The 144179-nt window shown below is 37.2% G+C and overlaps 6 protein-coding genes and 1 pseudogene across 7 annotated transcripts in view; 2 read left to right on the forward strand and 5 right to left on the reverse strand.

The window, feature by feature from the left end:
• Nucleotides 1-37879: 37879 nt before the first annotated feature.
• Nucleotides 37880-39556, reverse strand: LOC107808840 (putative UDP-rhamnose:rhamnosyltransferase 1). Its single transcript, XM_016633404.2, has one exon. It carries the CDS (start codon nt 39299-39301, stop codon nt 37904-37906), a length of 1398 nt encoding a protein of 465 aa, XP_016488890.1. The 5' UTR covers nt 39302-39556; the 3' UTR covers nt 37880-37903.
• Nucleotides 39557-55033: 15477 nt separating this feature from the next.
• Nucleotides 55034-57415, forward strand: LOC107808839 (putative UDP-rhamnose:rhamnosyltransferase 1; annotated as a pseudogene).
• Nucleotides 57416-57558: 143 nt separating this feature from the next.
• Nucleotides 57559-60428, forward strand: LOC107808842 (putative polygalacturonase). The gene is made up of 6 exons (XM_016633406.2): nt 57559-57691; nt 58208-58561; nt 59007-59127; nt 59223-59397; nt 59490-59560; nt 59660-60428. The coding sequence occupies exons 1-6, from the start codon at nt 57689-57691 to the stop codon at nt 60364-60366; spliced, it is 1431 nt and encodes a 476-aa protein (XP_016488892.2). The 5' UTR covers nt 57559-57688; the 3' UTR covers nt 60367-60428.
• A 129-nt stretch (nt 60429-60557) lies between these two features.
• On the reverse strand, nt 60558-67698 carry LOC107808838 (mitogen-activated protein kinase homolog MMK2). The gene is made up of 6 exons (XM_075217853.1): nt 67258-67698; nt 65565-65694; nt 63930-64067; nt 61781-62113; nt 61334-61517; nt 60558-61211 (listed from the first exon to the last, which is right to left on the reverse strand). The coding sequence occupies exons 1-6, from the start codon at nt 67419-67421 to the stop codon at nt 61039-61041; spliced, it is 1122 nt and encodes a 373-aa protein (XP_075073954.1). The 5' UTR covers nt 67422-67698; the 3' UTR covers nt 60558-61038.
• A 5241-nt stretch (nt 67699-72939) lies between these two features.
• LOC107832355 (protein BPS1, chloroplastic) lies at nt 72940-75473 on the reverse strand. 2 transcript variants are annotated; one of them, XM_016660186.2, is made up of 3 exons: nt 75347-75473; nt 75168-75244; nt 72940-74161 (listed from the first exon to the last, which is right to left on the reverse strand). In XM_016660186.2, exon 3 carries the CDS (start codon nt 74144-74146, stop codon nt 73088-73090), a length of 1059 nt encoding a protein of 352 aa, XP_016515672.1. In that variant the 5' UTR covers nt 74147-74161; nt 75168-75244; nt 75347-75473; the 3' UTR covers nt 72940-73087. The 2 variants fall into 2 exon arrangements, with proteins under 2 accessions (XP_016515672.1, XP_016515673.1); XM_016660187.2 differs by lacking the exon at nt 75347-75473 and having other exon boundaries at nt 75168-75319.
• Nucleotides 75474-86278: 10805 nt separating this feature from the next.
• LOC107819763 (putative serine/threonine-protein kinase At1g01540) lies at nt 86279-89930 on the reverse strand. Its single transcript, XM_016645911.2, has 8 exons — nt 89271-89930; nt 88339-88652; nt 87668-87772; nt 87459-87581; nt 87194-87364; nt 86953-87082; nt 86656-86865; nt 86279-86569 (listed from the first exon to the last, which is right to left on the reverse strand). Exons 1-8 carry the CDS (start codon nt 89553-89555, stop codon nt 86402-86404), a joined length of 1506 nt encoding a protein of 501 aa, XP_016501397.1. The 5' UTR covers nt 89556-89930; the 3' UTR covers nt 86279-86401.
• Nucleotides 89931-140492: 50562 nt separating this feature from the next.
• The window catches only part of LOC107758921 (CAAX prenyl protease 1 homolog), a 16451-nt gene continuing 12764 nt past the window's right edge, over nt 140493-144179 (reverse strand). The window contains exons 11-14 of the mRNA XM_016576769.2: nt 142308-142421; nt 141180-141251; nt 141006-141071; nt 140493-140867 (exon numbers count right to left, since the gene is read on the reverse strand). Coding sequence (XP_016432255.1) covers nt 140751-140867; nt 141006-141071; nt 141180-141251; nt 142308-142421 — 369 coding nt within the window. The 3' untranslated portion in view covers nt 140493-140750. The remainder of the gene's footprint in view (nt 140868-141005; nt 141072-141179; nt 141252-142307; nt 142422-144179) is intronic.

A 144179-nucleotide genomic window follows, 5' to 3' on the forward strand; every position in this document is an offset into this window, starting at 1 on the left:
TTAAACAAGCACCTACAACTCGCAAGCATCAAGATTCGGGTCGAAGTCTCCAAGCGAAATCAGCTAAGACCCATGATCAAGTCGCAGAAGAATCATAGATAGGGATCTTGTAACTAGCAGTTGACATGCATATAAGTATTTAGTTCAGTTTCAATTTTTCTTTGGTTGTAATAAGGCGGTCATTAAAGCAGGTGACAACAGCAACAGCAGTAACAGCAAGCATTGCAATCCCATGGTAGTCCCAGCTACCGAAGCTTCCCGAACTACATTGACCTGATTCCTGTTTAGCCCGGGATATGTAGGAAATCTTTGAAGCAAGATTCGGTCAAAACTTTCAAAACATACTTCACACGGAGTAGTCCATAGGCAAAAATCGCTTATATCCGCTCACTTTATCTTTGCATGAAAACTTTTCGTGTTTCCGAACAAAGAGGGGCAGCTGTGAGCACGTGATTTTTGTTTTACGCGACAATTACTCCAAAAAGAAATAAAAATAATAACAAATGGTCCTATTGTACAATTTTTTGGATTTTACATGGCACTTTGTTAATTATTTATAATTTTTTCCCATTTTATTTTTATTAAAGCAAAATACAAAAAATGTATGTGTCATGCGTAATTTGAACTGGGATCCGTTCGTTAAATAGAAAATCATAAATAGGCATCTTTGTCCGTGATTGTGTTTTTGTTTGATTTTACCTGTTTTAAATATTTTAATATGTGTGTGCAAATAATTATATTAAGTGTTTATTTAATTTTAATTTGATTTACTTAGGTTTTGTTTTTAAAATAAAGAAGAAAATAAAATAATAATAAAAGGAACTTGGGCCAGTCCAATTTTAAACAAATTGGCCCAAACAAACTCAGCCCAAAACCCATGCTTGCCCGGTCCGTGACCAGCCTACTTCAAGAACATCCAAACGACGACATTTTAATCCAGGCTGATCTGAGCCGTTGATCTCTGAAAGATCAATGGCCAAGATCTCTCACCTCGAACCCACTAACAGACCTGACCCATCTCACCTGGACCGACCTCAACCCTTTACCCTTGAAACGACGCCGTTCCCTGTTAGTCGAAGGATCCTGGCCCTTCATCATGTCTCATCCAACGGCCAGGATCCACCTATCCACTAACTATATAAACCTACAACCATACCCTGCCCCCTATCTAATACCCCAGCCTTCGTCTTCACCAGACCCTTCCCCTTCAAACCCTAGCCGCCACTGTATACTTTCACCATGAAAAGCCGGCGGCATGGACGCCGGTGACCCCACCCTTAACACCGTAGATGCTCCTCACCATCCTGAACCCAAATCCACCAATCACACACTTCGAATCCCCTCCCACCTTCTCGAATCTTCATTTGAAGATTCGAGTCGGAACCTGATTTACACCAGTCGGCCTCAACTTCACACCAGACACTCCCCAGACCCCCCTCGTGACCAAACCATGCTTGGTTTGGTCCGAATCTGACCAGGGAAGCATGAATCCCGGATCTAATTTTTGGAACCTTAGGGTTCCTCGTCACTGGTCCGTATCTCGTTTAAACCAAGAGATTAAGGTCTAATGGACCTTAATCGAAGTGTTTCTCATATGAGAAACACTTCGATTAAAGTCCGTTCAGCCTTAAGAAAGGTCTGTTCGAGTCCAAGCTAGGGTTTTTAGATTTTTCGGGGTTTAAGGTGAATTTTGCTTTCTTTTCTTTATTTGTTTTAGTCCATGTGATTGTTTAAAAGGCTGTTCATGTTTTGTGAAAATTTGTGTTTCGAATTTTATCAACTGTGTCCTGTCCACTTTGTATGAACCTACGTGTTTGATTAAGTCCCTCTTCTGTTCACTGATAATGTGTATGTGTAAGTTGTACAATCAAATGAATTTGAATTGGTTCGTTCATTTAGTTCCTAGGGCCTTTCTGTATTAACATTGCAATCTGAACCCTTTGTGTGATACTGTTAAATGTCTAATTTTTGGTTACGATTGTATGTGTTATAACTAGTATAGTCGAGTCGACATATGTCGTCAATTAGTTTTAGTTGTCCGAATAATAACAAATCGACTTACTTCTGCTAAGCATTTGCTTGAATCAATTAGGAACTGAGTTTGTTTACTTATAGTTGTTAATTTGAATCAGAAATGTAAAAGGAATGTTTTGTTTAAGTTCTGAATTGGAGGGCATGTGCACCTGTGCGCAACATGTGCATTTGTGCACCACAGGTGCATTTATGCACAGCCTGGTTCCTGCATAAAGGGCTTTTTGATTTAAAAATAGTTTGACAGCATATGCTGTCAGATATATTTTGCTGCCCATTACCCTGCTTTAGTTTAAGAAGTATTAAACCTCATTTAAAAGAGTAAGTCTGCCAGGGAATGTGATGGGGGGGTTAATACTTAAATAGCTAAGTGGAAACTGAAAAGAAGATAGCACATGGGAGGGGTGTTCTTTTGGTCTAACAGTTTGTTAAAGGGCTGATGTTAAGGCTTATAAAAGGGGAGGACTTCCATCAGAAAACGGGGGGCATACAAAAATCTAGGGGAAACAGATTTTGATATACACACACACAGACAGAAATAGAGAGGGAGAAGCATAGCACCGAAAAAGGGACTGCATTTTCATCTTTGTCTTGATTCTCACTGGTCTGGATTTCCTTGCTCCATATGGTTTTCTTTTGAGTCTTGATTGAGGTTACTGGTTGTGTTGTAGCATTAGTTCATTTCTGGATTTGTTCTGCTTAAATTCTGATTCCATACTACTGGAATTTGCTTCATTCTGCCATTTTTCATCGGCTCTAACTGCATCTTGCACTGGGATTTGTTCTATTGGTTACCTGCTGTTACTGTTGCTACACTTGTTGCCATTGCTGACTTCTCTTTTTCTTCAATTGTCAAACATTTCCAGGTACACAACTTCTGAAACCATATGTTGTTGAAAGTTTGAAGTTTGAAGCAGAAATAAAGAAATGAATGCATGTTTACTTTATAATACTTGTGTTCAAAATAGGTCGAATGTTAGTTTAGCCTGTATTTGTTTAACCGCAAACTGCAAATACTTTGTATAAATTAACATACACTCTGATTTGAGATGAACAATTAGATAGCATTTGCTTGTTAGATCAGATGTGTTTTAATGCATACAACCATTAGTTTTGTTTCAGTTATGACATCATAACATAGAATCATAGCAAGCATATGTATGTATTTTTGCCTAGATCTCTGAACTATCGAATCAGCTATATTCGGTCTGACTTGATTTCAAAGATAAGTGTACCTCAAACTAATTCTCATGCAGCGTTACGTTAACAGGGTGATAATGTATGCCAACCCTTTTGTTAGATTACTTGTTTCTATATAAGTTCGATATGGGTTTCAATATAGATTCATTGTTTCGGAATAATGCGATGACTTTCGAGGAAAACTAATAGGCATTCTCGAATCCAATTAATAGTAGTTTTTTCTTAATAAGTAGCCGATTTCATTTATCAAGCCTAAATAAGTTAATTATAAAGTTCAAACTTAAGGTTTGTTTAATGTAAACTTAGTATGAGTTATTTGTTGTTTGCAATCTCTCTTATCAAATTAACAAAGCTTATTCACTCTTTGAAGACGAGGCAGGAAATAATTCTCACCTCATGAACAACCAATTAGGCAATCAAGCAAAATTCGGACTCGTCACATATAGTAGAGATTTAGTATGTTAGTTGTTTAAACAAGTAAGTTTGGTATTTTTCTCTTTTATTTTTAGAGACAAATGTAATAGAAATGTAGTCGCTTCAGGATATCCTTTCTCTAAAATAATGAGACGAGCCTCGCCACATAAGAATGCAAATTGCGGGGCCCTCAATAACTAACCATAACAAATATTTAGAATTCAGGACAGGCCGTTTAGTAAATCTCATGGCCTTCTCCAAAAATAATAACGCGTTAGACTCTTTAGGCGCGACTTAATTAAATTATATTCTTAAATTCGGGTGCACATTGATGTGACCCAAATCCAAATCTCAACGGAGTCAAATGTGTTGACGATCACGGGTGCATTGATTGTGACGTGGTTCGAGATACATTTTCACGACGTTGCAATTCTATAAAAATAAATGATAATAATAAAAGCGGTTTAAACTTAATAAAAGCACGTAAGTCATAACATGTATTTAAATCAGATATTCAGCCATTATAACAATTTAAGCGACCGTGCTAGAACCACGGGATTCGAGGATGCCTAACACCTTCCCTCGGGTCAACAGAATTCCTTACTTAGAATTTCTGGTTCGCAGACTTCATTTGGAAAAGTCGAAAATTTCCTCGATTTGAGATTCAAGATAAACCGGTGACTTGGGACACCAAAAGCCAAACCTTTCCCAAGTGGCGACTCTGAATTAAATAAATAATCCCATTTCGAATATTGTCACTTAAATTGGAAAAACTCCCTCGCGCATTTAACCCTTCGGGGGGGCGCGGAAAAAGGAGGTGTGACAAATAGGTCTTGTAAGCACGTGATTTTTGCCCTATATGAGAAATACTCCCAAAAAATTCAAAATAAAATGATTTTCCTTGGTGTGCAATTTTGAGTATTTTTGTGATATTTTTGGATAATTTATTTGTCTGTGTTTGCTTATTTGTTAAATTAATAAAAAAATACAAAAATATGTCGCATTTGCATGTAGGATTTAATTCTATAATTGTTAGTAATTAAATTAGTTTTTACAAAAATTAAAAATTACAAAAATAGGCATCTTTTGCATTTTAGCATTTAATGTCCAAATGAACAATTTTATGCTTAATTATGCGTTAATTGTTATTGGAGTTAATTTGCGCTTTTATAACTTAGTTTAGTTCTTAATAATAATTTAAGTACTTTTATAATTTAGTTTTAGAAAATAAAAGAAGAAAAGAGAACAAAAATACAAAGAAAAATCGGATTGGGCCACTTCTTCAATTGTAAGCCAAAGGCCCAAAAATTTGCACAATCTTCTCCATGACCCAGTCCACTTCAGACCGGGTCGACCCGGTCCGCCCCATTAACCCAATACCCAACCCCATTCTTCATTTTTTTGGTCCAAACACAAGACCAAAACAAAAATAACAAAAACAAAAAACCCTAAACTAAACATCCGCCCCCTTCCTTACTTTCATCTCCTCCAAACTCCAAAAACACCCCATCTATGGCTGCCCAAACCAGCTCCCTTCATCCAGTCCGGCACCCACGCGTCGACCACCACCAAACACCACTGTTACGCCCAGTCGCTTGGCCCGTCGACCCTACTGTTCCGTCGCCTCCTTCCACTGTTACACCCAGTCGCTTCCATGGCCAAGCTCATCGTCGACCAGCTGCTCAGGTTGCTGCGTCCTTCTCCTTCGATGTCCTTAAGCCGAACAAGTCGACGCCACTGCGTCACGCTGCTGCCCATGTCCAGCTGCGACGAGCGTCCATGGCTACTCCAAGCTCGCGCTACTGCTTTTGTCTCTCGCTGCTGCCCTTGTTTCTGAAACACCATGGATTCCATGGATGCGGCTCGTCGCTGCTTACTCCGTCGCTAGCCAAACACACGAACAACTGCTTCAGTCTCCGAACTACTGCTGCTCGCGTTTCTGGTAGTTGAATTCGCTGGCCATGGCAGCATCGTCATTAGCTGCTTTTGCCTCCTTCGTCATCCCGTTTGCTACTGCCTCATCGTCCAGATTTTGCTATTGTCCCGTTTCTTCAGTTACTTCCTAATCGTGTTCGTCATCGTTGGTTCGAGCTTTGATCGAGGCTCGTCAAGTTCGTTGTTGGTTTAGTCGTTTGTTCGTCGTTCATCTCCGGTTAGTAGATTTTGAATTTTATTTTGTCCGCATTTCGTTTTGATATTTTCGAATCTAAAATCGGCAAAGGTTTGTTTTGTTTATCGTTTGAATTAATTTTTAGTTCATGTTCATGTGTTGTTTGTTAAATTAATTTTTCAGATTCCAAATGAAAGATTAATTAGTTATTTTTCATGTTTATTTCATGTTTGTATTGTTGTTTAAGTGAATATTTATTAGTTTAATGTTTGTTAGATTCAAATTGAAATTTAATTGGTTATTTTCTTCAATTTGTTTCATGTTGTTATGTATTTTCCAGAAATTATTAATGTTGTTTGAGTCATGTGAATCCGTCATGTTTGTTGCTTAAAGATAGATTAAATTCATGTTCGTCTTGGTTTGAAGTTCATGTTTAAATCCAGTGATTTAATGTGAGTTTATGTTTGTCTTTGATTTGTTAGTTAAATTTGAATCATGCATATTGTTGTTTGTATTATTGTCTCTTTGTTCATCCATTAATGGTCTAAATTAACCAGGATTGGTTCCCGATATGGTTGATTTATTTCCATTAATTTGGAGTTTGTGTTGTTCATCATGTTCATGTAAATTGTTGTTGAAGATTGTTGAGAAATTGGTCATCTTGACTATATTTTGGTTGAGTTATGATTAATTGATTGTTTAGAGCAGAAGGGTAATTTGGTAAATTGCATTGCATTCGGGGGTAGATTTGTAATTGCAATAAGGTCGGAGGGGTAGTTTGGTAATTGAACATTATTTTGATTCTTTATGTTAAGCATGGGGGACAAATATAATGGGGTGGGGTTTTTGATGTACTTGTTTAATATAATGGGGAACAAGACAAAACATAATGGGGAAGAATCTTGTACTTTTTTAATATAGGCATGGGGGACATATGGTAATGGGTTGGGAATGTGGTATTTATTTAATATAGGCATGGGGGACATATGGTAATGGGTTGGGAATGTGGTATTTATTTAATGTAGGCGTGGGGGACAAAGTTTAAAATAAAGAAAACATTAAGTAGTGGGACAAAACATGCCATTGGGGGAATAATTTTGGGGTTGGGAATTGAAGACTTGTCTTGCTATATATAGAGGACTATTCTTGACATTAGAGGGAGGTTTTTAGGGAGGACTTGAACATTGAGAGGATTTTTAGAGAGAAGAAAAAAGGTTGAACATTATTGAGAGATTATTGTTGAGAGACTTTTACACTTGAGAGTTGACATATTTTTATACTGGAGAGAGTTTGTGATAGTAAAAGAGAAAGACAATTTGAACTTTCACTCGAACAATTCTGTTTGCTTTTCTTCGAGTGTTATTCAAAAATCCGAAGCTGCTGCATCTCGTATCTTTTCTCTCTTTTGCTTTGACTGCGATTGTACTTTTGCACTGCTGAGTTTTCAATCTGTTACTGGGTCATTCTACTGGTTGTTACTGGTTTCGCGGTGTTGCTGAACCTGCTGTTGCTGTGTTATTACTGTTGCTGACTCCTACTTCTTTTGTTCTTGTATTGCTGTTTCCAGGTACACATTTGTACACTCTTGGTTCGAAGCAAAAAATGAAATATTAATCAGGCTCCTGTTCCTGTTGAATTCTTTTGTTTGGATTTGTGTTTGAATATTAATTTCCCTCTCTTGGTGTAAAAATGTAGTTGATTGATTAAATGAGCAATGATGTCGCATATGTATAACTTCTTCATCTAATAATGTTAGTTTACATTAATCGAAGAATAGTTAATCTGTTTTGATATTATTGTGTATTTATCTCATGTTCTAGCAAATAATAAAATGTGGAATGAAAGCAGTTTTTACTTGTACAAATGCGATCGCAATTTTCCGTTCACATTAGCCGTAACTTAATAACTAATAAGTTGCGTTTTTCAGCATGTAAATAATTAGGAGATTTTTCTTTTATTTTAGAGACAAACTTAATAGAAAAATGTAGTCGCTATAGGTTTATCCTTTTTAAAATAAAAATGAGACGAGCATCGCCAAATAAATCACAAACCGCCGGGGCCCTCAATAAAATACATAACCATTGACTAGACTTTGGATTTGGTCGTTTAATGAACCTTCACGGCCTCTTCCTAAAATAACAATACGTTAGACTCTTTAAGACGCGCCTTAATAAATCTTACCTTCCTAAACTCGGGTGCACATTTATGTGACCCAAATCTAATTCTCAACGGAGTCGAAATGTGTTTCTAATCACGGGTACATTGATTGTGACGTGGTTCGAGATGCGTGTCCATGACGTTGCAAATTCATTTTAAAAAATAAGAATGAGATGAGCCTCGCCAAATAAAATATAAATTGCGGGGCCCTCAGTAAATATTTGTTTTAAAAATTATTTGGACTTCGGGATGGACCGTTTAGTAAAATTTCACGGTCTTACCCAAAATAAATACGCTAGTCACTTTAGGCGCGCCTTTAATAATTTAATTTCTTTAAACTCGGGTGCACATTGATGTGACCCAAATCCAAATCTCAACGGAGTCAAAGTGTGTCGACGACCACGGGTACATTGATTGTAACGCGGTTCGAGATACATTTTCACAACGTTGCAATTCTTGATAAAAACAGTAAATGATAAAAGCGGTTAAAAGTTAAATTTTGCACATAAGTTCACACTTGTATAAAAATCAGATAATCAAGCCGAATATAACAGTTGAGCGACCGTGCTAGAACCACGGAACTCGGGAATGCCTAACACCTTCTCCCGGGTTAACAGAATTCCTTATCCGGATTTCTGGTACGCAAACTGTAATATAGAGTCATTATTTTCCTCGATTCGGGATTAAAATTGGTGACTTGAGACACCCTAAATCTCCCAAGTGGCGACTCTGAAATAAATAAACAAATCCCGTTTCGATTGTCCTTTAATTGGAAAAAACTCCCCTGCCCCCTCGGGTGCGGAAAAAGGAGGTGTGACAGGTCTCTATCTATGAAGCTCCTCTTTGGGATCAGTTTTCTCACCAACCACCACTACCTAAACTTATGGTACACCACTTCACTTACAAACCTATCCTCCCAAGCTTCGGGTTTCCTAGTTCTAGCAACGCCTCCCACTTGAGGCTCACCTCCTTCAGCTACCTGCTCATTTCCATGTACTTCCTCCTCACCTACTTCTGCACCCTCCCCGGATAATGAAGTTGTGGGAGAGGTGGAGTATTCCCCACTATCGACTGCTGATCCCTCAGACAACCCAGAAGAAACATCAGTTGGTGCTTGGGCAATGGGTGATGGTGGAAGAGTGTCTCTCAATTGATGCCTCCCCGGCCAATCAGGGATGTATTCAAGTATAGAATCCGAAGAGATTTCCTGGGAGGCCTCGTACTCACTCCCCGACATGTCAACGGTCCTATCAGCTGCTTTTATAGACTTTCTCATATTCTTGATGTTTTGCCTCACTTGGGCAGTAAGTCGTACCATTTTCTGCTTTCCACCCCAGGAGGATTCACATCTGCCGGGTTGTTTAGATCTCTTGCCTCTTTGTTTACCCATTGTCTACAAACATCATGCAATACATTTGTTAGTATCAATAAAAGCAGTTCAGATTATTATTGTAGAAAGAATTGCAGAAAAGAGGCAAAATGTTGCATATAGTTATCAGAAGATACCCAGTGTGGACCGCACAAAATAGAGTGCTGCCGCATAGGGGCCAGTGTGGTCCGCACAGAGATGGGGTTCATACTACCCATCCTCTGTATCTAACCAAAGCGGACCTCACAAAATAGTAGTATGGCCGCACAGGGGCCAATGCGGTCCGCACAAAATATAGTGCGGCCGCACTTCCTAAGGTTCAGCTTTCCAGAAGTTCATCAGTGCGGCCCGCACAAAATAGTACTGCGGACCGCATTGGGGCACCGCGGACCGCACAAAAACGACCGCGGTCCGAACTAAGTGCCCAAAAGTGGCACTGAGTTAGGGTTCATAGAATTTTGCCTTTAAGGCCATTTTTCTACCTAATTAGAGTCCCTAGATGATTACCCAACCCATTACACTAACTAAGCCCATATGAATCCAATTTTAAACTAACCTAACCTATCAATTAAAGAAATACGGGAAGAGTAGAAAGTAAACCTAAGAAAAACAAAAATTAAATGAAATTGATAAAATTAAACAAGTAAAGGAAGATTATGGTACCAGATTATGAGATGAATTGAATCAACGCAATGCAAATCAAGTAATTACGATCAAAGGAGAAGATGAGCAGTATTTATAATATCTGAGATTCAATTTTACGAAAAGAGTAAAAGCAGGCCCTCAGGGTCTATTTATAGAAAAACCCATGGGGCCCAGTCTCACCTACTAGTGCGGACCGCACAAAATGGACCGCGGTCCGCACTGAACAGTTTTGTTCAAGTTTGAGAAGGCAACACTCTGCGGTCCGCGCAAAATAGACTACGGCCACAGAGGTCCACTACGAACCGCACAAAATGTAGTGCGGTCGCGGTGGCAAACTCCAGATAGGCTTCGTTTTACCCACATCAGTGCGGTCCGCACAAAATGTACTGTGGTCGCACTGGCAACTTCAGAGACCTGTGCATTTTTTTCCACTATGTCTTGCACTGTATCAACACAACCCTATAATATCTCACAACCAGTTAGCCCAAAAATCAATCCTATACTTCAAAGAAAATCAAAGAAAGCAAGAAGAAAAACACATGGGTTGCCTCCCAAGAAGCACCTAATTTAACGTCGCGGCACGACGCAGGTTATCATCACATTATTTGAAATGAAGAAGTGCCACCACGTGGCTGTCATCAATTTTCCCAAAATAATGCTTGACCCAGTGCCCGTTAACTCTGAAGACTTCATCATTTTTATTTTTCAAAATAAGAGCACAAAAAGGGGTCACAAACACAACTTCAAACGACCCACTCCATTTTGATTTAAGCTTTCCCGGAAACAGACATAACCAAGAGTTGAATAAGAGAACCAAATCACCTACTTTGAACTCCTTTCCACGAGCATATTTATCATGAAGGTACTTCATCTTACCCTTATACAAGGACGAACTGGAGTAGGCATGGAATCTAAATTCATCAAGTTCATTGAGCTGCTCCACACGAAGATTGGCTGCAATATCCCACTCAAGATTAAGCTTCCTCAAAGCCCACATGGCCTTGTGCTCTAACTCAACCAGTAGATGGCAAGCTTTCCCAAACACCAACCGATACGGGGACATACAATAAGCCCATAGAGCGTCATCCAACTTCTTCGATCAATCGGTATTGTTAGCATTGACCGTCTTTGACAATATACTTTTGATTTCCCTATTGGAGACTTCCACTTGACCACTTGCTTGAGGGTGATAGGGGTAGATACTTTGTGATTGACACCGTACTTAGAAAGCAACGTGTCGAAAGCTTTACTACAAAAATGAGATCCCTCATCACTAATAATCGCACGGGGAGTGCCAAACCTTGTGGAAATGCTCTTCTTAAGAAATGCAACAACACTCCGGGCTTCATTATTAGGCAAAGCCGTAAAAATTGCACAGGGCGTCCTATTTGGTCGCCCCCATTTAACCTATATCTATTTTTTTAAACTTTTAACTTGTACCCACTTTTTAAATAACTTCAGCCCCATTTCTCCTCCTCATTCTCCTGCTTCTTCTTCTTCTTCTTCTTCTTCTTCTTCTTTCTTCTGCTACTATTTCCTATCTAGTCTACTAGTCTAATACCTTAGAGAAAAGATGATCTGCTAGTGCAATATGTTTTTTTTTTTGCTAAAAGGTGCAATAGGTTGACTTTGCTTACAAAATCTCATGCTTAAATGATTTCCATGTGACATTGTGTGTCTGCTACCGTTTGTGAAGGCGAGATATTGCACCAGAAGCTTGTTTTCTATCTAGATTTTACTCCTGGGTGATGAACTTCAGGTTTGTATATTATGTCATCGTTCCATTGAAAAGAAAAGGAACTGAGAACTGGGCCATAACAATTGCAGTAAAAGAATCCAGGTAAAAATTATGTGAAAAGAGTGTCATTTGGGGTAGTAAACATACAATGAACTAAATAACTTCAGCTCTATAGCTGAAGTTTCCCAGTTACAAAGACAAAAACTTCAGCTCTAGAGATGAAATTCCCTAGTTATAAAATGAAAACTTCAGCTCTAGAGCTGAAGTTTTTCTTTTGTAACCGGGAAACTTCAGCTTACTAGCAAATTTGAAGAGATTACAAATTAGATGAATCTGGATTTATTATCCTTCTTCATCTTTTCTTGGTGAATTCTATATATGCATGTGATTCTTTGTACAAATACCTTATGAAAATTTTACGCATAGGTTTACACACCGAAAATCCGACACATTACCACCGATACTGGTCACACTGACTGAATTGCATCTAAACAGAAGCTAAGTTGAATTAGAGGAGAATTTTGATGCAGCCCATGTGCTTGACGATATACTTGAACAAATTTTCGTTTGTTGTGTTTACAGGTCACTGCAATTGTTCGACAAGAAGTTTCCCGGTTATAAAATAAAAACTTCAGCTCTAGATAAAATAAAAACTTCAGCTCTAGAGCTGAAGTTTTTATTTTATAACTGGCGAACTTCAGCTCTAGAGCTGAAGTGTTTCAGTTACAATACAAAAACTTCAGCTCTAGAGCTGAAGTTTCCCAGTTACAACACAAAAACTTCAGCTCTAGAGCTGAAGTTTCACAGTTACAACATAAAAACTTCAGATCTAGAGCTGAAGTTTCCCAGTTACAACACAAAAACTTCAACTCTAGAGCTGAACTTCAGGCCCGACTACTAGAATGCTGAAGTTTTGCGTGATTGCCTTTGCTACTTCAGCTCCGTGTGCTGAAGTTATGCGAAAAAACAGGTACGCTTGCAAATTTTTTTGCAAAGCGGGCACAAGTTAAAATGTGACACAAAAAGCGGGTATAGATGCAAATGCCCCGGCAAAGCCACGGCTTCAATCCATTTTGATACATAGTCAACCGCCACAAGAATGTAAGTGTTCCCACAAGAGCTAACAAATGGGCCCATGAAATCAATGCCGCACACATCAAAAATATCAACCTCAAGGATGGTATTGAGAGGCATCTCATCTTTCTTTGAAATCCCACCCGCTCTTTGGCATTCGTCTCATCTCTTCACAAGCTCACCCGCATCTTTGAACAAATTTGGCCAATAAAACCCACAACTAAGAACTTTAGAAGTCGTCCTCACCCCGCCATGATAGCCACCATAGGGAGAGGAATGACAAGCATCCAAGATACTCAATTGCTCCTCCTCCGGGACACACCTTCAGATCACACCATCCATGCAAATCTTGAACAAGTATGGCTCATCCCAATAAAAATCCAAACTATCCCGCTTGAGCTTCTTCCTTTGGTTAGAAGAGAGCTCACACGGGATTATTCCAGTCACAAGGTAATTAGCAACATCGGCAAACCAGGGCATATCATTCATTGATACCGCAAGGAGTTGTTCGTCGGAAAATGAATCATTGATCTCAAGGCCATCACAAGGCCTCCCCTCCTCCTCCAAACGGGATAAGTGGTCCGTCACTTGGTTCTCACTACCCTTCCAGTCTACAATTTCTAGATCAAACTCTTGAAGTAGTAGCACCCATCGCATCAATCTTGCCTTTGAGTCTTTCTTTGTCATCAAGTACCTAAGGGCAACATGATCGGTGTGCACTATGACTTTGGCCCCCATAAGATACAACCGAAACTTTTCCATTGCAAACATTATAGCCAACAACTCTTTCTCGGTAACCGTGTAGTTCCATTGAGCCTCATTCATGGTCTTGCTTGCATAGTACACCAGATGAAATATCTTGTTAATTTTTTGACCCAAGACAGCCCCAACCGCAATGTCACTTGCGTCGCACATGGGCTCGAAGGCAAGCTCTAATTTGGTGCAGTAATGATTGGGGTAGTGGTCAACTTAAGCTTGAGAATCTCAAATGCTTGCATACATCCCTCATCGAACACAAACTTTGCATCCTTTACTAGTAGCTTGCACAAGGGGTTTACCACCTTTGAAAAATATTTTATAAACCTCCGGTAGAACCCCGCGTGCCCAAGAAAACTCCTCAACCCCTTGACGGAAATGGGGGAGGAAGCCTTGAAATCACCTCTATCTTGGCTTTGTCAACTTCAATCGCACGCTTTGAAATCTTGTGGCCCAACACTATGCCTTTCTCCACCATGAAGTGGCATTTTTCCCAATTAAGTACGAGATTTGTGTCTTCACATCGGGCCAAAACTCTATCCAAATTTCTCAAACACTCTTTAAAGGAATCAACAACCACACTGAAATCATCCATGAAGAACTCCAAGATATATTCCACCATGTCAGTGAAAATAGTCATCATGCATCGTTGGAAGGTCGCCGGAGCATTACACAACCTGAACGGCATCCGAGAGAAAGCGAAGGTTCCATATAGACAGGTAAAGGTGGTCTTCTCCTGGTCCTCTGGGGCAATTAAGATTTGATTATACCCCGAGTATCCATCCAAAAAATAATAAAAAGCACGCCTCGCAAGATGATCAAGCATTTGGTCAAGGAATGACAATGGGAAATGATCCTTTCGGGTCACCTTTTTAGCTTCCGGTAGTCCATACATACCCTACATCCGGTAACTGTCCGAGTGGGAATAAGTTTATTGTTGTCATTTGTTACCACAGTCATACCACCCTTTTTCGGTACATATTGCACCAGAGAAGTCCATGAGCTATCGGAAATGGGGTACACAACACCGACATCCAACCACTTGATCACTTCTTTCTTCACCACTTCTTGCATTGCCTCGTTCAATCTTCTTTGATGCTCCAAGGAAGGCTTTAAATCATCCTCCAAGATAATTTTGTGCATACAGAATGCGGGGCTTATTCCCCGAATGTAAGCCAAAGTCCATATCATTTCCCTTGTCCACTTTTGAAGCACCGCCAAAGTGGCCTCAACCTGCATGTTAGTTAGGCAAGAAGAAAGAATAACTGGTAAAGTGGAATTTGAGCCTAAGAATTCATACCTGAGGTGTGGAGGAAGTGGTTTCAACTCCAACACCGGTGGCTCCTCAATTGATGGTTTTGTTGGTGGAGTTTTTCGGTTTTCAAGATCCAAATACAATTTTCTAGGCTCGTAAGAATAAGATCCCATTCCATGTAAAGCATTCACACACTCCACTCGGCTTGCATCCTCATTGACATCAAGATTTAAAAATATGGCTTCCAATGGGTCCTCCACATTGATCATTGCACTGGTGTCATCAATTATCACTGTTGTGACGAGGTCAACAAAAGAGCACACCTCGGTACTGTTGGGCTGCTTCATAGATTTACACACATGAAAGATGATCTTTTCATCTCCCACTAGAAAAGTGAGCTCACTCGCTTCAACATCAATCAATGCCTTCCCCGTTGTAAGGAAAGGTCTTCCCAAGATAGTAGGAACCTCATAGTCCACCTCACAATCCAAAATCACAAAGTCGGTTGGCAATATGAATTTGTCTACTCGGACAAGCACATCATCAATAATGCCCAAAGGTCACTTCATCGATCGATCCGCCATTTGAAGTCTCATTGAGGTTGGCCTAGGTTGCCTGATACCCAAAGTTTTGAAACTCGAGTAGGGCATCAAATTGATACTAGCTCCCAAGTCACATAGAGCCTTGGCAAACCGCACTCCTAATGGTGCAAAGAATGGTGAAAGCACTGGGATCCTTAAGCTTCGGGGCCATTGAATGCACTATAGCACTAACTTGGTGAGTCATCTTTATAGTTTCACAACATAGAATGCTTCTTTGTAACCAAGTCTTTCATGAATTTTGCATAGCCCGACATTTGTTCAAGTGCCTCAACCAAAGGCACATTAATAGATAAGCTCTTCATCATGTCAATGAACTTTTTAAACTGATTATCATTCTTTTGCTTCGCGGGCCTTTTAGGATAAGGTGGAGGTGGCCTTGGCAAAGGTGCCTTGGCTTTAGGCACAACCGGCTCCGGCATGTCAATTATGTGCTCCCTAGACGGGTTCACATCATTCTGAGTTTCCACCTCGACTTCTTGGATATCAATCCTCACTTCATTGTTCACATTTTCATCAACCACATCTTCAACTACCAAAGGGACTTCGTCATCTTGCATCTCAACATCATCATCCACGACTTGCTTTTGCTTAGAGGCATTCTCATCACCGCCTCTCCCACTTCTTGTTGTAACCGCCATAACATGATTGTTCCTACCCTTTGGGTTCACTACCGTATCACTTGGTAGAGCACCCTTCGGGCGAGTATTCAATGATTGAGAGATTTGGCCTAATTGCACCTCCAAGTTTCGGATAGAGGTGTTGTGAGAAGCTAACTGTGCATTAGAATCCGCATTCTTCTTCATCATTTGCTCGAACATCATTTCAATTCTACCCATATCATTACCCGAAGAACTAGGACCTTGAGACGGAAATGGTGGTGGATTGTTTGGTTGTTGGTACATTGGGGGACTTTGAAAGCCTTGCCCTCGGTTTCCTTGGTTTCCATTGTTCCATCCTCCTTGATTATTATTACCACCCCAATTATTATTATTACCATTCCAACTCCCTTGGTTGACTTGATTGTTGTTCTGATTTTCCCAGTTGTTGTTTTGGTTGTTGTTCCCCTAATTACCACTGTTTTGTTGTTGATTGCCCCAATTGCCAATGTTTTGTTGTTGATTGCCCCAATTGCCTTGAGGTCTCCACTGTTGTTGGTTGGAAGAGTTGCCCCGTTGGCCTTGATAGTTATTTACATATTGAACCTCTTCACTTTGGTCATCATAACCACCATTTTGAAACCCATCAGATCCATCATCAAATTGCTCATAATTCCCTTGGTTTTGTTGCCTTCTCTTGTTGACAAGCATATTAACACCCTCCATGGCATTCACAGGGTGAGGATTTTGGACTTGTTGCAACTGTTCCTTAGCCAATTGATTCATAGTAGTAGTCAACTCCGCTATAGCTTGCCCATGGTCATGTAATTCCTTGTGCAAATGAATAACCAAAGGGTCACCTTGAGGCACATTGGCTCTACTTTGCCATGCAGAAGAAGTGTCAGCCATCTCATCAAGTACATCACATGCCTCATCATACGATAACTTCATAAAGTTGCCCCCGACAAGTTGGTTCACTATGCATTAATTTGTTGTATTGATGCCCCGGTAGAAAGTTTGTTGGATCATAGCATCGGTCATATCATTATTGGGGCATTCTTTCATCATCGTTCTATACCGCTCCCAAATCTCATGCTAAGGTTCCGTGGGCTCTTGCTTGAAAGCCAATATCTCATCTCAAAGTGACGCCATATGCCCAGGTGAAAAGAATTTAGCAATGAATTTATCCGTTAACTCATCCCAAGTTGTGATAGAATGGTTGGGAAGTCTCTCGAGCCAATCTAATGCCTTCCCCCGAAGTGAGAATGGGAAAAGTCTCAACCTAAGAGCATCATCGGACACATTCGTCTGTTTGCTCCCCCAGTATGTATCCACAAACCCCTTGAGATGTTTGTAGGCATTTTGATCCGCAACGCCCTTGAAGTACCCACACTGCTCAAGTAAGGTCAACATCACATTGGTTATCTGAAAGTTATCCGCCCGGATTCTAGGCAAGACAATAGCACTTGCATAACCCTGGTTCGGAAATACTCTGGGAGCCACTCTTAGAGGTAGCGGAGAAGGGTCTGGAATATTGTCATTTGGATTAGCATTGGCATTGCGGCCTCTACGTTGTCATTGAGGTACAATAAGCACCTCATCTTGTTCAACATCATCTACCTCCTCCCTCGCAATCACATTTCCAAGGGGGTCATTTACGTTGTTAAATGCCATTTTAGTACCTGAGTAGTGACACAAACAAGTAAGTAAAAAGAAGGAAAGAAGAATAATACACAAAACTAATTAAATAAATAGCCAAAACTGTTAGCTCCCCCGGCAACAACACCAAAACGTGATCGCAACCAACTCCGCACCACTAATAAGTAGCGAGAGAGGGTCGCAATAGCTTTTACCCGATTTGTTGGTCGGGATCGATTTCCACAGAGAGTTAGGAATAGAATTAGGTGTCTATTTAGATTAGGATTGCGTGATTGTTCCAAATTGCACTTCTATTCAATTTTTGGGTTTTCTTTATACTCTAATATTATCAAACTACAAATTACAGTTGCAACTAGGTTAAGCTAAGAGTTAAATGCTACAAGTTGTAGCTAATGGTTTAAAAGGCACTAGGGTAGTGACTTCCGCCTAGGTGCTCAATTGACAGGTAATTGCATCTAAGACACGATTGACATGATTAGGGAATATATTATAACCGGTGCTCGATACTACCCACTCTACAGCTCTCGGTAGAAAGAGTAATTTTGCCCAATTGACTTTCTCAAGACCAATTGGGTATGCATATTTGCCCAAGCAACTAGGGTTCAAGTCGGGTATTATTCTCTCGAGGTTTAACCCTTTAATTGCGACTATCAAATCTCTTGAGTACATCCCAATTCCTTGTTGAGTCAATTTTGGAGACTTAGGCTCTCTTTCTCAAGAAGAGCCCAAGTCGACTTAGCACAAACTAGTGTTTGCAACCACTAATTCATAAGTTAAACCATGAAATTGACCCAAATAACAAACACTCATAGTCAATCTAGCCCTAAATCACAACACCCATCAATTACCCACACCAGGATTGAGCCACAACCCTAGCTAATGGGTCTAGCTACTCATGCTTGAAGAGAAAAACAGAGATATAGATGAAGATGAACACATATTAATTAATTGTTACGCTAAATACAAAGATTCAATGATAAAAAGTAAGTAAAAATGCCCAAAATGGCTACAAGATATGTTCCTACGAGCGCAACAGCTATTCTAAAATGTTTGATACCCTAAAAATGGAAAAAGGATCTATTTATACTAAGCTGAAAAATCTGAACAAAATTGCCCCTGCGGGGTTAGTGCGGACCGCACAAAATGGTGTGCGGCCGCACTAGGCTCTTCAACTCGAAAACTTGACTCTCTAAACTCAGGCTCCGCGGACCACACAGAATGGACTGCGGCCGCGGAGGCTTCTAGTGCGGTCTGCACAAACTGGACCGCGGACCGCACAGGCTTGAAAGCTCCAACTTTACCCTCTCTGAACCTTGGCTCTGCGAACCGCACAAAATGGTAGTGCGGTCGCATTGCCTTCAGTACGGACCGCACAAAACCTTCTGCGGCCAAACTGCCTTAATGCCTGAAATACCAGCTCTCTGAATCTCCTTAGTGCGGACCGCACAAAGTGTAGTGCGGCCGCACTAGGAATGTTTTTCCTGAGTTTGTCTTGTCTTTGGTACTTGTGCAAGTTTCGCTCCTTTTGAGCTAATCTTTGACATCTTGTCACTTTGTTGATCAAACCTGCAATCAAGCACAACTCATGAGCCTTTTGGGACTATTTTGTATGAATTTATAATCAAAGCGTAAGTAAGAAGGAGTATAAAATGCGTCAAAATCCCTAGTTATCAATATCCAGGGCTACAAATTCAAGTTTAGAAAGATTTGACATTATATAGAAAAAGAAAGTTTGTACCTCAGGTAATTTCAAAGTATTTGCTCGAGATGGAAGAGTCTCGTGCTAATAACGTGTTATAAAATAGCGATTATAAAGTAAATAAACCAAAGAGAAGTATAGAGAGAAACTGATATATTATTTAACTTCAAACTTATGTACATAATGAACTGAAATCTCCTTTATTTATATAAGAAAGGAAGCTATTGTGTAAGTTGCTACTGTACCAGATATAGATAATCTTCTACCGAAGGTAATGTTTATCCATAATGGAGTACCGAAAGGATAAGCTCATTGTACCAGGTATGGATAATCGTCTAACGAGGGTAATGTTTATCCATAACGGAGTATCGAAAGGATAAGCTTCTTCAGGAGGCTTATTTCTAATAGAGTATTAAATAGATAAACATATTTACGACGGAGTCTCATATGGATAAGTTTCTTCAGGAAGCTTATTTACAACGGAGTACTAAATAAATATCCCTAATATTTATAACATTTTCAAGGATTATATTTACGCAACATTTTAGAATAAGAATAAAATCTGAATAGTGATCTGAAAAAGGGCATTTGCATAAATCAACCTTTGTGCTATTAGTTAGTCAATTGGGCTCTGAGTCAATCAGCCCAATAGGTGAATACAAGCATAGTGTTTCTCAAATTTTAAAAGGAAAAAAGAAAAAGATTAGGGGTGCGTTTGGTATGAAGGAAAATATTTTTCAATTTTTTCATGTTTGGTTGGCTTAAATGTTTTGGAAAATATTTTCCTTATGAACTCATTTTCCTCCAATTGGAGGAAAATATTTTCCTTATCAAGAGAAGGGAAAATATTTTTCAAAACTCGTTCTCAACCTTTTTAAATTTCAGTTTTTTTGTTACAACCCACCCTACTACTCCTCCTCTACCACCGCCCCACCCCCCGCGCAAAAAAAATTGTAATTTCAAATTTCTGTTTTTTTCGTTTTCCTGCCCCTCCCCCCTCTCCCCCGAAAAAAATATTTTTTAAATATATTTTTCAATTTTAGTGTTTTAATTTATCGGTTTAAAGGTTCAAAATTTTATAAGTTCCAAAGTTATGAGCTCGGAGGTTTATGGGTTTTGAAATTATAAAGTTTACCGGTTCGAAATTCTGCGGTTCGAAAGTTTGAAAAATGTGGGTTCGGAAGGTTGTTGTTTGAAAGTTTATGTGTTCATGTTTATTATATTTAAAATATTTATGAATACTCTTGAGAAGTCATTTTTCTTAATTTGCGTACCAAACACCGAAAAATGAATAAAATTACTACTTATTTTTCAAGAAAATATTTTCTTGGAATACATTTTCCACGAAACATATTTTCCGTTATACCAAACACACCCAAGATTACTTAGGTTCAGAAGTTAACCGTTCTCTTATGTGTTAGGAACAAGATTATTTTGTGATTAATATAATCCTTTTTACAATCTCAAGACTATAAATATAAGATAATTGTATTATTATTTGACCTATATTGCTGTCGTTTGTTTGTAGGTTTATAAGAGGAATTTTATGAATTTGGTAGTTTAAGGGAAATGGATAGGAAGCGGCTTAGATTAGTATCTTTGTTTTTTATAAGAGAAAGGTAATTTAGAGCCTATAATTAAGGAATATCTATTCTCTAAAGCTGATATAGGTGTGCGGAGTTGCTTAGGCCAGAGGCGGACCTACCTTAGGGTTAGGGGGTCACGGGAACCCGTTAGCCTCGAAATAAATACAGTAAATAAATTTTTTATATATTTGTATATACACTGGGGAACCCTTAAATAATTTCCCGGGCCCCCTCAACAACTAAAAGCGGGTTGGAGTGATGGTCTTTTGTGTTGCATGAGTTCCTTCACTTAGTTGACGTCTCGGGTACGAACCCGTTCCTGTAAATGCGCCTTTTTAGTTGTTTTCCTTTTTGTTTTACTTTATATAATGGGGAATATGTTCTAGTACTACTGTACAACACTATATAATAGTTGATTGATTTATATTTTTTATTTTTTCTAATTTGAATTTAATTATATCGTAATAGTTGTACATAATAGTCAACTTTATTGTTTTATTCTTCTCCAAAATCCTATCCCAAAAGTCAAAAATCCCAAAAGGCCAAAACCCAAAACCGTCGCTCCTCACTCCAAAATAGAACCCTTCTTCCTCAATTCCTCTTATTACTTTGAAAAAGTAGCAGACATCAAATATTTAATTAGTGCTGCTCTTACTTTGAAATTTATCTTTTATTTATAAGAGCATGGATAATTGGAGATGGAGATAAATAAAATTTTATTTAGCTTCAAATTTTTAGTTCAACAATAGCTAGCAAAGGCATTCTTAATAAACTCTAAATCTATTATCCAAATAATTTTGTTAAGCTCCAATTTTCTCTGAAACTGAGTGGTCCCTTTGTCATGCCCCCAACCTCGGGAGGCGCGATCGGCGCTCAATTGAGTGAACCCAACTGAGCAAGCCTTATCAAACACTTTCTACCCAACTCAATATGAATAAGGAAACCATGCTTTCATTTATTTAGACGAGGAAAGATAGTACATTCAACGTTGTTAGTTCATTTTATATCATAACGTTAAACTGTAGTTAAGTTTCAAGATTCCATACAATTACACTTTAGATAATCAAGAGTTAGAATTACAACATAGTTCGTAGACCCATCCAACACCCATACATAACCCACGCATATGTCTACGGAGCTTCTAAAGATATGAAAGACAAGTATGACAATGCCGACAACAAGACTTCGGCTATACCTCAAAAGTGGGAGTCAACAACATAAGATGTACAATATAACCCCTTGAAGGAGAAAGAGGCTCACCAAGACTTTGAGAAGAAGGTACTCCGTTACGTGCGATCGGCACTATCCGTAATAGAGCCACCTACATTTATTTAAAAATGTAGCGCCCTCGACAAAAGGGACATTTGTACCATGGGATAGTACTAGTATGTATAACTAAACACCATCTAGTTAGAAAGAACTTTCATACCAAACATAAGGAAATCACAAGTATAACTCAAAAGCTTTAAACGATCACAACAATATCAAGGTAAGAGAATCATACAATTTTCATATTTGTTTCCATAACCTTTAGTTTGAGGCATTTCATACTGTTTATCGTTGTTCACTATACCACCGCTAGCTTGAATGGAGTCCGATCTCGACCCGATCGGCTAGGTTGCCTTATTTGAGACATGTACCTCAATCACAATCTCATTCTCACTTTCCAAAATTCAATATCAGCACAATACCATCATGTGTGCGGCATGAGTCCGATCACGGTCCGATCGGCTAGGCCGCCTTACCAAGGTGTTTTCCTTTTCCATCAATCATCTCAATTCAATCTTTGTTTCACATATATCATTTCATAGGCACTTGGGTCCACAACTATCACGTCATATATTTGGCATTAGGCCACATTTCACATCATTCCCAATTTCAGTGTTAGATTTGTAATTTAGAGTAATAGGTGCACACAAGAGTAAATAACATTGTAAGCATAGAGGATACTTCACATAGATGGCACAACATATGCAGCTTCAATCTCAATTTAAGGCCTAAGCATTTCATTATATGATTCATGTTCCTTGACCCTTTTCAAGTTATCAAGAATAGCACATGGATCATATTGAGACATATTTTTCACGCATATAAGATCGCAACCCCAAATTCATGTGAAATTACAATCAATACAACAATTCAACTTTAATCTTACCGTATTTACACAAACACCGATGGAGCTCAATTTCTAAAAGACGGGCTTTTAGCCATATATACTGTATTGGAAAAAAACTGAGTTTATATTAAAGATGATGTGGCATGACACGTGGATTAATTAAATGGTCAAAGCGCAACAATTGACTAGGAGGCATAGATGGAGACAGACACGGGAAGAAGAATTTAAATAGGCACGAGACGACGTATTGATACAAGTCTCGTACCAATTTAAATTATTTACAGCCAACGGATTAGAAGGCATTGAAGACAAAGATCTGACGACATAAAGGAGTCCAAATTCATTATTAAATACTTGATACGTTACAAAATTGGTATTTAATAGGAATGATTGTATAACGGCTTATTTAATGTCATTTATTACTCATAATTATATCATTAAAGCTGAGGCTTCATTCCTTTACCTAGAATTATCTATAAAAGGAAGAAGTATCATCATTTGTAAGGACACGAAATACTATTGAGAATTCATTGAAATACACGACTATTTGCTTTTTTACCATCATTCTCAAAAGTATTTTATTTTGTCTCCTGATTATCAGTAACCCGAATTTCTTTTTAGCTTTGACCAAAGACTCAGATTTTTGGTTAAACAAATTGGTTCCGTTACCGGGAATCTGATAATCTTTTCTTTTAAACTATATCTTATCTGTATTGTTTATCGTCACCATGTCAAACAACAACACCAACAATAACAGTAATAACACATTGGGAAACCATGAGAATCAAATACATCAAAATCAAGATGACGTGGTTCCCTCTCCTCTAAATTCACCACGTCAATCTCGTGAAGGCACTCCTGTTACTGAATCCCGTGCTGATCAACAAGAGCAATCTGAAAATTTTGAAGGAGTTACAACTGAAGCTTTGCAAAAGCTAATTGATGCACAGGTCGGCAAAGCTCTTCAGGAACTTGTTAGTCGATTGCCTGATGCGCCACCCACACCAACTCCTAATAATAATACATTGGAGAATCCCCGTTCTGGTCTTGATAATTCTGGAAACGGAGCAACCCCCAGTGAACCACAGGAAGGGGGACCAGGTAATTTAAATAATTCGTATTTGCAAAATTTAGTACTAACCTTGCAGAAACAGCTTAAGGAACAAAATGAGCGTATTGAACAAATCCCTGGAGTTCCGCCTATAATAAAAGGAGTAGACATGGACAAATACTCACAACAACCATGAAAGCCTAGTGCTGCTCCCCTTCCAATTCCGAAAAAGTTCAAAATGCCTGACATCCCGAAATATGATGGTACTACAGACCCACGTGACCACGTGACTGCATTTACAACAGGCGTAAAAGGCAACGACTTGACCAAACAAGAAATTGAATCAGTATTGGTCAAGAAATTTGGAGAAACACTCACCAAGGGTGCATTAACCTGGTATTCTCTTTTATCTGAAAATTCTATTAATTCTTTTGCTGAGCTTGCAGATTCTTTTATTAAAGCACATTCGGGAGCACAAACGGTTGAGAAAAGAATGGAAGATATTTTCAAAATCAAACAAGGGGATTCGGAGCTGCTTAGAAACTTTGTTGATAGATTCCAGCGTGAAAGAATGACTCTACCTCGTGTGCCTGACAATTGGGCTGCTATAGCCTTTGCAAGTAATTTAAATGACAAAAGTTCTGAAGCCACGAGACGAATCAAAGAAAGCCTTTGAGAATTTCCTGCAACCACATGGAATGATGTTTACAACAGGTATAGCACGAAGCTGCGAATTGAAGAAGATACTGTACCTAAGCTCCATCATGAAGAAAGGGGCGGTACCCGAAGGTCAAAAATCGAAAAAAGATTAGGTAAGAACATGTACGATCCATATATGGTACCTGCAGGAAAAGACCCACGGTCGAAACAAGATAGCCAGCAATATGATCAAAAATCGAGGAATCAGGATTCTGGCTCTTCTTCAAAATTCAGGAATGATCGGAACAGACAAGAATCACAAGATGATGACAGGAGTTTAAAGGCACGATTCGGCGGATATAATTTTAATGTTTCTACCTCCGAGCTCGTAGCTGTTTTAAGAAGCATGGGATATAAGGTACGGTGGCCAAAAGAGATGCGGTCAAATCCAAGTAGACGCAATCCGGATCATTGGTGTGAATTTCACAACGATCACGGGCACAAAACTTCAGAATGTAGATTCTTGCAGAGTGAAGTGGATCATTTATTGAAGCAAGGATACCTCACTGAGTTATTTAGTGAGAAAGGAAAACAAGCTTATATGAAAAACAGACAAGAGCCACCACAACCTCCTTCACCCAAGAGGACAGTGAATGTCATAAGCGGGGGAGAAGATATTCACGGCATAACCTATACAGCCTCCAACAAGGTTTCTAAGGTAACGATTACACACGGGAAACGGGTGCGGCAGGTCCTTGAAAATGAAAGTATTTCGTTCGATGACGCAGATACCGAAGGGGTGACAACTCCACATAATGACGCACTGGTAATATCTTTACTTGTACATGATACTAATGTAAAACGAGTTTTGATTGATCCAGGGAGTTCTGTAAATATTATATTACTAAGGGTACTACGGGAAATGCAAGCTGAAGACAAAATGATACCCAAGGCGCACACCTTGTCAGGCTTCGACAATTCAAGTGTAGTAACAAAAGGTGAGGTATTTCTAACAACTTTTGCTATGGGTGTTGTGAAGGAAACTAAATTTCAGGTAGTTGATATGGAAATGGCCTACAATATGATCATGGGGAGACCATGGATACACGATATGGATGTTGTCCCATCAACTCTACATCAGGTTATTAAATTCCCATCACCATGGGGAATTTGCCAAATTCGTGGGGATCAGCAGATGGCTAGAAGTGTCAATGCTGTAACAAGTACGAGCACCACAAATAAAGAAAAATAGCAATCACAGGAAACAGTTGAAGGTAAAAAAGATCAAACTTCAACTGAACAGGAAAAGACGGATTTGGACTCAAGACCTGACACAATTCAAGAACCTGAAGAAAATGAAAGCATCAAAACGACAATTGAAGAGCTTGAGGCAGTAATGTTATTTGATCAATGGCCTGAACGAAAGGTTTATGTCGGGGCCAATTTAAGCACGAACATGCGAGGTATGATAATCGAATTTTTAAAAGCTAACTTAGACTGCTTTGCTTGGTCCCATGCTGATATGACAGGGATACCACCAAATGTGATGACTCACAAACTCAATGAGGACCCTTCTTTCACACCAATAAAGCAAAAGAAACGGAAGCAAGGTGCCTTCAAGAACCAGGTGATTCAGGATGAAGTCCAAAAATTATTAAAAATCGGATCAATCCGTGAGGTAAAATATCCTACTTGGTTAGCTAACACGGTGGTTGTACCCAAGAAAAATGGTAAGTGGCGTGTTTGTGTAGATTATACCGATTTAAATAAAGCCTGTCCAAAAGATTCCTTTCCCTTACCGAATATAGACCAACTAATTGATGCAACCGCAGGTCATGAACTTTTAAGTTTTTTAGATGCATAATCGGGATATAATCAAATTAAAATGGATCCTGGTAATGAAGAAAAAACTTCTTTCATCACAGACAGGGGGACTTACTGTTATAAAGTAATGCCCTTTGGCCTCAAAAATGCTGGGGTAACCTATCAAAGGTTGGTCACCAAAATGTTCCAAGAATATTTAGGGAAAATAATGGAGGTATATATAGACGATATGCTCGTCAAAACCCAACAATCTCATGATCATATTTCTCATCTATCTGTTACTTTTGAAATTTTGCGAAAATTTAATATGAAACTCAACCCAGAAAAATGTGCATTTGGAGTTGCATCAGGTAAGTTTTTGGGTTTTCTTGTTTCTAATCGCGGTATTGAAGTGAATCCTTCTCAGATCAAAGCAATAGAAGAAATCCCTGATATCCTTACTAATAAAAAGGAAGTACAAAGATTAACGGGAAGGATTGCAGCTTGGGGGAGATTTATTTCCAAATCCTCAGAAAGGTGTTTTAAGTTTTTCTCTGCACTTAAAAAGCAAGATCATTTTGAATGGAATGAATATTGTCAACAAGCCCTTAGAAATTTGAAAGCTTATTTGTCAAAACCACCGTTGTTGGCAAAACCAAAGGTGGGGGAAAAACTTCTCATTTATCTAGTCGTATCTGAAGTCGCAGTAAGTGCTGTTTTAGTCCGCGAGGACCAAGGTAAACAATCTCCTATTTATTATGTAAGTAAGTCCTTATTGGAAGCTGAGACACGATACCCACAGCTAGAAAAATTAGCATTAGCTTTGATCATGGCATCTAGAAAATTAAGACCTTATTTTCAATGTCATCCCATTGTTGTAGTTACTGCTTTTCCGCTTCGAAATATTTTGCATAAACACGAACTTTCAGGAAGATTAGCAAAATGGGCTATAGAACTAAGTGAATATGAAGTTATTTATCAACCCAGGACCGCTATAAAGTCTCAAGTACTAGCTGATTTCGTGGCTGATTTTAGCCAGGGGATGCATTTAGAAGCAGAAAAAGAATTACTAGTTTTTAATGGTGCGAACCCGGGGACTTGGGTTTTATTCACTGACGGTTCATCTAATGTAAAAGGGGCAGGCCTAGGAATAGTCCTCGTACCACCTGCGGGTGAAACCATTAGACAGGCTATAAAATGTCATTCTATAACTAACAATGAAGCAGAGTGCGAGGCTGTAATTGCAGGTTTAGAATTGGCACGAGAACTCGGCATAACACAGATTATAATCAAGAGTGATTCTCAACTTGTGATTAATCAGATGCTGGGGACTTATACAGCCAGAGAGTCACGAATGCAAGAATACCTCGCAAAGGTACGGGAATTAATAAAGCAATTCCAAACTTGGAAAGTAGTGCAGATCCCAAGAGATGAGAATGTAGAGGCAGATGCTTTAGCAAATCTCGCATCCGCAGCAGACGTGGCAAACAATACAGATGCTTCAGTCATACATCTATTTCATTCCGTTCTTGAAACTGATAAAAACGAGGTAAATTTTAATCATCTAACATGGGATTGGAGAAATGAAATTGTTGCCTTTTTACAGCACGGTACCGTGCCTAATGACAAAGGAAAGGCTCACGCGCTTCGCAAAAAAAGCTGCACGATATTGTTTATATCAAGGAAATCTTTATCGAAAGATGTTCGGCGGACCACTAGCAAGGTGTCTCGGACCCTCTCAAACCGAATATGTCATGAGAGAAGTACATGAAGGACATTGTGGGAATCACGCAGGAGGACGGTCACTGGTAAGAACGTTAATTCGCACAGGATATTATTGGCCTAAGATGGAAGAAGAGGCAACCAGTTTCGTGTCCAAATGTGATAAATGTCAAAGGTACGACAATAATATGCACAGACCAGCTGAGTTACTACATCCTGTTTTAGCCCCATGGCCCTTTATGAAATGGGGAATGGATATCGTAGGTCCACTTCCACAAGCAAAAGGTCAGGTAAAATTTCTACTTGTACTTATAGATTATTTCACTAAATGGGTAGAAGTAGGGGCATTTAAACAGGTACGAGAAAAAGAAGTTAAAGACTTCATATGGCGAAATATAATATGCCGCTTTGGAGTACCAAAGGATATCGTGTGTGACAATGGACCGCAATTCATTGGAGCTCAAATCACAGAATTTCTTCGAAGTTGGCAGATCAAAGGAATAACGTCTACGCCATATCATCCAGTAGGGAATGGACAAGCAGAATCTACTAACAAAGTCATTATCAATAACTTGAAAAAGAGGTTACAAGATTCAAAAGGTAATTGGCCTGAGGTGTTACCTGGAGTATTATGGGCTTATCGTACAACGACCAAAACAGGCACTGGAGAAACATCATTTTCAATGGTTTATGGTACGGAAGCCTTAATTCTAGTTGAAATAGGTGATCCAAGCACACGATACGATCAGGCAACGGAGGAATCTAATAATGAAGAGATGCGGGTTAGCCTAGATTTACTTGAAGGAAGAAGAGAATCTGCTTTGATAAGGATGGCAGCACAAAAACAAGTAATAGAACGATATTACAATAGGAAAGCACGCCTCAGATTTTTCAAAATTGGGGACTTCGTGCTTAAAAAGGTGTTCCAATCTACAAAGGCTGCTAACTCAGGAAAGTTAAGTCCAACATGGGAAGGACCGTACAAAGTCCGTGGCATTGCGGGAAAAGGAGCATACTAGTTGGAGACAATGGATGGTAAAGTGTTACCCTCACATTGGAATGTTGTCCACTTAAAAAGATATTACTTTTGAGAAAGTACCTACGGTCAGGTATCATCATGTTAAAATTTCTCTCTTGGTTTATTAATATTTTACTAACGATTTTAGATGCTAGGCAAAATATCCTAACTCGTGCCAAATGATGAGTCACAACCTGCAAGGCAAAATGGAGTATTCTTAAATTCCTAGCCCAGGGTTACAATTAATCTGATGGAAATACACACGAGTTAGGCGGTCTTCATCTACAATCGCACCTTCAGGTCCCGCATATCTTTCTGTTTCAGGAAAAAGGGCCAAAGTAAAAGAAATAAACAAGTGCTCGAGGCTTCATACTTCACCGCTCAAACACTTGGGGGACTACAATACTGTACACAGATACGTGTAGAAATGCAGATACGTAGATACGAATATCGAACGATAGAAGTCAAGTGTTGAGAAAAAATTATGAAGTCTTCAGCATTCATGAGAACAACAGAGTCATCTCTCAAACTCATAAACAAAGTCACCTCTCAAACCCTTCTTAATATGTAAAGATAGGGTCATGACTATGTACTGAAACATGTTATGAAGAAAAACCTTGTTTATTTTATGTTATGTACAAATCTGTTACAAGAAAAATAGTTACGAGAAAGTTGTAGATGTATTGTAATACATGTAACAGTCAAACACTTGTTAAAAGTTTATGAATAAAAACTTGCCAAAGTTGTTTCATACAAAACGTGTGTTTTCCTATTTCTTTCATCGTATTATAACACCATTATGAAGTTGAGACGTCTTCTTCATTAAGTGTCGATAAAATAAAAGGGCCCTCTTTTATAAGCCTCATGTTGATATTCCATGAGAAGAATCGTAAAGCATTTTAAAAGGATAAAAATGCTAAGCTATTCCATGAGTCCTAGATAAATAGGCAAGAATAGAATATGCAGAAGTACCGATAAAACTTCTTAATATAAAAAAAACTAAGTACAAACTTAGTCAATAAAATATTTGTTTTATACAAATGCCCCATTATAATAACTGGGGACTTCATCAAAATATCCCTTACAGCAATTTCATTTTCATCTAGTCACTGAAGAGTTTGGAACATCAGAAGTTTCACCCTCGGGAGCAGCAATTGCAACCCCAATTGCTGCAGTGGCCACTTCTTCATTTAAAAGTTCTTCTGTTCCAGGAACTTCAAGTGCAGGAGAAGGAGTATCAGTATACTGTTGGCTTTTCTCGATGGTATCTACGACTTTGGCCAGTTCAGACTGCAAGTCAAAACCTTCTTGAGCAGCTTCCGTCAAAGCATCACGACGAGATTTCAGGAAAGCCCAACTCACCTCTATGTTGAAATTTTCCTCCAGAAGTCCATATTCCTTTTCCCACATAGCAAGATCGTTTTTTAAGATTTGGTGCTCAGCTAAATGGGAATCAAGGGAAGCTTCAAGAGAGGCATGAGAACTCTTCAAGGCATGAATCTCGTCAGAAGAGGTCTGTAAGTCAGCCTGAGCTTGAGTCAAGCTTTGCACTAACTCTCCTGCATACTCTTCCTTCTTAGCCAAAAGTTCCTTCAGCTCCCTAACTTCTTCACTAGCCTTGGATAATTGTTCTGACAAAGAGCATTCCAAAAGCTCTTTGTCTCTTTTCAATTGGCTTGAAGAAGCTTTGGCAGTTGCCAGTTCAGAAGTTAAAACACGGTTTTGCTGCTCCAGGAGATTTTTATTTTCTTGAAACTCCTCTATGGTCCCTTGAGCATTCTCAAACTGTTCCTTCCAATTGGTTGCTTCAAGCTGGGCTCCCCTAGCTATTTCTTCGGCCTCGTGGACAGTCTTTTTAGACTCACGGGCTTTTCTTTCCAGAAGGGAAATTCTTCCCATTAATTCTGTGCCAATAAGGTTAGCCTACAGAGACAACTCATAGAAATGAGAGATTGAAGATAATTAAAAAAAAAACTTTTTGGTAAGAAGAGAAAATACCTTCAAAGTAGAATGAACTATGTCATTCATCAGAGTTAAGCAGCTATGGCTCTCCATCTTCTTCTTCTCGATATCTCCAATTAGGGGCTCGAGCCAAACATCGGCTCTACCAGTCTTCCTCAAAAGGCTATGATTGGTAGGAACTTCCAGAGTAACACTCCTCATAGTCATACTTCCACTGCTAGAACCCGTCTCTGTACGATGAACAGAGGAAGAGGAGAAATAGAAGGAATGGAAGGAGAAGATGAAGAAACAGGAATGGAAGGAGAAGATGTAGAAACCAACGCAGGAGCGGAAGCAGGTGCAGTAGAAACAGCCAAGGGAACGGACATAGGAGCGGTAGAAACTGGCAAAAGAACGGAAGTCGTCAAAGCTGGTAAAGAAATACTTACGGTTGGCAGAGGAATGGAGGAAATAGGAATAAATGAGGAAAGAGTAGCTTCATCAAAAACAGGGCCGAGCTCGCCACTCCCGAAACCACTGTCAAAAAGATGCTGAATTGACTCATTATTATCTCTTGGTTCGGTGTCCTCGTCAGAATGAATCAAAACAGGCTCGGTGGTGGAGGTTCGAGCAGGAGTGTTTTCAATTTCATCATCAATGATTATTCGCCTCCTGACCCTTGGCCTGGTAATTAGGGAGGTACCCTCCTCTTCTTCTTCAGAACTTTCCTTTATAGCTTTCCTTTTTGGCAGCAAGGCTCGAGCCTTATCCAAATCAAGAGCAGCATTCGCAGACATGCGAATGGCCATAGCTACTTCAGCCGTCATTCCTCTAATGCCAAATCCTGATTAAAGGATGGATATACATGATCAAAGTTGAGGAAAAAATGCTTAACATGTAAAAAAAATACATATAAAAAGGGGGATACCATGTGTTTTGACCTTCCAGCCATGTAAGGAAGAAATTGATTTCCAAGTTCTTTGCTCCCTAGAAGCAATCTTCAAAAGTGAGTCTACCCAACCACGGAAGTTGGTAATGGGTTCCACATCTCCCATGGTTGCTACAAAAAAACAAGAAGAGACGAGGTTAAAAACAAAATTTCTTTTGAAATTCTCAAAAGTAGGTACGGTAAATAAAAGAAACCTACGTTCAAAATTCCATTTCTCAGGGAAGGGAATATTTGTTTCGCCAATCAAGTACATCGTATGAATAGCAACATAACGGATGTACCATCCACGATCTTTGTCATCTTCAGGATTTACCAAAACTTTTTTGCTCCTTACAATTAAGGTAAAAACCCCATGGCGTATTAAGTTAGGATGGTACAGATGAATGAGGTGAGAAAAGGTGAAATTGACATTGTCTTTGGAGGATAAATATCTCAAACAAGCCACTGTTCTCCACACTAATGGACCGATTTGGGCCAAACAAATTGTAAAGAAACGACAAAAATCGAGAATAACTGGGTCAATCGGAGGATTAAAACCTAAAGTGAAGGGGTAAGTATAAACAAAAGAATACCCACTTCTAAAAGAGGAAATTCTTTGATTTGGGGAAGGAATTGACATTCGGAGACTATCCTTCCAGTTACAATCTTTTCTTATGGTGGGGATTGTAAGCTCGGTTACTATTGTGGGGTAAGTATCGGGTTTTTCCAAATTTGCAACTTGTTTTTGAAGTGACGTTTTGTCACTTTCAAAAGACAAATCGCTGGGAACTATTTCATCAACTGAGGGTTCTTGAGAAGAATCAAGAATTTCCCTACTTTTAGAAGAAGGGGCCTTTGGGATAGAACTCCTTGAAGAAGAACCAGAGGAGCCGCCTCGAGTAGATTCTAACCCTATTCGAAGCCTACCTCCTCCGCCTCTTCTGTGTCTAACAGGGGTGTTGGGGAATTGATCTAGAATTGGAACTTTTTTACGGTTAGGTTTTGAAGAAGACATTGTTAAGAAGGAAGTGTGTGCTGAAGATTTGTGAAGAAGACAAAGGAAGAAAAAAGTTATGGCTAAAATGGTAACCGTCAACCTTAGAAGTGTAATGATGGAAATCCTATAATAAAGGCAACTATCACTTCGTAAATAGTAAGAATGAAGAAGTCTCGAAAAGGGTGTGAATAGCGGAATCAATTAGAAAATGACACATGTGCATAACATTAAATGGAAAAGACTACTGAGGCGTTAATACTGTCATGAACATTAATTGTGGCAAAAATTCCTTTTTCATGAAGATCCACTTTCCAATTATTTAATTGATAAATAAATGGAAAGTGGGGGGACTATCTGTATTGGGAAAAAACTGAGTTTATATTAAAGATGATGTGGCATGACACGTGGATTAATTAAATGGTCAAAGCGCAACAATTGACTAGGAGGCACGGATGGAGACAGCCACGGGAAGAAGAATTTAAATAGGCACGAGACGACGTATAGATACGAGTCTCGTACCAATTTAAATTATTTACAGCCAACGGATTAGAAGGCATTGAAGACAAAGATCTGACGACATAAAGGAGTCCAAATTCATTATTAAATACTTGATACGTTACAAAATTGGTATTTAATAGGAATGATTGTATAACGGCTTATTTAATGTCATTTATTACTCATAATTATATCATTAAAGCTGAGACTTCATTCCTTTACCTAGAATTATCTATAAAAGGAAGAAGTATCATCATTTGTAAGGACACGAAATACTATTGAGAATTCATTGAAATACACGACTATTTGCTTTTTTACCATCATTCTCAAAAGTATTTTATTTTGTCTCCTGATTATCAGTAACCCGAATTTCTTTTTAGCTTTGACCAAAGACTCAGATTTTTGGTTAAACACATACCTCAACTGAGCTTTCCTTAATCCTATAACGTTCCGAAATGTTCGCACTTTAATCTATTTAAGCAATATAGCACAATTGAACCCATAATCAGGAAAAGATCATAATCTAAGCTCACTCGAGCATTTTATCAAGCATTGAGTGTTCATTAAGGCCTTATGGTCCTTTTATGCAGGATTACACTTAGCCCATTCCCCATGCTTCTCTATTTATAATTTCCCCATATCTTCTAAGAACACATGCATACAATGCAATCACCCTTATCTCCATGAATTTCCTCACTAATGACCCCTTATAGCTATGTATAAAATTAAGAGCTGAGGTGATGAAGTTTTACCTCCTGGGATGAAGGTTTTGGTGCTCCACTTGATTATCTTCAATGTTTTTAACAAGGATTTGTGGAGCACTTTTTGATGAAAGGCACTTCCCCTCTCTTAGACCCTCCTTCTCACTCTAAAAGCACCAGGAAATAGGCTCAAAATGAGCTACTGCACAGAATATAACAATAGAGGGTCGGATTTAAAATTTAGAAATCTGGAGCCCCGACTCAGATCTGCGATCGCATATGCGATCACAAAGTCGACATGCGAGCCGCAGAATGTCCCGCAAAAATGCTCCCAAAAACCTGAACAATCTGCCTGGGTATGCGATCAGAATGCGGTCCGCATACCTATTCTACGGCCGCAAAATGCACCGCAGAACTGCTCCTCGCAAAAGTTCCAAGGGGATTATGCGACGACTATGCAACCCGCATATCGATTATACGATCGCATATTTGGCCGCATAGTTGACCTCAAAATTAACCTTCACACTGCCTGACTTTGTGGTGACTATGCGGTCCGCATAGCTATTATGCGACCGCAGAATAGCACTTTTCTGGAAAACACTATTCTTTAACTTTTTAATGCACAGATCAATCCAAAGGGTCCGAACCGCGGCGAGTTTATGAATTTCTAACACATGATCTTAACTTGGCACCGCAAGACTCGGGTTTTTGAGTAGAAATTTCTCGGGGCCTTACACCCTTGATTTATAGGCTATATTTTTTTCATGGATTCTGATTTACAACATATTTGAAAATTAGATAACTCTTTAAAAAGTTGCACTGTCCATAATGTGATTAACTTTTGGAATATAGCGTCTATTATTGAATATCACTGTCCATTATTAATGTTGTGTGATTTTCGAATATAACTCTATTTAGCATGTTTCTTAAGGTGTTGGCTTGTTCTTATTATGTTCTCTGTTTCATGTTTCACTTATTCAAGAGTTGCTTAATTCTTGTAGTATTTGTTTTATTCTTGATAAAAGGGATGTGCCTCTTCTATTGATGTTGTGTATGCTTTTTTGATGGACTCTTAAATTTATCGAACCCGTTATTTTGTAAGAAGTTTTTGTTCTTGTGAATTGAGGTGGATGTATTTTCGACGAAGTTTAATTTTTATTGAAAATTTATTTCAGTTTAGTCCATGTATGCGCATGGATGTGCAGGAAAACGTTTTTATTTATTAGAAAGCTTATTTTAAAATTTGTATTTGCAGGTCAATTGGGAAGTCTTAATGAAATTAAAGCGTAAGCTCTTACTTTATTTTTGCCTTTTGCTTAGCAAATTTATATTATATAGTGAATTATGCTGCTTATTTGGTCCAAACGGACTTTGTAAGAAGTGTCTACACAAAGTATAATTAAGCCTCATCATGTAATTATTTTTTTAGAAGAAAGAACAAAAAGAAAATAAAGAACAATTCACCCCGGTATTTATCTCAACACAATAAATATACTTATCTTCAATTATAGTTCTATCGTTAAATTATAATTAATTAATACATAATTTTATCTTAATTTATACTACTTTGTAATGATAAATTAGTATAGCTTAGTGTAAATAGATATTCCTAAGTTTTTATCCAAACGGATTAGCCAGGTTTTTATATTTATTTTTTTTGCTACTTTCTCCCTCACCACCTTCACGAAAATCTCCATAAAATTCAACTCTACACAGAAGAACCCTTTTCATTGCTTCACCATTTTCGAGCGTTGGCGCCAAATTCATCAGCCATTCCCGCTTTCTTCCCCAAATTTCCCTCCAAAATCCTCATATTACTTTTACAACAATAACAACAACAACTCAGTATAATTTCACTAGTGGGATATGGGAAGTGTAATATGTACGCAGACCTTACCTCTATCCCGAGGGGTTTCCAGGAGACACTCGGCTCAAGAAAACGACAAGAGACAATATATTAATACTATCAATAAATTTATAACAAAATAACATAAAATAATATAAGATAAAATAACAGCAATATAAAAAATATAGTAAGCATCGTTTAGATATATTGAAGATACATATCAGTAACCAACCAGTAGCATCAGTAGCCCTCATATTACTTCTATAAAAATAAAACCCTTCAAACCCAGAAGAAAATTCTAAGAGCTTCTGCCAAAAATCACTGAAGAACCACTAGCTAAGGGCGGAACTCTTTATGCACTGAGCGATGTGTAGTTGTGACTTGCGAGCTCCATTTCTACAACTCGACCCTCCATTGATCCACTTGTATATTTTTAAAGATTTGCTGGATCAGCGGAGGGTGGAGGTGTAAAAACGGGTCTCACGCTGAAAATTGCTATGTTAATATCCCAAATTCATTGTTTTCCTGTCAGGTGTGATTTTCTCTTCTCTTTAACTCTTTACTATTATCATTGTTAAGTGCTCTTTTAGGTTCCAAATTACCTTTCATGAATCTTGAAATGCTAAGTTCAACTCAAAATATACAAAGGCTTGAAAATATAATTGATCGAAAGATGTGCACTATCACATTGTTAGTTCTGTTTACACTTTACGGGCATTCCTGTTTGTCATATTAAAATTGTAGTTGTAACTAGCTGCCAAGAACCACTGTTTGTTTCTTCAATTTGCCCTCTTTGGCTCTTTGTTATTTTAGAGAAGTTAACCTTAACTAGCCTTTTCAAAATCCCTTTGTCTGAATAAATTTCCACCATTTCATATATTGGTAGTCTCCTAATGGTGCTGACTGTCGTAAGATCATGAAAGCTCTTCCACAAGGTCCTGTACTGCTGTACATGTTGTATAAATGAAGAAAGTTGCTGGGAACGGACGACCATAACTATCGATAAATATTCTCTCTTTTCCTGTTCATGATTAAAGTTCATTAGCTTCATGCTGATTTTGTCTGTCTCTTTTCTGAATGTATAAGGATCCGGTTGAGATATAATTTATAATTAAAGGTGGAGTGCACCTGACCTTCAATATTGCTAAGCAGTAGCCCAGTACATACGAAATTAATCGCTTGCTTTGAGATCCTATTAATAAATTTTACCTGGTCTTCTGTTGTTTCATAGAAGTTTATTCAGTTATGTTGATATTTGCCAAAACTTAGCGATATGAGCGCAACAACCTCCAAAGTCCAATCCCTCTCTCAAGAAACTTTTAAGTTACAAGTGAAGTTAAAATAGGAGGTAATATAAAGGATGAGTTGGAAGTGTAGGAGAAGTAAGAGTTTATATGTAAGATTGGCATATGAATGTGAAAAAGCGATCAGATTATATCTAATCTATCTGAACATATGCTTATGATTTTCTGTTCATTCAGCCATGATTTGTGAATCTCTTCATTCAGTAGACGATTGCCCTCTTTAAGTATTCAGAGTAAGGTTTGACAGAACACGATATTCTCCTGCAAACAGCCCGTATAATGAAGCAACATTTGGCTAATCCTTGGTGTTGTGGATACATTATAAAAGAAATCCACTGAGAGGAAGCAAGTAATGTTAAATGCCATTGCAAATTGTTGTTTATTCATTCTAATTAAAATTTCCACTGCATAGGAAGTAGAAGAAAATGCGGACAGAGCAGATTTTTATTCCCTACTCCTTATTTTTCAGATACTCAACAAAGCTAGCAATGTAAGAATCATGAAGCTGTCTATCTCCAAATATGGCAGCAGCTTCTCTTGCTCTAGCTCTAAGCTTTTCACCGTCTTCAGAAACCATGGCGTACGTCAATGCCTTGGCTATCTCCTTTCTAGTAAATGACCCGTTTTCTTCCTTTCTCTTTACTTCAATTGCCATTCCTTTTTCCACTAACAATCTTGCATTCAACCCCTGATCATACACAAATGGCAGAACAACAAGAACATGCCCATGCTGTAGAGTTTCTACGGTAGAACTTAGGCCTGCTTGGGTTAGAGTACCCCCAATACAAGGATGTGCCAGAATTTCCTTCTGTGGGGCCCATCCAATGTGCACCACTCCTTTCTCTGCAGTAGTCAACCCAAATCCTGCTGGCAAAGGATCCACTTCATCTGAACTCCAACTTGGCTTCTGTAGTATCCATATAAATGGTAGCCCATAAAGCTCAAGCCCGTAAGCTATTTCATCTACTTGGTATTTACTAGGTTTACACTCGCTTCCAAATCCCACAAATAAAACTGACCCAGCCTTCTGTTGATTAAGCCATTTGAAGATTCTCTGCCACGATTGATCACCATTGAAGTTTTCTCCTCCTAGTGATGATGTTTCAGGTGGTAGTAATCCAACCGGAATAGTAGGCTTAGAGATGAGTTTGTGCACCGCATCCAAGTAATCACCTTCGAATTCTTTGCAACTCCGTATAGCCATAGCTCGACATGTACTCAATATTTTAGCTGAGCGTTGAGCGTAGGATAACCCTGAGGCGTCTTCAAGGAAAGATGAGGAGAAAAGCTCTAATGCTTCATAACTCCGGTAAGCCAAAGTTGATGAAAATTCCAGCTTCTCAGAAACAGGTGAGGTGAGACATTCAGGAATCGGTCCTGAAGCTCTTGCTGCAATCAAGAAAGCTCTTGAAGCAGCTGAAAAAATACTGAGGTGAATCATAGGGATGTCATAAGCTTCAGCAATCTCAACTATCCAATATTGGAAGAAGTCGACAATAATCCAATCAGGCTTTTTATCTGCAATGAATTGTTTGATGGGTTCTTGGAGCAGATCATAAGCTGCTTTCAAGTACTGGATTTTTTCTAAAGGAAGATCAACAGAAGCTTCAGCATCTTCAGGCAAAAGACTCTTGTCGTCAAGAGTTGGCAATGGAAATTCCACTAATTTCACAAGGTGTGTCAAGTTAGTAGGAACTTTAGGGAGTCTTTTGATATTCTTGGGAGTAGATATGAATGATACATGAACTCCTCCTACCTTGGCTAAGGCTATGGAGAAATTGAAAAATGGAATAAGGTGACCAAATGCAGACCAGGGTAGCATTACTACATGAACATCATTCTTTCTCATTATAGCTGAATTTTTATGTATGCTCTCTCTATTACATTGTTTGTATTAACGAGAAAGTGAAGAAGATAGCTTTTATATTGGCAAAGCTTTCTTAAAAGTTTGTTGTACGAGGTTGGATCATGCATTTTCATGACTGTGCATGGGAATGATAAGAAGTACAACGTTCACCTAGGATCTTGTTTGGCAGTATGGGTAACAAGATGGATTGCCTTTACTTGCTAATTCAGCCACTGAGTTTTAAATCAAAGTTTTTCTTGGGAGACTCAAGTCGAGTTGCACTAAGAAGGAATTTCAAGTGGTAGACCTATTACTCAATCAGATACTGGGGGTGCTTTTGGATGCAACATAATCTATAGAAGCAAGGAATAATTAGAAGAACATTTTCTATCAAAAGAATATTGATAAATTGAAAAGAAGAACGAATATCAATATATCTAAAGCAACTATCAAATACGTATGCCCCCCCCCCCCCTTCCACACACATACAATAAAAAAAACAATTAATACGAAATTTATTTAATTGAGGTCAGAGACAATAATGTCTCTATTTCAATCTCAGTTTTACTTATTCTATTTAATTCGTTTTTTAAAATATAAATGGCTACAAAGATATAGTTGCAAAATTTACAGTACAAAAAGCTCATCTGTGTCCTTATAAATAATTACTAGATAGTATAATGTAGATAATTATAATTTTATTTGTTTTTACTTTTTTCCTTATCTTTTCCCCATGGGAGGAGGCTCAGTATAGGAAAAACAGAATTAAGACAAAAATTCAAATGAGAATAGAACCTTCTACCTTGCCCCTCTAAGAAGGATGCATTTCTGGATAAGTTGGGTTTGCAATTTCAATTTATTCGTTACAATAAGAAGTTCAACTACATTGAAATTAGTGGAACAAGATAGAGGATTGATGGCTCTAATGGTATTAGTTGGGACATATTTTTTCCCTGTTCTTTTTTAATGGCGAAATACATAAACGACCCCTCTAAGTAGTCATTAACGATCAGACAAACACTTTAACTAAGCCCTTTTTCATTTTAACACTTCAAGTGGCTATTAAGTAGGTCAAGTAAACGAGTCCGAAACCTAATTACCAATATTTTGGACTCAAAATACTTTTTTAAATGTAAAAAGATACTTTTCAATATATAACGCGGTATTATACCACGCTATATATAACACGGTCTTATACCGCGCTATACTTTAATGGTGTTTCTGCCGTTAAAGTATATCGCTGTATAATACGCGTTATATATAGCGCGGTATTATAACGCGTTATACCTGTTAATTAATGAGACCATCTTCTTCCCCATGACAAGCAGAAAACGCCCCATTTATAATTCAAAAGAAACAGCGCCCCCCTCTTTTTCTCCAAAAATAATTGGAGTGGACCCCACCCGTCACATAAAAAGATAGTATTGTAGGTCCCGCATCCAACCCAAGCCTTCTATTGTTGTGATTTTCTCGTTTCGGGCTCAAAATTTCAATTTTTTGACTTTTCTAAAAACATAAATCGAGGTATTCCGATTTAGTTTATGTTGAAACTCGTATAATAATGCATATTAGTTGTCTTGAATGTGTTCCATGTTGTTTTGTGTTTTGTTTGCGATTAAATTAGTATGTTATTTTTATCTGGATTAAGATATTAGTGTTTTAAAAAAATAGTTAAAAGCTGAGAAATAATTCTTTTACTGTTTTATATGTAATTTCGTGAATGTTATGTTATTAAAATATGTTTGTTGTTTTTATTTTCTTTAGATTATTTATTTGTTTAAAGACTAGTGCCCTTGTAGCGTAGTAAAATATAGAGCCTTTTAGCGTAGTAAAATATAGAGCCTTTTAGCGTAGTAAAATGTAGAGCCTTTTAGCGTAGAATCTCTGTAGTTTAAGTATCTACTATATTGATAGATCAAAGACAAACTCTGTCCAATTACAATAATTAAAAATTAATTATTTAATTTATAAAACAAACACATAGAATTATGAAAAATATTGAAATTGACACATATAAGAATTCAGGACAGCTTGGTGCTACTGGCCTCAAATATCGAGCCTGGAACCCATAGGTATATACTCTGTCCAATTAAAAATCAATTATTTAATTTATAAAACACACAAAATTATGAAAAGTATTGAAATTGACACACATAAGAATGCAGGAAAGTGTGGTGCTACTAGGCCTCAAATATCGAGCCTGGAACCCATAGATATATACGATGTCCAATTAAAAATTAATTATTTAATTTATAAAACAAACACACAGAATTATGAAAAGTATTGAAATTGACACATATAAGAATTCAGGATAGCTTAGTGCTACTAGGCCTCAAATATCGAGCCTGGAACCCATAGGTATATACTCTGGCCAATTAAAAAATAATTATTAAATTTATAAAACACACAAAATTATGAAAAGTATTGAAATTGACACACATAAGAATTCAGGATAGCTTGGTGGTACTATGCCTCAAATGTCGAGCCTGGAACCCATAGGTATATACTCTGCCCAATTAAAAATTAATTATTTAATTTATAAAACTCACAAAATTATGAAAAGTATTGAAATTGACACACATAAGAATTCAGGATAGCTTGGTGCTACTGGGACTCAAATATTGAGCCTGGAACCCATAAATATATACTCTGTCTAATTAAATAATACAATATTTAATTTATAAAACAAACAAACAAAATTATGAAAAGTATTGAAATTGACACACATAAGAATTCAGGATAGCTTGGTGCTACTGGAACTCAAATATCGAGCCTGGAACCTATAGATATATACTCTGTCTAATTAAATAATTAAATATTTAATTCATAAAACAAACAAACAAAATTATGAAAAGTATTGAAATTGACACACATAAGAATACAGGATAGCTTGGTGCTATTGGGACTCAAATATCGAGCCTGGAACCCATAGATATATACTCTGTCCATTTAAATAAGTAAATATTAATTATTTACAAAACAAACAGACAATTAACATTGTTTAATTTACAGTAGACGACATGGACGCGGCGTCTATGTATCCTGGACCTTTCTCGGATGAGCTATTAGTGTCACAGGGCATCATAGGTCCGCCTACGTATGGGAGGGAGATCTACTGGAGCAGACTCTTTGCGCCAGGAGAGTGGATGACTTGTGGGACTTTATGAGGGGCAGAGATTTCTATCCCCGCTTAGTCCACCGCCTGAGGGATACCGGATTCTATAGGATATTTGAGATTGGGCGGTTGCAGCTTGACTGGTCTCTGATCACGGCCTTGATAGAGCGGTGGCGACCGTAGACGCACATCCACCTGCCCATTGGCGAGGCCGCCATCACGCTGCATGATGTTGAGGTTTTATATGGGCTGCCTGCTGATGGACTGGCCATTGCACTGCCTCATTATATGAGATCTATGTCGTGTGAACAGTATTGGGACTTGCTGCAGCAGTTCACTGGTTTCAGGCCACAGGCTGAGACTTCAGCTTCAGGGGCCAGTTGCATAGCTTTGACAACAATTAGACAGCATTTGCAGATATTACACCTGACATCATCGGCGAGACAGATGATCTACATATTCAGCAGTACACGAGGTTGGTGTTGCTCCTTCTTTTTTAGGGTGTCTTGTTCTCGAACACTTCGGGAAATCTAGTGAGTTTGCGCTTTCTACATCATCTTCAACAGCTAGATGATTTACCTCAGTACAGCTGGGGTGCTGCTGTTCTCGCTTACCTGTACAGGAATATGTGTCGGGCAAGCATGGTCACCCAGACGACGTATGTGGTTTTCTGCCGCTTCTACAGGTGACAATATATTCAAATACTCTGTTCATTACTTCCAATTCTATCTAGTCAAAAATTTTCTTAAACTTTATGTCAACCTTGTATGTTAGGTTTGGGCCTGGGAGCGGTTCCTTCCGTTGTAGCCACCTCTACCACCATTACCTACGGATGTATAGCCTCTGTTTCTCCCTCTATCTACAAGGTGGGTTCTCTGGCATAGAAATTACCGAGCTATTGATGCTCATTATAATCTCCCCCTAGTTAGAGATGTGTTGGATATGCTGGAGGGCGCACAGGTAAATGTGTACCTAAACTTACTTGTTATAAATTCACTTGTGTTGCGCATACTCATTATTATGTTATTATTTAATAGTTCATCTGGACGCCATACAACGATGACTTGATAGGTGGCCTGCCCGATTATTGCTCGGTAGGCCGACTGATTTGGATCACTTCCGTCCCGCTGATGTGCCTCCATATTATGGAGCATCATGGCACAGAGTGGGTACTTCTCCAGTTTGTCCGTCTGCAGACTATACCGAGGGGGCCTACATAGAAGGCTACACATTATCGGCGCGATGATCGTTCGAGGGCGGACGACACATTTATGGCATGGCTAGAGGCGCAGATCCATACTTGGGAGGGGCGAGAGGACCTAATTCTGCCCCCACCTTCAGAGATCCAGGCGGCGACTATTCAGATGTATACATCCTGGTACCGCCTCTGTATCCGACTTTTTATAGGGAACCCCATTCATCAAGCTGGCAGACGGTACACACCATACACCGGGAGGCACGAGGCACTGGTATGTTATTTGGTATTCTTACTTATAATTGTGATATAGCATTCTGTAATTAATATTTGAAATGTTGTGCAGGCTATTGGTCATCATTTATTCTACCAGTTGGGACTGCAGATGCAGCAACATGTCGGCGATTCTACAGTCATTGAGTATGGCCGGCAGGTGACAGAGCTGGCTCTCGGACACTGCAACGAGCCAGACTGGGCGAGCGCTTAGATCATGACCCTGATTATGTGGAGCCAGAGCACCACCAGCGGGGTATGCCTATCGCACGCCCGAGGGGACGGGGACAAGGCAGGGCTGTCCTACGAGGCGGGGGTGCCCCACGGGGTCGTGGGGGCCGGCGAGAAGGTGGTCCCCAACAAGGGGCATAGAGGCTCCTGTTGAGGTACCTGATGAGGATCTTGGAGCTGATCTGCCGGGTTACATCCCTCGGCAAGACGAGCCTCACAGCAGCATGTCGTTGTACAGCCTTCAGCTGGAGCTGCCAGCATCGCAAGTGACCCCATCAGATCCATTATTGATCATGGGCACGAGCTTCACCACATATATAGAGCAGTTCTTTTCAGGACCATCGAGCGCAGCAGAGGATTGGTCGACCCGAGATGTGGATGGTGGTTGCATTTTGAGTTTTGGCTCATCGTCATCGGGTGTGGCGGATCTATCACAGGCGCAGGTATGTTTGTATTACTATTAAATTTTAATTTGTTTTTTTCTCAATGATTTGTCATAAATTATTTTTTATTTTCTTATTAAGGTTTCATCCCACCTCGTCACGGAGGCCACTTTATGGAATGATGAGGATACCACATATGCTTATATTGAGGATCCCGACAAGACCATGGTAAGAAAATATTTTTGACTTAACACGTACATCACTAACATACATTTTCATATACTGAGCTTACTTATTGTTTTGTAGGTTGCTGATGAACCGACAGCCCCTTCTACCTACCCTGCCAGCCCAACTGACGATCATCCTGCAACACATCCTCATATAAAGAGGAGATTTGATGAGGATGATCCTGATAGTGTATCCGGGTGTGAGAGGATACGCCTCAGGTCAGCGGCTGCATTGAAGCACAAAGGTTGTGGGACTCATTGAGTTTTTTGTTTTGTATTTTATGTATGCTATGTAAATATTATTTTATGTAAATAATAACAACAATTTTTTATGCTTACATAATATGCGCATTATCTTGTTATTACCCCGTTTCTTCTTTATTTTAACAATACAACACAAACACAAACATAAAAGCTTAACATAACTTAAATTCAGTACAACTAATGAAAACGCATGACGCGAAAAACATAAAGATACACTTCTACGCTCAACACGTACATGTCATTGTTTAGTCATGGCCGCCTAATATTCTCTGCTCCAACCACTTAAATTTGTCTTCCAGCTTATTTTTTTCTTTTTCCACCTCTTTGAGTTTCTCCTTCAACTCCGCAACTTCTCGTTTGGATTGTCGCTCTCTTTCCCACTACTTCAAACACAAACAATGAAGATATTGCAACTTTTCTTTGTAGTATTCCTACTGACATGGTTCATCAATCCATGCCTAAAAATTGCAAACAGGTTCATCGGGAACCCTATACAACTTGTTCACACACGCCCAGTAGCGGCGTCTAGCTTCACCATCATCCTAACAGTCTTGCATCATGCATTTTTTGTCGCACTCGCACCTTGGCACATAAAGGGGTTCAGACATTTATTAAAGCTTAAAGAAACACCTTACTTTTATGGAAAAATTTGCTATTAGTTATTGTTAAGCGTAGAAAATAACTAGAATGCACCCGTTATTTATAGACAAGACAACACACAAAACGTAGTATTGTACCGCGCTATACATATTCACTTTTTCTGAAACAAAATAACTTTTTCGCACTCGGTCATCTTTTCAGACTGACAAGACAACACACAAAATGTAGTATTGTACCGCGCTATACATATTCAATTTTTCTGAAATAAAATAGCTTTTGCGCTGTCGGTTCAGCTTTTTAGACCGACAAGATAACACACAAAATGTAGTATTATACCACGCTATACATATTTAATTTTCCAGAAATGAAACAACAATGTGTTGATTTATCCTTTATTATCTTTTATTTTCATGTATGTTGCTTTAGTTATGGTTGTTGTGCTTTTATCTATTCGAATATTATATTATGAAATTTCAATTTTCAGATTGGTCTTCTTTACTAACACCAATAAGTTGAATGTTGGAACTACCATATCATCATCCCAATTCAAAAGGTCATGTTAAAAAATAAGATGTAACAAGATAGTGGGAACATAATTTTATTTGATAGATATTGCAACATAAGCAAGTACAGGAACTTATTACAAAAAATATTACGAAAACAAACACTAGTTGTATCCTTGATAGTTTGGTACATTCGACAAACCTGCACTAGGAGCTGGATTACCACCGCCACCCACACCAGCTGAAGGACATTTACGATGGTCGTGTCCTGTTTGCGAGCATATGCCACATTTACGCGCATAAACGGTATTACCAACATCCATTTGGTTCCGTATACACGTTCTCTTTTACACTTGCAGCTTGCGCAAATAGTCCTTGTTACACAATATTTTAAATGGTTCCGACGGCCAATAATGCTCAGCACCCAATGGCTGCAATTGCCCACTACATGTGTTTACGTATGCAGCAATACTGTATTAGCTATCAACATAGTTGGTTGCCCCTAAACCAACTTGTTGAAAGCACTTCATGGCATGTGCACACGGCATGTGGTATATGGTCCATTTCTCACATGAACACAACCTGTTAGCTTTATTCACGACTTGTAAATTATTCCTCCGGTGTCCGTGAATAGTGGTGCAAACTTCAAATACACCCCGGTTTTGATCATACTATAAAAATGAATATTAATGTGCTCGCCTCCTGTATTTCTCAAATCTTCTCATTGGTATTGGCATAAAGTGAACACTCATGTCCATCAATTCCGATGCAGCTCTACGCCTTTCAACAAACCTCTTTGCAACTTGTTTGAATGTCATCCAGACCATGGCAGTGATAGGCAATCCACGTGCAGACTTCAATAAGTCGTTGAATGACTCCGACACGTTTGTAGTCAGGGCTCCCCATCGTCTGCCACCATCAGCATGCAATGTCCACTTGTGAAGCTCATGTCCCATCAGCCAAGTATAGGCTCGTGGATCTAACTGTCGGATCGCTTCCATGCGCCTCGTGAATTTGCACTGTTGGTGCTCAGTTGTAGCCATCCACATTAAATCATGCAAGGCCTTGTCGTGATATTTTTTCTGAAAATTGGCCTTCAGGTGCCTCACACAGTAACAGTGGTATGCATAGAGTTCCTGCCATTCAGGCAAATGTCGTACAAAACTTAAAACACCACCACGCTTATCAGATATTAGACAAATATCTGAACGCTGTTTGACAACGTGCTGTTTCAAGTGGTTCAAAAAAAGCAACCACGTCTCTTTACTTTCATTGGAACAAATGGCAAAAGCTAGTAGAAATATTTGTCCATTGGCAACTACTGCATTGGCGATCAAAAGCTTAGTATCATACTTTCTATAGACATGAGTACTGTCTATGGAAATTACCGGACGGCAATGTACAAAACCATCAATTACTGGTTTAAATGACCAGAACACATAGTGAAAATATATTCTGGTCTTTCCGGACTCCACTCATGCCTCCATTCAACAACAGTTCCGGGGTTAAAGTGTTTCAGTGCGGCCATGTACCTGGGCAGAGATGAAAATGACTTATCCCAGTCACCATAAATAATTTCAAAAGCACGTTTGCGCCTGAGATATGCCTTTCTTTTGGTTATAGTACACCATATTCCTGGTGGATGGCTGTAATACACTCATTGATATTGAACCTAATGGACACTTCCAAGTATGAAATCAAGACAAGAGAAATCAAGTCTACATCCAAGTTGAAGTGATTCTCATTGAATGTGTCCATTTCATATATGTGGGTGCTAATGTATTTACCCACTTTTCACAAACCTGATTCCTTATTGCTCGCACGCAACATCCAGTTACAACCCATGAAGTATCTACGGCATATGACCTTGTATACCTCCGAAGTTGACTCCCTTACCGTCATCTCACGACACTCTCTTACGTTGTAAATTTTTACAGCCCTGATTAGGTGAGCTTTATCGGGAAAATACATGTCATTTGCCAGCACCGCTGGTCTAGACTCATCCCATATTGCTGACCGAAATTCGTCAGCATCCCTTGTGGGGGCATCCACATCCGGCATACTTGGCAAATTATCAAAGCAGGGAATATTTTGCTCATAAAACGACACATGGTACTCGTACACTCTTGGTCTAACGGGAGGTGGAGAAGCATGCTCCCTCGTCAGCTCAGGTTCGACATTCATTTCCTCCTCATCATCACCCTCATCAGGGAAGGGTGTGTCATCTCTAGACTCATCGGCATTATTGTCATAATCACTATCATCTTCCTGACTCTGCATATTTGCCAAATCACGAGTCAATACGTCGTCTACGGGAAACTATGTGACGTCAGGAACATCAAGTTGCTCGTTTTCACTGCACAAAAAGAACAAAATGATAAGCTATTCAAATTGATAAATACTTTACATATACCTATATCACTTCACTAATAAGTCGTACTGTGTTGACATTCCATGATGGACATTTTCTTGTTGGTGATGACTCCCGGATAGACCACCGTGATCCAACACGCCAGAACTATGCATATTCCAACTAGGAGCGGGGTCATAACTTGTAAAATTCATATCCGGACGGTACCCCCTGTGAAAAATATGAGTGTTAATACAAATACAATTCAACATAAAATAAACATCGCTAAAGCGTAGAAAAATTAAAGTTTACCAGTCGTCTTGTGGATTATGTAAAGTCGAAAAATTATTTCCTCGCTGCTCATTCGCCGGTGGTGATAAATTTAAATCAAGGCAAACTCTTTCATCAGGAATCTGTCCGGCAAAAACTGCTTCAGAATAACCACCCGATGACTGGGGATTATCCCTGCTTTTCGCAATCTCATTATTGCCAATGTCTTCAGCATTGACGTACATTTCCAACAATTTTGTTACAATAAATTCCCTGTATTCATCCGAAATCCGCAAAAAATCTCTAAAAGTTTTATCATCTTCGATGTTAAACTCAGAATAATAAGCAAACCCCTGCGGAGTCACAGAATACGGAAATCTACGGTTACTTTAAGGTTCACTGAACGTTTCTTCACACTCATTTTTTTACGTAACAACGATATCAATTTATCGTACTCCATTTAAGCGGCAATTTAACATGACACTGTGGAGATGAGCTATACCTCACAGGGTTATTCTCCATTACAACCTCACCCTCCCTCTCCCCAATATAATGAAACCCTTATTTTTGGCTCTTCAGACATTATAAAAAATGCTTGATAACAAGAAGAAAAGTTTGAATATTTTTTGAATGGATTTTCATAAAATCCTAACGCCTTTAAATAAGACAATACCAAGCCCGAGGGGGGGTTGAATTTTTTGATGTATAGTGCGGTATTACACCGCGCTATACCCATTTAAATTAATGGTATGTCAGTTAACTGCAGGAGAGTTATTGGTGGGCCCACAAGCATGTATAGCACGGTATTATACCGTACTATATATATTTGAATTACAGTTACGTCAGTTAAACGCAGGAAACTAATTACTGGGCTCAGAAATAGGTATAGCGCGTTATAATACTGCGCTATATATAACGCGGTATTATACAGCTCTATATATAACACGGTATTATACCGCGCTATACTTTAACGGTAGAAACACCATTAAACTATAGCGCGGTATAATATCGCATTATAGGTAGAAAAGTATCTTTTTTTTACACAGTAGAAAGGTATTTTGAGTCCAAAATATTGGCATTTAGGTTTTGAACTCTCAAGTAAACACCCGAGTATAGCAGGCCATATGCGTGAGTTACATTTGCCAATGACATGTCAAATGGACCAATCAAAAATTGACACCTGTAATTTTTCCATAAGAATTTAACACATGTAATTAATAAAAAATATATTTTTAAAAAAAAAACTTCTTTTCCTAAACCAGCGCTCCTCCCTTTCCCCTCCCACCCTCCCCTATCCCCTCTCTTTCATTTTCTTCAGCCCGTCCCTTCTACTCAAATCCACCAGGTTATCCCAGAATAATGCATACAACGAAAAAATAATAGACCAAACCCAAAAAATTGATAATTAAGAACCAATTCCCACCAATAATCTGTCCAATTGGAGTTATGTAAATGTTTTAACATCAATTTAAGAAGCAACCAGCAAGTGGGTTTCTTCCAAATAACTAATCATAGAATTCCTTGATTTCCTCATTTATCTATCAAATGAAGTGGCAATTCGGCGGCGGAGAAATTGATAGCGCCAATTTCGCCGGCGACGGTGAGCTGATGAAGATGATGAAGCAAGTTATAGAGTCCGGGGAAGAGAAGAAGCTATCGATTAAGATTGAAGCGGCTATTTGATGATGGAGAAACCAACTGCTCAACCTCCGCCGGAGATGGGGACTTGAAGATGAAGATGAAGATGGAGAAGGTTATAAAGCTGAGGCGGAAACTGAGGCGGTGTTGTTGGATGAGAATCTACCCATGTTATCTTCCTGTTTGCGCAAACGGTTTTCTTCTCTGAAACTTATGGAATACTGTTTGGATCCTGTTTTGGAACGGGTTCTTTGTCTAATGTCCTGAATTTGAAAAATTCTTTCCAATTGAAAGGAAGGTCACCAAAATGGAGGGGTATATCAGAAGGAAGATGGAGAAGATAAAGTGAAAATTAGAGTTCCGATTTGGGCTTAAATTAGAGACTTCATTAAGGTATATTACTGTTATTAAAGTTTGGAATGGATAGGCGATGTGTGTCTCGGTGAGTGTATTACACGCAAGATGAGCTGACTGGGTCGGGTGGTCGGGTGTTTGTCTGATCGTTGAGAACAATTTAAAGTGACCGTTTATGTATTTCGCCTTCTTTAAATACTCAACAAAGCTAGCAACGTATCGTGAAGCTTCTGATCTCCAAAATTGACAGTAGCTTTTTTTGCTCACTGCCTTGGCTATATCATTTCTAGTAAATGAACCATCTTCTTCATTTCTCCCCACTTCAATTCCCGAGCCTTTTTCTATTAGACTTGCATTAAACCCTTGATCATACACAAATGCCAAAATAACAAGTACATGACCATGCTGCTGAATTTCTGTAACAGAACCCCACCTTCCTTGAACTAGTGTACTGTCGTTCCTATAGCATATACGAAACTATATTACCAAATATGTTCATAGTTTGCATATTACCCTTCATGCTAATAGTATTTCTACATAATATATACAATGCATTAAATAAAGAATCATTATAGTTGTAGGATTCCTTATTTAGGCGCGCTAAAAAAGGGGAATTAAATATTATCCAGATCTTCCAACGCAAATCACGCACAGTAATCACTATCGTCGACTTCGTTACAAAATTTTCGTACTCTGTTTTTTGCGCTAAACTCTATTTCAATATTTTCTCTGATTTCACAAATCAAAATCGACAAAATCGTCTACAATTCTTCTGAAACAAAAGCAATTATGGCAAAAATACAAAGCAAAGGAAAAGAGAGCAGCAATTCCACCATTGACAGCCAATAAAAAGCTTTGAAGCTTTGAATTCAAATTTGGGTTTTCAAAAATCATTATTTGTTTGGATTGGGTGTTGTTGAAAATAATTGGGAATATGGTTTGAAAGTTTATATCTCAATTTTGAGGGGTTTTGGTGAAGATTAGACTTGGTTTTGACTGAATTTTAGATTGAAACTCGAAGAAGAAGAAGAAGAAGAAGAAGAAGAAGAAGAAGAAGAAGAAGAAGAAGAAGAAGAAGAAGAAGACATGACATACATTATATTGCAGAAATTGTAGATAAATTGTAGACAGTTGTTTATTTATTTTTCTTTTATTCATTTACCTATTGTATGAAAGTTGAACAACATTGTATAAAAATTATATTTAAGTGGATGATTTAGTACTGTTTTGGACAAAAATATGTATCAAAAATGTGAAACATATATTTCAGGGGAAGCATGTCGAGTCCAAATATGTACCCAGTTTGTAGATATTTTGTAGATAAATTGTAGATTATTTATATTCTGATTGTAGATGCTTTATTTTCTGTTTTCACAAATAAAAACGACTAAAATTTCTACAAATCTTCTGAAAAACGCAATTATGTCAAAAATCTCAACGCTACAATTGAATGGGAATTGAGATATTAAAATTCAATGTACCCAGTTTGTAGATATTTTGTAGATAAATTGTAGATTATTTGTATTCTGATTATAGATGCTTTGTTTTTTGTTTTCACAAATCAAAAACGACTAAAACTTCTACAAATCTTCTGCAAAAAATGCAATTATGTTGAAAATCCCAATTATGCTACAATTGAATGGGAATTGGGATACTAAATTCAATATACCTAGTTTCTAGATATTTTGTAGAGAAATTGTAGATTATTTGTATTCTGATTGTAGATATTTTGTTTTCTGTTTTCACAAATCAAAAACGATTAAAACTTCTACAAATCTTCTGCGAAAAACACAATTATGTCAAAAATCCCGATTATGCTACAATTCTGTGATTCTCCTATATGCTCTTGTTACTCCGTATGAAACTGCTATGCTAAATATGGAATCCAAAAAAACATGATGAAGGGATAGATCTTCCTAAAAAATTTTGTAGATAATTTATAGAAACATTGAAATTCTGTATTTCCATATTAATTTTTCAAATGATATGTAGTTTTGTTGTATATTAAATGTAGAAAACAAGCCATTGTGAGTCTTATTTGACTCATTCCTCACATTCAGCCTATTCTACAAATTCACGCCTCTTTAAATACAATATAACCAACTTTCTTGAATTTAAAGGTATAACAATATGTATAACTTAAAAAACATCTTCTCCTCTGCACAAGTTAGCTCCAAACAGACGAAGTAGAATAACAAGCTACCATCAAAACTTTTAACACAAAAACACAAAGCTCAAAAATAAATAAACAACAGTCTACAATTTATCTACAATTTCTGCAATATAATGTATGTCATGTCTTCTTCTTCTTCGAGTTTCAATCTGAAATTCAGCCAAAACCAAGTCTAATCTTCACTAAAACCCCTCAAAATTGAGATATAAACTCCAAATCATATTCCCAATTATTTACAACAACACCTAATCCAAACAAATAATGATTTTTGAAAACCCAAATTAGAATCCAAAAGTTTTTTAATGGCTATTAATGGTGGAATTGCTGCTCTCTTTTTCTTTCCTCTTATATTACTGAAATTTAGGATTGCGAGATAGATAGAGACGTAGAGAGAATTCTCAATTCTTTGCAATTACATCCAATCCAAACAAACAATGTCTTTTGAAAACCTAAATTCGAATTCAAAGTCTTGGCTATGGAAGAAATAATGGGATTTTGATACAGAAATCGTGGGTGTGGAGGGAAACATGGGTGAAGGTGTGGGAATTGGAGAGAGAAACGTGGGGCGAGTGGTATTAGAAGGAATATACGATACCATTAAATTAGGAGTGTAATTAATACCCTTAAAAACCACTAATAGTATATAATTGGTAATTAGGTATACTAAATGTAATTATATTAAACCTTAAACATTCAGGGTAATATAGTTTCTTATATGGCATAGGAATGTAAAAATTCCATACAAGTATGTGCCAGAATTTCCATCTGTGGGGCCCATCCAATGTGCCCCACCCCTTTCTCCCCTGTCCTCGGCCCAAATCTAGCAGGCAGTGGATCCACTTCATCTGAAATCCAACCGGGCTTCTGTAGTATCCATATGAATGGTAACCTAGAGAGTTCAAGCCCACAAGCTATTTCATCTATTAGGTCTTTATTCTGGGCAAGTGCACATATAGTCATTCTCAAGGATGCTATTTAGAGATTAGTCGGTACTTATTTTGTCCTAAAATTTTGAACTAAATATCTTAAACTTGAAGGCATTTCAGGATATTTTTTTTTTCTGAAAAACTGAAATTCAGGACACACTGGCTAATTTCTAAATAGTAGCGCTTTAGAGTGGCTACCTGATGTCATTTCCACGTTTACTCTCGGCTCCAAACCCAAAGAATAAACTGACCCGGGCTTTTGTTGATCCAGCCACTTGAATATATTCTTTGTTGATGGTGGTAATGTTTAATTTCAAGTTGTGGTAGTAATCCAACTGGAATTGCAGGCTTCAAGTTTTGATATTTCTAGGAGTAGATATGAATAAGACATGATCTCCACCGACTTCAGCTAAGGCTATGGAGAGATTGAAAAATGGAATAAGGTGACCAAATACAAACCATGGTAGCACTACTACTACATGAACATCATCCTTTATCAATTTCGTTCTATTTTAGCTAAATTCGTACATATACTCTCTCAATGACACTATTTGTATGAAGCCAGGTGAAAGCCAAGAGGCTGATAACTGTTATATTAGCTGGCCAATCTTCCTTAGAAGCTTGGAGTTGGATCATGCATTAAATAGTGAGGAAATACCAAAGAAACGACGCAACTTCCCATGGTTCTTATTTGCCAGTATTAGTAGCAAAATAGATTGCCTTACTTGCACATTCAATCAGTTGATTTTAAATTAATCAAAGTTTTGTTTGGGAGATTCAAACCGCAATCAGATTTTCTTATAAATATAAAACCGCAATCAGATACATAGATGAATGAACCGGCTTGCCAGTTGCCAGCAAATAAGGGGGAACAAAAACCGTCTCTATCCCTCTTTTTTAATCTCCTCCACTTGACAAACGGTTCATGAAGTGCCCTTGAAAACAAGACTTTAGATTGATGTGATGAGAAAACAAGTTAGTTGTAGCATTTAAGTGTACTAGTTTTAGGATACGCGTGTATGCTATATCAACTAGTATGAAACTATAAAACATCACATAAAATATTATTTAACTATACATAACATGATGTGCTATTATTAAGTGTCATGTTGAAGGTATCTTTAGATTTGATATTGAATTAAACCTCTATATGTATGAAAAACTATCGATTTAAACGAGTCAATGTAACAATATGCCATTATATGCCAATGACCTATGTCAAAGTCGGGAGAAGAAAGAAAAAAAGAGAGTGGGATTGGCAAGTCTTGGTTCCTTCACCTGTATATTTTGTTACTACTACTTGGTTTGAATATCCCAAACAACTAGTGATTGAATCTGCAGGCAACGCAACCTTTTTTATTCATGCATGGGAACTAGGTTAATTTCTTGGTATTCCCACACTCTTGAACGCAATATCATCCAAACTTCTAAGGAAAATATGCTATTTATACATGTATATAAGAGTTGTATCCTCTTTCATTCACACAAATAGTGAAATTAAGAGAGCTAATATCTAGCAAAAAAATATGTCTAAGAGTGATGGTCATGTAGTAATGCTACCATGGTCTGCATTTGGTCACCTTATTCCATTTTTCAATCTCTCCTTATCTTTAGCCAAAGTAGGAGGAATTCATATCTCATTCATATCAACTCCCAGAAATATCAAAAGACTCCCTAAAGTTCCTCCAAACTTAACACACCTTGTAAAACTAGTGGAATTTCCAATGCCAACTCTTGATGACAAGAGTCTTTTGCCTGAAGATGCTGAAGCTACTTCTGATCTTCCTAGTTATTTAGAACAACTCCAGTACTTGAAAGCAGCTTATGATCTTCTCCAAGAACCAATCCAAAAGTTCATTGCAGATAAAAAAACAGATTGGATTATTGTCGATTTCGCCCAATATTGGATAGTTGAGTTTGCTGAAACTCACGATATACCTTTAATTTACTTTAGTATTTTTCCTGCTGCTGCAGTAGGTTTCTCAATTGCTGCATCAGTTACAGATAAGTCAGTGCTTGAAAGTTTTACCTCACCAGCGTCTGAGATGCTGCATATTCCATCGTCGACTTTGTGTTACCGAAGGTATGAAGCATTAGAGATTATGTCTTCATGTTTTGAAGAAGACGCCTCAGGGGTGTCATATGCTCAATCGTGGAGCCGATATAATTTTTGCATGTCAAGCCATGGCTATACGAGGTTGCCAAGAATTTGATGGTGAGTATTTGGATGCAGTACATAAAGTCATAGACAAGCCTGCTATTCCTGTTGGATTATTACCACCCGCTGAAACATCAAGAAACTGTAGCTTCAATTACGAAGATGATGATCAATCAATATCATGGCAGGAAATGTTCAAATGGCTCGATCAACAGAAACCCATGTCAGTTTTATTCGTTGGGTTTGGAAGCGAAATGGAACCGAGTAAAGACCAAGTGCATGAAATAGCATATGGGCTTGAGCTCTCTGGGCTACCATTCATATGGATACTACAGAAGAGTAGTTGGATGATTAATTCAGATCCTTTGCCTACAATCTAAATCATGGAGGCTGGGATTCTGTTGCAGAAAGTCTGCAACATGGTCATGTTCTTGTTCTTCAGCCATTAATGTATGATCAAGGCCTAAATGCAAGAATGCTAGTAGAAAAAGGACTCGGTGTTGAAGTGGAGAGAAATGAAGAAGATGGTTCATTTACTAGAAATGATATATCTAACGCATTGACATACGCCATGATTTCTACAGAAAGTGAAGAGCTTAGGGAAAGAACAACAAAAGCTACTGCTATTTTTGGAGATCGGAAGTTGCATGATTCTTACATTGCTAACTTTGTTGAGTATCTGAAAACTGATTGGAAAAATCATTAGTCTTTGGTACTGTAGGCAATTAAATCATGTTTGGTCTGTTTCTTTTTCAACTTCCCATGTAATGTAACTTTTTATTGATATTAATAAATAAACATAGCAGAGCAATTGATGGGGTACAAAATTACTTGTTTCCTCTCACTTATTATGTTTACTACCCCTCCGTTTCAAAAATATTGGCATAGTTCAGAGTAAGATGGTCCTTCACTTAACTTTGACAGTAAATTTGGACATAGATTCTTCAAGTTTTTGAGAATAAAATTTTTATTTTCAGAAACTACATAAAGAGTATTATAAGTCATAATAATTCATAATTTAAAATATTTATAATATTTAAGAAAACTATGGTCAAAGAACAACCTTGTAAAGTTTCCAAATAGTAATAGTGCCAATTTTTTTTGAAACGGAGTGAGAACTACACTATAAGGTTAGTACTCGATCAGTTATTAGAAAGTATGTTTCCTTTAAGTATAGTAATAACTTTACCAAGGAAAAGAATATCCAAATATTGTTATAGATGAGCCCACAAGATTGAAATAAGGGGTTATTTTTCAACAATAGTTGAATTTATTGGGACCCTTGCTAACTACTGCCTAACTGAAACGACTAAAAACAAACCACTTTTGACTTTTTTCCCCTAATTTTGCGACTTCGAATTTCGAAATGCTAAATTTATGCTTAGCTTCCACAGCCATCTAACTTTTCCAACAACATGAAAAATGTAATCGATATACACCTAACATGGTGGAAAATTATATATCTTGCTTTTATAGTTTCTTGTGTCATGTCATGATTCATCATATTGAAGTTGAAATGTTTCTAATAGAGTCTATATCCTACGTAAGTGTTGGTATGGTAAAACTTTACCCACACCTATAATAGTTTCGAACTTTGCCTATATATACCACTTGTTTATATTTGTAACTAAACAACAAACCAACTCCATACACCATATTCAAGCTAAGTATATAGAGGTTGTGTAGAGCTCAAGTGAACTACCAAAACATTTACTTCACTCCTTTCTTCCATGGTAAAGTGCAGATTGTAATTCATTTTACCTCCTTTTACTCCAAATGCTGGCTCTAAAAAGCAATTCTTCACCTTCAAAATGTTCATCACTTCTAGAAACATGCCATTATAATTGCTTCTTAAGTTATACGTTTTTCGTAAATTGTGCTTACTGTTATGAAGGGAAACCTTGAAGCAACAACAAAGTTGTTTCGATGTGACCTATAGGTCATAGGTTCCAGCCCTAAAAGCAATAGGTTGTCAATATCACAACCCTAGAGGTGTGGTCTTTCCTCGTACCTTGCGTGAATGCAAGATGCTTTATGCACTAGGCTGCTCTCTTTTTTGTGTTCACTATTATGGGTTTTCCTAAAAATGTGAAAAAGCATATCTTGCTATATCTTTTATTTTATTAATAACCCGAATACCTGCTAATTCTCATCATTACAAGTACCAACTAACATAGTCCACCAAGGCTTTGGCATTTTTGTCTCTGTTGGGAATTGAAATCATATCTTGTTTTATAATATTCTTGCAGATGGTGAAGACAGATTGGTTGCTATTAGTCCTTATGGGACTGGTGTTTTCAAGTATAGAAAGAGCAGAGGGAAGAAAGACAAGAATTCTTGAAGGGTCCTCCTATGAGTTAGCATACTCAGCAATAAACTGCAGAAAGCACAGTGCATCTATAAAAGATTTTGGAGGAGTAGGAGATGGAAAAACACTCAACACAAAGGCATTTCAGAAAGCAGTGAATCAACTGAGCCAATATGCATCAGATGGTGGAGCTCAGCTAGTTATCCCTGCTGGTCAGTGGCTCACTGGTAGTTTCAATCTTACTAGCCATTTCACTCTTTTTCTTCACAAGGATGCTGTTCTTCTTGCATCTCAGGTACTACTAATATTTTCAATTCTACTTCACTTTCTTTTTCTAATCTTTCCTAGAGTTTCATAAAATAGAGTAGAAGATATGATACAATATGTATGTCAGTCTTGATCTATTTTCTTGCATTGGAATTTCAAAGTTCTCAACTAGACAAGAAACCTTGTTGTGAAAAAGAAAAAGTAAATATTAAAGAGTCTCAGGGCAGTACACTATGCTCTCGCGCCATCCCTACTCTAACCAAAAAACTAAAGGCACATATTGAAGATATGTCGACAAACCACGACTGAGTGTTTCACCCTTTGAAGCGCCAGTCGATAGGGCCGCCGGGCCAAGCCTAGTCAAAAAAGTCTTGACAACTCAAAGTTCTCATTCCTAACAGTCATGATTCTGTAGTCAAAGCAACTTCCCTGTTATTCTTGCTTTTAATAAGAGTGCCATTGAATTGGTTCAGGAAATAAACCAGTGGCCCCTGATAGACCCCTTACCATCCTATGGTCATGGAAGGGATGCACCAGGAGGCAGGTATATCAGTCTCATTTTTGGTACAAACCTCACAGATGTCATCATCACAGGTAACTAAAGTCATACTATATCCACCTTGAAGATGATAAATTTATGTTCTATCTTTTAACATTAAAAAAGATACTTGTCTTTTCTGCATGATTAGGTGAGAATGGGACAATAGATGGGCAGGGTGCTCTCTGGTGGCAACAATTTCACAGGAAAAAGCTAAAATACACAAGACCTTACTTGATTGAACTCATGCATTCTAATAAAATTCAGATATCAAATTTAACCCTTGTCAACTCTCCTTCTTGGAATATCCATCCCGTTTATAGCAGGTGGTAAATCAGCCAAATCTACATTATTCAACATGTTGATTGTTTACTTTTTTCTCAAGTTTTTCATAATCTTCATACTTCTGAAATTCCAGCAATATCATTATCCAAGGACTCACTATTTTAGCACCTGTAACATCCCCAAACACTGATGGAATCGACCCAGGTTTTTTTTTTCTTTTCTTTTTTTCTAAAAGCATTTTAATAAAAGAAGCCAATGAAGCTGATTCATTTAGTCAACTTTTCTTATTCTCCAAATTTTCAGATTCTTGCACAAATACAAGACTAGAGGACAACTACATTGTATCCGGAGATGACTGTGTAGCAGTCAAAAGTGGCTGGGATGAATTTGGTATAAAATATGGAATGCCAACAAGTCATCTGATCATCAGACGTCTCACTTGCATTTCACCTTACAGTGCAGCAATAGCATTAGGAAGTGAAATGTCAGGTGGAATTCAAGATGTGAGAGTTCAAGACATTACAGCCATCAACACAGAATCAGGGGTAAGGATAAAGACAGCCGTGGGACGAGGCGGCTTCGTCAAAGATGTATATGTCAAGGGGATGAAACTGCACACCATGAAATGGGTATTTTGGATGACAGGCAACTATGGTTCACACGCTGACACTCATTGGGATCCTAAAGCCTTACCAGAGATAAAAGGGATCAATTACCGGGATGTGGTGGCTGAGAACGTGTCAATGGCCGCCCAGCTGGAGGGGATGTCCGGGGATCCTTTCACTGGAATCTGCATGTCCAATGTGACAATTGGTTTAGCAAAGAAGGCCAAGAAATATCCATGGACTTGCACTAATATTGAAGGAATTAGCAGCAATGTGCAACCTCCACCTTGTCAGTTGCTGGCTTATCAGGGTCCAAAAAAGAGTAGGATGTGTGATTTTCCTACAGAAAATTTACCCATAGATAACATAGAGATGCGAAGATGTTCTTATAGATTGAATTACTGATAGCTGTCCTTTCATGTACCAGTTTTATAATTTTAGCGAACTATCAGTTCTTTTCATGGCTACTTATAGAATTCCCACTCAATTTTATGCTACAAATAATGGTTCCACCCTTCAACATGATAAACACATCTAATAGACACAAACCATAAGCACATGGCACCAAGCAGGAATTGTTATCGACACATGCCAGATAGCAAATTCTCACTTTAGCTGAGAAAGAACAATTAGCCAATCAAGAAAACTAGGTGCTTGTTTATAGGCATACAGATCTACAATCACACAGGGCATCCAAACTAAAAAATACATACATCTACCGTCAAACTACTTGAAAGCAATAGGTCAAATTTTCAGGATAACAAGCTGTAATCACTCAGGATTTCCTAGTCCTACCACTCAGAGAAGAATCTGGTGTCAAGATGGAATTGGTACTTGGAAATGTTCTGATCATGGACTGCCATTCAAGTTTGGTTTTAGCTCCTTTGTACAGCATTGATCACCTTGAAAGATTAATAGAACAAATCTAACATAAGCTAATATCAGAGCCGTGAACTCACCTCACCTCCACTGCATTTGTTATATTTTTACTGGGGAACATTACAAAGTTTGATACAGTATTCTACAAAGTTATGTCACCGAACTCTTAACTGCATAAATTGTAAAACAGCGTGTCTCTCAGTGAGTTGGATCTGGATTAAATTTCACGGATTCCCTCCAGATGAGTTCCTTGATATTTTCTTCAGTGAAAGATGGCTGCTCAAAGTCAAAACTGAAAGGCTTAGGACAAATGGGCTCCTCATTGATATCATGAAGAGGCGCCAAGTAGGGGTGGCAGAGCGCTTGATCAACTGCAAAAGATCATAAAGAGGATTAGCAATGGCAAAATCAGTTTCAGCATAAAACTTTGTTTCTAAATATAGAATTATGAGTTAGAATTGACTCAAAGAAAGTTCTAATGAATTGTCTTTACCTGTAACACGCCTGCTTGGATCAAAGACAAGCATTTTTTCAAGCAAATCAACAGCTCCAGGAGATGAATTGGGGAATCTAGCAGCAAATTGTTGTCTTGGATACTGGGGGAGCTGTCTAACATATCTCCGAGCATTATCACTCCGGAGAAATCCAAGACTGGCATCATCAGGTGATCCTATGAGCTATTTTAAACAAGTAAAGGGACCATATCAGGATTGAACTGACTAAATTACCAAAAGTGAACCTCTTTTTGTGCAAATTAAGTAATTAACAACTAAATAAACAGGTAGCTGAAGAAATTTCGAAGCAAAATACACTTGGATAGGCCACAGATCATGTTAAAGCATTATAGAGAGCAGTTATTATTCATCATTGCTGTTTTAAACTTATGGAATCTGTCAGGATAGGCATTGAAGGTAGACAAGCACACATAATGCATATTTACCTCTGTGATAAGTCTCAACTGGTGAACATAGTCCTTGCCGGGAAAGAGAGGTTGTCTTGTCATCATCTCACCCAGTATGCAACCTACTGACCAGATATCAATTGCTGCTGTATATTCTGAACAATTTAGGAGCAACTCCGGTGCCCGATACCACCGCGTTACGACATACTCCGTCATGAAATCTGTCTCAGATGTTGTCCTTGCAAGCCCAAAATCTCCAACTTTAAGGTCACAATTCGCATTGAGAAGCAAATTGCTAGGTTTTAGATCACGATGCAGGACGTTGGCAGAGTGAATGTACTTGAGTCCTCGTAATATTTGGTATAGGAAATACTACAAAAAGCAACAAGGAGAAGGCCAGTCATGTACAGGAAGTACACAATATGGAAAACGTAGATATATCCTAAAGAAATAGACCTCTTTAAGGCAATATAGGCACGCACAATTGTAGCTATAAACAGTAGTAAATTGAGACCAGATTACAGATCTGGACAAGCACAGTTACTCGGATAACTAAGATGACTCATGACTGCACATCCTGTCATGTTTAGGGAACAAAAGTTTCCAACCTTTTTTTTATCGGTTAATAACAGCAAAAAACCTTCTGACTTCTGCACATTCAATTCTGAATAATCATAAAATTGTTTAACCTTCTCTTCACAACTTGGCCTTACAGTGGATTTTTTTGTAATATCATACAAAGCAGTGCTCTATAAGCCTGATGTGTGAACAAGTGTAGTTTTTGGCATGGACAAATTTCACATTGAGTGTCATGTGGATGCAGTGAATATCACTACCTAATTGGAGTTTATATACTATTAGTTTACTGCTTGTATGCTTGCCAAGTAAAAACAATATAACATGGAGAGAAAGGGTTATACATTATTCATATACTTCCAAAAAGTTGTCTTCCACCTCCTTCAGATTATCAAGCAAACAACTCTCTTCTTTTACATCCTATACTGGAACAGAACGATACCATAGATTTTCTTAAGATTGAAACCCCTGACACGAAATAGATATTTGGACAATCCTTGTTAACTTTTTCTTTTCTTGAGCTGGAATTAAGTTGGACTATCCTTATTACCTGGGGATCTAATATAACAGCGTATATATCAAGCTAGAGACAAGCTATCCAGAGATTAGTAATGCAGGTATAGCTTGTTGTTGGATACTTGGATGTTTGGCTTGATATGTTACAAGTTAGTATACAATGTTATAATTTAACATGTGTTTACCTTTTAAGAAAAATAAAGGTTTATTTACTATTACCCACATTCTTATTTCACATTCTATCCTTAACTTATGCAAGTATTATTTATGAGGAAAGCAAAAGTAGTAACCAAACATTGTATTATTAATGCTGGATTTTATGTGGATATTAAACTTTACTCCACCAATAGAGCCTTTCTATGAATTGATTCTTACTTGTAATCAAAATCTCTAAATACTACTGTTTTCAAAAAAAAAAAAAAAAAAGTTTTTGATTGTTTGCTACTCTCCCTAAAATTATATTCATGTTGACTTTCAAACTTCTATATGATAGAATTTTCCAAGCAGTTTATTATTTTTGTCATTTCTTCCGAAAATATTTGAATTTCTGTCCTAAAGTAGCTGTGACCAAAGCCCAATTTGACCTTTGCAGATCAAAATTGTGCAAACATTTTGGGACAGAGAGAGTTATATGGAGGAATTACCAGACGTAAAAGTACAAATTGCAGAATCTCAAAAAATCATCCAACAACATTTTTAAGCTGGACTCTTAAATCCGGAATTTGGGGGGGGGGGTTGAATTACAAAAAAAATAAACAATTTTAAAATACCAAGTCAGCAGGAGTGATTATTAAATGTAGTGGATATAAGAAACAGCAAAAGCAAGGCCAAATAGTACCATCTTTGTAACCCAAAGATCACTTTATGTTCAAGTCTTTGATACAAAACAATCCAGAAACCAATTATACCAGCTACATGGGAATTCATTATGTTAAAGGAAATTATAGACGGGTCACCTATTCCTTGTTGATTGGTTGAGTAATGGTTTCTCATTTTTACTTGAACATCATACTTGACCAGGTGTCCCTTTGCTTTAAATTTTAATTAAATGACATAAAATGGAGTTATCAGTAAACCATAAGAAAGTCTAGCTTACCCGACAGTGATCATCAGTCAACTGTTGGTTGGAACGAATTATCTGATGAAGATCAGTGTCCATCAATTCAGAAACAATGTAGACATCATTGAAATTCTCAGTTTGTGGAGGCCTTATAATATCTTTAATGGCAATCACCTATGGTAATTATAAAAGGTAAAATGTTATCATTCTGAAAAAACTGATACGTCGAATCATTATTCTGAAGAAAAGAAAAGAATATGAATACCAGCAATACAAGAATAACTCCATAAATAAAATTCTCTTGAAGAAGATAGGAAAATATCTAACATAAGAGATAAGACAAATGCACTGGAAAGTAAACGAAGAAAAGAATTTATGAAAGAAACTATCCTTGAAAGAAAATATGTAAGCAGGATCGGCAATTTGACCATCTTAACAGTAAGGGGCATTAGTTGCCCTAAATGCACATACCTTACCTTATCAAAAAAAAATTACCATTAATGCACATGCTTCCAATTTCTTAACAGCAGATTCTATGCATAGGAGTCAACAGATCACCTTACTCTTAGTCATGAGGTTTTTTAATATAAGGTGAGAAATTTCATTTAAACTGCACCAAGAAGGAGCAAATATGTACAGCCAAAAATTCATCCTCCCTCTCTTTAAGCTTGCAGGGAGTGTATGAAATCAGTAATAGAGTTTACATAAAAATCAAAAGACAGTTTACACCAGGAACTCTTGGCAAAGGGTTAACCATTACTAAGGAATTCTGAAAGCATTATTTACCTAAAACTGTACTCTAAGGAATTTCTACTATTCTTTTTACAGCTAACTATCTATAAAAAGTAACGACCCTCGAGACATCTTCCCTTCCTTTACCTCTCGGCTTCAACTGAAGGCAGGAGGAGATAGATATAGGATCCAGCATGCTTCACTTTTTTTTCCAGAGAAATCAGGCTTCAATTTTATCGCCTACATTGCCAGAACTCAAGAGAAAAGCTTCCCTCTTCAATTTCTACCCATCAAGAAAAGCTCTGCCATTAAAAACCTGATTTCCATGGAGTTCCTTCTTCTATCAATTTCTTTTCTCCAAATTATACAGGCAAGGTATCTAAAAGTTCAAACAAATCTAAAAGGTGAATACAACTACTATCATTACCAATTCTTACTGGTGAGTGGTGTCTATCACCTTTTGGTAATAAGTGGTATACATAATTATTTCAGCAAAGCAAAGATGGTAGCTCTGGACGCCTCAAATCTCTCTCAGATCAACCATCTCTGGTTCATAACCCTGTTTTCTGCCAACTCTAGTAATTTGTGATACAGTTCACAACCATTCCACCTACCCACCCTCCCCCCAAGAAATAGAAAGGAAGGGGAAACAACAGCTCATTATGACCAGTAACAACCAAGGAGCAAAGAAAACAAAAAGAAATATACAAGGATTGATCCTTACAAATGGCTAGGGGAACAGCAAACTATAAACTGCAATGACAAGAAGACTACTAAGTTATATGTTGCGATACTGAACAGCAAACAGAATAAGACCAGCACAATAACAAATAAGTCAGTTTTCATGCAAGTAAATGCGCAAGCTAACATGACAAAGTAAAGGATCAATCTGAGGAGTGGGGTCAATCTTTGAATTTGTGAAGCAATGTCAATACTCACGTTGTCATGATCCATGTGACGAAGAAGCTTTATCTCTCGTAGTGTCCTTTTCGCATCAATTCTATTATCAAATGCATTGCCAATCTTCTTAATAGCTACTTCTTCACGTGTTTCCAAGTTCATAGCAGCACTGAAGGAAAATAAAAAATCACATTTTTCCTTCACATAGTAAATAAACAGAGGAAATAAGTTAAATAGAGGACAAGGACAACATATAAGATCCTCGGAAAAGCAAAAGGCAAAAACTTCTATTTTCTCTTGCCGAGACTCCACTTACGAACACAAGATAGATATTTAAGAGTAAAGTGATCATGGAGGGAAACTACTACTAGTTGGACAACAAAAATTTTAGCAGATTATGTGATAATTTTTTCTCAAGAATATTACAGAATGATCTAAAGAGCGTCAATTAGATATAGTTGTGACATAATGAAACTAAGAGTGAAAGTAAAAAAATTAGTTACATGAAAGCCAGTTCCCTATATGACAATAAGGAAGAAACAGCATAGGGAAAAACATACTTGCCAATCTTCAGCAGCAAAAAGCTCTAAGTTTAAGCCCCCCGACTCATTATAGGACACCTAGTGGCTTCTTTGTATCAGGAAATACCAACATAAGAAAACTTCATCAGGAGTCAGAATATCTCTGCTCCGCCACTCTTCTTAACACAAACTTAGTAACTTTCCAAGCCAAGTGCCCATCGTCCTAAGACCAAATTACAGGTGGTGAAACTTTTCTTCACATCAAGGAGGTCATTTCCATTTTACTTCAGGTTCAAGCCAATTCTTGCATTAACACCTTTAAAAATTTTATTCTTCCAAAACTTCTAGCCTAGTACAAGTCAATATGAGACCTCTGACCTTCTTTTTGTTCAATATGTAAGGAGGATCGGCAATTTGACCATCTCTAATCACGTATCTTTTTGTTCACTCAGGTAACTAATTTACCTAGTTAGGTTTTCAAATATCTGACTAGCAATTTCACAAGATACTTAGCTGGCTAATAACTGCCAAGTTTCACACACTAGTTCTCGTAATTCATAACTACAGCAGTAGCCTAGTTATGAGCTAAATGTGCACCAAAGTAAGTGGACTGATTAGAGAGGTCACTGATAGCATAATGAAATGCAACTGCTTGTTCCATAAACTTGTGCAAATACTTGAGTCATGCAGTAGTAAACGTTGTATTCCTAGTTTCCTGAAATTAAACTTTAGACCTAAAGAAGCTACAGCAGTTGACTAGATATCAGATTTAAGTATTTAACAGTGCCACAACTATTCAGTTAGGATGGACCTATAAGAATTGCACTGATAGTTTTTGGTTATGTTTTCTCAAGAAAAAACACATAACTAAGCACTAAACACAACCTAAGAAACTTATCAAAGGCACTTTAATTTTTCTTGATAGTTCACAAACTTCCACATTCGACCAAATCAAAGAAATTTGAAACCAAAAGATACCCAGAAACACACAATCTTCCTTTTAATCACAATGGTCACCAGGGCCAACATGCACGCATATCAATTAACAAGACTTTTGACAGATAACTTGTATAGGTCAATGTTCACTATAGGTCAAGCTTAGTTCCTCCTCATAGACTACAACCTAAACTATTAAAAAAAACAAAAGAAGAATTAATCCAAAGAAAAAAAACTTGAAGTTCAAAAAGGGATAGTAGTAGTATTATTCATACCAAACGATGCCATAAGCTCCACGACCAACAGGCCTAAGGGGAACATACTTTTTGGAAACTTCAAAAAGATTACCATACACATTATACTGCACATAACGACCCCCATGAGTTGGAATTCCTTTGAAATTACTTTGAACACCTTGATCACCTGAACTTGCCTCCATAATAAAATCAACCCAAAAAGAAGTAAGAAAATTCTTTTTCTTAAAAAATAACTGAAATCTGGGCAAAACCCAGTTCCAAAGACAATTTTTATGGGCCTATTTCTGTCGGTGGCCTTTCAAGAAAAAGATGTGAAGAGCACTTTTGACATTTCTCTGAGTGGTGACCTTCTTTCTTGTTTTTCTTTTGTTTTTTCCTTTTCTTTTACTTTCCTTTCTCTTTTCAGCAATTTTTCCAGAGAAAATTTTGGGGAAGGACGTGTGTGAAGTGTGAACTTATGAACGGGACTATTTTGTTGTTGTTTTTCCCTTATTCCGTCAAGGAAATTGACTTGTCGATTTTTGCCTCTTTTTCCTTTCTTTTCTTTGTGGAATAGTCTTCCCAAATTTTTTACCATACTACTTTACATTAGATTTTTCTAAAACTAAAGTTTCTTGGTAGCATGCAAAGTAAAAAAAAAATTTATGTGGTGACCTTTATTTCCGATAGGAATTTCGGATGACTTATTTCATTTTGTTACTCAGTTGGATAAAATATATTTTAAAGACAGCAACCAGGAAAAAAAAGGTTAATTTTTTTTAGAGTCTCTATATAAGTAATTTCATGTTTTTAAATTTTTATATATATGTATATATATATATATATATATATATATATATATATATATATATATATATTATTCGCCAAACTTTTGAACATTGGCCTTCACTATTTCAATACTAGATGCACTTACAGCTTGTTTGGATGATTGTTACCTATTGTATTATATCGTATTGTTATGTTAAATACGATGTTTGTTTTGATTGTTACTTAAATTTTATTGTATCGTATCGTTAAATCTGTCGTTACGTAACGATGAAATGTGCCATTTTATGTAACGATCAATTTGATATGGTCGCGTCGTTACCCTGTCTTTTTCTCTCAATCTCGCCCTTCATTATTATTAAATAATTTTATTTTATTATTTACCATACCTTGTTATATATTAATTTTATCATGTATCATAGTTTTTTTTTTATAATATTGCAAGTTTATTCTTCATATTGATGGTGCGTGGTATCATGAAACGATGACGAACGATACAATCTATCCAAATATTATATTTATCGAACGATACGATACATTATGAAACGATACGTAACAACCATCCAAACAAGCAGTTATGGTCCTATGCCAGCTCTATTGTGAAAGCATGCCTAACTTGGTTACCTTATTAGCTCTTTCCTCCGTTCATTTTTAGTTATCAATTTTTAATTTTGCACTACCTTTAAAAAATATAAAGTATGAATATTACAATTTAACTTATACTAATAATAGCATTTTAAAAAGTTTTGAAAAATAATTCGGGGAGTGAATAGTTAATAATAAGGATAAAGTAGGAGGGAAAAGTTTTTTTTTCTTAATTTGCTAAAATAAACAAGTAAAAGTGATAATATATTTTTAGTATAGTAGACAAGTAAAATTGAACGAATGAAGGGCGTGTTTGGTATGAAGGAAAACATTTTTCGGAAAATATTTTCCAATTTTTCCCTGTTTGATTGGCTTAAATGTTTTGGAAAACATTTTCCTTATGAACTCATTTTCCTCCAATTGGAGGAAAATATTTTCCTTACCAAGAGAAGGGAAAAACATTTACCAAAACTCCTTTTCAACCTTCCCACCCTATTCCCCACCCTCACCAACTCACCCCCACACCCGCCCATCCAACTCCATCCCACCTCCCCCTCCCAAAAATGCTTTTTTTTTTAAATTTCAATTTTTTTTCGTCATCACCCATCTTGCTATCCCCTGCAAAAAGGCTTCTTTTTTTTTTTTACTTTTTTCTTATAATTTTGAATTTTATTTTTTCGTTTTTCTGCACCACCCACCCTCTATCCCGCCAAACCCACCGCCCCACCCCACTGCCCCCTCACCCCGCACAATATTTTTTAAAACTTTTTTTTGTAATTTTAAATTTTTATTTTTTCATTTTTCTGCACCCCCTCCCCCCGCTGCCGCCTCTGCCCCCCTCGGGAACAAATATTTTTTTAAAAATATTTTCAGTTTTAGTTTTTTTCATCTTTCGGTTTACAGGTTCAAAATTTTACAAGTTCCAAAGTTATGAGTTCGGAGGTTTATATGTTTGGAAGTTTACGGGTTCGAAAGTTCGCGGTTTTAAAAGTTTAGCAGATCGGAAGTTTGTGAAATTTGTGGGTTCGGAATGTTGTTGGTTCGAAAGTTTACGGTTTCATGTTTATTGTATCTAAAGTATTTATGAATACTCTTGAGAAGTTATTTTCCTTAAGTTGCGTACCAAACACCAAAAAATAAATAAGATTATTACTTGTTTTCCAAGAAAATATTTTTTTGAAAATATTTTTTCTACGGAAAATATTTTTCGTTATACAAAACACACCCGAAGTAGTTAATTATTTTCATATTGAACTCAGCTACTAATGTATTATTCGAGTCAGATGAAAAGTAGATGGCTGCTTGGTAGGATCCCCTGATATGTTTTGCACAATAATGCAACTTTCAACCTTTTAATGCTCTTTCTAACTTCAATATACTATCAAAAAATTTCCAACAATTAAAGTAAGAATGTTCTAGAAAAGGTTATCAAGGAAAATTGCTAATAGCGTAGGAAACTATGGTCTACCTTAATAGCCTATTATCACATTGACTTTTCAATGTATCAATTTAATCATTCCTCGCCAAGTATATATATTTATATCGTGGCAGCTTGGAATTGGAATATTTTGAGTAATTACGTACATATGGTTGGTTGTTCTACATATTTTCTTTGAAGACTCTGATATTTTATTCTTGGAAACTCTGAGCAGTTGGAAAAAAAATTGTTTTTTATCCAGTCAAGTTGGCCATTGATAACCTCATTTTGTTCAACTAGTGCAAGAAATCTTTGTTTTGTTTTTTTGGTCTACCCATAGAATTGAAAGTAGAACAATGGACTTAACCCCATTCATGCTTCTCCTAACTATTGAGCCAAACTAATATTCCATTTCCACTCTTACCATTTTCCCATTAACAAGAGAACCTTCTTTTTAAAAGAAAAACATCATCAATAAGAGGATGGCAACCTAATATTAAAAATGACATCAATCCTAAGATGAAATTACAACTTCTAGGACCTTATCTCTGAGTTTGTGTACTATATCTCGGAGAGGGATGGCTCCAACTTGCATATATTAGACCCCACTTATTAATCCATCCAATATAGTAGTACTAGCAATTAATAATAAACTAGAGGGATCTATCTTCATTAGGTGGCCACTGATAAATCATGAATTGGACTAGCCAGTGTATGACATTTGCTATTGCCAGCGGTTGGTGTGCTATGTTTAATTCTTACGACAAGTAAATATGTTACTCGTCTCATAATTCAAAGGGATAAGTTAAATAACCCAAGCCACCTACCAAAAACTAACATTATAAGAAAAGAGAAGAGTTATTTCAACCATTATCATCTCTACCTTCATTAATATACACTGTTGTTACTTGTTGGCACTTGAAAAGTCAAAACAGATTTCTTTACGAATTCTTCCCACTCTTTCTAAATATTTTTATTGAGTATATATTATGTAAATTTTAAATTATACAAACTTTATTTCAACAAATTTTAAAAGTCCCAAAATAAAAACTGGAGTCTAAGCTAGCGTTTAGACATAGATTCCAAATTTGTTTTGAAATTTGATTTGGGTGAAGTTTGGTTTGAAGATGAAAATGTGTTTGGACATACGTTTTCAAAACATATTTTCCAACTTTATTTTGGAAAAACATGTATATAATTCCCAAGTTTTGGGATTTTGGCTCAAAATCATCAATTGATGTGTTTTTGGGATTTTGCCAAAATGTGGGCCTAAGTTTAAATGAGGCATTTGTATCTATACTCGCTTTTTGTGCCACGTTTTAACTTGTGCCCAATTTGCAAAAAATTGCAAGTGTACCCGCTTTTTCGCATAACTTCAGCATACGGGGCTGAAGTAGCAAATGCAATCACGCAAAACTTCAGCATTATAGTAGTCGGGCCTGAAGTTCAACTCTAGAGCTGAAGTGTTTTTTTTGTAACTGTCGAACTTCAGCTCTAGAGTTGAAGTTTTTGTTTGTAACTGGCGAACTTCAGCTCTAGAGCTGAAGTTTTTGTTTGTAAGCTTCAGCTCTAGAGCTGAAGTTTTTGTTTTGTAACTGTCAAACTTCAGCTCTAGAGCTGAAGTTTTTGTTTGTAACTGGCTTTTTGTTTGTAAGCTTCAGCTCTAGAGCTGAAGTTTTTGTTTTGTAACTGTCGAACTTCAGCTCTAGAGCTGAAGTTTTTGTTTTGTAACTGTCAAACTTCAGCTCTAGAGCTGAAGTTTTTGTTTGTAACTGGCGAACTTCAGCTCTAGAGCTGAAGTTTTTGTTTTTGTAACTGTCGAACTTCAGCTCTAGAGCTGAAGTTTTTGTTTTGTAACTGTCGAACTTCAGCTCTAGAGCTAAAGTTGAAAAAATAACAATCCAACTAGGATACCATCCATCAAACAACTTGCTAGTTTGTTAAAATCTTTGGGGTAAAATCTCATTGGGCTCAAGAATTTTTATGTGCTAACATACTCAATTTAGCTTTACAAGAAACAACTTTCACCTTAATAATATTTATCAAAACAACCCCAAAAAAGAAGTAAATAAATGCAAATTAATCATCCCTGATTGCGAGAACAAATAATGAGCTCCGTAATACGATTAAAATGTAAAGACGTCATCACTTAACAATGTTATCTTGATAGTTTCCACTTACAAAAGGAACTATGGAAAATAATTTCTTTTTTAATCATATAAAGGTACAAAAGAAAGTTTTAACTTTTATGCACCAACAGCTTAAAAGAAATTTTACCTAAAAAATAATCTGCACCAACAACAGAAGAAGAAAACGAAGGAGGAGGAGAAGAAAGGGGACTGAAGTTATTTAAAAAGTGGGTACAAGTTAAAAGTTTTTTAAAAAATAGATATATATTAAATAGGGGCGATCAAATAGGGAGCACCGTACAATTTTTACAGTTTAAAGAACCGTCTACGTATTTGGTCTAAGATTAGTGATGTAAATGGAGTTGGAAACTAGTCAATTCCCCCGCTCTTTGCGCCATCTCTGACCATATTTTTTCTTCACGAAATTGTACTTTAGTTCTTTTCTTTTCCTTTGTTTTCTCGTCACCACGTTGGAATTAGCTGTCTTTAACGTCGGAAACACGTCTATCCAACAACCCACTTGCATAATCACAAGTCAGAAAATTTTCTCCATACCGCAATGCCCCTTAACCTAAAGACATGGATCCACTGACGGCATTGACCCTTACCCAACATTATTTCAAGATTGAACACACACAAAAAGAAAACAGATGTAGCTCCAGAAAACAAAAGACAGCAGAAAAGTTATAAATTGATCTGTTAGCAGGGATGACAACTTTAAAGTGAACCATAAACCATTTTTATACATCATAGACATAGTATAAAAGTACAGATATATATCCACCACCACAAAACAAGTATATAGCAACGATAAACAACCTTTATCACAATAATTATTATATATTGCACTTCTTAGCAGTACATCATATTTAACCAGAAAGCACAAAACTCCACATCGACACACGCACCCACACCCATGTGTATACACAAAAGACTCCCTTTTTCCTAACAGTCACTTCACCATTTGTTTATGTAAATTGTTGTTTGGTTGCACTGGTTTAATGACTGCACTACCAACTCTAAGGTTACAAAGCAAAGCATCACGTCCGGTTAGAAGGATCTGAAAGAACTTATCCGTCTCCTTTGTTAGGAGATCTAGTCCTTCCGAAAGTTTTTCTGACTTTTTAGTCAGATCTGAAGTTAGAAGTTCCAACTGTTCTGAGTCAATAGGGTCTATTCCATCCTGTATGACTGGGTATAACTTCTTCACGCTTACATCCACTGCTTCAAGCTCCTTCAATGCTGTGAACTTGCCTCCGGAATATATGCTCCTGATCTCCCCACTAATAAAATCATGAAGATCAACAAAAGCTTCAGTCCACAAGCAAGTCTCATGAACATGAAGATCCTTCAATTTCTTCGCGGAACCTGAGAATGCAACAGCAAAGATGCTACATATGAAAACAGTTACAACCCTCACTCCGTACATTGCGTGCATCAGAACCTTCCCTTTCGCAGAATTCTTGATCTTGGGTAGGTTCAGTGATTCGGTGAGGCTGTCCAAGATGGCAAAGCAATTCTCCAGTCTGTGGTTCTTTGAATTAATATGATGCTTCCATCCGTCCAACGAAGAACGAGCCTTCATGAACTGTGTTGAGGAGCCATCCAAGTTGTGTAAGCCGCATTGAAGATAAAGGTGGCCCTGGCTAAGCCTGGATATCTCAGAGCTGTAGGCAATGCACATATCCAGCATCTTCAAACTATTGTCCAAGTAGACATCAACCCACTTCTCATCCCAGTCAGATACAGGAAGCTCAAGATCAGTAATAAGAGTTTTCACATCTGTATGAATTGCACAAAGTGTGCTTATTGCTTGTTTCATCCATGATAGGCTAAGGATATCTTCCTTGCCTCCAGGCTTAAGACTCTTAAGCCTCCCTGCTAATGTCCCCTCAAAAGCATTCAACAAAGCAAGAAGCCTAGGAGACAAGTATGAGCCCTTGGGTAATATCATTTTGAAAGGATTTCCAAATCGGAGAGAAGGGCGGTGTGGTTCCTGTGGGAAACTCATTTGGATATAAATAAACTGCACAGAAAGCAGAGAAAAAGGTTAATAAAATTACACATTCAGTAAACCAAGTTTTAGCTTTTACCCAGGAAATCACATCCCATAACTTAAAGAAGATTCCCCTTGTATATGGAGCAAATATTCTAGCAAACTTCTCATTATAACAGTAAACAAACTATAAAATTATGATTATGCAGCAAGAGGTACATGCCACAACTACAAAAAGAACTCTTGCTAAACGAAAGAGAAGCTGCAAACCACACAGACGGACCTAGCATATCTAGAGGATGAGTCTGGTAACAGGGAAAGCCCCGATGGCTGTTCCTCTACCCGTTGGGGAGATGCCAACCATCTCTCCTTTCTATGAACATATGGCTGCAGCCTCACCCAACAAATCCACTCTATTCTCAATAATCCATTTATAAAGAGTTAAGGAAAACAAAACTATAACCAAAGTACCTTAGAACTTTTAACTAGGGTTCAAAAGGAAACAAAAACAAACAGAGCAACTGCTTGAATGGAATCAACTCTTTCTTTTATTCACAAAAAAGGTTACCTAATAGAATCTAGGTACAGAAACTCAAATCCATAAACCTTTTCAAAAGAAAACAATTTCTTTTTTTGTTTATTACCATTAAGGTAATCTTTTGCTAATCACTGGTTGAGGGGAAAGAGCACAAACTTACATTAGAATCTCACGAAACGAAAAAAAAAAACAGAAACCAAAGCTTGTGGCACAAAAATATCCACAGATCCAAAACCAACTCACAATCCATGCGTTTAAGCACACAAATATACAAGGATCTAAGAAAATGTTGAAAATTTAAGATTTTAGCACCGACATATCCGTAGATCTAAGTGAAAATTTCATGCTTTAGCTCAGGTACATCCATAGATCTCAAACAGCTCAAAATTCATTCATTAAGGCATAGATCTAAAACAAACTCCAGATCTAAATAAGAGAAAAACAAATCAAAGCAAAATAACCACCAAATTAAGCGATAATTCAATCGGAAACACTGACCTGATAGTCGGATTATTCAAATCCGGAGGTGATCCAAAACGGTCAACGCCTTAAAAGCTGCACCGATTTTCACAAAGCTGTATCAAAAAAATACGAGTCAAACCCTAAAAGTTCTATACACACACACACAAAGAATAAAGAAAAACTATTATGGAAGTAGTGAGAGGAAATGGCCGTACCTGATATAGAGTACAGAGATGAAACGGTAAACAGAAGCGCCGTGGAAAGTTCGTAAGGTCCGCGTTGTTTTGGGAGGTGATAAGGGTTTGGTTTTATGGGGACAATAATGTCCTTGTGGAAAGATTTGGCCGTTGGATTTTCATTATAACACGTGTGCATAAATGAGTGGTTACCACTGATTTCTTTCTTTTATTTTATTTTATTATTATTATTATTATTATTAATGGATTGTGCATATATTCACCAATAATATAATTTAAAAAAATTATGCGCTTATGCACTGTAATATCCATTTTATTTTTAAATAATCTATTTTTTGTATTACTAGTGTAAGTATCTTTATTTCCAAATTTTATCATATATAAAATAGTACAAAAAATTTCAATATATATATATGCACATTATTTTGAATAAAAATTTATCCTTGATTATAATTGAATAATCTTTTAATTTGCAACTAGCACTGTTTTTGGATTTAAAGTTTCTTTATTTAATGTACATGGAGCCCGAATGAGATCATTGTACTTCGAACTTTTTTTTAAGCTGTAGCTAATTAACCTTTGATCAATCTCTTTGGCCACACAGAGATTTTATTTCTAGCTCTTCTTTTTTTATCCAGATATTTTTTTATTATTTATGGGAATTATTTTATTGCAATATGGCGAGGAAGTGTGTAGAAGATTGAAGACGGCAAGAATCGCACGGTTAATATTTTGGTGACTTCAGCCATGTCTGTTTGTTGGGATCCATCATATCCCATACTCTCCCGTTTGTAGTAGTATTGCTTTTACTTTTCCGCACGGGTTTCTCTAGAAAATCCTTAAATCTAAAAATATTTTTGGTTTGATTTTTTGGCAAAGTTTTGAAAACAAATTCTATCGTAAAGGCCCTAATTAATTAGTGCTATACTTTTGCACTTTATTTTAAGGTAGCAAGCAATGAATGAGGTTTTGACCAAATGGTCAAGTAAGTACGCGTAACAATATTACTTCATTTTCATAACTAGTTTAAGGGTACGCGCATTGTGCGTGATTAAAACGCGTACCTCTTTTGACAACAAATACTACATACAAAATTTGGACTTATAGCCTGTTTGACCAAGCTTTTTTTTAGGTCAAAAACACTTTTGATCAAAAACTGAGTTGTTTGGGCCAAAAACTAAAGTGTTTGGTCAAGCTTTTGGAAGGAAAAAAAGTGTTTTTGAGGAGAAGCAAAAGCAGTTTTTGAGAAACAGAAAAAAGTAACTTCTCTCCAAAAGCACTTTTCTTAGAAACACTTTTGAAAAAAATACACTTAGAAGGAGTTTTTCAAAGCTTGGCCAAACACTAATTACTGATCAAAAGTACTTTTCAAATTAATTAGCCAAATGCAAACTACTTCTCACCAAAGTACTTTTTAAAAAATACTTTTGAAAAAAACACTTCTCAAAATAAGGTGATTTTAGAAGCTTGGCGAAATGGACTATTAGTTACGAATTTCGTCATTAAACAGTTGCTAAATTGTTTGCCGTTAAATTTTATACCCCTTGTGTATGTGCTTTGCATGCGCATGTCATCGTCAATAAGTAAAAAATATAGTATACAAGAAGAATAAATTGTTGTAAAGTATTATTTGATAAACTTTATCATTGGTGGCTTTATGATAAAAACTCCTATTATTAATTATTTGTATGATATTATTTCGTATATCTTTAATTAAAGTACTTTTAATCGTGACACTAAATGACATATTTATTTAGACTTATATTTTCAGCATACTTCTTACCAAAATAGCCTATATATTTTTGTATAAGATTATACTAATTTAATGTCTAAGCAAAATAACAAATGACATTTTTGTCATTGTGGAATCTTTTAGTGAATCGAAAAATTTCAATCAACATTTCTAAGGACCTTATCATTTTTACTTTTATATTATTTGTTTGTGCATTGAATTTATAATATGTATTATTTAGAAAAATATAAAATAAATTAATTAGATTGATTTTATTTCTAAAACTTTTGTAAACGAATTGTATTAAACTTTATCACTGTCGACTTTATAGTAAAAACTCCTTTTATTAATTATTTGCATGATATTGTTTCGTATCTTCTTAATTAAAGATACTTTTGAATCGTGACACTAAATAACGTATTTATTTAGACTTCTATTTATTTCTAGCATATTCTTACCAAAATAGCCTATATATGTTTTGTATAAGACTATACTTATTTAATATTTAAGAAAATAGAAAATGACTTTTTCGTCGACTATGGAATTTTTTAGTGAGTGATAAAAGGTTAAATCAACATTTTTAAGGACCTTATTATTTTTATTTTTTATATTATTTATTTGTGCATTGAATTTATAATATGTATCCTGCAAAAAAATATAAAATAGATAAATTATTGGTTATATTTCTAAAACATTTGTAAACGATTTTACGTAAATCTTTTCTAAACATAATTTGCTAATTTGTTTTATTGTAATTACAGTTAGTGAAGGACTCCTTCTTATTATTATGAGACAAAAATAAGTTCATATTTCTTTGTAGTTACTAGAATAAGTTAATTCTAACCCATCTTTTTAGGAGATTCGCATGTGCAATTTAATTCCATTTAAAAAAATAAATAAGCAATCCAAAGTTCTGAACAACTCTTGTAAATAAACAAATAAAATTCTCTCTTTTAATTTAATATATTTCAGAGTATTAATGATGTATTGTTACCATGGGAGATAAAATTTCTTCCTAAATGGTAGTGTTTCTTTTATAAGGTAAAATATTAAAAAATATTTTGAGAAAAATAGTAAATAACAATTTTGTCTATAAAGTGTCGCGCCAAACAACATAAGAGAATAAAGTATTAGAGACATCAAACAAAATATTTCAGGACCCTTTCTGTAAATTAAATATAACAATTCTAAGTTGCAAATTAGCACATAACTGTTTAGAGTTCAGCTATTTGTGTTTCACAACCTATAAATTTTTTGCGGTTTTAATATGTTTGCTATCTCAAAAATATATAGAAGATCAAACATGCACAAATAGACATATATTACAAATAGTGAAAGAAGTATCGACTTTAGATAATTTTAGCATGTCGAATAACCCATGGAAGTCGCCAAGTATTGGATTAATGAACTTAACAATTATTGTGTAAGAAATTATAATCCTATACAAGAAGGAAAAAAATTATATTTTAGGAAAATAATAAATTTACTTTTTAGAAGGGCTTGAAGAAGCAAATTGCACTATTATTATTATTATTATTATTATTATTATTATTATTATTATAATAATAATAATAAAAGAGACACCATATCATAATTAAGCAAAAAAATCTCAGCACTTTAAATGAACATAAAAGCATACCTGGTCGGCTGACACTATAGATTGCAATAAAATCAAGGAGAGCTAAATTGAAAGTCAAAATTATTATTAGATATTAATTCATGAAAATATACTACAAAGAATAAAGCAAAAATAAAAAGCTAAACCTAAATCAAATCAAAACAAACTATGAAACAAATTGGACAACTATACGTTTTCAATTCTCTAAATTTACTTGGAGATATGCTTATATAGTGACTTCTTCAAGTCTCCATATTTGGAAAGAAATCAAAGGGAATAAGGACTTTCTTGTAATAAATTTGTGCGTAATTATTAGGTGAAATATTATAAAAATAATTAGGCAATAATTTGAGGAAAATAGTAAATGACAATTTTGTCTATTGTGGTGTCTTTTAATGAAGGGTAAAAAGTTCAATCAACATTTCGCTAAGGGCCTTCGTGCTTTTAATATAGTATAGATATAGATATAGATAATTCAAATAGTGAAAGAAGTATCGACCTTAGATAATTTTAGCATGTCGAATAACCCATGGAAGTCGCCAAGTAATGGATTAATGAACTTAACAATTACTGTGTAAGAAATTATAATCCTATACAAGAAGAAGAAAAATTATATTTTAGGAAAAATAATAAATTTACTTTGTAGAAGGGCTAGAAGAAGCAAATTGCACTATTATTATTATTATTATTATTATTATTATTATTATTATTATTATTATTATTATTATTATAAAAGAGACACCATATCATAATTAAGCAAAAAAATCTCAGCACTTTAAATGAACATAAAAGCATACCTGGTCGGCTGACACTATAGATTGCAATAAAATCAAGGAGAGCATAAGCAAGAACTTCATCGAAGAGTTTATGCGGAGTTCTAAATTGAAAGTCAAAATTATTATTAGATATTAATTCATGAAAATATACTACAAAGAACAAAGCAAAATTCAAAAGCTAAACCTAAATCAAATCAAAACAAACTATTAAACAAATTGGACAACTATACGTTTTCAATTCTCCAAATTTACTTGGAGATATGCTTATATAGTGACTTCTTCAAGTCTCCATATTTGGAAAGAAATCAAAGGGAATAAGGACTTTCTTGTAATAAATTTGTGCGTAATTATTAGGTGAAATATTATAAAATAATTAGGCAATAATTTGGGGAAAATAGTAAATGACAATTTTGTCTATTGTGGTGTCTTTTAATGAAGGGTAAAAAGTTCAATCAACATTTCGCTAAAGGCTTTCGTGCTTTTAATATAGTATAGATATAGATATAGATAGATATAGATAATTCAAATAGTGAAAGAAGTATCGACTTTAGATAATTTTAGCATGTCGAATAACCCATGGAAGTCGCCAAGTATTGGATTAATGAACTTGACAATTACTGTGTAAGAAATTATAATCCTATACAAGAAAAAAAAATATTTTAAGAGAAATAATAAATTTACTTTGTAGAAGGGCTAGAAGAAGCAAATTGCACTATTATTATTATTATTATTATTATTATTATTATTATTATTATTATTATTATTATTATTATTAATAAAAGAGACACCATATCATAATTAAGCAAAAATATCTCAGCACTTTAAATAAACATAAAAGCATACTTGGTCGGCTGACACTATAGATTGCAATAAAATCAAGGAGAGCTAAATTGAAAGTCAAAATTATTATTAGATATTAATTCATGAAAATATACTACAAAGAATAAAGCAAAAATAAAAAGCTAAACCTAAATCAAATCAAAACAAACTATGAAACAAATTGGACAACTATACGTTTTCAATTCTCCAAATTTACTTGGAGATGTGCTTATATAGTGACTTCTTCAAGTCTTCGTTTTTGGAAAGAAATCAAAGGGAATAAGGACTTTCTTGTAATAAATTTGTACGTAATTATTATGTGAAATATTTTAAAAATAATTAGGCAATAATTTGAGGAAAATAGTAAATGACAATTTTGTCTATTGTGGTGTCTTTTAATGAAGGGTAAAAAGTTCAATCAACATTTCGCTAAGGGCCTTCGTGCTTTTAATATAGTATAGATATAGATATAGAAAGATATAGATAATTCAAATAGTGAAAGAAGTATCGACTTTAGATAATTTTAGCATGTCGAATAACCCATGGAAGTCGCCAAGTATTGAATTAATGAACTTGACAATTACTGTGTAAGAAATTATAATCCTATACAAGAAGAAAAAAATTATATTTTAGGAAAAATAATAAATTTACTTTAGAAGGGCTAGAAGAAGCAAATTGCACTATTATAATAATAATAATAATAATAATAATAATAATAATAATAATAATAATAAAAGAGACACCATATCATAATTAAGCAAAAAAATCTCAGCACTTTAAATGAATATAAAAGCATACCTGGTCGGCTGACACTATAGATTGCAATAAAATCAAGGAGAGCATAAACAAGAACTTCAGCGAAGAGTTTATGCGGAGTTCTAAATTGAAAGTCAAAATTATTATTAGATATTAATTCATGAAAATATACTACAAAGAATAAAGCAAAAATAAAAAGCTAAACCTAAATCAAATCAAAACAAACAATGAAACAAATTGGACAACTATACGTTTTCAATTCTCCAAATTTACTTGGAGATATGCTTATATAGTAACTTCTTCAAGTCTCCATATTTGGAAAGAAATCAAAGGGAATAAGGACTTTCTTGTAATAAATTTGTGCGTAATTATTAGGTGGAATATATAAAAATAATTAGGCAATAATTTGAGAAAAATAGTAAATGACAATTTTGTCTATTGTGGTGTCTTTTAATGAAGGGTAAAAAGTTCAATCAATATTTCGCTAAGGGCCTTCGTGCTTTTAATATAGTATATATATAGATATAGATAGATATAGATAATTCAAATAGTGAAAGAAGTATCGACTTTAGATAATTTTAGCATGTCGAATAACCCATGGAAGTCGCCAAGTATTGAATTAATGAACTTGACAATTACTGTGTAAGAAATTATAATCCTATACAAGAAGAAAAAAATTATATTTTAGGAAAAATAATAAATTTACTTTAGAAGGGCTAGAAGAAGCAAATTGCACTATAATAATAATAATAATAATAATAATAATAATAATAATAATAATAATAATAATAATAATAATAATAAAAGAGACACCATATCATAATTAAGCAAAAAAATCTCAGCACTTTAAATGAACATAAAAGCATACCTGGTCGGCTGACACTATAGATTGCAATAAAATCAAGGAGAGCATAAGCAAGAACTTCAGCGAAGAGTTTATGCGGAATTCTAAATTGAAAGTCAAAATTATTATTATTTGATATTAATTCATGAAAATATACTACAAATAATAAAGCAAAAGTAAAAAGCTAAACCTAAATCAAACCAAAACAAACTATGAAACAAATTGGACAACTATACGTTTTCAATTCTCCAAATTTACTTGGAGATATGCTTATATAGTGACTTCTTCAAGTCTCCATATTTGGAAAGAAATCAAAGGGAATAAGGACTTTCTTGTAATAAATTTGTGCGTAATTATTAGGTGAAATATTATAAAAATAATTAGGCAATAATTTGAGAAAAATAATAAATGACAATTTTGTCTATTGTGTTGTCTTTTAATGAAGGGTAAAAAGTTCAATCAATATTTCGCTAAGGGCCTTCGTGTTTTTAATATAGTATAGATATAGATATAGATATAGATATAGATAGATATAGATAATTCAAAGTGAGGAAGAAATCTTCTCGATTAAGCGAAAGTGATTGAAATGATTATGCAAACTAATCTATATCCACACCCAATACTAATAAATAAATAACATGTGTTTGCACATAATTTTTTTATCATTTAACTATAGTTACTTAATTAACATTCTATCTTATTTTTCACTTAAACACAGTATATCGGTAGTCGGCGGGCCAATACATCCGATCTTTTGACACAGGTTGCAGTTCCCATATTCTCCGGTGGGTTCAACGAGACATGCCAAGTAACCTATAGACTCCGTTGTCAAGTATTTTCGGCCCAATAGGGATAGTTGGGCCTCCCACTTTCTAGAGGCTACATATTGGGATTTGCATCTTACCCATTTTTTGTGTCACGTTTTAACTTGTGCCTGCTTTTCAAAAAAATTGCAAGTACCCGTTTTTTCGCATAACTTCAGCATACGGGGTTGAAGTAGCAAAGACAATCACGCAAAACTTCAGTATTCTAGTAGCCAGGCCTGAAGTTCAGCTTTAGAGCTGAAGTTTTTGTTTTGTAACTGTCGAACTTCAGCTCTAATTTTTGTTTGTAACTGGCGAACTTCAGCTCTAGAGCTGAAATTTTTGTTTGTAAGCTTCAACTCTAGAGCTGAAGTTTTTGTTTTGTAACTCTTTAGAGCTGAAGTTTTTGTTTGTAACTGGCTTTTTGTTTGTAAGCTTCAGTTCTAGAGCTGAAGTTTTTGTTTTGTAACTGTCGAACTTCAGCTCTAGAGCTGAAGTTTTTGTTTGTACTAATATTTTACTTAGCTAATAATGTAGACAATGCGTCCCAGGCACCATCATTTGCTATTACAAGTATTCTTCCAGCTGATGATGACTGTTTGAACAAAAAAATATTAAAAGAAAGCTTGTGTAGCATTAAAACATTAAAAGATTCAGACACATTTAGAGGCTTTCATTCAAAGAAAAGAATTTCTTCACAATATTAGGAGATTTCAGAGGTTCTAGGAAGCAAGAAAGTGAATTGTTTCAATTAAAATAACTTTCTGTTTACAAATATTACCTAAAAATTTACTTTGATTCAGTAATCATGTACTATATGAACAATTCCAGCTCCCTCTTCTCTCATGATGAGTAATTGAAAATGGAAAGTATGACTAGACTATCATAATTTGTTATAACTTTTTCAATACAGAGGTTCAAAAAGATATTAGGTCATTCTGGGATGCTTTGTAATAGCAAACAGTTAATTTTTTTTGCATTATTAGGTCAATTGAAAGAATATTAATTGAGACAAAATGAAGAAGAAATAATCTGCACCAACAACAGCAGAAGAAAGAAGAAGAAAACGAAGGAGGAGGAGAAAAGGAGCTGAAGTTATTTAAGTGGGTACAAGTTAAAAGTTTTAAAAAAATTAGGTATAGGTTAAATGAGGGCGACCAAATAAGGTGCCCCGTACAATTTTAACTACATACTGGGCTAAATCTCTGCATCAGAGTTGGATAAAGTGAGAGGAAGTGAAAGCCCATAAGCCCATTTCCTCCCATATTTTGCTTTACTACATATTGGGCCAGGTTGCACCATTTTATTACGGAGATGTTACAATAATAACATATCTAGTATGAGATGTAAGTAAACCTTATCCCTACTTTATAGGAAGTGGAGATGTTGTTTTCAATAGACCCTCGACTCAGCGTTTTTAAAATGTGTGAAACATACAAGAACCAAAAAGCTAAGATAAAAATACTAGAAAAAAGAAAAGTATTGACAATAAAAACAATAAAGATAACCAAAATAAAATAAACAACAATAGTAATAAATTAACTAGAAAACAGAAGTTATAAATTGGGAGGGAGTGAGGAACCAAAAGGGCACTCAAAATTATTTATGAGAACATCTAGTAATAAAAGAATCACATGAATGCACACTAACTTCCAACAACAATAAGCAATCTTGCTGCCAGCGCAGACCTGTTCCACTCATTACGCTATTCTTACTTTACCAGGCAATCAACCCCATAGGCCATATGACAAAAAATAAGAGTAAATTTTAACGCCAGAAGGAATTAAAGACAATCTTGATTTGGAATAACAAAATAGTAATAGCAGAAATCTGACATTTAGATTCCATTCAAAAATATCCCTGCGTCCCACTTTAGTTAATTCTCTCACATCAAATGCCTAATTTTATGTCCTTATATAACCAGAATACAAGAACATAAAAATGCATTTCAATGTAATAATCAGAACCGATATGATGTCTTTTCCCCCTTTAATGGAATCAGTAAGAAGAAAGAGGGAAGATCGAACTGTATTAGCAGTAACCAAAGCCATTGAACTCATTATTTACTGAGTTTCGAACCATACATTTGTGGAGATTTCTTGGTTATAATAACTGCTTGTTTGGATATTGTTACTTTAAGAGCCCGTTTGGACATAAGTTTTTTTTTTCCTTTTTTCCAAATCTTTTTTCCTTTTTTTCAAAATCAACGTTTGTTCATACAATTTCCATTTTTTACTTGAAGATGCATTTTGAAAATTTTCACTCAAATTACTCAAACTTCAAAAACAATCCAATCTGAAATTTATATCCAATACAACTCTAAATTTCAAATACCATTTCCACTTGAAATTTTTTTTCACCATTTTTTGAAATTTTACAATTCTTATGTCCAAACGCCTACTAAATACAATATTTGTTTTGATTGTTACTTAAGTTTTATTGTACCGTATTGTTAATTTCGTCACTACATAACGAGAAAAAGTGTCACTTTGTGGAGCGATGAATTTGGTGAGGTGACATCGTTTTCTTGCTTTTTTTTCTCTCTCTCTCATTTTGCCCTTCGTTATTATCAAATAATTATATTTTATTATTTAACCTACTTTTTATATAATAATTCGACTCTGATCCTATTTTTTCTTAGTATTGTTACAAGTTTATTCTTCATATTGTTGGTGCGTCACATCATAGAATGATGACAAACGATACAATCTATTCAAATATTGTATTCATCAAATAATACAATACAATATGATGCAATACATTATGAAACGATATGTAACAACAATCGAAACAAGCCGTTAAAGAAAAGGTCATAATAAAGCAAGATGGATAACGCTTGGACATGTCAAGAAAACACATGGACCTGGTAAATGGCAAAAGCTAATATTATCAACTAATAATGGTGAGCATCTTAGCCCAAATGCTTCCTAGTTGCCAGCTCTACACTCCAAATCACTTCAAAATGTCATTTTCTAAAACTATGGGAATTGACATGTTCATGCACTGAAAGCAAGAACAAACAAATGACCCCATTTCCTCTATCGAACGTGCCAAGACACAGATCAAAGCATTTAAAAGAATAACTAGAAGCCAATAGGGGTTCACAATGAACTTTTGATTCAGCAAAAATTAGCTGGCAAATGGAAAAATAGGGTCCACCAGTTATAAAAAGGTACAATGAAGGAATCCTCATCCTTCTAAAATCACTAATATAGTGGCTGGCCAGTGGGCCTCTGATCCACACCTGTTTGGCAATCATGCCAGATTTTCCTTTTTTGTTTCCCATCCAGTGTCCAACCCATATCGAAACCCGACAATATCCGAATTTGCGCGGTGTAGAACCACACACTCAGGGGAAGCGCTCCCTACCAAAGAACCAGAGCTCGAACTCGAAACTTTTGGTTAAGGGAAGAACAACCCAATTAGCTGACCACACCCTTTGGTGGAAATCAAGCCAGATTTTCTTGTATGGACAGAGACAACTAAACAGAAAAAATACTTAAGAGGAAATTGAAATATGTGACTTCAATTGAAAAAAATTAAATAATGAATTTAACCTGATGAAAATTACAAATGCACTTGGTTATGTGAAAATTGCAAGGAAAGAAAAGAATAATATGGAAGCCATTAAACAGGTTAGTGAAAAAGAATTACATAAAGTACAGAAAAGAATTGCACAAGTATTTAAATATTTAAATACTGATCATATATATTCATTTTTAAATTTATCTCCAACTAGTTGGCAAATTATGGTTTCTACTACTATCTCCTTCACTAGTATCTGATGCTCCATCACCATATTGTTTTGTGGCCAACTTGGGACCAGTTTGGTTGTCTTGCTTGTAGTCACGGTGGGAATTAGACGATTCTCTTTCTCTCCCAATACGACGTTCCTACAGATTGTAGAAAGTGACAGATTAACAGATGAATAATCCTGATTGCTATTTGAAAGGGGAAAAAAAGGAACTTTGATACATACATCGCGAACCAGCAGGTCATCCGCCTCTAGCATGTGGATAATGTGCCCCATTTTAGGCCTCTTTTGAGCATCAGGATCAACACACCGAAGAGCAACCAAAAGAACACGTTTGAGTGCTTTCGAAGAAGGCATTTCAGGCAACTTAGGATCAACCACTTCCTCAGATTTTCGATTCCCAACCATCATTTTTAACCACTCCACCAAATTAGTCTGCCATTTATTTCCATCTTTTAGTTGTATGAAATAGCATTTACTCAGTCATTTCTCATAAATTGATAACGGACGGAAAAAACTAACCTCGCCCTGTGGTCTACTATAATCAACAGGAGTCCTCCCAGTAATTATCTCCATGATAAGTATCCCAAAGCTATAAATATCACTCTTCTCATTAAGCATACCGGTACACGCATATTCTGGCGCAACATAACTGGTCCAGAAATAATGTGTTACCTAATAGCAGATTGATGTAATAGAGGAAGCCCAATTCACAGATCAAAAAAGATCAAGAGGTACCAAAAAAGAGGAAGAATTCACTAACCCAAATGTTCCCATTACGCGAGTTGTCACATAAGACCTCTCTGCATTCAGGAGTTTAGCAAGCCCAAAGTCTGACAGCTTTGGATGCCATTGGCGATCGAGGAGTATGTTGCTGGATTTTACATCTCGATGAACAACTTTAGGTTCCAGACCCTCGTGAAGATAGCCTAAACTGTAGCACACATAGAAAAACTAGCAGTCAAGCTACGTTTTAAAACCTTGCTATGTACAAACACAAACTGTAAAAGAAGTTTCTAAGTACATACGCCTTCGCTGTTCCCAGTATTATAGTCATCCTGAAATCCCATGTCAAAGGACTGACGTCCCCAACATCACCATGAAGCCATTGCTCCAAAGTTCCGTTGTCTACATACTCATAGACTAGCATCCTAAACAGCAGAAAGATACTCTGAGTCTCTTGACTTTCAAAGAAAACTACAATCCAAAATTCAAAATATAGAATTGCAATGGTTACCTATAAGCTCCTTCAACACAGTAGCCAAGCAGCCTCACAAGATTCTTGTGTCTTACACGCCCAATAGCTTCGACCTCCACTTTAAACTCTTTCTCTGCTTGACCCCTGAAATTGTTGATCCCATTAAAAATTTTACTAAATTATTTATCCAGAGAAGTACTCCTATCATGAGCTAAAGATTGGGAAAATGTGATAAAGCAGTTGCCAAGTAAGATTAGAATCTCCATTTTTAGTTTGAAGACGCAAAATTTCTCCAAACACAAAGAAAGGAATAAAGAGAGGTTCTCCCTGTCAAATATGGTAAAAGCATCAAATGTGAGCATTGCATTATCTTTTCCTTCCTGAAGTTAACATGTTAATTCAGCTACCTAGTTGATTTTCGACTGGAAAAGATGAAAGAACACTTCTCATCTCACCCAGAGGAGGAGATTTAAAGCACAAGTTCTGAAGAGCCAAGAAAAGAATAAGTACTTTCATTCACAAGGGGAGGGAGATTGAGTCCACATGAAGAAATCATAATTGTTAACAGGATCAACTGTACAATCTAAGCGCCACTAATCACATTAAAGTTGAAGACACTACTTAGATATTTAGCAATGCCCAAATGGGAAACAAGCAAAAAAAGAAAGTCACAAAAGAGATCTTCCTATAATAAAAATGTATGGTTTTACCTGTTATTCAAAAGATTTTTAACAGCTACTCTGGTGCCATCAGCCAATATACCATGATACACAATTCCATACCCACCTTCTCCAATCACATTCTCATCGGACAAGCAATTAGTGGCAGCTTCTAGCTCTCTTAGCGTATACCATCTTCCCCATCCTAAATGTGACACTTCTGGCAATTGCCCACTATTCCCTATCGACCCCGTTTCAGCCCCACTCGTCGCCCTACTCTCACCACTTGATGCCCCAGGCATCTTGTCTGAAAAAACCACTCTGTGCTCCACCTTCCCCATGTCGATCTGTATTTCTGGCACCGCCTGATACATAAAGATAAAAAGCCAACCAAATTTCAACTTTCAACAGAACTCAACATCCCCAGTTGAAAACAATCTAAGTGATCAAAGTTTACATCTTTTTTCCAATAAAAAACAGAATTCCCGATTCGAAAAAACTCTTTAAGCTATCAAAGATAACATTATCTTCAGCATAGAGCAGAAACCATTTCTAGAAATTGTGAAGCTATCAAAGATTAAATCTTTAACTCCCAATTCAAAAAAGCTCTAAGCTGTCAAAAGATGACAATTTTCAGCAAACTCAAAATTGCCAGTTGAAAATAATCTACGTTATCAAAGCTTACATCTTTTTTAAATAAAAAGCAAAATTCCTATTTCAAAGAATCTCTAAGCTATCAAAGATAACATTATTTTCAGCATAAAGCAAAAATACCAATTCAAAAAATCTCAAATATATCCAAGATTACATTTTTTCTATATAAAGCAAAACTCCCAACTCAAAAGAGCTCTAAGCTATGAAAAGATTACATTTTTCCAATGAAAATACATATTTAACCAAATATCAATCGAAAAACCAGCTAAAAACCTCATTAAAACAGTAAATTCAAAGTAAAAATTGGGGTCATAAGGAAAAAAACACACCTGAGGGACAATGGGTCGGTGATCTGGGGCGGGGTCATGGTGAACAATCTCTTGAATTTCCTTAGAGACAACTGGGGTGAGCTCAGAATGGCGGTGGTGTAGTTTGCCTTTTTGGGTGGTAGTGTTGCGGCGGCGAGAGGCGGTGATGCAGAGTGAGAGAAGAAAGAGTATGAGAACAAATACAACTCCAACAAAGATCCCAATTACCACCCACAGTTTCAATCCAAATATCGAAGTGGTTTTCGATAATTCACTGTTCACAAACGCTGCATCGTACAGTGACATCTTAAATCTTCACTAATCGAAATCACTGCACTGCATGTGTATTCCGATAATATATAACTAACTATGTGTCTCTGTATAATGTGTTAAACTAGCAAAAGGGAAGAGTGAAAGAGTATAATTTTTTTTATTGTTATGGGAAAACGGGTTTTTAGTTAATTTTGGGATGATATACGCTTGAAATGGGGGGTTTCCGGCGGGATTATGGTTCGATTCTTGATTTCCGACGAGGTTGTGTCGGAGTCTTGATATTCCGGTGGAGAAGAGAGTAATGGGGAGACAGAGGGAGGTGGGCAGAGACAAGAGAGTGCGTGTGAGAATCTCTCCCCTTTGTTCTTCCTTTTTTTTTTTTTTTTTTTTTTTTTCTGCCAGCCTAGCAACTAGTAATATTGTCTGTTTTTCCTGTTTAATAACAAGATTGGTGATTATTATTATTAACCCCTAAGGTTTTGAAATGCTCCTATTTGAGTGTCTTTTTTTGAAAAATGTTATATTCTTCCAATTATTTTTGAAAAAAAGTATTTCATCAGTTGATGTGCAAGTACCTAACCAATTGAGCTGAGTATGTACTTTCAGAAGTATAAATTTATCATCAAACTTTTTTGTCCTGAACGAGTAATTTTGCCGCAATGATCCTTATGATCCTTTAAAAAGAAGTCAAAATTTATTGGACAATGATAAACATTTGAAGAAAAATGTCACTAATTATATTTAAAATGCTTCTGTGTTGGATTTTAAAGTTGAGAAATAATAAATATCTCAATGTAAAAAAAATTACAATGAATAAGACGTGTAAGTTCTTGATTTTTCTTTTTCTTATCCAAAGAGTAGCTATTTGATAAGTAAAAAAGGATAAATTAAAATATAATATTAGATAAAGACATAATAAGTCATAAATTCAACTTTAAATTTGGACCTCGAGCTCAACCTCAGTATTGAAGCATCATGCGTGCAATTTTTTGAGTTAAAATGAATGTTCAAAATTGTACTACTATATTTTGAAAATTAAGATGTCAGTTGGTTTATGTGATGGAGCATTATCTTCACAACATAAGCAAACTTGATAGTTCTAATGAAACTACCTCCAATAATTTAAGTGAGTTTAAAACACATATGAAAAAAAATTAAAAAAAATTGGAAGGGTCCAATTACAATATCTAAAAGTTGAGGGCACTTATAATTGCTTAGAAAAATGAGGCTGACCATGATGAGATAAGCGTCTTGGTAATAGGAAAATGACGTGTATGCCCTGATTTGGAATTCTTACAATTATGTGTTATTGTATTAATTAATTGAGTTTAAATTATATGAATCCCAAACAAAAAAAATTGTTTATACAATCAAATTAATTAAGGATTTTATATATACCAAGGCAGGCGTGAGGGATAATGAGAGTTCACGGGAGTGTTTATTAACCACCATATTTATTGACTAGAAAATCTTGAAATTACCAATTCAGAATCATTAGAGCATTTTTATTTTTATTTTTGTTTTCAACTACCTTTCCCGTACCAAAAGATAATGATGAACTTTAAGTATGATAATTAAATAATCTATTATTTCAATTAGGAAATTAAACTGTGATGGTGTTGTATAAAATGGAACGAGATGCGTATCTTTATTTTATTTTATTTTATTTTTTACATGAGCATTTTAAAGTGATGGTATGAGTTGAGCTTAAAATAAGAAGCGAAGATTTATATATTTTAACTTTGTTTGAGACTTACAGCTTGTTTGGATGATTGTTGCTCGTTGTATCGTATTGTATTGTTATCCCAAAATAATGTCTGTTTTGATTGTTTAGTTAAAATTGGTTGTATTGTATTATTAAATCCATTAATTCTAACTCTAATTACTTTACGTGTAATTCTTGATAATATTTAAAACAATTGAGAGTATTTTAATAAACTTATCAATTACAGTACAATACGATACAGTCAAATCAAACAACAAAATGTTATTTGACAAAAGCAAACAATACAATCTATCCAGACGTTGTATTCATAAAACGATACAATACAATACCATATACAGTCAAACCTCTCTATAACAACATCGTTTGTTTCGAAAAAATTTCGGCTTTTATAATGAATGACTGTTATACACCTATAACAACATTTGACATTTAAATATATTTTAGCTGTTATAGACAAAAATTATCAAAAAACTAATTATTTTTCTTTTATAATATTATATATAAAAGTATAATAAAATATTTAAATCCAAAATCTCAAAAGATATAAATATTTCACAAATTAAATGCTAAAGAAATCTAATACATTATTAAAAAATTCTTAACTAAACGCACAAATATTTAAACTCTAAGGTACACATTAAAAAATACGAATATATTACAGTTACATATTATTGGTAATTGTCCAATATAAGATATATCATGTGTATATCTTCAAATAAAAAAAGAATAATATGCATAACTTCAAAAGGTATAAATAGATCTTTTAAGTATCTTTTGGCGTTTTTCTAATGCAAGATGTATCATTTGTATATCTTTAGTTATAAAAATATTTGATGTGCATATGTTCATGGAACATACTGCTATCCTTAAGATAATATGGATATATATATATATATATAGCTATTATAAGTTGTACATTAAAATTATAAAATATTTGGTTAAATATTTAGAATTATTATTATTAATAATCTTAGAAAAACTGTATGGTTGTTATAGAGGGGTAATTTTACAAAAAAACATACTGTCATAAAGATGGTTGTTGCTGTTATAGGCAGAATGTTGTTATAGAGAGGTAAAATATACATAAAAAATCGGTTCTGAAAAATTTAGGCTTTTATAGTGAATGACTGTTATATAGGAATTCGATTATAGAGAGGTGTGACTGTATACAATACAATACATTATAAAACGATGGGTAACAATGATCCAAACAGAGTGTTAAGGCGTAGTTACTGTTGTTGAGTATTTTGAAAAACAAATCTTTGAGGAATCCTTTAGGGGCGTTTGGTACGAGTTATAAGAAGGTAGGGTGATGTAAAAATTTAATATTACCTTAATACTCTGTTTGGTTAGCAAATCAGGTGTAAGTTATCCCGATCTTAATTTTAACATTGGGATACCTTATACCTTATAGGAGACGGGGTAATTAGCCCCGGTATAACTTATATCTTTTCCTTAGAAATTATGCAATTATTATTCTTAATACAACATACCAAACAATGAATAAACAACAATTCCAGCATAACTTATCCCAATATAACTTATACCGATATAAATCGTATTCCAACTAAACAACCCCTTAATGTACTCGGTACTTGCATATTTATCGGGATCTAAAAAGTAAATACGATTTCACATTAATAGTAATTTACCCTAATTAGGCTGACTCGTATTGGTTGTCCTAAAATTGTAAAATTAACAAGTTATTAAATCCTAGCCAAGTAGTGTGAGAGTGTCAGTCAAATCTGCATCTGCAATAATATATTTGGCTTTACTATTTTGGCTAACATGGAGATTCTCATTTAAAATCCCTTGTCTTTCAAGTGTATTTAATTGTCAGAAAAGTGATTTTTTTCCCTTGCTTTCACGCATTTAATTAAAAGAAAAATTCCAAATACACCAATGTTTAGACACATCGTTAGAAGACAATTTGCCTTTACAAATTTCAAAGATTCGCTAGCAATTCCCTATTACTTTGGGCATGAACTAAAAGAGCCTCGACGAAAAGGAGGAAAATAAAACTCAGAATGCATCGACTAAACTATTAAAAGACCATAATATGTAAAATGAATTTGAAGGGAGAAAAAAGGAGCATAATATGTAAAAGTTAAAGAGGTAATAAATCTTATAGTGTTATGAATAGTTTATACATTGGATACTACTTTGGATACTACATTGGATACTACCTTGGATGCCCATGTTGTGAATAACTTAAACATTAAATTTCCTATTTTATGTCCATCATCTTTACTTTTTATGCCTATAAAAGGCCATGTAAATGCAATGAAAAATTACACCAAAGTGAAAGAAGAAAACACTTCTTCATTCTCTCTATCTCTTCTTGTTTACATTTTACTACATTGCTTTTATTTTATAACACGTTATCAGCACGAAGCTCTAGTTTTATTCTTAACTCCCGCTAAGTTGAGCCATATTTTATTAAGTTTTCACTATGTCAAATTTATCAAAACTTAAATTTGTGGCACTTGACATCACCGGGAGGAACTATTTATCATGGGTTCTTGATGCTGAAATTCACCTTGACGCTAAAGGTCTTGGAAATACTATTATACAAGGAAATGAAGCATCAAATCAGGATAAAGCGAAGGCCATAATTTTCCTTCGTCATCATCTACATGAAGGGTTAAAAACTGAATATTTAACCGTAAAAGATCCACTTGAATTATGGATTAATTTGAAGGATCGATATGACCACCTAAAACTTACGGTATTACCGAAAGCTCGGTATGAGTGAATACATTTAAGGTTGCAAAACTTTAAAACCGTAAGTGAGTATAATTCTGCTATCTTTAAAGTAAGTTCTCTATTAAATTATGTGGAGATACTATCACAGATGAGGACTTATTGGAAAAAATATTTTCTACTTTTCACGCTTCAAATGTGGTGCTACAACAACAATACCGTGAAAAAGGTTTTAAGAAATATTCTGAGTTAATCACATGCCTACTTGTGGCTGAGCAGAATAATACTCTATTAATGAAAAATCATGAAGCCCGTCCCACTGGGTCAGCTCCATTTCCGGAAGTGAATGCTGTAGCAACATATGATAAGTTTGAAAGAAAACAAAATAATTACCGTGGTCGTGGACATGGTCGTAAACGTGGACGTGGCAGGGGGCGAAACAATTATCGTCATTATGGTGGAAATAATTTGGAGAACAATAAGGGTTCTCAAATTAATCATTCAAAAGGTAAAGCTAGTATGTGTCACCGATGTGGTATGAGAGGTCATTGGGCACGCATTTGTCGTACGCCAGAACATTTTGTCAAACTTTATCAAGCCTCCCTCAAGAAAAAAGAAAATAATGTGGAGGCACACTTGACCTTTCAAAATAATGATGATGAAGCAGGTCCCTCAAATAAATATGATTCTAAGGCACATCTTGCATATAAAGATGATGATTTTGAAGGCCTAACAAATATTACTCATTTAGAAGTTGGGGACTTCTTTGAGGATATTGACTGAAGAACTAATCATCTTACTGGGGAATAAAGCTATAAAAGTTGTTATGTTTATGTTTGCAACTAGTTTATTTTTCTTGAGTGTATTTTCCTAATGCATCATGTGTTGCTAGTTTCTACATTTCTAATGTATTTCTTAATATTTTTTTCCTGCTTGTCTTTCATATTTCTTATGATGTATTATTTGTCTTTTTTATGAAGAATATGAAAATTTCCCAGTCTTCAGTTGGACTCAAGATTAATAAAGATGATATATGTCTTCTGGATAGTGCTACAACACACACTATTTTAAAAGATAAGAGATATTTCTCTTATTTGGTAATGAAAGAAGCGAATGTTAATACAATATCCGGTAGTACAAGATTAATTGAAGGTTCTGGAAGAGCCAATTTATTACTACCAAGAGGAACAAATTTGGCTATTGATGAAGCACTATATTGTAGTAAATCTCAAAGAAACTTATTAAGTTTCAAAGATATTCGCCAAAATGGCTATCATATTGAGACTACAAATGATGAATGTGAGCACGTGATTTTTGCTTCACGGAAAACTACTCCAAAAGAAATCAAAAAAATAAAACAAATTTCATCTGTGTATAATTTTAAGAATTTGCGTGACATTTTGGTAATTATTTTTGTTCGTAAATGTTTACCTTTGATGAGATTAATTAAAAAATATAAAAATACATGTTGCATGCACATTCAAGATTTAATTGTACGTCTTGGAACTAATGGAGTCATGTTTTATGGAAAAAGAAAGAAAATTACAAAATATGCAGTTTTGTTGCATTTTGTCATTTATGTGAGCCGCTGTGTAATTTTGTTTTAATTAATTAAATATTTAACCTAGTGTGATAATTGTTGTTAAAGTTTAATAGTGTTGTAGGATAATTTTGGTTTTACAAGTTATTTTTAGAATTTTATTGATTGTTAATTAAAAATAGAAAAAGAAAGAAAATTCAAAATTGAAGAGAAACTCGGTTTTGGGCTCATGTTCAACCCAAGCAGATCAGACCCAATCTATGGCTGACCCAGTCCACATCGACCCGGTCTCACAGACGATGAAACGACGCCGTATTAGCATCCCCATTCTGATCCATTGATTGATTCAAATGAACGGCCCAGATCAGGCCATTCACTTACCCAAACGACGCCGTATAGGGCCATCTGATCTCAACCGTTAACCTAATCCCATCCAACGGCCTCAAGCCATCCCCATATGCCCGACCCATTTAACCCCGGACCATCCCGACCTCCTTTTAAGTGGAACGATACCGTTCCCTTTAAGTGAAGGGATCCTGGCCCTCGATTTTACTCGATCCAACGACCAGGATCCATTTTCCCCCTTCGTATATAAGCCCCTCATCACACCCCACACCCCCTATCCGAACATCCCTGCCTTTTCATCGTCTCTCTCAAGAGACTAACCTAACACCCCTTGCCAAACCATAGCCGCCCCCATACACTCTCACCGTGAACCCGGCGACAATGATGCCGGTGACCACCAAAGTAACACCCCTGATGCACCCAACCCCCCTGAACACGGATTTGCAAACCGTTGGGTTCAAATCATTCCCCATCATCTCGAATCTTCGTTTGAAGGTTCGAGCAAAACCACGATCTACACCAACCCACCCCGGATTCATACCAGCCATTACCCTGCCCTCACTCGTGACCAAACCAAGCTTGGTTTGGTCCGAATCTACCCACAAATCCTCAAGCCCCAAATCGGAATGTTCGAACCCTAGAACACAAGAACTTTGGAATCTGGCCAGTTTAAATGGAGGGTTGGCGTCTAATAGACCTTAATCGAAGTGTTCTCGGTTGAGAACACTTCGATTAAAGTCCGTTCGACCTCAAATGATCGAGTCTGGTTCAAGCTTGGGTCGTTTGTTGTTGAGCTTCCAGAGTAAGTTCTCTTTTCCTTTTCTGTTCTTGTTTGAATGGTGTTTATGTTTGTTAGCATGTTTAGTTAGTTTGGATGATGTTTCTGATATTTTTCTTTCAATTTCCTCCATCTTCGTAAGACCTTTTTATTTGGTCAATTACTCTTCTGTTTATGGTTGAATACGTATGGTGATATACATATTTCAATTTGATTAATATCGTCGAATAAATAATTCATATAGATTCCCTGTGTCGTGCAAAGTTGTCTGAAGCCATTTGGGACCCTGTTCGTATTATTTGTTTAATCGATTGATTGCTCTATGTTATAATTAGTATAGTCGATTAGATAAACGTTGTCGATTAGTTGTACAGGGCTGAATGTTCAAAAGGTCTGTTTCTGATAAGCCTCACACGTTTGATCAAACCATTGTGATGTTGCTGATTATTTGAATTTAGCTGGGAATGGTTTGTGGTTGCAGTGCACATGGGAAATGGTTAGAACTCAGTTTAGGGCAGCTTGAATTTAAACTTTCAGAAGTTCAAAATTTCATGTTGTTGAAGTAGGGTAAAACAGTAATAACCAGGGGCTAACAAGGGTAGTTTGAGGGTATGAAAAGATCAGAAATGTTTAGTTTAAGTAGGGCTAACAGTAAGGTACTGTAATATGATTAAACTAATACAATAGTGGGGAACAAAACTTGATAGCATAGGGGTAATTGAATATTATAGGCTGTCCATACCTTTGGGCAGAAAACACATGCTAGGGGGCTGTCAGAAGGATGGGCATTGGGGATTAGTTTAAGGAGGTAAGGGCTGAAGGGATGAATGCAGCTGATGCTTGCCCTTTTGGCTTATAAATAAGCTCATTCAGAACAATAGGAGGGGGTTAGAGATCAGAAATTGAGGGAGGGAGAGTTAAGTTTAAGGCTGGACAGTTTTGAGTGTTGAGAGATAAAAAGAAAAAGCAAAAGCAAGGTTGGTTTTTCAACCTTGAATAGCTCAGTCTAATTTCAGAATATTATAGAGGAAGGGTGTGCTGAATTTTTTACCATAACAGTCAGAAGCTACTGCTTTTCTGCACCTGTTTCCTTCTCTGCTTAGCTTGTATCTGCTTTGATGCTGTTAAGCTGCAAACTGGGTCCTTTACTTGTCAAGCACTGTTTCAGCTGAGTGTCTTAGTTTTTTCTGTTGGTTTGAAGATTCACTGGTCTCCTGTTTAGTTCAAATCTGTCGCTGGTTCCCCTGTTTGGTTATTATTGGATTTTCTTGCTGGGGGTTTGTTTTGGTTTTAAAAATCTGCCTGCTGGGTTGTTGGTTGCTGAGTGCTGCTTCTCTAGCTACTGTGTTGTTGTGTGTGTGTGTGCTACTGCTGCACTGATCATTCCTCTTTCTTCTTTTGCTTTCCTATACCAGGTACACGACTGATACACTGTCAATGTAAGCTGAAATTTGAAGCATGAATACAAAGAAAATTGGAAGGGTTGAAGTTATTTCGAATTAGCTTTAAAAATGTATTGAAAATAGGTTGTCTGCATGATAATTTACTTTCCCTAATAGAACTATGTAGTTAGCTGTGATGTAACTGAACTTTTATACATATCATTTAGTTGGAAAACTCTATGTGTTGCTTATAATTAAAAGGGATTAATGTTGTAGTAGCCACGCTCTATTAGTTCATTATTGTTTTGTCAAGAAGCATGTTAAGTACCCAACAATTCCTTCTTTAAACAAATGGCCTGTTATAAGTTGGTAGGAATATGGCTTGATTAAGGCAAGCAGTACATCGCATTTCAGCCCCTCCCCCCTTTTTTTATAAATGTCAAACATATATCAAATAAGTTGAATAGGCCCAATTGGAATAAGGGTGGCCCAAGCCGAGTTTAAATGTTATGCACATTGGGCCTTGGCCCGTAATGTCTAAATGACTATCCATATATGCGTTCAAATTCGGATTTTGCAAATCATATTCGAAACCCGACTATAACTAACTTGTAAGCATGTAAATAAAGTTGAACCGTTCTTCTTCTTTCATTATTAGAGACAAACTCAATAAAAAACATAACCACTATAAGACGACCTTCTAAATAAAATGAGACGAGCCTCGCCAAATAAAACGCATAGATTGCGGGGCCCTCACAAAGTGTATGTGTCGATTCCTTAAGAACTCGGGATAGGCCGCTTCCACGGCCTTACCCAAAATAACAACACTCTAGTTCTTTAGGACGCGTCTTAATTAATCTTACTCTCTTAAATTCGGGTGCACATTTATGTGACCCAAATCCAAATCTCAGCGGAATCGAAATGTGTCTCTAATCACGGGTACATTGATTATGACGTGGTTTGAGATGCGTGTCCATGACGTTGCAAATCCCCTTAAAAAATAAGAATGAGATGAGCCTCGTCGAATAAAAATACAAAATTGCGGGGCCCTCAGTAAATATTTGTTTTAAAATTGCTTAGACTTCGGGATGGACCGTTTAGTAAAATTTTACGGCCTACACACAGTAAATGATACGCTAGTCGCTCTAGGTGCGCCTTTATTAATTTAATTTTCTTAAACTCGGGTGCATATTTATGTGACCCAAATCCAAATCTCAACGGAGTCAAAGTGTGTCGACGACCACGGGTACATTGATTGTGACGCTGTTCGAGATACATTTCCACAACGTTGCAATTTCCTGTAAAATTATAATAAATAATAATAATGAAAGCGGTAAAGAGTAAAATCTGCACATAAGTTCGTATTTGTATAAAAATCAGATAATCAAGCCGAACATGACAGTTGAGCGACCGTGCTAGAACCACGGAATTCGGGAATGCCTAACACCTTCTCCCGGGTTAACAGAATTCCTTATCCGGATTTCTGGTTCGCGGACTATAATACAAAGTCATTCTTTTCCTCGATTCGGGATTAAATTGGTGACTTGGGACACCCTAAATCTCCCAAGTGGCGACTCTGAAATAAACAAATAAATCCCGTTTCGATTGTCCTTTAATTGGAAAAACTCTTTCACCCCTTGCGGGGGCGGAAAAAGGAGGTGTGACAGCTCTGGCGACTCTGCTGGGGATGATATACCCAGAACCACTGGTTTAGGGTTAAGAATTCGAGCTTAGAATAATTATTATTATTTGGCTTTATTTATTATCTGATTTTATTACATGTTTTAGCTTAAATGTGCAAAATGTTGCTCTTACCGCTTTGATATTACTTGGACTGTATATATAAACTGTGCCGAAACCCCTCTTTTCTCTCTCTTGAGAAGTGCACGCTGTCGTGACTTCTTTCTGTTAGTGTCATATACCAAAAATAGAACGAGGATTCGGAGGAGTTGCAAAACCGGATGGCCCTTTGGTTACCGGTACACAGCTCCCATCCTCGGCTCGAGTTGTCCGCTCGGGTAAGCCAGGTCTAGAACAAACACCTAGGTTTTAAAACTTAGTATAACGAAGCCTCATGCCGGATCCCTAGTAGGAACGCTTATTTGCATCATGTGCATTTGACTTAGGGGACTCAACACAGGGGTTGAGTCCGTCTAGGACTAGCAACCTGAAATGAAAAGACCATCCTGCTACATCCTGTTTGCGTTATGCATTTATTTGCTTCAGACTTGCATGCTGACCGGTTTCGAAAGATCTGGAATGTGGGAAAATTGTGGAAAAAAAAGAGTGAGGTAATAGTATAGAGAGTTAATTGCCTATTTTAGAAAAAACATGCCCAAATACTGTTGAAATTTTGCCGAAATTTTGGGAAAAGGAAAAAAAAAAAGAAAAAATGTTTTGTTTTTTATATATATATAGTCTGTCTCACTAAAAAAAGCAAAACAAAATAGTCTTTTATTTTGGTTTGGAAAATAGGATGGTTATTGTTTGTTAAATAAATAATAAAAAAATAATAATCCAAAAAACAAAATAGTTTGTCATGGTTCCGAAATTTGGTTTATAGTCTCTGCCCGAACTACGCCAGTTTGATTCTCGCAGGGTGTGAGATACGTAGGCAACCCCCATCGGGTCCAACTTTCTTTTGCAAAAATAATCCAAAAGAATTTTTTTTTTACTTTTATTTGAAATTAGTTAGGGTGATGTCATTCTTTTCAGAAATAGCCGAATGTCCCTAAAAGGGCGCCGGAAGGCTGTTTTTGGAACAACTGCATATGGTCATTTTTCAAGGTTTTCACCGGTTAGCCAACACAGCCTTAAAGTCTTCGTCTTCGAGGTGTTGAAAGGCCGTATTCGCAAAATCAGATTTTATTTTTGAAAAAAAAGGGAAAAGACAAAGTGTGTCAATTCTGTCTTTGAGTCAAATGAGTCTGGATTTTTGCTTAATCACCCTAATAAACATGCAGAATGAGCACAGTCCAAGTTTGTCGGTAATAGTTAGGAGCAAGATCCCTTTGGAGTTGCGCTTGTGGTGGGAGGATTTAGAAAAGTAAGAGCAAGACAAGATCAAACTGCATCTGGGAGGTCTGACCAGTTTGTTGAATGTCAGGCCCAGATGCGACATCAAAAAGGCTTCGGTTACATTTTGGGACCCGACCCACAATGTATTTCACTTCTCGGATTTTGAACTCACCCCAACCTTAGAAGAGGTAGCAGGCTACATGGACGTTACTGAGGGGTTAAGGCACAAATATTTGATCGCTCGGAGAGCCGTAAATTTGCACAAGTTCATGGATCTACTGAAGATAAGAAAGCGAATTCTAACACTGAACCAGAGATTCTGGGTTTTATCCCCAGCAGAGTCGCCAGAGCTGTCACACCTCCTTTTTCCGCCCCGCGAGGGTACAAGGAGTTTTTTCCAATTAAAGGACAGTCGAAACGGGATTTGTTTATTTATTTCAGAGTCGCCACTTGGGAGATTTAGGGTGTCCCAAGTCACCAGTTTAATCCCGAATCGAGGAAAAGAATGACTCTGTATTACAGTCCGCGAACCAGAAATCCGGATAAGGAATTCTGTTAACCCGGGAGAAGGTTTTAGGCATTCCCGAGTTCCGTGGTTCTAGCACGGTCGCTCAATTGTCATATTTGGCTCATTTATCTGATTTTTAAACAATTAAGAACTTATATGCAAATTTAACTTTTAAAACTGCTTTTATCATTATTTATTTTTATACAAAATTGCAACGTCGCGAAAACGCATCTCGAACCACGCCACAACCAGTGCACACGTGATTTGTTGACGCATTTTGCCCTTCGTCAAGATCGTGATTTGGGTTACATAAATGTACACCCGTATTTAAGAAAATAACCTTATTAAATATGCGCCAAAATACTACGCATTATGGTACTATTAGGTAGGACTGTGAATTTTACTAAATCGTCCATCTCGGAATCTAGATATTTTCTTATATTAAAAAAAATAAATAAATAAGATTGGAGGACTGCAATTTTTTGTATTATTTATATTTATTTATTTTTTAGCGAGATCCTCCCTTATTTTACGAATACTCTTTAATGACTACGTCTTTATTATTATTAAGTTTGTCTATAATTATGCAGTCAATCTCTACATACTTAAAAATAACATATTAATTACTAATTTAAAACAAATATTAATGGAAAGTAATATTACTAATATTATAATTTCAAACAACATGGAATTGTCAAAAATAAAAATAAAAACTAATTATCCCATAGTTGGATTAAAATTCATATTGTTAGTATGACTTAAGCTTATTGAAATTAATTATTTACAAATACTGAAAATAGAAAAAAACTTGATTACTAAACCATATTTCTAAAAGTTAAACAATTTAAACTTAACTAACCTTGTTTTAATTCACATCATGTCCTAATACTTGATTCGCAAACTAATTCATGTTTTAACTGAAATTAACTACATGATTCCGATTAACTTAATGTTGAAAAAAAATCTTATGAATAAGGAATTAAGCAATTTTTGCCAAACTGATTCAATAACGCCATTTTTTACGTTATTTCTTCTATTTTGATTATTAAACAGTTTTAATTAGTAATCCGTCTTGAATATATTTCCTAATAATCCGGTTTAGGCGTTATTTAATATATCGCTATAACATGTCTAATTATGCCAAATGACAGTGATTGACAGAATAATAATACATGAATAATCTAAATACAATACAAAAAAAAATAATTAAAACTAAATTAAAAATTTAACACTCTATTCTTTATTTGTATTCATGCTTCATATTTCGGATTACAATAACTAGCGTGTCAGTTGTGTACCTGATATTGGAAGCAAAAGAAAATGAAGATAAGAATCAGCAGTAGTAATGACAATACAGTGCAGCAACAAACAGTCCAGCAACAGTAACCCAGGAACCGGATTTGCAAATCGGTGAAGTAGTAATCCCAAAAACAAAAGCTTCAAGCTTTGATGAAACAACAATTAATTATGATTTCAAACAATGAAAGAAAGCAAAAGATTTTTTTTTTAGTTTTTTTTTTGAAAGTTTAAATATTTTTCGTAATTTTCTCTCTCTTAAATGTTCAACCTTTTTTTCTCTCTCTTATTTTCTTTCTGTTCAGATTCGTTCTTTCTCTTCTGTATTCTCTCGTATCTGTCCATTCTGATTTCAAGACTTCTTATAACTCATCCCATAAATCTTTCAATTAATTAAAATCAATACTTTTTCTCTACTCAACCCATTATCTTCCCACTCCTCCCCATTACATTAAATAAACATATCACACCACCCCATTATATTTTGTCCCCCATGCCTAATATAAAATAATACAAGATTCCCCCCACTAAATTTTGTCTTGTCCCCCCTTTATATTAAACAACTATATCACAACTCACCCCATTTCATTTTGTCCCCCATGCTTCATATAAACAATTACAAAATGTACAATACCTAAACTACCCCTCCGACCTTACTGAAATTACCAAACTACTCCTGAACGTACTGCAATTTACCAAATTACCCCTCTGCTCTAAACAATCAATTAATCATAACTTGACCAAAATATAGTCAAGATGACCAATTTTTCAACAATCTTCAACAACAATTATATGAACACGATGAACAACACAACTCCAAATTAATGGAACCAAATTAACCATATTGGGAACCAATCTTGGTTAATTTAGCAAGGATACAACAATACAAACAACAAAATACATGATTCAAACTATATCAAACCAATCAAAAACAAACATAAACTCACATTAAATCACTGGATTTAAACATGAACTTCAAACCAAGACGAACATGAATTAAATCTATTTTTAAGCAACAAAACATGACGGATTCACATGATTCAAACAACATTAATAATTTCTGGAAAATACATAACAACATGAAACAAATTGAAGAAATAACCAATTAAATTTCAATTTGAATCTAACAAACATTAAACTAACAAATATTCACTTAAACAACAATACAAACATGAAAAATAACTAATTAACTTCCATTTGAAATCTGAAAATTAATTCAACAAAAACACATGAACATGAACAAAACCAAAAATCAAATATCTAACCATAGACATGAACAAAACAAACGTTTGCCGATTTTAGATTCGAAAATATCAAAACAAAATGCGGACAAAATAAAACTCAAAACTACTAACCGGAGATGAACAACGACGAATTAGATTGTATGGACTGTTTCGACAAACCTCAAATGGGAATAAATCTGTCCGGACTCAACGACGAACTCGACGACGAACTCGACTTTAAGAAGTACGTCGAAACAGTAACGACAAACACCATAGAAGCTATGATGGTTTGGGAAGGTTTTCCGGCGGGCTCGACATCATCGTGAACGGGAAGAGGCAGAAGAAGCTTGTCGATGATGGAAAAGCTGAAGAAGATGAAACAGTAGCAGCAGCTCGATGGGTCTGTTTGGCTTAAGGACGTCTAGCAGCTGTTCGTCGAGGAGGAAGATGAAGCAGCAACTCGGAGACAACTTGGTCATGGCGATGCTCAAGCTGAAGAAGACGAAGTGCGGCAGAACATGAGCAGTTGGTCGACGACGTCCATGGCGGAACGGGCTGGACGACGAGGGCAGTGACGGAGTAGGGCTGAGGATGAAGAAGAACGTGAAGCAGCAGCAGCAGCGACAGCTGCTGCTCGACGGGGGTCCGGGGGTTCATGCATTGGGGAGTGGGGTTATGGTGTATTGCCGGAAGGGTCGTTTGGTGGTGGCGATGGCTGGAGCTTTGTTCGTGGTGTTTGGTTCGCTGCTGGGGAGTGCGAGGGTGGTCTTGACTGGTTGTTTGGTGGTGGCGGGGAGCTGGGGGTTTGACGTGAGCTTGGTGGTGACGACGATGACGAACCAGCCGTGGTCATCGAAGGAGAAGGACGAAGCCATGGGAGTCAGCCATGGATGGGGTGGTAGCCATGGTTGGCTTGGGATGAAGGTTTTGGAGAGGAAGAAGATGGAGGGGGGCGGGTAAGCTTAGGTCTTTTTTAGGGGTTTTTTTTGGGGGTTTTTGTTTTGTTTTGTTTTGTGTTGGATGAAAAAGGAAGAGGGGTTGTTGGGTTAATGGGTTAAATGGGGCGGACCGGGTCGACCCGGTCTGAAGTGGACTGGGTCATGGGGAAGATTGGACAATTGTTTGGGCCTGGGGTTGAAAATTGAAGAAGTGGCCCAATCCGACTTTTCTTTGTATTTTTGTTCTCTTTTCTTCTTTTATTTTCTAAAACCAAATTATAAAAATACTTGAATTATTATTAAGAACTAAATTAAGTTATAAAAGCGCAAATTAATTCCCAATAACAATTAACGCACAATTAAGTAATAATTAAGCATAAAATTGTTCATTTGGACATTAAATGCTAAAAATGCAAAAGATGCCTATTTTTTGTAATTTTTAATTTTTGTAAAACTAATTTAATTACTAACAATTGTAGAATTAAATCCTACATGCAAAATGCGACATATTTTTATATTTTTTATTAATTTAACAAATAAGCAAACACAGACAAATACAAATAATTATCCAAAAATATCACAAAAATACTCAAAATTGCACACCATGGAAAATCATTTTATTTTGCATTTTTTGGGAGTATTTATCATATAGGGCAAAAATCACGTGCTTACAGCTGCCCCTCTTTGCCCGAAGACACGAAGGGTTTTCGCGCAAGGATAAAGCGAGCGATTTTTGCCCATCCGAGTACTCCGTGTGAAGCATTTTTTTTTTTTGAAAAAGATTTAACCGAACCTTTGCTTCAAAGGTTTCCTACATATCTCTGGCTAAAGGGGAATCAGGTTAATGTAGTTCGGGAAGCTTTGGTAGCTGGGACTACCGTGAGACTGTAATGTTACTGCTGTTGCATGCTGTTATCACTTCTTACCGATCTCCTTGTTACACCGTGCTTAAAATAAAACAAGAAGCTAGGCTAGACTGAAATTTGTTCTTGTTGCCTTGCTTTCTTGTCGGCTTGTGTTTCCTCCGGTTCTTTTCTTCTTTTTGACACATGCGCTTGAGTTTGTGCTGTGAACTCTTGTTGCAACCTTTTGCTTCCCGGTGCTGGGGATTTTTATTGTTTCCTGCTGGGGATTCCTATTGTAACCCTCTGTTTTATTGTCCTCTGACTTGATCTTAAAATGTATGCCTCTGTTGTATGGGCGGACTCCCAACTTCAATACTTGAAAATTAAAGACTGAATTGTATGCCTCTGTTATCTGGGGGGCTCCCAACTTCAATGCTTGAAATGTAAAGACTGAAATGTATGCCTCTGTTATCTGGGCGGGCTCCCAACTTCAACACTTGAAAATTAAAGACTGAAATGTATGCCTCTGTTATCTGGGCGGGCTCCCAACTTCGACGCTTGAAATATAAATACTGAAATGTATGCCTCTGTTATCTGGGCGGGCTCCCAACTTCAATGCTTGAAATGTAAAGACTGAATGTATGCCTCTGTTCTATGGGCGGGCTCCCAACTTCAACAACTGAAATGTAAAGACTGAAATGTATGCCTCTGTTATCTGGGCGGGCTCCCAACTTCAACACTTGAAAATTAAAGACTGAAATGTATTCCTCTGTTATCTGGGTGGGCTCCCAACTTCAACTCTTGAAATGTAAAGACTGAATGTATGCTTCTGTTCTATGGGCGGGCTCCCAACTTCAACGCTTGGAATGAAAAGGCTGAAATGTATGCCTCTGTTCTATGGGCGGGCTCCCAACTTCAATGCTTGGAATGAAAAGGCTGAAATGTATGCCTCTGTTCTATGGGCGGGCTCCCAACTTCAACACTTGAAATGAAAAGACTGAAATGTATGCCTCTGTTCTATGGGCGGGCTCCCAACTTCAACGCTTGAAATGAAAAGACTGAAATGTATGCCTCTGTTCTATGGGCGGGCTCCCAACTTCAACACTTGAAATGAAAAGGCTGAAATGTATGCCTCTATTCTATGGGCGGGCTCCCAACTTCAACACTTGAAATAAAAAGACTGAAATGTATGCCTCTGTTCTATGGGCGGGCTCCCAACTTCAACACTTGAAATGAAAAGACTGAAATGTATGCCTCTGTTCTATGGGCGGGCTCCCAACTTTTAAAATTTAAACTGTATGTCTCCGTTCTTCAGGCGGACTCCTGACATCAAACTTGAAAAGTATGTCTCTGTTCTCCAGGCGGACTCCTGACTGCTAAATTTGAAATTGAATGTCTCTATTCTCCAGGCGGACTCCTGATTTCAACAACAACTTAGGAGGAAATGCCTCTCCTATGGGTAAAATAAACTTAGGAGGAAATGCCTCTCCTATGGGTAAGACTAAACTTAGGAGGAAATGCATCTCCTATGGGGTGAAACTAAAACAAACTTAGGAGGAAAGCCTCTCCTATGGGTAAAACTAAAACAAACTTAGGAGGAAATGCATCTCCTATGGGTAAAACTAAACGTAGGAGGAAATGTGTCTCCTATGGGTAAAAACAAACTTAGGAGGAAATACCTCTCCTATGGGTGAAACTAAACTTAGGAGGAAATGCATCTCCTATGGGTAAAAAAACAAACTTAGGAGGAAATGCCTCTCCTATGGGTAAAAGAACAAACTTATGAGGAAATGCCTCTCCTATGGGTGAAACTAAACTTAGGAGGAAATGCATCTCCTATGGGTGAAACTAAAACAAACTTAGGAGGAAATGCATCTCCTATGGGTGAAACTAAAACAAACTTAGGAGGAAATGCATCTCCTATGGGTGAAACTAAACTTAGGAGGAAATGCATCTCCTATGGGTGAAACTAAAACAAACTTAGGAGGAAATGCATCTCCTATGGGTGAAACTAAAACAAACTTAGGAGGAAATGCATCTCCTATGGGTGAAACTAAACTTAGGAGGAAATGCCTCTCCTATTGGTTGAACAATAACCTAGGAGGAAATGTCTCTCCTATGGGTAAAAACAAACTTAGGAGGAAATGCATCTCCTATGGGTGAAACTAAAACAAACTTAGGAGGAAATGCATCTCCTATGGGTAAAACTAAACTTAGGAGGAAATGCCTCTCCTATGCGTGAACCATTTCCTTCTTCCTGAATTATTTACTTACCTGTGTTGTCTTCCCTCGAAACTGCTGGGGATTATTTTGATGGGGATGACTTTTCCTTTTCTTCCTTACCCACTCTGGGTTGCCCGAAACTCTGTCGAGGATGCTTCTACATCTCGATGATCCACTGGGGATAACACTGCTGTGGATAACTCTGCTGAGTAAATATGTTATCTTACTCCTTCCAAAATTACTTCCTTTTGAGTAGGATGTTTCATTCCTCTGCAAACTACTTCCCTTTTTTTTTTCTTTTTTTTTTGAAATGATTCTTCCTTCGAAGACTACCTCCCTTACGAGCCTTTCCCCGAAAGGAACCGCTGAGGATACCGATTTTCACTAAACTTGTGTTGGACTCCTCGAGACTGTTTGGGATAACACTGTTGGGGGATAAAATGTTATCAGCTATGGATAACACTGTCGAGGATAACACTGCTGGGGGATTCTGATTCTTTCAGAACTAGTGCTTCACTCTTCGAAAGGCTGTTGAAAATGATACTGGCCTTTTGCTTTTCTGAGCACAAGATTCATCCCTTTGTTCTGTCTGCTGGGGAACAACTTCCTCCATTGAAACTTATTATGTTGGGGGCAACACTGGTTCAGAGACCACTTCCCTTGAAACTGGTGTTATATTTATTCTTCCCCAAATGGGTACCTGACTTCCAGAAAATTTTCTAAATGGAAGGAAAATTTTCTGCCCCAGTTTTGATGATATCCCTTGTGGCATGCATTTCTGGCATCAATGCCATTTCCTTTACCTGTTTCAAATCAAACAAAATTTGTTAGTTTAAAACGTGGTGGTTGGTTGTGATACTCCTACTAGGATGGTTTTTCCTTTCTCCTTCCTTGCTGTGTGTTCCACAACTTGTTGGGGATGATATTATTTGCTGGGGACAATCCCTTTCTGCTGGGGATATCCCTCTTCTTTCGTGGCATAGCTCGGAAACTTGCATTTTTCCGACCTTTTAGTCTCGCATGAATTTCTCCAAATCATGCTCACTGCTTTCCTTGCTTTGTTCATGGGCCTTGGCCTTGAGGTTTATAACCTTGGTTTTGGCAAGGATATCCCTCTTGCCACTCGTCAATCTTTTTGTCAATTCCCTTTTGCTGGGGATATCTTTTTTGACACTGGCCTCGCGCTTGTTCCTCGCTGACTATACCACTTGGATGTACTAGTCAGATCTCATCTTGCATATTTGGGAAGCTGATGGCATATTTTGAAGTCAATTCACACTTGTTCTGACCAAACAGACTCTATAGGGGATTTTTCTATGAAAGGAAAAAGATAAAAGGGAATAGAATAAAAAGACAAAGGAAAAAATGACTCTTTAACAAAAGAATAAAAATCAATCAAATGCAGATACCGACTCTAATGGTCATGACATGCGCATGTGGCCTATCCTCTACCGCCAATCATCTTTCAAGATCTTCAATTGGCAATTCCCCATCTAATTCTCAATCTTATTCGACTTGTAGTGCCCGGAGGGTTTTCACTATCAAGCCTCTCTCATTTTGGTTTTTCTCTCAGCTTTCATCGCCTTATGGTGTCCGTAAAGATTTCACCGATAAGACTCTCTAATTTGTCTGACTTTCTAGTTGGGGATTTGGCGTGTTGCCGGCATGACTCTTTCTGCTGGGGCTTAGAGTCCTTTCTGCTGTGGAACAGAGTGTAATGGTTTCACCGGTAAGACTCTCATTTGTCTGACTTGGCATCTTTTGCAGACTGGTCAGAAGGTCTTTCTTTGGACCGTAATGTGGGTTTTTGGACAGGCTAGAAAGAAAGGGTATTAAAAGCTCAAAAATGCATCGATTTTGGGTTATTAATTACAACCTTCGGAACTAGATTTGTTTACAACAAACGCAACATTTGCCCCAGTTTCTTGCTTGGGGATATTTTAATTGATTTTTTTTTCATTTTTCAAAACTATGACCGAGCCGTGAAGCGCCTACGTATCCTCTTTGAGGAATCAGGTCAAACGTAGTTCCCAATTCCTCTTTTTCATTTGACTTTCTTTTTCTTTCTTTGTTATCATTTTCTTTTCTTTTCTCTTTTTTTTTTCTCTTTTTTTCATTTTGTTGTTTTCATTCTTTTTTTTTTTCGTTGCTACTGATTCCGAACGAGGGGTATGAAAGAAAAATAAATAAGGCTCAAAAGGGGTAACGAAGGATAAAGTATTTAGGTAGCAGAATAAAATGCCTTCGTCATTCCAGTCTTCAAAACATGCCAAATGCAAACAACACAATGAAACAAAAATTTGCAGCCTCTTCCGATGGTGCTGGACTTGACAATTATATTCAACATCTGCTTGTTCATTTGTCACTTCTCAAGCACCGTTGGGCGACACTCTCACTCTCATTACCATGAAAGGTGAATCTTGCTTTTAACGGTTTTCTTTATGTTTTACTTGCCCTAGTTCTGTATGACTCGAGCTCTGAATAATCTCAAACCGTCCTTATTTTCTTTAAATGTTCTGATCACCTCTCCAGGGTTTTATGATTAACTTTAAAGACTAGGCCCAAACTGTGTGCGCATGTCATGTCACTAGAATCGGCGTTGAATAAAAACGATAAAAGGACTAAACAAAAAGATGACTGGAAATAAAAGACCGGATTTTGCATTAGATTACCGGTGGAAGGGTTTGAATAACAAGACGAACAAAACAAATCAAAATAAAATCTTAAAACAAACTGGACAAAATTTAAACAAACTGCTATGACCAAACGGAAAGATAAGCGGAAAGATATTGACACAGAACAATATCTGAATTGCAATCCTAATAACCCGAACAATAGAAATGACAACAAAATAAGCCACCGAAAGCTTCTCTCTTGCTAATCAAGGAACGGAGCGTACTCCCACTTTATCAAAACTGGCATCTTAGCCACTGAGCTTCGCATCAATACTGCCAAGACCATTACCAGCTTCAATATCATCAACCTCCGTCAACAAGTTTCCAATAGGATTCAAGTGCTTCTGTTATCAGGCCTTATCCCCGCAGAGTGTATATCATGAGGTGCAAACAAAGGATTCTGGGCGTCATTGTCCGGCTTACCACAAACCAACCACCTTAATTTTCTTTGCGAAACAAACAGGTTAGAATGGATTCAGTCGGTCCTCATTATTAACAACATTTTTTCTTTTTTTTTTCTTTCTTTTTTTTTTTCGATTTTTTCATTTTTTTCTTTCTTTTTTTTTTCATTTTTCCTTTTTTCGATTTTTTTTCATTTTTTTGTTGCGGTCGAATCTTATGGAGATTGCCTACGTATCATGACCCCGCATGAATCAGACCTTGCGTAGTTCGGACCAATAAAAGATAAACAACATTTTTTCGATTTTCATATTAAAACAAACTGGATTTCAAAGGTTTGAAGATGACCTACAAACTCGAAAATCAAACAACCCACATATTCTAATAAAAGATTTACAAACTCCAAAAACAAATGGCCAGCTTCCTTTCTCTGTTTGACAAATGCAACCGAACGATTATTTTTGCAAACGTGGCCCCTTCCAAATTTCACATGAATTTTGAGGCCGGGGAGGATTATTTTATGACACTTTACAAACTTGTCCATTCTTTTACGAAAATAACCTTTCGACAATTGAGAGATACTCTAAGGATATTTCGGCAAGAACGGTTTAAGACACTGCCGAAGCTGGCTCGACTTACTTTGACCAAAAGCCCAAACGGTATTCACCTGACCGCTGACTCTTTGTTTTTTTTTCAAATTACAATAAAAACTTGGTGTTGCAAACACGGCCCTTCAGCGCCTCGGGGACGAAGATTTTTAAGGCTGTGTGGGTCAACTGGACCAAAATTCCTAAAAAAAAATGACCCAAAGGTGGCTGTTTATGCAAAGTCAGCCTTCCGGCGTCCCTTTCGGGAACATTCGGCTATTTATGATAAAACAACATCACCTGACTTATTCATGACTCTTTTTATCGTTTTTTTTTCAAAATAGAAAATTCAATATTGCAAACACGACCTTTCAACGTCTCGGGGACAAAGATTTTTAAGGCTGTGGGGGTCCACTATACCAAATCTTAAACATGACCCGAAAAGTGGCTGTTTATGCAAAGTCAGCCCTCCGGCGTCCCTTTCGGGAACATTTGGCTATTTTTGACAAAACAACATCACCCGACTTATTTATGACTCTTTTTATCATTTTTCAAAAATAGAAAACTCAACATTGCAAACACGGCCTTTCAACGCCTCGGGGACGAAGATTTTTAAGGCTGTAGGGGTCCACTAGACCAAATCTTAAACATGACCGGAAAAGTGGCTGTTTATGCAAAGTCAGCCCTCCGGCGTCCCTTTCGGGAACATTCGGCTATTTTTGACAAAACAGCATCACCCGACTTATTCATGACAAAATTAAAATTTTGACATATATATATATATATATATTTGTCTTTGCCTATTTTAGAAAAAAGGGGGGTTGAACCCGATGAGGGTTGCCTACGTATCTCACATCCGGTGAGAATCAAACCCGCGTAGTTCGCGCAAATTAACCGAACTATTTTAAAACATGACTCTTTTCCATTTTTATTTTCCTGGCAAGACAAACTATTTTCCTTTTCTATTTTTTGAAAAAGACAAAATAACGAATTTTTTTCATTTTCAACAAACAATAAAATAATCTATTTTTCCAAAAATAAAAGACTCTTTTTTTTATATATATTTTTAGTAAAACAAAATAAAATATTTTCCTCTTTTTTTTTTCTTCAAAATTTCGGCAGAGTTTCGCCAGTAATTGGTCATTGATTTTTTCTAAAATAATCAATTAACTCCCTAACTGATATATTCTTTTTCCCTTTTTTTTTTCCTTCAATTTTCCCAACATTCCTGAGATTCAGAAACCGATCAACATGCAAGTTCGAAACAAATATATGTACAGAGCAAGTAGGATGCATCAGAATGGTCTTTTCATTTCAGGTTGTTAGTCCTAGACGGACTCAACCCCTGTGTTGAGTCCCCTAAGTCAAATGCAACGTGATGCAAATAAGCGTTCCTACTAGGGATCCGGCATGAGGTTTCGTTATACTAGGTTTATAACCTGGGTATATGTTCTAGACTGTGTACCCGAGTGGACAACTCGAGTCGAGGAGGGGGCAACTTACCGGGAACCAAAAGGCCATCCGGCTTCGTAACTTATCCGTTCTCTTTCTTATTTCAGGTATTGACACTATCAGAATAGGGAGCCTCGACCAGCGAGCTTCTCCCCGGAGGTAAGAAGAGAAAGGTTTCGGCACAGTTTATATACAGTTCAGATAATATCAAAGCGGTAAAAGCAGCATTTAGCACATTAGGCTCAAATATGTAAAAATAGATAAAACAAAATATAACAATTTATCTAAGCTCGAATTCTAACCCTGAACCAGTGGTTCCGGAATAAGATTCCCCAGCAGAGTCGCCATTGCTGTCACACCTCCTTTTTCCGCCCCGCGAGGGTACAAGGAGTTTTTTCCAATTAAAGGACAGTCGAAACGGGATTTGTTTATTTATTTCAGAGTCGCCACTTGGGAGATTTAGGGTGTCCCAAGTCACCAGTTTAATCCCGAATCGAGGAAAAGAATGACTCTGTATTACAGTCCGCGAACCAGAAATCCGGATAAGGAATTCTGTTAACCCGGGAGAAGGTGTTAGGCATTCCCGAGTTCCGTGGTTCTAGCACGGTCGCTCAATTGTCATATTTGGCTCATTTATCTGATTTTTAAACAATTAAGAACTTATATGCAAATTTAACTTTTAAAACTGCTTTTATCATTATTTATTTTTATACAAAATTGCAACGTCGCGAAAACGCATCTCGAACCACGCCACAACCAGTGCACACGTGATTTGTTGACGCATTTTGCCTTCGTCAAGATCGTGATTTGGGTTACATAAATGTACACCCGTATTTAAGAAAATAACCTTATTAAATATGCGCCAAAATACTACGCATTATGGTACTATTAGGTAGGACTGTGAATTTTACTAAATCGTCCATCTCGGAATCTAGATATTTTCTTATATTAAAAAAATAAATAAATAAGATTGGAGGACTGCAATTTTTTGTATTATTTATATTTATTTATTTTTTAGCGAGATCCTCCCTTATTTTACGAATACTCTTTAATGACTACGTCTTTATTATTACTAAGTTTGTCTATAATTATGCAGTCAATCTTTACATACTTAAAAATAACATATTAATTACTAATTTAAAACAAATATTAATGGAAAGTAATATTACTAAAATTATAATTTCAAACAACATGGAATTGTCAAAAATAAAAATAAAAACTAATTATCCCATAGTTGGATTAAAATTCATATTGTTAGTATGACTTAAGCTTATTGAAATTAATTATTTACAAATACTGAAAATAGAAAAAAACTTGATTACTAAACCATATTTCTAAAAGTTAAACAATTTAAACTTAACTAACCTTGTTTTAATTCACATCATGTCCTAATACTTGATTCGCAAACTAATTCATGTTTTAACTGAAATTAACTACATGATTCCGATTAACTTAATGTTGACAAAAAACCTTATGAATAAGGAATTGATCAATTTTTGCCAAACTGATTCAATAACGCCATTTTTTACGTTATTTCTTCTATTTTGATTATTAAACAGTTTTAATTAGTAATCCGTCTTGAATATATTTCCTAATAATCCGGTTTAGGCGTTATTTAATATATCGCTATAACATGTCTAATTATGCCAAATGACAGTGATTGACAGAATAATAATACATGAATAATCTAAATACAATACAAAAAAAAAAATTAAAACTAAATTTAAAATTTAACACTCTATTCTTTATTTGTATTCATGTTTCATATTTCGGATTACAATAACTAGCGTGTCAGTTGTGTACCTGATATTGGAAGCAAAAAAAAAATGAAGATAAGAATCAGCAGTAGTAATGACAATACAGTGCAGCAACAAACAGTCCAGCAACAGTAACCCAGGAACCGGATTTGCAAATCGGTGAAGTAGTAATCCCAAAAACAAAAGCTTCAAGCTTTGATGACACAACAATTAATTCTGATTTCAAACAATGAAAGAAAGCAAAAGATTTTTTTTTAGTTTTTTTTTTGAAAGTTTAAATATTTTTCGGAATTTTCTCTCTCTTAAATGTTCAGCCTTTTTTTCTCTCTCTTATTTTCTTTCTGTTCAGATTCGTTCTTTCTCTTCTGTATTCTCTCGTATCTGTCCATTCTGATTTCAAGACTTCTTATAACCCATCCCATAAATCTTTCAATTAATTTAAATCAATACTTTTTCTCTACCCAACCCATTATCTTCCCACTCCTCCCCATTACATTAAATAAACATATCACACCACCCCATTATATTTTGTCCCCCATGCCTAACATAAAATAATACAAGATTCCCCCCACTAAATTTTGTCTTGTCCCCCCTTTATATTAAACAATTATATCACAACTCACCCCATTTCATTTTGTCCCCCATGCTTCATATAAACAATTACAAAATGTAAAATACCTAAACTACCCCTCCGACCTTACTGAAATTACCAAACTACCCCTGAACGTACTGCAATTTACCAAATTACCCCTCTGCTCTAAACAATCAATTAATCATAACTTGACCAAAATATAGTCAAGATGACCAATTTCTCAATAATCTTCAACAACAATTATATGAACACGATGAACAACACAACTCCAAATTAATGGAACCAAATTAACCATATTGGGAACCAATCCTAGTTAATTTAGCAAGGATACAACAATACAAACAACAAAATACATGATTCAAACTAAATCAAACCAATCAAAAACAAACATAAACTCACATTAAATCACTCGATTTAAACATGAACTTCAAACCAAGACGAACATGAATTAAATCTATTTTTAAGCAACAAAACATGACGGATTCACATGATTCAAACAACATTTTTCTGGAAAATACATAACGACATGAAACAAATTGAAGAAATAACCAATTAAATTTCAATTTGAATCTAACAAATATTAAACTAACAAATATTCACTTAAACAACAATACAAACATGAAATAAACATGAAAAATAACTAATTAACTTCCATTTGAAATCTGAAAATTAATTCAACAAAAACACATGAACATGAACAAAACCAAAAATCAAATATCTAACCATAGACATGAACAAAACAAACGTTTGCCGATTTTAGATTCGAAAATATCAAAACAAAATGCGGACAAAATAAAACTCAAAACTACTAACCGGAGATGAACAACGACGAATTAGATTGTATGGACTGTTTTGACAAACCTCAAATGGGAATAAATCTGTCCGGACTCAACGACGAACTCGACTTTAAGAAGTACGTCGAAACAGTAACGGCAAACACCATAGAAGCTATGATGGTTTGGGAAGGTTTTCCGGCGGGCTCGACATCATCGTGAACGGGAAGAGGCAGAAGAAGCTGGTCGACGATGGCAAAGCTGAAGAAGATGAAACAGTAGCAGCAGCTCGATGGGTCTGTTTGGCTTAAGGACGTCTAGCAGCTGTTCGTCGAGGAGGAAGATGAAGCAGCAACTCGGAGACAACTTGGTCATGGCGATGCTCAAGCTGAAGAAGACGAAGTGCGGCAGAACATGAGCAGCTGGTCGACGACGTCCATGGCGGAACGGGCTGGACGACGAGGGCAGTGACGGAGTAGGGCTGAGGATGAAGAAGAACGTGAAGCAGCAACAGCAGCGACAACTGCTGCTCGACGGGGGTCTGGGGATTCAGGTGTTGGGGAGTGGGGTTATGGTGGATCGCCGGAAGGGTCGTTTGGTGGTGGCGATGGCTGGAGCTTTATTCGTGGTGTTTGGTTCGCTGCTGGGGAGTGCGAGGGTGGTCTTGACTGGTTGTTTGGTGGTGGCGGGGAGCTGGGGGTTTGACGTGAGCTTGGTGGTGACGACGATGACGAACCAGCCGTGGTCATCGAAGGAGAAGGACGAAGCCATGGGAGGCAGCCATGGATGGGGTGGTAGCTATAGTTGGCTTGGGATGAAGGTTTTGGAGAGGAAGAAGATGGAGGGGGGTGGGTAAGCTTAGGTCTTTTTTAGGGTTTTTTTTTGGGTTTTTGTTTTGTTTTGTTTTGTTTTGTTTTGTGTTGGATGAAAAATAAAGAGGGGTTGTTGGGTTAATGGGTTAAATGGGGCGGACCGGGTCGATCCGGTCTGAAGTGGACTGGGTCATGGGGAAGATTGGACAATTGTTTGGGCCTGGGGTTGAAAATTGAAGAAGTGGCCAAATCCGACTTTTCTTTGTATTTTTGTTCTCTTTTCTTCTTTTATTTTCTAAAACTAAATTATAAAAATACTTAAATTATTATTAAGAACTAAATTAAGTTATAAAAGCGCAAATTAACTCCCAATAACAATTAACGCACAATTAAGTAATAATTAAGCATAAAATTGTTCATTTGGACATTAAATGCTAAAAATGCAAAAGATGCCTATTTTTTGTAATTTTTAATTTTTGTAAAACTAATTTAATTACTAACAATTGTAGAATTAAATCCTACATGCAAAATGCGACATATTTTTATATTTTTTATTAATTTAACAAATAAGCAAACACATACAAATACAAATAATTATCCAAAAATATCACAAAAATACTCAAAATTGCACACCATGGAAAATCATTTTATTTTGCATTTTTTGAGAGTATTTCTCATATAGGGCAAAAATTACGTGCTTACATGGGCATATAGGAGGGTTCGATGATCCGGAAAGCGGTGTTTGTAGCAGAGGGAATCGGACAAAGTGGGATGAACATAGGCGGTTCACCTTCATGGTAGCATTATTGGGCATTGTGGTGTTTCCCCGGAAAGATAGAAATATCGATTTGAAGGTGGCTGGAATCGTCAAAGTCCTGATTACCAACGACAAAAACACGCTTGCTCCTATGATAGTGTCCGAGATATACCGAGCTCTCAGAGCCTGTAAAGCCGGGGCAGATTTCTTCGAAGGGTGCAATTTGTTATTGCAGATGTGGATGATCGAGAACTTATGTCATCATCCTCAGTGTATGCACTATATATCTACGAACGAAGGCTGCATCGAAGGATATGACCTGAGGGTTTCAGGCTCAGATTACCGGAAGGGTTTGAAGACTGGGTATCCTATCTCCGTGCCATTACCGCAGAACAAATAGATTGGACATTGGGTTGGCTTCCTGTTGAAGAGATTGTGTACATGCCCGCCACTGGTCCTTACTTCCTCTTAATGGGACTCAGAGGTGTTCAGCCTTATGCTCCTTACCGGGTGATGAGACAATTGGGAAGATGTCAGGTGGTACACCCAGACGAAGATCTCAGTATTTATGCGGTCGAGGTCAGCAACGACGACCAATTTCATGAAAAAACAGTTCGTTATATATGGAGCGAATGCCAGTATTTGCCGGCGAATACTCGAGTGTGTGACATATCCAGAGGTGAAGTCTCACCTGCCTATCTCTCTTGGCATAAAGAAGAGCACTGCGAGAGACGAACCAGAACGGCCAACCAAAAGACCTCACCTCCAAGATTTTGTTGAGTCATCGCAAGAACAATGAGGCTGGCTTGCAAAAGAAGAAAACTACAGGACAGAAATAGGCAAGCTAAAGCAACAGATTAGGGACCTGGAATTTGACAACGATGTGCAAGTTGCTGCCGACAAAGGGGAAAAGAATAAGTTGGCCCAAGAAAATAAGGCCTTGAGAGCCCGAATTCGCCAAGACAGAAAGAATGCCGGTGACCAACAGAAAAATCGGTCCAATGAGAGGTTGATAGCAGAGCTGAGGAGTCAGGTCAGCAAAAGCCGAGAGGACTTGGAGAGATCTGAAGCTTGCATAGCAAGAATGAGGGTCAGATGGGCAAAAGGTACAATGGCCCGGAGGAAGCATCTGCAACAAGTCATAAGGGATTCTGAAATGAGCATCGGGCTATTAAGGAAAACGAACTCCACTCTTTAGGAGCGGATCTTCAAACAAGCCTGAGATGCCCAAGCTGACAGAAGGCACTGTTATGATGTGATGACCAGAATGGAAAAACAAATGGAAAGGTTCTAGGATCGACTCGCCAACAATGTTCAAGCACTTTGGGACTGAAAAACCGGCGAATAGAGCACTTATTCAGGGAAAAGGACAATATCCGAGATAGGATTGACGAGATTGGGCACTACATTTACAGGAGATGCTTGGCGTGTGAGCAGATGCCTCGTGATACCCTACTCGCCTCTGTCATAGGCTATGTTTACAGGATCATGAATGAGTTGAAAAGCTTACAAAGAGGTCTCACACCAAAGCCCACGGAAAGGCCGAACGATGCCTCGCGAGCACCTAAGTTGAAATCCTTAATGTATCCCTAGTTCGAGTCTTGTTTGTTGACTTTATGGGTCCATTATCTTCCCCTATGTTGTTTTTTATCGAGTCAGGTTAAGAATTTTGGAATCTGTACTATTGCTGTTCTTTGTTTAAAATAAGTAGTTTGTAATAGCAAATTTTGGTGATAAATTGAATGATTCCAAAAGAATTTTGCGTTTTTACTTTGTGGCAGAACTACGCCCGGTCTGATTCATGCGGGGACGTGATACGTAGGCAATCCACATAAGATTCGACCGTCACTAAAAAGGGAAAGAAGAGGAAAAAAAAGAAAGAAAAGGAAAAAAAGAGAGAAGGAAGAAAAAAGAATAATAGAGAGAAAAGTGGGGGTTCCCGAAACACTTTAAAAGCACAAATAAAGCAAGTCGGGATGACGCATGCGGTTGAAGCAAAACATGTTAGAAATGGTTAACTGTTTAGAAAGCATTGCATCCCCAATGTGCTATTTCCAAATCTGTTAAACTCTAACGCTAAAAAGTTTGTTGTTTTCCACAAATATCAGACAGTGAGTTGTTAAAGCGTTCTGGCAACGCATCCTTATCAAACCAGATCCAAGGGACCTGTACCGACAATCTTGACTACTTCAGAAAACAGTGCCGAGGAAGAGAGGCCAGTAAGCCAGTTGCTGAAAGAGGCGATGGAGAAGATAGAGAGGATGGAATTGGAGATGAATGCAATGCAGTTAGCCTTGGCTAAAGTACAGAAGAGCCCTGAACCACCCGCTGCTCTTACACCAGGGCATATGCCGGAATACCCTCACTCTGGCCCGTCAACAAGCCTCCCGAATCACCGCTATTATTGGGAGAGAAGCCCCTATGATTCCCAAGCTCCACCACCCCATCAACCTTTCCCACCACCAAATGTTCCCACTTTTATGGGACCCACACTAGCCACACTGCAAAGATCGACTAGTGAACCGTTGTTTCAGGCTCACGATGCGCAGTACTATCCCCCTGAACCCACATTCAATGCACCAGAACCCCATACCTATAATCCACACTCAGATGACCCGGCGGAGATCGAAAAGCCGGCTAAGGTGCCCGAGCAGAATGAGGTAATGAGGAAGTTCAAAAGCCTAGAGCAATCCTTCAGGAGCCTGCATGGATTGGGCAACCAGGTCAGCGTGGCCTACAAGGATCTATGCCCTTTCCCGGACGTCCAACTCCCGGCTGAGTTCAAGATGCCTAAGTTTGACTTATATGAATGGCATGGTGATCCTATGGCACATTTGCGGGGTTTTTGCAGCAATATGAGAGGCGCAGGCGGCAAAGATGAGCTACTGATAGCTTATTTTGGTCAAAGCTTGAGTGGATCAGCATTGGAATGGTATACTAGGCAAGATCCCAGCAGATGGTACACTTGGGATGATCTAGCGCAGGCTTTCGCGGGTCACTTTCAATACAATCTCGAGATAGTCCCTGACCGTCTCACATTATTGAGGACCGGAAAGAAGCCTAGGGAAAGCTTTCGTGAGTTTGGTTTCCGCTGGAGAGAACAGGCAGCCAGGGTTGACCCTCCCATGAGAGAGGGAGAAATGGTGGACTACTTCCTGCAAACGCTGGATCCAACTTACTTTGGTCACTTGGTGACGACGATTGGAAAATCCTTCAATGAAGTAGTAAAGATAGGGGTTATGATAGAAGAGGGGCTGAGGTCTGATAAAATCCTGAATTACTCAGCGCTCAAGGCAACGACCCAGGCTATTCAGAGCGGCACAAGAGGTGCGCTGAGAAGGAAGAAGAAAGAAGAAGTCGCCACGATTGAGGCAAACAGGTGGTCTAGGTCCGGCAAACCATACTACAACCAACCTAGACCCCACAGGCCAAATTATCCATACAGCACGCCACAATACTACTATCCACCTCAAGAACCACACTTCTTCGTGCACCAAGCCCAAACATACACTCAACCTCCGGTTCGCCCGCAATGGCGCGCTCCGGCTCCCCAAAACACATGTGCACCACCACAAAACACATACCCTCTACCACAAAACGCCTATCCTCCGCCAAGAGCATACAGGAACCCTCCAGGGGCAGGCTTTCAAGGAAGTCAAGCTGCTAGAAATGACAGGCTACAGAGACATAGAGCTTTTACTGAGTTGGGAGAGACCTATACCACCGTGTTCCACAAATTGAGGCGGCTAGGTTTGGTGAGTCCTGTCGAGCCTACAGAGCCAAACCCCCCACCCCCAAATTTGGACCGATCGATAAGCTGCGAGTACTGCTCAGGAATGTTAGGGCATGATACCGAAAAATGTTGGAGGTTGAGGCAGGCCATACAAGATCTTATTGATGCCAACAAGATCGAGGTCCAGACGCCGGAGGCACCCAACATCAACCAGAACCCATTGCCAGCACACCACGAAGCACACATGATCGAGTTGGTGTATAAAGGAGGAGAGCCAAGGAATCCCTCATAGACAGTGATGATGATCCAGGCCGCTCCAAAAGAAGAATCGACCGGTGGGAGACCAGGGGTACAGTTGAAGGGGGAAGATGTCAAGCCAGTGGTAATATTAGGGAAGAATCCGTCCACCACAACAAAGAAACCAGAGCCAGCCAAATTGGTAGTATCAGGGACATCATCCACACCCGTAGTTGTGTTGAAAGGGGTCTGCAGGGAACTGGTCACCATAAAGCCGGTAGTCCAATTACCAGTGATTGATAGCAAGGCCGTGCCTTGGAAGTATGAAAAGGCAGTGGTGATGTACAAGGGAAAGCAAGTGGAGGAGGATAGTTGTGAGGCACATGGATTGACTCGATCGGGACGGTGTTTTGCTCCAGTGGAGTTGAGAAGATCCAACCCAGCCGTAACAAAGAAACCCGTGTCAGAAGAAGAGGCGGAGGATTTCTTGAAAAAGATGAAAGTGCAGGATTACTCCATGGTCGAACAATTAAAGAAAACATCGGCCCAAATCTCGTTGTTATTATTATTGATCCATTCAGATGAACATCGCCGGGCCTTGATGAAGATACTAAATGAAGCTCATGTGCCCAATGAAATTTCAGTAAACCACCTTGAAACGATTGCCAACAAAATTTTTGAGGTAAACAGGGTAACGTTCTCTGATGATGATCTACCAGTGGAAGGCACGGAACATAATAAAGCTCTCTACTTGACTGTCAAATGTGAAGATTCGGCAGTTACTCGTGTGTTGGTGGACAACGGTTCGAGTGCCAATAATTGTCCATTATCCACCCTGAACCAGTTAAATATTGCCCATAGTAGAATCCACAAGAACAACATTTGCGTCCGAGGATTTGACGGAAGTGGAACGACCACTGTGGGGGATATCATACTTGAGTTGACCATCGACCCGGTCCAGTTTACCATGGAGTTCCAGGTATTGGATGCCGCGGTATCTTATAACCTTTTGTTGGGACGACCGTGGATCCACGCGGCCAAAGCGGTGCCATCCACCTTACATCAAATGGTCAAATTCGAATGGGACAGACAAGATGTCGTGCTGCATGGGGAAGACACTGCGTGCACCATGGGAGGCGCCATTGTGCCCTTCATAGAAACCAATGATGACAAAGGTCCCTAGGTTTACCAGATTTTCGATGCAGTGTCAGCAAACAAGATTCCCGAGGGTGAAAGCATTCCACACCCCAGGGTAGCTTCCGCAACTGTCATGATGGTTTCAGAGATGCTGGGTAATGGGTTTATGCCAGGAAAAGGCCTGGGGGCTGAGCTTCAGGGGATTGTTCAACCTGTCTCCTTGCCCAAGAATTTAGAGACCTTTGGATTGGGGTTCAAACCGACTGCAGCAGATGTAAAGCGAGCGCGGAAAATGAAGAAGAGAGTCTGGTTTCTTCCCAAACCCGTTCCATGTCTCTCAAGATCCTTTATTAGAGCAAGTGCCAAGGGGTCACCGGTCCCGAAAATTCTCGGACCATTGATTGGGATGGACGGGGATTTGAATCAGAGCTTCGAAAGACTGTTCGCTGATGTCCATGTGATAGAAGTTGGAGAGGGTTCCAGCAGAGCAGGCATACAGTTTGTGGGGCCTGAGGCCAAAACCAACAATTGGACGGTTACTCCTCTTCCTACCCGGGGGGAGTCCTGGTAGTAGGCTTTGATTTTTCTTTCTTGTTTTTCGGATTATTCCAGGGTGTAATCCAAATCCCATTTTATTTTGTAAAGTGTGAACCCTGTTATCCCGCATTTTTAATAAAATTCTCTTTTCCTGTCTCGTTTTAATTTTGTTTTGTTCTTTTTTCTTTTTGAATAGTTCTCTTTTTACTGGTTCTAATGACATGGCATGCACAACGGATCTTCGACCTAGTCTAATAAATCAATCTGACTCCGACTTAATTATACAAGAGATCAGTTATGATGATGAGTCTGAATATGACGAAGATGAAGCCTTCGAAGAAATAAACCGAGAACTGTGCCAATTTGAAGAGAAACCCAAGCCTAATCTGAATGACACCAAGGCTGTAAATCTAGGGGATGCAGATAATGTCAGAGAAACCAAAATCAGCATCCACATTGAGCCAAACATCAGGGAGGAATTGATCAAAGCCCTCATCGAGTTCAAAGATATTTTTGCATGGTCATATGATGATATGCCAGGATTAAGCACCGATCTAGTGGTACACAAGTTGCCCACTGACCCGGCATGCCCTCCGGTCAAGCAAAAACTGAGGAAGTTTAAGAAGGATATGAGTGTGAAGATCAAAGAAGAAGTGACCAAGCAGCTGCAAGCAAAAGTTATTCGGGTCACTCGATATCCCGAGTGGTTGGCCAATGTGGTACCTGTGCCGAAGAAGGATGGAAAAATCAGGGTATATGTCGACTACCACAATATCAACAAGGCTAGTCCTAAGTATAATTTTCCATTGCCCAACATCCATATCATAATTGATAATTGCGCTGGGCGCGAGATCGGATCCTTTGTGGACTGCTATGCAGGATATCATCAAATCTTAATGGACGAAGAAGATGCAGAAAAGACGACTTTCATTACGCCATGGGGAACTTACTGCTACCGGGTAATTCCATTCGGATTGAAGAATTCTGGGGCAACGTACATGCAAGCAATGACTACTGTGTTTCACGACATGATACACAAAGAAATTGAAGTGTACGTAGATGATGTGATCATAAAGTCTTGGCGTCAGGAAGACCACGTAGCGGACCTAAGGAGGTTTATTTAAAGGCTTCGAAGGTATGATATTAAGCTCAACCCGGCCAAATGCGCCTTCGGTGTTCCATCAGGAAAGCTATTAGGATTCATCGTCAGTCGATGGGGTATTGAGTTGGACCCATCCAAGATCAAATCCATCCAAGATTTGCCACCGCCAAGGAGCAAAATGGAGGTAATGAGTCTATTGGGAAGACTAAATTATATCAGCAGGTTCATCACTTAACTCACGGCGACTTGTGAACCCATATTTCGGCTGCTGAAGAAAGATGCTGCGGTAGACTGGACGACGGAGTGTCAAGAGGCTTTCGACCAGATCAAAGGGTATCTGTCCAATCCACCCGTGTTGGTTCCACCTGAGCCGGGGAGACCATTGATTCTTTATCTGACGGTCCTGGAGAATTCGTTTGGCTACGTGTTGGGGCAACACGATATTACAGGAAGGAAGGAGCAGGCCATTTATTATCTTAGCAAGAAGTTTACAGTATATGAGGTCAAGTACACTCAACTCGAGAGGACATGTTGCGCCCTAACTTGGGTGGCTCAGAAGTTGAAGCACTACTTGTCCTCATATACTACTTATCTTATTTCCCGTTTGGATCCATTAAAGTACATTTTCCAGAAACCTATGCCTACAGGGAGGTTAGCAAAATGGCAAATTTTGCTCACAGAGTTTGATATCGTCTATGTGACGAGGACGGCCATGAAAGCCCAAGCGCTGGCCGACCACTTGGCTGAGAATCCCGTTGATGAAGAATACGAGCCTTTGAGGACGTATTCTCCAGACGAGGAAGTAATACATACAGGTGAGCTGGAATTACCCGTGGAACTAAGTTGGAAGCTTTTCTTTGATGGAGCCGCAAATGCGAAGGGGGTTGGAATAGGAGTGGTACTCATTTCAGAATCAGGACATCACTATCCTGTTACAGCTCAGCTACGTTTCTATTGTACCAACAACATGGCCGAGTATGAAGCATGTATTTTGGGTTTGCGATTAGCTATATACATGGAAGTCGAGGACGTTTTGGTCTTGGGAGACTCGGACCTCCTGGTGCATTAGATTCAGGGTGAGTGGGAAACACGGGATTTGAAACTCATACCATATCGGCAATGTTTGCACAATCTGAGCAAGCGATTTCGATCAGTGGAATTCAGACACACCCCGAGAGTTCATAATGAGGTTGCCGATGCATTGTCCACCTTAGCATCAATGTTACACCACCCCGACAAAATGTATGTTGACCCGTTGCACATTCAGGTTCGTGATCAGCATGCTTATTGCAATGTGGTAGAGGAGGAAATGGATGGCGAGCTTATTGCACATTCAGTGGAGGAGTGTTGTACAGAAGAACCCTAGACTTGGGATTGCTAAGATGTATAGACGCCGGTCAAGCCTCGACAGTTATGGCAGAGGTGCATGCTGGAGTTTGTAGGCCACATATGAGCGGATATGTATTGGCAAAGAAGATTCTTCGAGCAGGGTACTATTGGCTCACTATGGAGCATGATTGTATCAATTTCGTGAGGAAATGCCATCAATGTCAGATACACGGAGATCTGATTCATTCTCCGCCGACAGAATTGCATACAATGTCAGCGCCATGGCCATTTGTCGCATGGGGCATGGATGTCATTGGGCCTATTGAGCCGGCAGCGACCAACGGCCATAGGTTCATTCTGGTGACCATCGACTACTTCACCAAGTGGGTTGAAGCTAAAACTTTCAAGTCGGTAACCAAGAAGGCAGTGGTGGATTTTGTTCACTCCCATATCATCTGCAGATTTGGGGTCCCAAAAGTGATCATCACGGATAATGGTGCAAATCTTAACAGCAATTTGATGAGAGAGGTATGCCAACGGTTTAAGATTACACACCGCAATTCCACCCCATATTGTCCCAAGGCGAATGGAGCAGTTGAAGCAGCCAATAAGAACATCAAGAAGATACTGAGGAAGATGGTAGAAGGATCTAGACAATGGCATGAGAAATTACCCTTTGCCTTGTTGGGTTATCGCACTACAGTCCGGACTTCCATAGGTGTAACTCCTTATTTGTTGGTATACGGAACTGAAGCAGTAATACCAGAAGAGGTCGAAATTCCGTCCCTCCGAATTGTCGCTGAAGCCGGGATTGACGACGATGAATGGGTCAAAGCTCGACTGGAGTAGTTGAACTTAATAGATGAAAAAAGATTGGCAGCAGTGTGTTATGACCAGTTGTATCAGAAAAGAATGGCGAGGGCATACAATAAGAAGGTGCGCCCCAGAAAATTTGAAGTAGGGCAACAAGTATTGAAACGGATACTCCCACATCAGATCGAAGCAAAAGCAAGTGCGCCCCAAATTGGCAAGGGCCTTATGTTATGACCAGAGTGTTATCCAATGGCGTTTTATGTCTAACAGATATCGAAGGAAGATGCGTTGACATGTGTATCAATTCTGATGCAGTCAAAAGATATTATGCGTAATTTCTTTGATTATGATAGTTATTGGTTTGTTTGTTTGTACTTGGTATTTATTGGATAATGAAATGACAGAGGCAATTCTTTCTTCTATCCAAACACTTTTAACCTTTGCTTCCCCCCTTTGAGCCTTATTTATTCTTTCATACCCCTCTTTTGGAATCACTAACAGGAAAATATATGGAAAAAGAGAAAAGAAAAGAAAAATAAAAACAAGATAAAGGTCATAAGAAAATAGAGGAACCGTGGGAACTACGTTTGACCTGATTCCTCAAAGAGGATACGTAGGCGCCTCACGGCTCGGTCATAGTGCATAGTGTTCATAGTGTGCATAGCTCCACATAGTGTAAATAAGAAAATCCCCAAGCAAGAAAACTGGGGCAAGAGTTATGTTTTTGAAGTTTCAAAAAGGGTTGATTCCAAGAGTTGTAGTGTTTCACCCGTCGAAGTTATTTTTGAATTTTTGCTAGCCTTTCTTTAAACCCTACACAAAACCAACATCAATGTCCAAAAAAGACCTCCCGATCAATAGCCAAGAGTTGCCAAGTCAGGCAAATGAAAGCCGAGAATAATACACTGATCCCCAACAAAGAAGAGGATCATAAACTGGAAATGAATTGATAGCCGAAAAGAATCTCCGGAAGAGAGAGTCATAGCGGCAGCACTCCAATCCCCCGCTGAAAAAATAAAATGAGAGAGTCTTGTCGGTGAAAACCTTCACAGGCACCATAAGGCAACGCAAGATGAGAGAAATAAAACGAGAGAGTCTTATCGGTGAAAACCTTCACAGGCACCATAAGGCGACAGGAGCTGAGAGAAAGAAGAGAGTCTTATTAGTGAAAACCCCTCGAAGGGCACTATAAGGCGACAAGATAGATTGGCAAAAAGGATCCGCATTTGCGAAGAGATGGGCACCTATTTATCCCCAGCAGGTGAGGCCACCAGGAATATTGATTGATACAAATAGACTGGGTCGATTAATCCGTAATGCACGACATGATCGTTGGGACCAGTCATACCGTCCAGATAAGTTCTTTCCTTTTCTTCTCCCCTAGCATTTGTTCAGAAAGATTTTTTTTCTTTTCTATCTTTTTCATTTCTTTGTCTAAAGACTTTTTCCAGAAATTTGTTTTGAGAAGGATTTTTCGAAGTTTACTATCAGGGGCCAAAATGGTACAAAGCAAAAGGCGAATGGGACTGGACAAAGTCAAGGCAATAAGACAAAAGGCGTTTGTTGCAAAACCAAATGACAAACTGGCCTAGATAGTTAAGGGGGACATGAAGAAAAGCGGAAAACGACGGTTGAGGGGCTTATGGACCAAGTTCCAAGAAGATCCCCAGCAGAACTTTGATAGATCACGGACCAAGGTCCAAGGTGGTCAGAGACTGCAGAAAGGAGGAAGGAGGAAGAGAGAATTGATCCGCAGCAAGATAACCTCAAGAGTCCTATCCTCAATAACATTATCCCCAGGTGATAACATTTTATGCCCTGCAGTGCTGGGAGAAAATAAACTTTTAAGGGAGTAGTTTTGGAGTTGAAGAGGACTCCCACAACATGTTTTGAAACAAAAGAGCGGGGAAGGGATAAATGGAAAACCATCCCCGGCAAGAAATACCATCCCCCACATACACGCCATCCCCAGCAAGCAACTTCATCCCCAACCAGTTTTGGGAGCACAGAGCAAGGGAAAAAGAAAGAAAGAATCATCCCCCAGCGGGAGTGACACGATCACTCACCATGTTAAAACTAACAAAATCTTCTTTGATTTCTACAGGAAAATAAAGGTTGATAATAGCAAAAAGACACCCCACAAGGAAGGTCACCAAAACCGGGGTAGAATATTTTCTGCCGTTGTCAAAAATTTTCTCGGAGGAACGAGGAAACAAATTCAAATATTTTCATGTCTTAGTTAAATAGGCACCCACCTGTATAATGAGAGGAATACTTTTATGTCTTAGATAAATAGGCGCCCACCTGTATAATGAGAGGAATATTTTATGTCTTAGTTAAATAGGCGCCCACCTGTATAATGAGAGGAATACTTTTATGCTTAGTTAAATAGGCGCCCACCTGTATAATGAGAGGAATACTTTTTTGTCCTAGTTAAATAGGCGCCCACCTGTATAATGAGAGGAATATTTCATGTCTTAGTTAAATAGGCGCCCACCTGTATAATGAGAGGAATACTTTTATGCTTTAGTTAAATAGGCGCCCACCTGTATAATGAGAGGAATACTTTTATGCTTAGTTAAATAGGCGCCCACCTGTATAATGAGAGGAATACTTTTATGCTTAGTTAAATAGGCGCCCACCTGTATAATGAGAGGAATACATTTTTGTCCTAGTTAAATAGGCGCCCACCTGTATAATGAGAGGAATATTTTCATGTCTTAGTTAAATAGGCGCCCACCTGTATAATGAGAGGAATATTTTTATGCTTTAGTTAAATAGGCGCCCACCTGTATAATGAGAGGAATACTTTTATGCTTTAGTTAAATAGGCGCCCACCTGTATAATGAGAGGAATACTTTTATGCTTTAGTTAAATAGGCACCCACCTGTATAATGAGAGGAATACTTTTATGTCTTAGATAAATAGGCGCCCACCTGTATAATGAGAGGAATATTTTATGTCTTAGTTAAATAGGCGCCCACCTGTATAATGAGAGGAATACTTTTATGCTTAGTTAAATAGGCGCCCACCTGTATAATGAGAGGAATACTTTTTTGTCTTAGTTAAATAGGCGCCCACCTGTATAATGAGAGGAATATTTTCATGTCTTAGTTCAATAGGCGCCCACCTGTATAATGAGAGGAATATTTTCATGTCTTAGTTCAATAGGCGCCCACCTGTATAATGAGAGGAATATTTTCATGTCGTAGTTAAATAGATGCCCACCTGTATAATGAGAGGAATATTTTCATGTCTTAGTTAAATAGGCGTCCACCTGTATAATGAGAGGAATATTTTCATGTCTTTAGTTAAATAGGCGCCCACCTGTATAATGAGACGAATACTTTTATGCTTAGTTAAATAGGCGCCCACCTGTATAATGAGAGGAATTCTTTTCTGTCCTAGTTAAATAGGCGCCCACCTGTATAATGAGAGGAATATTTTTATGTCTTAGATAAATAGGCGCCCACCTGTATAATGAGAGGAATATTTTTATACTTTAGTTAACTAGGTCGCCCACCTGTATAACGAGAGGAATACTTTTCAGTCTTTACATTTCATGTTTCAGGCGCCCACCTGTACAACGAGAGGAATACTTTTCAGTCTTATACTGCAGATCTTGAAATCAGTAACCCACCGGAAGGCAGAAGGTTACAATAGGAACCCCCAGCAGGAAACAATAAAAATCCTCAGCACCGGAAAGCAGAAGGTTGCAACAAGAGGTCCCAACACAAATTCAAGCGCATGAGTCAAAAGGAAGAAAAGACGCGTCTTGAAAGAAGCGGTCTGTGAACATTAAATTATGCCCAGCATAACAAATCTGATAAAGAAAGCCGTATCCCCAGAGGAACCACCGAAAAGTTTAATGAAGGAAGCCATATCCCCAGCAGACCGAACAAAATGATGAAAACTGGTATTCAGAAAAGCAAAAGGCCAGTGTCGTCCCCAAATTCTCGAAAGAAAAGCACCGGAAGAAACGCGAGCCGACAAGAAAGCAAGGCAACAAGAACAAGTTGAAGATAGATGAGATCTTATGATCCGTAGTCTAGCCTAGCTTCTTGTTTTCTTTTAAGCACGGTGTAACAAGGGGATCGGTAAGCAGTGATAGCAGCATGCAACAACAGCAACATTGCAGTCCCATGGTAGTCCCAGCTATCAAAACTTCCCGAACTACATTAACCTGATTCCCCTTTAGCCAGGGATATGTAGGAAACCTTTGAAGCAAAGGTTCGGTTAAATCTTTTCAAAAAAATGCTTCACACGGAGTACTCGGGTGGGCAAAAATCGCTCACTTTATCTTTGCACGAAAACTCTTTGTGCCAAAGAGGGGCAGCTGTGAGCACGTGATTTTTTCTTCACGGAAAACTACTCCAAAAGAAATCAAAAAAATAAAACAAATTTCATCTGTGTACAATTTTAAGAATTTGCGTGACATTTTGGTAATTATTTTTGTCCGTAAATGTTTACCTTTGATGAGATTAATTAAAAAATACAAAAATACATGTTGCATGCACATTCAAGATTTAATTGTACGTCTTGAAATTAATGGAGTCATGTTTTATGGAAAAAGAAAGAAAATTACAAAACATGCAGTTTTGTTGCATTTTGTCATTTATGTGAGCCGCTGTGTAATTTTGTTTTAATTAATTAAATATTTAACCTGGTGTGATAATTGTTGTTAAAGTTTAATAGTGTTGTAGGATAATTTTGGTTTTACAAGTTATTTTTAGAATTTTATTGATTGTTAATTAAAAATAGAAAAAGAAAGAGAATTCAAAATTGAAGAGAAACTCGGTTTTGGGCTCATGTTCAACCCAAGCAGATCAGGCCCAATCTATGGCTGACCCAGTCCACATCGACCTGGTCTCACAGATGATGAAACGACGCCGTATTAGCATCCCCATTTTGAGCCATTGATTGATTCAAATGAACGGCCCAGATCAGGCCATTCACTTACCCAAACGACGCCGTATAGGGCCATCTGATCTCAACCATTAACCCAATCCCATCCAACGGCCTCAAGCCATCCCCATATGCCCGACCCATTTAACCCCGGACCCGCCCGACCTCCTTTTAAGTGGAATGACACCGTTCCCTTTAAGTGAAGGGATCCTCGCCCTCGATTTTACCTGATCCAACGGCCAGGATCCATTTTCCCCCTCAGTATATAAGCCCCTCATCACACCCCACGCCCCCTATCCGAACACCCCTCCCCCTTTTCACCGTCTCTCTCAAGAGACTAACCTAACACCCCATGCCAAACCCTAGCCGCCCCCATACACTCTCACCGTGAACCCGGCAGCAACGATGCCGGTGACTACCAAAGTAACACCCCTGATGCACCCAACCACCCTGAACACGGATCTGCAAACCGTTGGGTTCGAATCATTCCCCATCGTCTCGAATCTTCGTTTGAAGGTTCGAGCAAAACCCCGATCTACACCAACCCACCCCGGATTTATACCAGCCATTACCCTGCCCTCAATCGTGACCAAACCAAGCTTGGTTTGGTCCGAATCTACCCACAAATCCTCAAGCCCCAAATCGGATTGTTCGAACCCTAGAACACAAGAACTTTGGAATCCGGCCAGTTTAAATGGAGGGTTGGGGTCTAATAGACCTTAATCGAAGTGTCCTCGGTTGAGAACACTTCGATTAAAGTCTGTTCAACCTCAAATGATCGAGTCTGGTTCAAGCTTGGGTCGTTTGTTGTTGAGCTTCCAGAGTAAGTTCTCTTTTCCTTTTCTATTCTTGTTTGAATGGTGTTTATGTTTGTTAGCATGTTTAGTTAGTTTGGATGATGTTTTTGATATTTTTCTTTCAATTTCCTCCATCTTCGTAAGACCTTTTTATTTGGTCAATTACTCTTCTGTTTATGGTTGAATACGTATGGTGGTATATATATTTCAATTTGATTAATATCGTCGAATAGATAATTCATATAGATTCCTTGTGTCGAGCAAAGTTGTCTGAAGCCATTTGGGACCCTGTTCGTATTATTTGTTTAATCGATTGATTGCTCTATGTTATAATTAGTATAGTCGATTAGATAAACGTCGTCGATTAGTTGTACAGGGCTGAATGTTCAAAAGGTCTGTTTCTGATAAGCCTCACGCGTTTGATCAAACCATTGTGATGTAGCTGATTATTTGAATTTAGCTGGGAATGGTTTGTGGTTGCAGTGCACGTGGGAAATGGTTAGAACTCAGTTTAGGGCAGCTTGAATTTGAACTTTCAGAAGTTCAAAATTTCCTGATGTTGAAGTAGGGTAAAACAGTAATAACCAGGGGCTAACAGGGGTAGTTTGGGGATATGAAAAGATCAGAAATGTTTAGTTTAAGTGGGGCTGATAGTAGGGTACTGTAATATGATTAAACTAATACAATAGTGGGGAACAAAACTTGATAGCATGAGGGTAATTGAATATTATAGGCTGCCCATACCTTTGGGCAGAAAACACATGCTAGGGGGCTGTCAGAAGGATGGGCATTGGGGATTAGTTTAAGGAGGTAAGGGCTGAAGGGATGAAGGCAGCTGGTGCTTGCCCTTTTGGCTTATAAATAAGCTCATTCAGAACAATAGGAGGGGGTTAGAGATCAGAAATTGAGGGAGGGAGAGTTAACTTTAAGGCTGGACAGTTTTGAGTGTTGAGAGATAAAAAGAAAAAGGAAAAACAAGGTTGGTTTTTCAACCTTGAATAGCTCAGTCTAATTTCAGAATATTATAGAGGAAGGGTGTGCTGAATTTTTTACCATAACAGTCAGAAGCTACTGCTTTTCTGCACCTGTTTCCTTCTCTGCTTAGCTTGTATCTGCTTTGATGTTGTTAAGCTGCAAACTGGGTCCTTTACTTGTCAAGCACTGTTTCAGCTGAGTGTCTTGGTTTTTTCTGTTTGTTTGAAGATTCATTGGTCTCATGTTTGGTTCAAATCTGTCGCTGGTTCCCCTGTGGTTATTATTGGATTTTCTTGCTGGGGTTTGTTTTGGTTTTAAAAATTTGCCTGCTGGGTTGTTGGTTGCTGAGTGCTGCTTCTCTCGCTACTGTGTTGCTGTGTGTGTATGTGCTACTGCTGCACTGATCATTCCTCTTTCTTCTTTTGCTTTCCTATACCAGGTACACTACTGATACACTGTCAATGTAAGCTGAAATTTGAAGCATGAATACAAAGAAAATTGGAAGGGTTGAAGTTATTTCGAATTAGCTTTAAAAATGTATTGAAAATAGGTTGTCTGCATGATAATTTACTTTCCCTAATAGAACTATGTAGTTAGCTGTGATGTAACTGAACTTTTATACATATTATTTAGTTGGAAAACTCTATGTGTTGCTTATAATTAAAAGGGATTAATGTTGTAGTAGCCACGCTCTATTAGTTCATTATTGTTTTGTCAAGAAGCATGTTAGGTACCCAACAGTTCCTTCTTTAAACAAATGGCCTGTTTTAAGTTGGTAGGAATATGGCTTGATTAAGGCAAGCAGTACATCGCATTTCAGCCCCTCCCCCCTTTTTTATAAATGTCAAACATATATCAAATAAGTTGAATAGGCCCAATTGGAATAAGGGTGGCCCAGGCCGAGTTTAAACGTTATGCACATTGGGCCTAGGCCCGTAGTGTCTAAACGACTATCCATATACGCGTTCAAATTCGGATTTTGCAAATCATATTCGAAACCCGACTATAACTAACTTGTAAGCATGTAAATAAAGTTGAACCGTTCTTCTTCTTTCATTATTAGAGACAAACTCAATAGAAAACATAGCCACTATAGGACGACCTTCTAAATAAAATGAGACGAGCCTCGCCAAATAAAATGCATAGATTGCGGGGCCCTCACAAAGTGTATGTGTCGATTCCTTAAGAACTCGGGATAGGCCGCTTAGCGAACTCCACGGCCTTACCCAAAATAACAACACTCTAGTTCTTTAGGACGCGTCTTAATTAATCTTACTCTCTTAAATTCGGGTTCACATTTATGTGACCCAAATCCAAATCTCAGCGGAATCGAAATATGTCTCTAATCACGGGTACATTGATTGTGATGTGGTTTGAGATGCGTGTCCATGACGTTGCAAATCCCCTTAAAAAATAAGAATGAGATGAGCCTCGTCGAATAAAAATACAAAATTGCGGGGCCCTCAGTAAATATTTGTTTTAAAATTGCTTAGACTTCGGGATGGACCGTTTAGTAAAATTTCACGGCCTACCCACAGTAAATGATACGCTAGTCGCTCTAGGCGCGCCTTTAATAATTTAATTTTCTTAAACTCGGGTGCATATTTATGTGACCCAAATCCAAATCTCAACGGAGTCAAAGTGTGTCGACGACCACGGGTACATTGATTGTGACGCTGTTCGAGATACATTTCCACAACGTTGCAATTTCCTGTAAAATTATAATAAATAATAATAATGAAAGCGGTAAAGAGTAAAATCTGCACATAAGTTCGTATTTGTATAAAAATCAGATAATCAAGCCGAACATGACAGTTGAGCGACCGTGCTAGAACCACGGAATTCGGGAATGCCTAACACCTTCTCTCGGGTTAACAGAATTCCTTATCCGGATTTCTGGTTCGCGGACTGTAATATAGAGTCATTCTTTTCCTCGATTCGTTATTAAATTGGTGACTTGGGACACCCTAAATCTCCCAAGTGGCGACTCTGAAATAAACAAATAAATCCCGTTTCGATTGTCCTTTAATTGGAAAAACTCCTTCACCCCTTGCGGGGGCGGAAAAAGGAGGTGTGACAATGAAAAGATTGAATATCTTTATATTACTACAATAATGTCTGGTAAGATATATGTGCTTGAAATGTTACCTGCTCTTTCCTCCGGCTTATACTACACAAGTATTAGCAGAATTGAAACATATACCATAGTAAACGAGAAGTTTACTAATCAAGATAATTTTATTATTTGGCATGACCGGTTGGGCCATCCTGGTTCTAATATGATGCGTAAAATAATTGAGAATACACATGGACATGAAATGAAGAATCAGAAGATTCTTCAATTTAAGGAATTCTCTTGTGTTGCGTGTTCTCAAGAAAAATTAATTATTAGACCATCAACTATTAAAGTTAGGATGGAATCCCCTATATTTCTGGAACGTATACAGGGTGATATATGTGGGCCCATTCACCCTCCATGTGGACCATTCAAATATTATATGGTTTTGGTAGATACATCTACAAGATGGTCACATGTGTGCTTACTATCAACTCACAATATGGCATTTGCAAGATTGTTGGCTCAAATAATAAAGCACAATTTCCAGATTATGCAATTAAGACAATTCGTCTTGATAATGCCGGTGAGTTTACATCCCAAGCCTTTAATGATTATTGTATTTTAACTGGGTTAACAATTGAGCATCCGGTTGCTCATGTTCATACACAAAATGGTCTAGCAGAATCATTGACCAAACGCCTCCAATTAATTGCTAGACCAATGCTTATGAGAACAAAACTTCCCATTTCAGTATGGGGTCATGCTATTTTGCACGCAGCAGCACTTGTGCGGATAAGGCCCACAAGTTATCATAAAGTCTCCCCATTGCAATTGGCTTTTGGTCAGGAGCCAAATATTTCCCATCTTAGGATCTTTGGTTGTGCGATATATGTTCCAATTGCTCCACCACAATGCGCAAAGATGGGTCCTCAAAGAAGGTTGGGGATATATGTTGGATATGAATCTCCTTCTATTATAAAATATCTAGAGCCGATGACTGGAGATTTATTTACGGCAAGATTTTCTGATTGCCATTTTAATGAATCAGTATATCCAACATTAGGGGGAGAAAATAAGCAGCTGAAAAAGAAGATAGATTGGAATGCATTATCACTGTCTCATTTAGATCCTCGAACAAATCAATGTGAATAAGAGGTTCAAAAGATTATTTATTTACAAAATATTGCAAATCAATTGCCAGATGCATTCACTAACCTACCAAGGGTGACTAAGTCACATATTTCAGGTATTAATGCTCCAATTCGAGTTGATATCCCGACAGAACAATTAATTAAAGCAAATGAGTCTAAGCCATGATTGAAACGTGGTAGACCAATCGGTTATAAAGATAAAAATTCTCGAAGAAGAAAATGAGCAAGTGATCAAAGTGTTACATAACACAGAGGTAGTGGCTCAAGAAGAGCCCCAAGACGTAACAAATGATAAGACCTTAGGGAAGGTCCAGGTACCTAAAAATAATGAAAATGAAGAGATATCAATAAGTTACGTCTCAACCGGGAAAAGATGGAACCGAAATAATATTGTTATCGATAAAATTTTTGCTTATAATGTTGCTGTTGAAATAATGCAACAAGATGAGGATCTTGAACCAAAATCTGTCAATGAATGTAGACAGAGAAATGATTGGCCAAAATGGAAAGACGCTATCCAGGCAGAGTTAACTTCACTTGGAAAACGTGAAGTCTTCGGATCCATAGTTCGAACACCTGAAGGCATAAAGCCAGTAGGGTATAAATGGGTTTTTGTGCGAAAACGAAATGATAAAAATGAAGTCATTAGATATAAAGCACGACTTGTGGCACAAGGGTTTTCCCAAAGGCCTGGAATTGATTATATGGAGACATATTCTCTTGTAGTGGATGCTATCACCTTCAGGTATCTCATAAATATGGCAGTACAAGAAAAACTTGATATGCATCTAATGGATGTTGTTACAGCCTATTTGTATGGATCATTAGACAATGAAATTTTTATGAAAGTACCTGAGGGATTTAAAGTGCCAGAAGCATATAAAATTTTTCGAGAAACTTGTTCAATAAAGCTTCAGAAATCTTTATACGGATTGAAACAATCAGGACGTATGTGGTACAATCGCCTGAGTGAATACCTGTTGAAAGAAGGGTACAAGAATGATCCAATTTGTCCCTGTGTCTTTATAAAAAGGTCTGGATCTGAATTTGTTATAATCGCCGTGTATGTTGATGATTTAAATATCATTGGAACTCCTGGGGAGCTTCCAAAAACAGTAGACTGTCTGAAGAAAGAATTTGAAATGAAAGATCTTGGAAAGACAAAATTTTGTCTTGGTCTACAAATTGAATATATGAAAGATGGAATATTTGTCCATCAATCGACATACACCGAAAAGATTTTAAAGCGATTCTATATGGATAAAGCACATCCATTGAGTACCCCGATGGTTGTGAGATCACTTGATATAAAGAAAGATCCATTCCGACCTCATGAAAATGATGAAGAACTTCTTGGTGCCGAAGTACCATATCTTAGTACAATTGAGGCATTAATGTATCTTGCCAATAATTTCCGACCAGATATAGCTTTCTTAGTAAGCTTATTGGCAAGATTTAGTACTTCGCCAACACAAAGACACTGGAATGGTATTAAACATATATTTAGATACCTCCAAGGGACCATTGATATGGGTTTATTTTATTCAAATGAATCCAAGCCATCATTGATTGGTTATGCAGATGCAGGATATTTGTCTGATCCACACAAAGGTCGATCTCAGACAGGCTATTTATTTACAAGTGGAGGTACAACCATATCATGACGTTCGACAAAACAAACTATGGTTGCTACTTCTTCAAATCATGCAGAGATAATAGCCATTCACGAAGCAAGTCGAGAATGCGTTTGGTTAAGATCTATAACTCAACACATTCAGCAAACATGTGGTCTTTCTTCGAAAGAGACTATTCCAACAATATTGTATGAAGACAATGCTGCATGCATAGCTCAATTGAAAGGAGGATATATCAAAGGAGATAGAACAAAACACATTTCACCGAAATTCTTTTTCACTCATGATCTTCAGAAGAATGGTGAAATAGATGTACAACAAGTTCGTTCAAGTGATAATTTGGTTGATCTGTTCACTAAGGCATTACCAACCTCAATATTTGAAAAGCTGATATATAAGATTGGAATGCGTCGTCTTCGAGACATTAAGTGATTTTTCATCAGGGGGAGTAACTACACGCTGCACTCTTTTCCTTAACCAAGGTTTTGTCCCATTGGATTTTTCTGGTAAGGTTTTTAATGAGGCAACAAGCAATGCATATTATAAGCAACTATGTACATCCCAATATTATTTTTTTTGTAAGTTTTTAATGAGACACATTATCTTACATGGACATCCAAGGGGGAGTGTTATGAATAGTTTGTACATTGGATACTACTTTGGATACTACATTGGATACTACATTGGATGCTACATTGGATGTCCATGTTGTGAATAACTTAAAGATTAAATTTCCTATTTTATGTCCATCATCTTTACTTTTTATACTTATAAAAGGTCATGTAATTGCAATGAAAAATTACACCAAAGTGAAAGAAGAAAACACTTCTCCATTCTCTCTATCTCTTCTTGTTTACATTTTACTGCATTGCTTTTATTTTATAACATATAGATCTTTTTTTTTTGTTGTTGTTTTTAGCGAAAGAAACTGAAGTTGAATGCCTAACTAATTTTTTAGCGAAAGGAACTGATGTTGAATCTAACTTAGTCTTGCATGTTACCTACGAATAAATTATTCATTTATACTATGTAACATAATGTGGAGTTAAATGCTATAGATACATAACAAATATAGTTTCTGGTGTTTACTATCTATAATAATCATTTAAAACAACTAGTATAGGAACTTTAATAATGCTCTTGTCAACCCCACCACCCCACTTTCTGTCCCACTTCTTAGTTAAAGATTTATTAAAATAAAAAATTTATTAAAGATGCGGCCAAATGGTGCTTAATGACTAAACGACATTGGAAAAGGTAATTAACTTAAACAAGTAGAGATGTTGAATTAAGGAAACTCTATAGTTAGACTATCATATTGCTATCTTTAGAATTTTTCTCCAAAGAAATTATTGACCTTTATGATTGATACTTTACCTTTTTGTTGTAAAGCTAGAAGTAATGGATGAGAGAAAACAATAACATGATTGCATGCGTTATAGCACTTTCTTTCTTTCTTCCTTCTTAAGTATCCTTTTTAGCCAACTTTAGTAAAGACAAGTGAATGGTGCGTATGAGATAATGTATTTCTATGTTTGCTCTTAAAAACTAAAAGAATGGTTGTAATGTCTATTTTTACACAAACAAATGCCAAAAGAATGACCAAATTAGTGTTACGTTTTGGGATAGTGGCCATGAATGGATAGGTAATGACCCTCCTTTTCTTCTTACTAATTATGCACCTAAGCTTCACGACTTACTTCTACTTGAAGAATGGGGTAACTCAACCAAAAGTACTTGACAAAACACATACCTTATCTAAACTACTTGACTGGAATTTCGGTAAGGGACACTTTTACCCTTTACAACGGAGGTCGAGACAAATTCATAATTTAAATTTGATGAATTCCAACATTAATAATTAAGACGGCACCTTATGTTTGATGGTAGGTTTAAGATAACCCTCTATATATATACTCTTGAGTAGTTTTGATCCTTCTTATCAACTACCAAGCTCTGGCGGTTCAATTTAACGGAAACTACGTCGTATGGTGAACCTCCCAGAGCTCATCTAAGCAATAAGCAAAGGGTTAATCTGCCATTAATAAAACTGAGGCGCCCATGTGCCTAAGCCCAAAGGTCCTTTTTTTCTTCAAACTAGTTATGATAGCAAGAATGAATTTTCTGTCAGTTCGCTCTGTTTAGAACCATTTTATTCCAATATTGGTAAATGATTTGTCCAATGGTAAAAGATCATTTTTTTATGCTTCACATTTTGGCGTTATAGCAAAATTGAGGTAACATCTTCAAAAGATCATTGTTTTTCTTATGTTTCAAATGTTAGTACATAAGAATTCATTCCCTTTTCCCCTCTTTGTGATCTCTAATACTGAGTTACTCATCTGAAAAAAAAAGATCATTACTTTTGCTGTGCTTCGAAAGATCAACATACATGACTAATTGCAAGCATATAATAGCTATGCTTGCAGATGTGCAGTGCAAAGTATAGAACTGAGTTCTACGTCAAATGGTGAAACTCCCACGTATTTGTTAGTCCGTCTTCTTATCAGGTTCATCAATGGCAGCCAGTCTTTCAACTAGGGGAGGGTGAGAGTAATGATAGGCTGAATACCAAGGATCTGTGTTCATAGCTGACAAGTTTTCTTCCTGGAAGACACCAGACGAATGGTTAATACACAGCTAGTACAAAGTTAAAAAGAAAAAAAAATATGCAAGACAACATGCACATTCTAACAATCGACTTCTATTAAAGTAGAGATGCTCGTGAAAGAAGAGATGGTTAACCTGCAATTTCACAAGACCAGCTCGAAGAGGTGCAGCATAGCCCAACTTCTTTGCAAATGCATCAGCCTGGAGAAAGAAATAACATAAAGTTAACGTAAAAGCATTTTTTTTGGGGTGTGTGTGGGGGGGAGGTAAAGATTCAAAATCTGAAGACAGGTGCTAAGCAAAATTTACCTGGAACTCAAAAGCGCGGCTTACAAGATTAAGGCCAAAGCTTACTAGGTGCTGGAGAGGTATCACTGTGTGCTGCAACAATAAAGTTAATATTGAATAAGTAGGAAAAAAAAATATTTGATTTTTAATTGAAAACAATAATCTTTGTGTTCTTGCAATGTTTCAAACAACAGTACAACAGAGTAGTGAAATTCAACCTGGTTGCCTACCCAAAATTATTGACTGTCACAGAGTAAAACAACCTAAAGGTACAGCGTTGATTAATAACAGATACAAATAGTACATCGAGGTACCCCTTCTATGACAAATTTGAACCTTCCATCTATTTTTGTGCCGTTAGTAGGCCTAGTCTTTCCAGCAATTGCAATGGCTTCTTTATTTCTTCGTGTTCAAAAAAATAAGATTGTTTAGATCCGCTGGGACCCAATCTCATCCATTTTTTTTGAAAACGTGGACTTGTATCATAACACAAATATCTATTTATTGGAATATAGTATAACATGTGATTTCCACCAAACATAAAGGAAAAAACTCTTATGCCTGCAGAAATATGATATATGGATATATCAATTACTTGTACTGTACCCAAATCAATCACTACCATATATTGCACCTTTTTCATAGACTCACAAGTTATGTCATACAATTTGACTTTATAAGTGAAAAGAACGTTTCAAATTAAACGTCTTGATTTAATTTTTAATGAATTTAAGATGTGAGTTCAAGAAAATGAATTGTTTACTTATATAAGCAAGACAAGTGGTTCAAAAAAGGAATATTTGGTTTGTCTTTTTATAATTAAAACGAAGAGAAGTCGCTTGAGAAAAGTAAATGCAGGGCTCGTTGGTTCATGCCATAGGTTTCCAAGGTTCCCTCTTTAGAAAAGTGGCCACTATTTTGATCTGGGCTAGAAAAGGAAAAAGGAGACTCAATTCAGACAGAGGGGGTAAAAAGCTCTGTCATTTCTTTCTAACTTTTGAAGGATCTCTCAATTCATTCAATATCAAAATTTGCTCCTAAAATTGGTACTTGGGACCCAAAAGATGCACTTGAATGGGATTGCATATTTCAAAATTAAGTTTTCATATTTAACTCTCCTAGTAGCCAAACCTCCTGACCTAGTATTACCTGGAAAATGATGAGTCCAATAAGAACTGGTTGTGTATCAAACCCAAAACTCTGAAACAAGTCCTTTGAATTCCTAACAAGAGTGTATCCTCCAAACTGCAACAACGTGAGAATCTGCAGGGAAAAAATACTAGAGTCAGAAAAAGACAAACATGAATATAAAGTTGGACGGAAAAAAGATAACAAATGTGTATGTATGCACCACATGGATAAGTGTGTATGTGCGCACGAGGCATTCCAATGAGGTAAAGAAGAAAGAAGTAAGATACTTTTTGGAAATGTTAGATGTCATGCACCAAAAGTCAGACAAACCATGCACCTGAAGCACAACAAATGTAGCCTGTCCATTTGAATGTTATTGAGGAAAGTAAATTCATCTTACCAGCATTTTATTTCGAAAAGATTACAACGGCGATGTCCATAAACAATAACTTGCAGTAGCATCTTACACCTTGATTCCAAAATGATCACACTTTGTATTGTTTGGCAGTTGGAGAATACTGGGCCTTACAGAAAATATGGCTCTAAGTGATCCCAATCCAAAATTGAGAAGGGAAAGAAACAGTTGTTGACAATGTGGCTCTAAGCATTACAGACAACAGTATTCTCACCCTTACAGATTTGTTTCACTGAGGCCCTTTTCTGCACTGCATTCAAGCAGCGACTTAAGAAGCTCATATTTTGTACCAAATCACCGGTTAGAAAGGGAGAAAATGGAACTCAGAAAAATAGAAGGCTTTGAGCAATAAAATTATTCACCAATAATACTGCTTGACATGCTGTGGAAGTTATCATTCACAACACACGGATTTCAAAATCGATAATCGGAAATCTGATTAAGGAGAGGGATCAACATGCTATGGACACTATTGTTTAGCAGATGCATCCAAAATCGCATGATTGATTAAGGATTATGATGGGAGTAACTCAATTTGGGATCACCCTACAGGATCTGAACAGGAAAATATTGCCAATTACTGATATAAGAGGATGAAAAAAGCCAACCACTTCAAGTCAATCCAATGGATATATGAGAAATATATTATGACAAACAAACTAGTGAAGGTTCTTGCAAGTGGATGTGTTTTATTAAGAGCAAATAGGGAGAAAGCAAGGATTTCTGCCTCAGATAGCCAAGAAGACAGAAAAGAAGAACTGACAAGATGAGCAAGGCAAGGAAAGCGAAAACCCAAAGCATGAAACAGAGCTGATCCATCTAGAATGTTGCATACTAATCGATCAATCAACTACACCTTAGATCCAGATTAATTGATGTTAGCTATATAAATCATATGTATGCACTCATAGTCTATCAGGCCCTTTTGATCCCAAACTATGAAAACCTTTGTCAAACAATGGACCAAATATAAGTTTATCATTAGTCATAATTAATTGCGAGCAATGGAAGGTCTTCTCTTAATACTTTCCTCTATGTGATTTTACGTCTACCTCACCCCTTTTAGCGCCTTCAATAATCATAGAATAACTCCTAGAGACGAGCATTCACGTAGGACATGACTAAACTATCTAACGTGATCTTATTTCATTTATCATATGTGTGCTACCTGCATTCTCCATCAAATGTGATAACTATTAATCTTGTCCAATCTAGTGTGCCCCATAGCTATGTTAACATCTGCATTTATACAACATTCATCATGTAGATACATTGGGCCTTGGATGCCCAACTCTCACACCATATAACATTGTTGGTCTCATAATCATTCCATGAAGCATAACTTTCACTTTGTTAGTGCTTCCTATTGTATAGCACTCCCGTAATATTCTTCCATTTCAATGATTCTATTTAATTCTATGTGTTACATCTTAATGTATCATTGCATTCTCATGAAGAGTGAGCCAGGACATAAA

This window comes from Nicotiana tabacum, chromosome 7 (genome assembly GCF_000715075.1).
Source record: "Nicotiana tabacum cultivar K326 chromosome 7, ASM71507v2, whole genome shotgun sequence".
Taxonomy (NCBI): Eukaryota; Viridiplantae; Streptophyta; class Magnoliopsida; order Solanales; family Solanaceae; genus Nicotiana; species Nicotiana tabacum.

What these genes read in the sequence shown, in the direction of transcription:
- LOC107819763 (XM_016645911.2), bottom strand. Translation starts at nt 89,555, where the DNA reads ATGTCACTGTACGATGCAGCGTTTGTGAACAGTGAATTATCGAAAACC. An exon ending in ACCGACCCATTGTCCCTCAG is followed by an intron (nt 88,653 to 89,270) that starts GTGTGTTTTTTT and finishes TTTATGTATCAG; the next exon opens with GCGGTGCCAGAAATACAGAT. An exon ending in ATGACCTGCTGGTTCGCGAT is followed by an intron (nt 86,570 to 86,655) that starts GTATGTATCAAA and finishes TACAATCTGTAG; the next exon opens with GAACGTCGTATTGGGAGAGA.
- LOC107808840 (XM_016633404.2), bottom strand. Translation starts at nt 39,301, where the DNA reads ATGAGAAAGAATGATGTTCATGTAGTAATGCTACCCTGGTCTGCATTT.
- LOC107808838 (XM_075217853.1), bottom strand. Translation starts at nt 67,421, where the DNA reads ATGGAGGCAAGTTCAGGTGATCAAGGTGTTCAAAGTAATTTCAAAGGA. An exon ending in GGAGCTTATGGCATCGTTTG is followed by an intron (nt 65,695 to 67,257) that starts GTATGAATAATA and finishes ATTTTCCTTCAG; the next exon opens with TGCTGCTATGAACTTGGAAA. An exon ending in GTCACATGGATCATGACAAC is followed by an intron (nt 64,068 to 65,564) that starts GTGAGTATTGAC and finishes TAATTACCATAG; the next exon opens with GTGATTGCCATTAAAGATAT.
- LOC107832355 (XM_016660186.2), bottom strand. Translation starts at nt 74,146, where the DNA reads ATGAGTTTCCCACAGGAACCACACCGCCCTTCTCTCCGATTTGGAAAT.
- LOC107808842 (XM_016633406.2), top strand. An exon ending in CTGTTCTTCTTGCATCTCAG is followed by an intron (nt 58,562 to 59,006) that starts GTACTACTAATA and finishes GAATTGGTTCAG; the next exon opens with GAAATAAACCAGTGGCCCCT. An exon ending in CACAGATGTCATCATCACAG is followed by an intron (nt 59,128 to 59,222) that starts GTAACTAAAGTC and finishes CTGCATGATTAG; the next exon opens with GTGAGAATGGGACAATAGAT.